The following is a 144,179-nucleotide window of genomic DNA, read 5'->3' as shown; positions in this document are numbered from 1 at the left end:
TTAAATTATGACAATATAATAGAAGTGTTTGCAAATGAAAAAGCTAGAAAAATTTCTTTATAAAATATGCTGAACTTATGTTTTTATTATGTGACCAATTGTTGATAGCATTCACTCACCTACATATAAGTTATCAAAATATCTAGCATCTTAAAAGGTTTAGCAGGAAAATCTCCTTCTTACATTAAAAATATAAAGCTTAAGAATTCAGATATTATGGCAAGCTTTGATGTAGTGGCACTCTTTACAAATGTTCCAACCCAAGAGGTTCTCAATATTTTAAGTAACAAAATCTCAAAAAAGATGTTTGCTCTGCTGTCACATTGTATTATTTCAGGCTACTTTAAGTTTGAAGAAAAAATTAACAAACAAAATAAGGGATTAGTAATGAGCTGCCCCCTATCTCCAATACTAGCCGACTTTTTTTTCGAGAATTTTGAAGAAAAGGCCATCTCTACTGCTACACTTAAACCTAAAATCTGGTTCTGTTATGTGGATGACATATTCCTTATTTGGGAATACGGTATAGATAATCTTCACATCTTTTTAAATCACCTAAACAACTTCCACCCAGACATCAAGTTTACCATCAAAATTGAAGAAAATGGATCTCTGCCGTTTCTAGTCATCAAACTTACTAAGATTCAAATCTCGATCTTCAGAAAATTAACGCACACGGATATGTACCCGCATGCGTCCTGATATCACTATCCAGCACAGAAATTAGGTATCATCTCCACTCTGGCTCATTGTGACAGGTCTGTATTGGCAGATGAGGAGGAGCTGAAAAATGAACTACATCTCAAAAGAACCTTCACAAATAATGGCTACTCTTCAAAAACCATCAATAAACAACTACACCGCCATCCTCAAAACAACACAGAAACACAGGACAACCCCAACGGTTATATCTCTTTACCTTACATCAGCTCGCTCTCCCGGAAACTAAGAATTTTGAAAAAATTTAATATAAAAACGTGCTTTTCCACTCTTCCTAAACTCAGGTCAATTCTAAGCCAACCAAAACTGCTCACAACCATCTTCAGTTTCCAGGTGATATAAAATCATATGTGACTGTGGGAAGCCATATTATGACCAAACTGAGAAGTCCATCCTCCTGCATCTCGAAGAACATGAGAGAGACATCGCTTATAGTAGAACCAGAGCAAGTGCCCTGTCAAGCCATGTTCTGTTCTCAGTGAACATAAATAATGAAGCCTGCCAACACAAACTAGACTGGAATACAACATCAAACATTCATATATGCCACGATGAAGTAGAACGGCGCATAGTCGAGTCCAAAGAAATTATCCTAGACTCTTTTCACAAACAGTAATCTTAGTTTGCCAGACTTGCATAGCTCTGCCATCAGATACTTGCGCACTCGTGAAGTCACATGCTCGCATATGCCTAACGATAGAACTTCAGCCCGGACTGTAGCTTCAGTTCAAACTTAATTTTAGTTCATAGTCTGTTATTGTAGTATATACAATTGCTTCTTTACGGTGTTTTTTATGTTTGCTTTTAATGTTCTCATCCCTGAAGAAGTCGGCATTCCGACGAAACATGTTGTGTGTTAGATTAAATTAATTTGTTTTTCTAATTCTCGGAATTCAGTCAGTAATATGAACATATCTACATACCGAGTCAATAAAAGCTGATAATCACACACACACACATGGGGGGTGGGCATATTATGACCAAACTCCCCCCCCGGATTTTTGAATACCTACCCGTACTAAAATGGCATATTGCAACATGCCCTCTAAACTTTAGTTTTAATGTATAATTTTCACCTATGTGTCAAAGGCTTCTTCAGTACAATTACAAAAATGGAGCAGCATAACATACAATTAGCAGAAGGATTCTATGAAGCACCACAATAGCATCAGTAAGTAAGAAAAGGCCAACCAATTTCTAATTAAAAAATAATAAAAAAATTAGGAAAGGTTAGTAGATTAAAAAATGTACAACCTCAGTTCTGAAAATGAAGGATTAGGAGGATTTCTGGTGGAAGTGGTTTAGCTTATAAAACAATTTTGGCACTTAAATCTTTGGCAATATGATCATCACCAAAGCAGACAAAAAAGTAAGGCAACTTAAATATTAACGCAAACCACTCTCCAGCCAAAAGGCTGTGGGTTCGAATCCCGCCATGGGCATGGATGTTTGCGAGTGTCTGTGGAAATATACTAGTGGTGGTGGTCGGCGGTAGATGGCATTGGTGTAGTTGCGGTCAGTTGGTGGAGACAGAGTTGTAGAGCAGGTGCACTCCCTCGATGAGGCTATGAACTCCCTGGAGGCGTCAAATAATAATAATAAAAAAGAATATTACAGGAGGATTTCCATAATGTTCCGTGACTATTCCTGCTTATAGGCTTCTCTCATTTCTTGTCCTGCTGCTAGACAGATTAATAAACTTAATAATCCCAATGACAATGTCTGCTTGAGATGATTTAAAGAGAAAAACTTTATAAGACCTTTCATGCACATTCCCCTCAAAGGTTATAATGATGTTTCCAAGAGCTACAAACCTGTATTCCTTTAAGGATTTCTGTTGATTATATTGGTCCTACTTATAAGTAACTGTCAAATTTACTTTCTACTTGCACAGGAAAATCTTCAACTCATTAAGAGCACTGTGGACTATAAAAACACAATTTGTGATCTTTGTTCGATCCCTTTTCATATTATGATAGCTTAGATATAGTGCTCTTCAACTTTGTCAGATACTAAAGAATTACTCAAGAAAAACTTTTCTGATATTCTTAGATTTCGTTATTCACTCTGAATACTTTATTGTTCAAAATAAATTGTACCAACAACTTGAAGGTACAGCAATGGAAAGTCTTTTTCCTACACTTGCTAACCACTAGGTGATTATAAAATAACGTAAGTGTTCAGAGCCCTCTAGCGAGTAATGTATTGGACGAAACACACCAATATTCGTACATAGTGGAACATGGAGATTCGATTTAACGAAAAAAAAGTACCAAAAGTCGCCAATAGAGGAAATTTTGGCGCTGTTTACCGAGTAAAATGAATTAATTTGCATTATCGTGTTTCTTGTGAGCGATCATGCAATAAAAGGAAAGCCTGTGAGATTTCTTATCATTCGTAGACGAACTGCTTTTCGATGCCTCTTACCTTACGTGAGCGTGCTTTGTTATTTAAACTCTATTATCAGAGGAACAATAATGCCAGTGCTTGTCATTGTGATTTATGAAAAGGACCGATTAGTGTAAGAAACTTACGAAAACTGATTCGGCAATTTGAAACTACTGGAACTCTAGCAGTGGAGGTAGGCAGGGAATGCAAACCAATCAATCACCAACAAGTTAAACAAGTTGCAACTGCTATTGTGGAACAGGAGATGATGAATGTGCAGGGTACCAGCAGGCATGAGCAATATCCCGGCAAACGATATTACATACATAACGGTGTGGAAAATCCTACATCAGATGTTGAAGTTTTACCCTTATAAAATGAGTCATGTTCAAGAATTGCGCCCTGGTGATGCGACCACACAAATCGACTTATCTTTGAGATTCTTAGCACGCATGGAAGTGGATGATGCATGGCCGTGGTAGATTTTATGGAGTGACGAAGCGCACTTTTATTTGGACGGCGATATTAACACACGCAACTGTCACATTTGGGCTGCACCTAAGCCACATGTGTGTGCAGATGCCCATCCACTCGCCCAAAGTCACAGTATGGTGCGGATTTACGGCATCTTTTATCATCGGTCCATACTTTTATGAGGAAAATCAACAAAATGGACCAGTGACTGTTCAGTCAATGCTAACAAGTATTGACGGAACAGGACTTTGTGGTTCTACAACTGCAGCAAAGAATATGTCTCGATTCAACCATCTTCATGCAGGATGGTGCACCACCCTACATCAGACTTCAGGTACAGCTTGTTTTGCGACAACATTTCTCTGACAGAAGAATCATTAGTTGTGCATTTCCCACACCATGGCCACCGAGATCGCCTGATCTCAATCCTTGTGACTTTTGGCTGTGGGGATTTCTTAAAAGCATTGTATATCAAGGACACATACCCGATATTCCAACTTTGAAAGATCGAATAACATTACACAAATCATTCTGATATTTTGCAAGCCACTGTGGAAAATGTCGTGCACCGTATGCAGTTCCTGGAACATCAGAATGGTGGCCATATTGAACCTCATTTGAAATTAACAATAAACGTCATGAAATTGATGTGTGCTGTCTCTCATTTGCCATCATACCTACTAAAATTAAATTGGCAGCGCCAAAATTTCCCCTGTTGGCAACTTTTGGTACTATTTTTTTTCTCATTAAATCGAATCCCCATGTTCTACTGTGTACGTCTACCGAATATTGGTGTGTTTTGTTCAATACATTACTCGCTAGAGGGCTCTGAACACTTGACATTATATTTTATAATCACCCAGTACTTTATAGAACACTTTGATCAGTGTCGCTCAACAATATTTCTCTCAGATGTATGCTTTTAATCAAGCATCTCCTTGATACAGATATGTTGATGACACCCTTGCAATTTGGAATGGTTCTTTGCCTGATTTAGAAAATTTCACATAAAAAAAATATAGTTCAACATGAAATAAGTTATATTTTTTTATAATGTTCCCCAATAATCCCCCTCCTGCCCACTATCTACCACAGAAGACTACAACAAAACAATCATCATCCCATACATTACAGGCACATCTGAAAAGATATCTATCTAGAGTGCTTAACAAACCAACTATGCACCATATTTAAACCTTATGTGAAATTGGCAACTCTCATCTGTTCACCTAAGGACAGATTCTCTCCTTTATCACATCCAGGAGTCTATGAAGTGCCCTGTTCATGTCATCGAGCCTACTATGGACAGACAGGAGGAGCTGTGGACATCTGCCTCAGTGAACACAAAAAATATATCCGGCGCTTTCGCTATGGCAAGTCGACCTGGCTTGCATACCTCTGCACACAGGATCAATTGGGGAAAAAAAAAAAAGTGCTTTAAACCTCTTTGTATGCTGTATAAATCTACCAAACATTTGGGAGACAGTCATCCTAAGACCACATTAATATCTGCTTTTTCTCTCTAGTTTTTTTTTTCCCAACTTAGATGGCGCATAATTATGACTTTAGTCTTTGTGTTGCATGCTACAGTTACTCATACTAGTCCCAATGTTACACCGGATTGCAGTTGTCTCGCTACTGTAACAAACTTTGTGTGCTCTGAAGATGCTGGATAGAATACCAGCAAAACATTAGCAATTAAGTCAATAAATAGTTATTTTCTTATCAATCTGTGTTTGCATCTATACCATTAAAATCCAATCAGCATAGTTCAACATGGAATACAGTTCACTTTAGAAAAAGTGAATAAACAACCAATTAGCTACAATTCTTAATGTTGCAGAAGAAAACTCACAGACCGTTATATTCATGTAGAGTCACACCATCAAACTAGTCAAAAGAAATTAGATATCGGAGATTTAAGTATTATTAAGAGTAAGGGAAGTGAGCTCTTTCTTTTGAAAGATAACTGTTCTGGGAGCACAAGTTCACAAGGTTATTCTTACCTACTTGAAGGAAAGCAAGGAGATCAGAGTTTAAGGTAATAGTTATGGAAGATATTGATGCTTTTAATAATTATGCACCACAGGGTTTGTCAAATAATGAAGAATGAAATATAATGTTACCATTATCAGCATAGCTATGGATAGGATTTGAGGTCACTGAGTGAGAGAGGTCATTTATGTACAGATCTTCTATGCTTCTACTTTTCTTACATTCAGATGTACCACTGCAACACAACCCAAAAATAAAGGTGATATCCTGGTATCCTTCTTTTCAAACTAGTACAAATGACCAAGACAAATTGGCATCTATTACATTAAACACATCTGTATGCCTCCTTTTATTGTTTATCAGAAAGGCATCAGAAGAATCCTTAATAAATTGGATACCATATAAGCCTTAAACACAATCTCCTTACTATTCTTCAATGGGGCAAGGATAATCTAGTGAACTTCAGTGCTATCAAAACACAGTCGTGTCATATTAAACCAAGTATATAATTTCTTGGTATCTTTAATTTATAATATAATATAACCAAGTAAAAAACTTTCAATCTTCAAAATTAAAAAGATACTTGGGAACACACAATACTGAATTTATAGATAAGTAAATACCCCTCAAATACCCTCAAAGAAAGAAAACAGACAAAGTTATCAGCAAATTTCTTAGTCATTCTGACTGTTAATGAGAAATGCCATGAGACAAAGAAGAAAATGGCTTGCACAGCTGCTGAAAATAATTATTCTTCCAGCATATGTGGATAATGGTGCATACAACTGATGATAAATCAGCTAATGAATTAAAGACTATACCCTCTTAGAGATAACACAATGTCTTGTCAAATCTTTGATACTGCAGAAAATTTACAAGCAATACATATTTCCTAATTTTTGTTTATGTATTGTTTGAAGTTTTTTTTTTTCCAGTGTTGTATTTAAATATTAATAAAATCATATTTGATATTAACTTGGCTATATTTTTGTTTTATTATATGTGGTCAAAGCATATACTGTTTTGTGAAACTTTTGTTTCAGTTTAGTGTGTGTATACTGCAGTAGTGTGCTGGAGCTTGCAAATGGAAGTCAATTGTTAAATATTCAATAATTTTACAAGCGAGTTGTTAAATCAACAATGGCTATAAATTGTAGAGCAGTACATACGTCTCAATCCACAATGGCTAATGGCATTAATCTGGCAAAGAAGTTAACATTTCTTTCGTAAGACCAGACTTTTCTTTAATGATAGATATTTGTGAAGAATTCTCCTTACTTTCACAACTGAATTTTAGTCAAGATCTACAATTCAGAAAGCACAAAAATTAATCAAAAGCAAAACAAGAGCTTTAGAAAATTTAAGTACTGGAAAACACAAATCTTGAGTTGAAGACTTGAATCTAGAGTGGAATATTTTCTTGGGGATGATCAATTTGGATTTAGAAAAGACAGAGGAACCAGAGATGCAATTGGAGTAATGAGGACCATATGCGAAAGGAATATAGAAGTAAATAAAGAAGTTTATATTTGTTTCATCGACCTTGAAAAAGCATTTGGCATGGTGAAATGGGAAAATCTGATGGAAATATTACGCAAAATAGGTTTAGATTGGAGAGACCGAAGGTTAATAGCTGAATTATATATGAACCAGATGGCCATAATAAAGACAAAAGTAGGAAAAACTAAAAAATGTGTGATTGGTAGAGGTGTAAGACAGGGATGCTGCCTGTCACTGACGCTCTTCAATATATTTGCAGAAGAAATGATAAAAGAAGCATTTTATGAAGAGGAAAGAGGAATCACTATTGGAGGAACAATACAAAATATTAGATTTGCAGATGATCAAGCAATATTAGCTAATACCGAAGATGAACTACAGCACCTAATGCAAAAATTTGAAAATATATGCAAGAAATATGGTATGAAAATTAACGCAAAGAAAACAAAAGTGATGAGAGTCTCCAGGAAACCAGGAAGTATCAAGGTGATGATGAATGGAGAAAGTGTAGAGCAAGTGAGACAATACAAATACCTTGGTAGTATAATACAAGAAAATGTAACATAGAAATAAAAGAAAGAATTAAAGGAAAATATGACTTTTATAGCAAGAAAAATTTGTTTATTAATAAAATGAATAAAAATCTAAAGAAAAGGCTTATTAAGCGCTATATTTGGAGTACGACCTTATATGGGTCAGAAACATGGACAATTAGGAAGAAAGAAGCTAAAATTGGAGGCATTTGAAATGTGGTTATGGAGAAGAATGGAGAAAATTAAGTGGACTGAAAAAATCACCAATGAAGAAGTATTACAAAGAGTTGAAGAAAGGAATTTACTAAAGACCATAAAAAGAAGAAAGCATAAGAGAAGAGGTAAGAGGAGACAGCCTACTGAAAAGAATGATAGAAGGGAAAATTGAAGGAAAGTGACCAAGAGGAAGAAGACGACTAATGATGCTTGATGATATAATGGGAACAAGAAGATATCAGGAAATGAAGGAGGAAGCAAGAGACAGAGGAAATTGGGGGAAGAGAATCTGCTGAGTTATACCATTGGACCTGTCAAGAGACAGAACGCTAATGATGATGATGAAAGTAACACGTAAAGAGGATACCTTGATATTAGTTGTATAAGAGTCGTTACAAAAGCATCACAAAATAAAGTACGGTTAAAATATAAGAAAGTAAAGACAAAATACGAATATACAAAAGATACAACACCCTCTCTCTCTCTCTCGATGATGATGAAATAATTGATATGTACTGGGAAAGGAGAAAGATGATGACGAATGCACGCAGACCAAGAAAGTTACATGGAAGGAAGCTGACAAAGGATTACAGACTTCATAAGATTTGCCGAGCAATGTTCATCTATGTCAGCACATGTTATGAAACTTCATTGTATACACAGTGAATTTTTAAAGCTCTGGCTACAATCTTGTAAGCAGGCAGACATTAAAAGTTATGTTATGTTGACACGCTAAGAAATTCACAACAACTTTAATGTGATAATATGTACTGTAATTTTTAAATGCTGTTTAAATTTGATTTTGTGAAATATAAAATTATGTGTATGTGTTTTAAATTTTAAAAAATTTGCACGATTTTTGATGTTATTTATTTAATTATGGCCAGCAGATCGAAAAACATGACCAATGAACTTTGCATGCTGCAATTTCTACAGATGGAATCACAAAACATGAACAGGTAAGTTCTCGAAATATATATCCAATTATTCGGCAAAACCTCGTATCTGGAATTGCCGAAGTCCTGTTGCTGCTGGTTAAGAGAGATTCTATGTACAACTAAATGAATTGTATGACAGGAGGAAGATGGATATAAGGCTGAAGATGTGGTTGCAGCAGCACAAGATGACGACATTCATAAAGGTAAGCAAAAGAGAGAGAGAGAGAGGTAGGAATGGAAATCAGAGTCGAAATCAGGGAAATAACGTGATATAACAGCTAGAATAGAGAATGTTGATGCTGGCAGAATGGCTTCAAAGACGCAGAGATTGTCATGTTTGTACAAAAACGTAAGGAGTATTTGAAACAAGAGAGCTGAGTTTGTTGAATTGATTGGACCAGTATGCCCAAAGATAATTGGAACTTAGTTGTCTGAGGAGAATGTGATGTCGGGAACAGAAATGGAAGGATATACAGTAGCTCCCCTTCTATTCGGGATTCACTTTCTGCAGTTACAGAAATAAAGCACTGGTTCAAAACCACACGCAGACTATTGTGCTCATGTAAAAATTCAATCCTGCAGAAATTGTAATTTTTCTAATACATCGACTTTTACAGAAGGAACACATCCTAAAAACCTTGTACAAATATTTCTATTTCGTTATGTTAGATTATTGTATAAAGAGTAGGATAAGCTCAAAGGGAATTAACTCGCTCATTGTTTACGAAAAAGATGTAGAATTGTCGAAGCCAAAGGCAATGCCATGAGATCAGTAGATTCTTTGATAGTTGTTTACAAGTTTAATCTCAGGTGACCTTCAAGGTCAGTACAGAAAGGGGTGGTGTGAATCAAAAGGAAGTTCCGAAGGCCACAAAATCGGATTAAAGACGTGAAGAGGGAAAATAAGGAAGTCGGTGAAAGTTTGAGAATCATGATTCACGAAATATTGTCTGGGGTTCTCGTAACCATATGCAAGATTTGCATGGGAACATAAGGGGTTTCAAAAACTTAACCCAAGGTTCAGGGGTACAGGTGGATATAAGGTATGGATCTTAAGAGATGGGGACTTTTTCCCCAATCTTGACCACGTGAGTTCGAGATCAAGAGGGGTCATTAGTCAGGGGGAGAAAGACGGAGGTTCGTCTACCAAGAGCCGCTCCAGTTCACAGTCGAGGATATTCGGAGGTGATCATATAAGGAGAAATCTAGTCGAGTCGGTCCTAAAGCTCTGCTGTTCTATCGAGTCGCACATGCCCCAACTGCCGTAGTTGTTCACTGGGCCATTCAAGATGCTGGAAAATCTCTCCTCGTATCCCGCTAGCTAACGCGACTACTTATCGGTGCTCTGTGACTCCAAAGGAAGAATTCCAAAACAAGGAGCGGAGAAGGAACCTTGAAATGCCGAAAATCGAGCAGAGAAGGAAGATATACACAAGGCAGGAAGAAACCCATGCGAGTCTGTCTATTCATTTAATTTTTGTGATGTAAGCGAATCCCCTAATGAACTGATAAGATATTTAGAATAAGGCGTTAATAACTTACGTGTGAATAATGCTAGTGGAGGTGTGTAACTATAAACGGATGTGAAACTGAGCGCAGTTAATTTCCCGAAAGGCAATTTGGGCTAAGTGATTAGATTGATAACTATATGTATTCATGATAATTCTATGTTAGTGTGTTTACCTGTTGTTTATGTCGTAAGATTGATTAAGCTCGGAGTTAGGAATTCTGCTGATGTGATTATTAATATTTAATTAAGTAGTTATGAGAGATTACCTTGAGAGTTATATAAGGTGCAACTTATATAACTGAAATATGGTAATTGTATGCACTCGTAATATCTGTATGTAAATATAATTATTTAATTTGGTTATTAGTAAATTGGTTGTTGAGAATTAAGTGAATATGAGAGGATACCTTAAGTGTTATACTTAATTGCATGATTGAAACTGAGATTTTTGAGGACGATCTCCCCTGATTTTATGTATTGTGAACAATTATTCAATTAGTCATTAAATATGCTTGTTTATTATTATACAATGGTGTCGTCTGATTTATCTTTTGCAATGCTCTGATCCAAAAAACTTAATTCGATCCTATAAGCGGGAACCATAAGATAAGAAGTGAGTTAAGACAGAGAATGCATTTGAAGCCATGATTGCAATCCTTGGCAAGAAACAATATATAACTGATTAATTAGAATCTACTGGGGATATGAATGTCTTCTTTTGCCATTAAGAGAACTTTAGTGGCGCAGTCATAAATAAATAATATATTTCTAGAGATCTCCGGCATAAGGAAGAAATACCGAGGTTAGAACTTAAGGATTAGGGTAAATAGATAACTAAATACTTAAGGAATTGACAGCTTACACTAGAAATATAAATTAAATCAACTTTAATATATACTTTCTGATATTTCGGCAATGTCACATTGCCATCTTCATGGGAACTTAAGATAAAGACACGTGCACGCAAGTACTAGATAACAGCAAATGAGAAACTAAGTGAGGAAGCTACCGTTTTCCTAAAGTCCTGATGGTCATGTTTAATCACTGCATAAGCCATTCTACAAGAATTAGGGTAAATAGAGTAGCAAGATAAAGATAAGACTCAAGGAATTTACGAAATTAAGTAATAAGTGAGTAGAGTAAAAACATTTATGATAGGGCAATTGAAATAACGAAAATCCAAAAGAACAACAAAAGACAAAGAAAAGAAAACGATATTTTTTACACTCAAATTTGGTCACCTGATTTTCAATGTGATGTGGAAACATCGGAAAGGGTCCAGAGATGAGTGACTAAGACAATATCAAGAATTTGGAATGCTGGCTCTAGAGAGAGAGGTTGAAGAAATGTGAATTGCAGAGTTTGGTGAATAGGAGGAAAACAGGTCATATGATAGAGCTGTATAAGTCAGTGAGAGGATTTTATCAGATTAATCCAGATGAGATTATAAAAAGAGTAGAAGGCGAGAGGAGAAAAACTAAGAATTGGTGAAGAGGGGATGCGAGTAGTTTTTTTTAAATGGAGAATTGTTAGTGAATGGAACACATTACCAGAATGTGTTGTTAATGCAAGGAGTGTTAAGGATTTTAAGATTAAGTATAATAAATATGTTATCAGTTGAATCAATCTCCCACGATGAGTCTGCCGACTCCATGGAGGGTGCGATAATAATTATATTACAGTATTGCTAGGCTGCTTACTGCTCACTACCTTGCCTATGAACTTTCATATTTTTAATTTCTTTTAAAAAAATTATGGAAATCCCACCTACCTATAAACCTGTGATATATTAGTAATAGAGGCTGGGCTATATAATTACTATTATAATTGTAATAAGAAACCCTGTTACAGAGACCATGAGAAACTTTTCAAGTCACTTTTTGTGGTCTCTCAGTTCACATTAAATTTCATTGCTTAGTTTGGTTGGACAATAAAGTTGCATTTTGATATATTCTAGCTACTGCTCCAAGTGGCTATTCTTTTGGTCCCTTAAAGAATCACCTATGTGGACATCTTGAAAAGTGATGTAGAATTCATAAAATATCAAAATCATAGTCCACTTCAAAAGTAAATTCAATGACTATGTTTTTTTTTTTTTTTTTTTTAAAGACAAGCTGTATAAACTCAGAGCTATACAAGCTCTTCCAGAGCAAGCTTTTACAAACATCTGTACCCACAGCAGCAGGATTTGTTTCCATGACCTACTCGTTTAAGAGCACGTATGCTAACCATTCAGCAAGCCAGGAATGGCAAAACTGAATTACAACATTGGGAAGATGTGTTGAATTTTTTCTTGACAATTATTCATAAGACTATTACACTTTTTTATAAAATCTTTATCAAGTAGCTTTATTTTTATCCTCCTACATGTTTCGCCAATCTGTTTCTATTGGCATCCTCAGGGAATACAAATCAGTAAGCACAAAATGAAGGTTACAGACTAGGTTATAACCGATGGTTCTAAAGCATACAAAAAATTGGTATTGTGCGTGACAATGTGTGTGTCTCGTTAACGTGATTTATTCGTGATGACTCATGACGTAATTGTTATGAAAGTTCATTTCTTTGATATTTAATGATCTGATAAAAGTTTTCCAAATTTCTGGTAAAATTAGACCTTGATTCTTGTTTAGGTTTTCAGTTTTACGGACGACTGTAGCTGCTTCTTTAAAGGTTCTTGAATGGTAGTTATCTTCTATGTATGGCATAAGGCTCTTATCCCACTCAATGTGATGGTTAGTAGAGGCAAAGTGGCATGAAAGGCCTGAAATGTCTTGTCTGTTATTTCTGACATATCCTATGTGTTCTTTCTTTCTCGTTTCGAAGCTTCTAGATGTCTGACCTACGTAACTAATACCACATGAGCAAGGAATATTATATACTCCAGAGTATTTGTAGAATGGGTGAGGATCTTTCGGTGATCTTAAAAATTTCCGAATAGTATTGATTGGTTTGAATGCCACTCTGATCTTGTAAAGAATCCGAGACGTGAATGTGTTGTTGTAAAATCTTCGCAAGATACTTGGATAGATATTCTCCCACTTACCAACTATCCAAGTATCTTGCGAAGATTTTACAACAACACATTCATGTCTCGGATTCTTATATTAAAAACTCAAAACATTTTATAGATAAAATAAAAAACATCCCTATTTTTGAAGAGGATATACTAGCAAGCCTGGACATCACATCTCTGTTTACTAACATTCCAGTGGTTGAAGTCATCAACATCTTAGACAAATTGTTCCCAAGAAACATCACTACTTTGTTCAATCACTGTTTAACTTCTATTTCATTTGGCAAGAAACGATCTACAAACAACTCACTGGATTAGCTATGGGTAGCCCCCTCTCACCTCCTTGTGCTGACTTATTCATGGAAGATCTAGAGAAAAAAATCTTAACCCAGATCTTTCCAAAACCGAAAATTTGGTACAGATATGTAGATGACATCTTTATCATTTGGGATCATACAAAAGAAGAACTAATGAATTACCTCAACCAAATCAATAGTTTCCACAATACCATCAAATTCACATTAGAAATGGAAAAAGATAAAAAACTGCAATTCCTTGACATTTTAATAAAGAAACAATCCAATAATAGTATCAACCTATCTGTATACAGAAAACCTACAAATACTGGACGTTACCTCCATTTCAACTCAGCTCATCACATAGCTCAGAAACTTAGCATTATCCATAGTCTCAAGAAAAGAGCTATACAGTATACGATAGACAAGGATGACCTACTAATGGAATTAACCACAATATCCAGAGAACTTTCTTTAAATGGTTACCCTAAAAGATTCTATAACAAGATTCTATTTACTGATATACCACATCGACAACGTGATGACGTCCAATACATCAGTACAATTACAATTCCTTTTGTCAACAACTTTTCCAAAAAATTAGCTAACCTTTTAAAACCATACAAGATCAGAGTGGCATTCAAACCAATCAATACTATTCGGAAATTTTTAAGATCACCGAAAGATCCTCACCCATTCTACAAATACTCTGGAGTATATAATATTCCTTGCTCATGTGGTATTAGTTACGTAGGTCAGACATCTAGAAGCTTCGAAACGAGAAAGAAAGAACACATAGGATATGTCAGAAATAACAGACAAGACATTTCAGGCCTTTCATGCCACTTTGCCTCTACTAACCATCATATTGAGTGGGATAAGAACCTTATGCCATACATAGAAGATAACTACCATTCAAGAACCTTTAAAGAAGCAGCTACAGTCGTCCGTAAAACTGAAAACCTAAACAAGAATCAAGGTCTAATTTTACCAGAAATTTGGAAAACTTTTATCAGATCATTAAATATCAAAGAAATGAACTTTCATAACAATTACGTCATGAGTCATCACGAATAAATCACGTTAACGAGACACGCACAATACCAATTTTTTGTATGATTTAGAACCATCGGTTATAACCTAGTCTGTAACCTTCATTATGTGCTTACTGATTTGTATTCCTTGAGGATGCCAATAGAAACAGATTGGCGAAACATGTAGGAGGATAAAAATAAAGCTACTTGATAAAGATTTTATAAAAAAGTGTAATAGTCTTATTGGGAAGATGTATTCAAAATGAAGATGAATATACAGATGGCTGATTGGAGGTAACTAGTATCCCCTGATCCATATGTAAAATTTAGGTATCTCTGGCTTTATCCAAAACACAGTGAAGGGATTTTTTTAAGCCCAGCTTTGTATGTGCACGCATTGGTTATTATATCAACTATCCCAGATTTCATGATCTATACCAGGGGTTACCAACCCTATATCCAGAGGTGCCCACTCAGCAATATAGAATCCTCTATTATTCTACTGATTTTATTGCAGGAAATAAACTGGTAGGAGATCCATTGGCAGGATATCAGTGGGAAGATCCTGCATAAAAAGTCACCCACTTTCAGTGTGTTAACAGCGGTTAGTCTTTCTCTTCAAATTTTATTCTTCAGCTAAGTCAGTATCAGTGAGTTTGAGTGCATCTTTGTGAGCAGTTCTTGGGTTTTAAACAGTTATCATCCTCCCCTAAAATGAATTTGGATAGTAAAAGAAAATATGTAATTAATAATCTGAATGGGAAGAAGCCGACTACTTTGTTAAAATAAAAGACAAATGTGTGTGTTTGGTATGTGGCAATTCTGTTGCAGTTATAAAGAAACAATGTGGAGTGGCATTTCAAGATTAATCACTCCTCGTTTGACCATAACTATCCTGTTAATTCTGAACTGAGAAAGAAAAAAATATGTGAACTAAAGTCAAAACTTACATTTCAACAGGTAGTTTTTATTAGACCAATAGTAAGCATAAAAATGTAAAATTCGATGCAGTAGGAATTTTTTTTTTTTTTTTGCATCGACTTTTACAGATGTCACGAATATTGTATAAAGAAGGACATTGTAGTTTTTTTTTTCTCTCTCTTCAAGAGTTAACTATAAACAGGACTGTAGATAATCCAGAATCCTAAATCAAAAATAACAATTGTAATGATAAAATAAGACATCATTACTGAAAGAAGACTATCTATAAAAAAAAAAAAAAAGTTTTTCTCATGTTATGTTAAATAGAATTTAGCTTTGATGTAGTTTCTAAATAATTAAGTTGTAATTTTTTTTTTCTCAGTAGAGGTCATGCCAGTAGAATAACCCGTGATTAAATCGTCGTTTCTTTAGTTTATTGTGTGTAATGTAACTCAGCTTGTTCTTGTATATACTCCAGATGATGATCTTAATATGAAGATCGAACCGTTGGGAAATTAAAATAGTTATTTATAACACGGTTGTAAAGGTCCATAATTTCTAAAACGGATATTGTAGTTTAACACTGATTGTAAATTTTTGTTATGAATTTTGATTATAAGGTATATATTAACTCTGTAGTTGTAATAATTTTGTGATTGATGAAAAACCATGCAAGTATATGAAAGTGGCCTGGCATTTGATGTGGTTTCGATTTAAAAGAAATAGCTTAGAAGCTTTGTTTATACAATGTAAAGTGCTTTCAATCGTGTTCGATCTTAACAGAATGCAAGTCTCAAGGACAGTGCAACAAAAGGCAGCGAACATCTAAGGATGTCCCGCATTAAATTATATTTAATACCCATAAAGGGGAATCTTCGTGATAAATAAGATTGTTTTTGTGTGTTCTATGGGAAACAGAAGTAATCGACAACTCTGAAGGTCACATCCCCTTTTGCGCAGGAATATTATGGGTTCTCAACCCTTAATCCAGGGACCTGAGGAGAAGTATAAGAAAGAATCAGGAAAAACTCCAGGAAAATGTATGCAGTTAAGTAGAAATGCAGTCTCCTCTCATAGTGTCTCGATCCAGCATCGCGGAAGCGGGTCCGTTAGAAGTCCGGAAAGAAGCTATGGTCACGGAGATACCACGGAGAAGAGAAGTCAGACCAGCATGCCTGGCCAGTAAGATGATCTGCCACGTGCATCGGATAGTGAAAGCCGTTGGCTGACCTAGAAAGCATTGGTTTAACATGCCTAAAACGCCGGGAGCCCTCCACGATGCAATGGCACTAAAGGAAAGAAGCCCGCACAAATGTTGAGGCCCAGGACAGGAAAAGCAGTCAGTGGAACCAGTAAAGAGATAAGAAAGCTAGTTAAGATATAAGTGTCAGAGAAGAACTGTGAGTAAAATTTTTTGTGTTTGTTTAACATTACGGAATATAGACTGATAGTCCACGGGACACTTACAAAGATTAATTGTAATAGTTTGTTCCGGACTAAGAAGCTAAAGATTAATTTTTATGACTTAGATATTAGAAGCTTGTTAAATGAAGTATATATTACATGAACAAATTAGTATTGAAATGAGAACATAGATTCTGGTATAATAGTATTGCTGCATGTTTTAATGTATATACAATTATTGAGATATTATAATTCTTAGCTTTAGATTTTTAGAAAGAGCCAATTCATTTAAGAAACTGTATAATTGCATTGTAGTTTAATAAATGTTTGTTATGTTAAGGAATGTGTATTCACTGATCCTTAATCCAATGCACTGTTTCTAAATAAATACGAACTTGTGAGCAAAGGTAAATAAGAGTAGCTACGACTGTTCATAAAGCTTAAGATAGATCTAGAGAGGTTCTGCAGGTAATCTTAATTATATATAATACCCATAAAGGGGAATCTTGGTGGCACGGTCGTAACATTAAATAAATCTTCCAAGGTTTCCAAGGTATTAGAAATTAGATAACCTGTAGTAACTTAAGTAAAAGTGTAAAGCATAAAAATAGAGTATAGAGCACAAAGTAAAGTAAAATAAATAATAGTATAATATTACAAAGGAACAAGAGACCATATGTTTAGAGCACCACCGTTTATTATAAAGTTACTCACTTAATGGCAAAAATTTTTTCGATATTCATAATCAGACAATTGATAGAGAAAACAATAGAATAAAATAAAAAATTATTCACATGCTTTATAGATCTGGAAAATGCATTTGACAGAATATTAATTGAAGATGTAATAAAAATATTACAGAAGAAAAGTATCAGAAAACATAATACAAACAATTAAAGAAATACAAATTAGTAATGGCATTATACAAGTAGACCAAGTCCAACAATATTCAATATAACAATGGATGAAATAATACAAAAAAGTTAATAAAATACAAAATACAGGAGTGAAAATAATAGAATAACGATAATCATATGTTATGCAGATGATGTACTATTAATTGCAGAAAATGAAACTCAGTGACAAATATTACTACACACATTTAAGCAGCAAAATTATATATGAAGATATCAAAAATTAAAACAAAATGTATGACAATATCACAAGAACCACAAAGATGCAAATTAGAATCCAAAGATTCTAATATTGAATCTATAATACTATAATTGAACAAATAAAAATTACAACTATTTAGGTATAAAAATGAACTGGGAAGGAAGGTCACATCTGGAAGTCAGAGAACAAGTTGCAAAAGCTGCAAGATGCTTGAATGAAACAATATGAAAAATAAACATCTTAGAGTAGAAACAAAAACCAGAATTTAGAAAGCAATATTCAGGCCTATTATAACATTTAATGCAGAAACAAGACCAGACAGTAGGAAAACAAGATAAATGTTAAACACAGGTGAAATGAATATATTAAGAAACATAGTAAATAAAACTAGACTAGATAAAATAAAAAATACAGATATAAGAAAACAATGCAAAATATAAGCAATAAACAATTGGGTATCAACCTGAAGAATAATATGGATTGAACATGTGGAGAGAAGTGAAGACAGAATAATAAAACAAGTTTATAGTTAGAAACCAAAGAATAAAAGAGGAACAGGAACACCTAGGAAAGGATGCCATTAAAGAAGACGAAGTCTTGGTCACAACAGATATTACATTTAATGCATGAAGAAGAAAAATAATAGCAAAAAGGAAAAAAATCATATCGGGATGGCGAATTGATAAAAGAAACATTTCTTGCAGGAACAGATTCTTTATTTGGGGGCTTTAAAAACAAAGAAGAAATCATGAGAGTGATATCAGACCTGCAGCTTTCAAATAAAACAATCACGAAGCTATTGAACTCAATTTCTCTTGACATGCAAGCCCAACTGAAAAATGATTTACGAAAATGCAAATACTTATCATAATCAATATGAGAATAAAAAGTAAAATAAAATAATTTAAAATTATTTCCAACAGAATTATCACACTTATGCTTATGAGCAAAAGATATAAACTTAAATTAATTCAAGTCTATGCTCCTACATCCACCCACACAGAAGAAGAGATTGAAATGTTCTTTGACCAATTATAATCAGCAGTAGATCAAAACAAAAAGCAATATTTGATCATAATAGGGAACTACAATGCCAAAATTGGAAAAGCAAGAGATACTTTGGACACAATAGGCAAATTTGGATTAGGAAATAGACTTTACATTATGAATACTTTCTTTAATAAACCAGACAAATGAAAATGGACTTGGAGAAGCCATAATGGCACAATAAAAAATGAAAGACTATATACTTACCAATAAAATACATCATCCAAAATTAAAGATGCCAAGAAATAAGGGGCAACTTGTGGCAAAGGTGGTATAAGTTCTCATCACTTGCCTTAGTATCCCATAATTCAAAGCACATATCCTTACTGACATGTATAATGCTATGCATTATGAGAAGGGTCACTACCCAGACCAGTTTCAACCTTTATTGAGGTCTCATCAGCGGGAGCCAGACTCAGAAGTGATACCAAGGTTCAAGTAATGCATAAGTCATATTTTCATATAAGAGTACAGTAATAAATTAGAGATACAAAGAAATTATATTCTTTGTTAAAGCCTTTATCCAAGTGTAAGCAACAACCATCTTTAAACCAGAGTAATTTAATAATAAGGTGTGACACCTTTCGTATATAAAAATATGACTTCTACATTACTTTAACCTTGGTATCACCTATGTGTCTTGTTTCCACTGATGAGACCTCAATAAAGGTTGAAACTGGGCTGGGCAGTGACCCTTCCCATAATGCCTAGCATTATACATGTCCATAAGGATATGTGCTTTGCATTATGGGATATTAAGACAAGTGATATGAAGTCATTAAATTCTATATATGAGTTGCCAGTCCTGAAAATACTTCAGGTGAAAACTTTGCTTGCTTACACTTGGATAAAGGATTAACGTAACGTAATTATCAACGTAATGAAATCCTTCAGAAGAAAGAACCCTTTTATTGTTCATGGGATGGAAAAAGAGAATTTTTTAAGTACAGCTAGTTTGGAACAATCTATTGTCAACAGAAAAACAGGTATATTTAACAACAAAATAAATTGGAATTTTCTTTTTGAATTTCAATTTCTTTAAATTGAAAATAAATTGGTTTCAATTTAAAGAAATTGAAATTCAAAAAGAAAGTCCTTATAGAATTTTTGTCAAAAGTAGTTTTGGAGATGAAGCTCAAGAAATAAATCTGGAGAAGAAATGTGGAAGACCATCAGAAACAAAAAAAGAATTTTAGTGAGTTACTTCATAATCCATTGCCAGATGGTAAGCCTATACCAGAAAAGAAATTGGAAGACTTGAAATTTTTTTCCTGGGGCAGAGCTGATTACTACTGGGTGCATCCCCAAGTGATGGATCGAGATACGGCCTTCAGATATGGAGGCTAGTTGCAACATAAGCAGAGCAATCTAGCGAATAAGCAACCGTGGGAATCAGGGCAAGGGGGAAGCAGAAGTGACAACTCTGTCTCACTTAAAACCTCACAAAGCCCAACGACAACTCTGTGACATGGCGAGCAGTGCTACCATTAAATAAGTACCTGCTGTGGCCACTGCCCCTGACAGTGGGAAGCAGCATTGTCATTATTGACACAAGGTTGAAGCAAATGATGACGGAAAGGCTTGTGATCAGAGATTTGCAGATGGCAATATGAGTATATTGTGCATGTCTGTAATACTATGGACAGGAAAGCAAATGGAGAAACTACTGCTCTAACTTATCTCCAGAACAACCACCATGGCAAGCGAACTCTGACTATTGGCCCAGAGTTCCCGGCGTCCCTCAAATGGGACAGGGATACAAAGAATCTCCAGGCTCAAGATAGTATCCACTTTTAAAAGAACAACTTAGAATGTCAAAACTCTATATGAAGCTGTCAAATTAAGAAATGCCACAAGAGAAATGAAGTGACTGGGCTTCAGTATTTTGCGAGACAAGATGGCCAGCGTATAGGAATAGCTTAAAGATAGCCAGCATTTGGAAAGTGTCAACAAGATAATATGACAATGTATTACTCTAGGAATGATGAGAACAAACATTGACATGATGTAGCTATTAATAGTAGATGAAGAAATCAATAAATCAGTAATAAATTGGATCCCATTTTCTGAGAGGATAATGGTATTACAACTGAAGGGAAACCCTGTTAATATAAACATCATCCAAGCTCATCCACCGACAGCTTACAAAAGTGAAGAAGTTGTTGAAGAGTTTTATGAACACTTAAAAGAGATTAAAAATCTAACAAAGAAACATGAAATAAACATACCAATTATATATTTGGTTTAATCCTTTATCTAAGTGTAAGCAAACAAAGTTTGCACCTGATGTATTTTCAGGACTCGAACAACTCACGGTAAAGGTTATACATATCTTTATGGGTATGTATAATGGTAGCATTATACACACCCATAAGGATATATGCTTTGCATTATGGGATACTAAGCCAAGTGATCAGAACTTATATCACCTTCATGAGTTGCCTCAGTCCTGAAAATACTTCAGGTGCAAACTTTGTTTGCTTACACTTGGATAAAGGATTAAACCAAATATATGATTGGTAGCATAGCCAAGTGAAAAAAACTTCCATGAAATAAACATAGGGATGGGTGACTTCAATGCAAAAGTGGGCAGATGGGGTGATGGAGAAATTGCTGGAAAACAAGGCTTAGGCACCAGAAATCTAACGAGGAGATTGCCTTGTCCAGTTCTGTCAGGAATATCTAGCAACAGAAAACATCTGGTTTAAACTTCCACCCAGAAGACTGTACACTTGGAAAGTGCCTCAAGGTAATCTATATAATATTGCCAGAACTGATAAATAAAAGATTCAACAGTAGTATAAAGAGTGCAAAGACTTATGCGGGAGCAGAAATATATCTTAGATTAAAATCAGCCAAAAAATCACAAAAGAATAAAAAGAAAATTGATGTAGAAAAACTAAAAGACCTAAAAATCAATAAAAGAACCAAGACACAGCTTAACCTGTGATTACAAGAGATTAATGTAGAAGAAAATGAAAAAAGTGGAATCTCTTTGGAATAGCTTAAAGCAGGGTTTCCCAAAATGTGTTCTGCGAAAAGTGAATAAGTGTTATGTGAAAAATTATCAAAACTAATATGAGCCAGGAATAGTTTTAAATGCTGTGACAAGTTCAAACATGTTTAAAAATCAGGTGCTTCTCATTTTGTGTGTGGATTGTACTATTAAGACCAGCATGCACTGGCCTCGACTCAGCCGCCCGCGGTTGTTGACATCTCTGAGCACAAGTGAAGTATGGAGATATCTATTCTAGGAAGCGTGTGGTCACAAGCAAGGTCAATGCGATGCACTGTGGTCCGGCATGCCTGTGGTGTGCAGTGTCACATTTTTGTGATGCGATACAGCCTGCTTCGGCAATAGTGTGCTCTTAGCTTTACACTGAATACAAGACTGATGATACTCGACTCTAACCAAGTTGTTCTGTTAAAATTTCAGGATTTGTGAAGTTGAAATCTGTAAAATAAGAAGAATAGCAAAAAGGAAAAAATCATATCGGGATGGCGAATTGATAAAAGAAGCATTTCTTGCTTCTTTTATCATATCTTCAGATTTCATCGTATGAAATCTGAAGGAATAATTCAGATTTCATCGTATGAAAAGTTTGGGAAACGCCAGCTTAAAGAATGCCATCGTAACAACAAGTATTGAAGAAGTAGGTTATATGAATAATGTAAAACAGCAGGAATGGATGACAAATGAGATTTTTTCTCTTATTGATACATAAAGAACAAATGTACAAAAACAAAGACCTAGCCAAATATACAGAAACACAAAGCATCATTAAGATAAAAATAAAAGCAGCAAAGGAAAATTGGATGAAAAATTTATGTACTGAGATTGAACTGCTTCAGAAGAAACATGACCATTTCAATCTGTTTAAGAAAATCAACGATCAATTTCCAGAAAAAAGCAAGCAGTATCTCTAAGAGACAAAAGTGGAAAATTAGTTTTAGAAGAGAACAAAGAACAGATTTGGATAAAGTATGTAAAAGAACTCTTCAATGATAATAGACAAAATCCTATAAAAATAAAATATAACATACAGTTCTGAAATATGAAAGAGAGAATGCTATAAGATCAAGTAAAACAGGAAAAGCCAATGGACCAGATGGTGTACAAACAGAATTTTTAAAATTGATAGAACCAGACAACAAACTTCTTGAAAAAACTGTTCAATGAAATATATATGTGAAAGTGGCAAATTTCCACCAGATTGGCTAAAATCTGTTTATCACTATCCTAAAGAAACCCAAAGCAAATTCCTGTGGTGACTTCCGACTTATTAGTCTAATGAGACGAACATTAAAAATATTTTTGAAAATAATTCAGAATTGCACCTATGGAATAAGTGAAGAAATTCTGAGTGAAACAGAGTTTGGCTTTCAGAATGGTTTTGGTACTAGAGAGGCCCTTTTCTGTGCCCAAATATTGATACAAAAAAACATGTCCATGTGTTTCATAGATTTCAAAAAAGCGTTTGACAAAGTCAGACACACTAACTTAATAGAAGTCCTTCAACAAATAGGGCTAGACGAAAAAGACATAAGACTAATAAGAAATCTGTATTGGAATCGATTAGCTACCTTACAACATTACCACCAGTGATATTAACATCAAAAGACGAGTGAGACAAGGATGCATGCTCTCACCATTCTTGTTCAACATATACTCAGAGGTAATCTTTAAAAAGGCATCAGAAGAATGTCCAGACGGAATCACAATAAATGGAAAGATTGTTAACAACCTACGATATGCAGATGACACTGTACTAATTACAGATAACATCATCTCCTTAACATCATCAATTCGTTGACAGAGTATACATAGAAAGCCAAAGAATGGAAATAAATATAAACATCAACAAGACGAAATGCATGGTCATCAGCAAACATCCAACCTCATCAATGAAACTGACACTTAATCGGAAAAATATTGATCAAGTGTCAAGGTATAAATATCTTGGTTGCTGGCTTAATGAAAGGGATCCTGAAATAGATATAAAGACTAGCACTGAAGTTGCACGACAGTTCTTCATGAAAATGAGAACATTATTCTGCAATAAAGATCTCGATATAGAAGTCAGATGCCGAATATTGAAATGCTACGCCTGGTCCGTTCTGCTTTATGGAGTTGAAACACATGGACATTGAAGGTGACAACCAAAAAGAAAATTGAAGCCTTTGAGATGTGGCTATATAGAAAAATGCTAACGATATCATGGACAGAAAAAAAAAAATACTAATGAAGATGTCTTAAAATCCATTGGCAAAGCCAAAGATCTCATACAAACAATCAAGAAACGAAAAATATTTTGGACACATCATATTTTGGACACATGCGAAAAGGCAAATACCACCACCTACAAACTATTTTGGTAGGAAGAAATGATGGCAAAGGAGCTAGAGCAGGGGTCGCCACACTTCTTTGACCGTTGACCCCTTCAAGAGTTTGGCTTTTTATTGATCCCCTCTATTTTACTATTACGTAATTATAATAGGACAAGCATAAAAGAAGCTTATGTGAGTTTTTAGATGGTTTATTTTATAGTTACAGTATTTATTGTATGTATAATATAGTATATATTATTATATTGGCTTAACGTCAAAATGATACGTTTTTGTTTTTGACGTCCTTCTTAACATTACATATTTGATAGGAGGGATAAATAATATATAAAATATAAAAGTTAATTTAGATAACAAAATAACAATAATACAATCTTCCTTACATATATGAAAATAAGACTTTCATTACAATTTACTAACGTTGTCAATGTGAAGGGTGTGCTTCGTTGCTGGGCGGGAACCACCGACATCCGTTTATTGGAAAATACATTATTTTGGCCTACTCGATTGGCTTCCGTAACTATTTTCATGACCTTTCTCCATCTTACAGGTCCTATTCATGTCACTGTTCCCACGATTCACTCTTAATTGCGTTATCATTCAGGATGGAGGTAATCCAAGTTAACCGAATTAAATATTACCCATAGATTGATGTCTTATATTTTTCTAACGACCCCTGAGCCCAAATCGACCCCTAACAATGTTATATCGACCACTTTGGCAACCACTGAGCTAGAAGAAGAAAAAGAATATCTTGGTTTGATAACATCAAGACGTGGACAGGAAAGAGCAGCATACAACTGCTCAGATTAACACAAGAACGAAGTTTGCTCACCAAAATGGTAGCTGACCTTCGATAGAAGGTAGTATCATAAATTTTTATTGAATTTAATTCCAAAGAATGCTAAACAATTTTATAAGAATTTACTGGGTGATCCTAATATTGAAGAAGATATAGATGAATTCAAGGCGAATAAATTTAAAATACTTTTTATTTAAGTCACGTATACCTGCTTCTGTTTATGAGTTTTGTATTATTTTTTAAAATTTTTCCATAAACATTTTTCACCCAAATAAATGTTTTTTTTTACCAAGCAACTTTTTTTGAAGTAACAGCTAAAGTATTTATTTTATTGCCTTTGTTCTTATACACAAGCATTTCTGATAATATTTTTAACTAACAAGCCAAAAATTAGTTCCAACTAACAGTAACTCAATTTTTAATGAGAGAGTAAAGTTTAAAGCTTTTTTCTGAAAACATCAAATGGTGCTTGGTCAAGTGATGCATAACATGGTCCAATTATTAGATAAATGAATTCAACATACCCCTTTGTCTAGCTTTCATACATTATGAAAAAGCTTTTGACACAGTTAAGACAAATGAACTAATAACAGCCCTAGGGGTGTATTCTTAGCTCGCCTCCATGTGGTGCACCCTTGGTAATGCTAAATGAGCTAAAGCGACTGCTGCAGCCAGACCTATCTTAACGATCTCCTGGCTATAGACACATGAAATTACAAGCTATGTAATCGCCAAACGGTCCTTTTCAGGACCACAAGAAAAGAAAACTACGTGCAAATTTCCAGATTTGCCAACTCAACATTGAAGGAATCAGCTTTTCTAAAAGTCAATATCTCTCAAAAATCCTTCGAGAAAATGATATAGACATAGCTGTCATTCAAGAGACGCACACATCTAATGAACAACAACTGAAATCTAGAGGAAAAATTGCAGGATACGATATACTAGGAGCTACACATCATCAAGTTCATGCCTGTGCAACTTATGTACGCAATAATATAGAGAATGCCCACTTAATATCAGCAAATATTAATCAGAATATACACACTATCATAGCCAAAATTGAAGATCTCACAGTGATTAATATCTATAAGCCTCCCCTGGTAGAATGGCCACCTGAAGTAATTCCCATATTTCCACATCCTACTATTTACATAGATTTTAACAGTCATCATATCATGTGGAATTACAATGATAATGATGAAAATGGTGAAGCATTAACAAACTGGGCTGAGCAAAACAATCATAGTTTAATATTTGATGCAAAGGACAAAGGAACCTTTAAGGCTGCAGCATGGAAGAGGGAGTACAGACCTCTGCTTTGTTACCCAAAATTTGCAAAATCAACCGATAAACATTATCCGTAAAGAATCACTACTTACTAAGATAGAAAAAGCTACCTCCTTTCTCCCTTCCCAAGAAGCAAAACTACTCAGTATTGAATCCATTTTTATCATCGACAATGCAAAACCCCCTACAGACAACACCTCTTCTTGGGAACGACAGGCTCTTAAGAGGTTACAAAATAAAAATATAATTATTCTTCCTGCAGATAAAGGCAACGCCACAGTTGTTCTTAACTTTGAAGATTATAAAAATAAGATGTTTGAATTGTTACAGAGTGACACTTACTCAATCCTCGAGAGAACCCACTTGTGAACTCCAAAACCGGACCAACAACTTACTGAAAACTACTTCTAAACTGTCTAGAAACATTCGCCTTTCTCTTTGCTCTCTCCATCCACTGATTCCACATTTATATGGAGTCCCCAAAATCCACAAGGAAAATACCCCACTTTGTCCTATTGTTGAAGATATTGACTCTCCAACATACAACCTTTACAAATATCTGGCAAAATCTCTCATGTTTTTCTGGCAAGTCACCGTCTTTTATTAATAACTCTGCGGATTTTGTGTCATATATTAAAGACATTATTGTCAAGGAAGATGAAATCATGGCTAGCTTTGACATAGTCTTCTTGTTCACAAATGTTCCTACAGACGAAGTTCTGGTACTACTCAAGGATAAATTATCTAAAAAGATCTTAGCCTTATTTACTCATTGCATTAAGTCAGGATACTTTAAATTTCAGAATGCCATCTATAAACAAAATCATGGTCTTGCTATGGGTAATCCTTTATCTCCTGTACTTGCCAACATTTATCTTGAAGATTTGGAAGTTAAAGCTATCTCTTCCTATTCCTTAAAACCAAGAATTTGAAAATGATATGTTGACGACATTTTCCTAATTTGGAGCCATGGCCGTGAATCTCTCCCGAAATTCCTTGACCATCTAAATGGTCAACACCCAAATATTAAATTTATGGCCGAGTTTGAAGCTAATGGTTCCCTTCCTTTTTTAGACATCTAACTGAACCGTTCTTCAGAAAAACTAAAAATATCGATCTACAGGAAACCTATCTCCATAGTCAATCCGATCATTATCCTCCTCAGAAATTTGGAATAATTTCTACTTTGGGACATAGAGCTAGCTCTCTTCTTGATGACCCAATTGAACTTCATAAAGAAATCAATTTTCTTAGATCTACTTTTCGACTAAATGGATATTCTCAAAAGATTACTAAAAAATTCCTCTTTAATCCTCCTGGTCGTCATAATGAAGAGACGAATAATGTAAAAGGCAATATCTCTATACCATACATAAGCTCTGTTTCTCCCAAATTAGCCAAGGTTCTTAAAAAATAGAACATAAGAACTTTATTTACTCCTCTTCCAAAAATCCGTTCTCTAGTAAACCATCCAAAACCTCATCATAATCTTAAATATCCTGGCGTTTATCAGATCTGGTGTGACTGTGACATTCCTTACTTTGACCAAACAGATAAGTCAATCGAGTTACGCATTGAGGAGCACAAGAGAGACATCGCTTACAAGAGAACACGTGCCAGTGCTTTATCTAGCCATGTCCTGCTTTCGGCCAATTCTGATGAAGAAAACCATAGCCATACAATCCTTTTGGAAACAAATTTAACAACATTTTCCATTCCCATGATGAATTGGAAAGGAAGATTATAGAATCTAAAGAAATCATCCTCAATCCTGTACATCTAAACAACAACATAAGCTACAACCTTTCAGATCATTCTGCTGTGATCAAATACTGGCGCTCACGAGATGCTATACGCACCCACATGTCTAACAATGTAGCCAATGAGGGAACAGCTTTGAATACGTTGACTTCAACGTTTTAACTTTAAATATATATATTTAATTTCCATGATGTTTACAGTTTTTCCCTCCATATTTAATGGTTATTTCTTTTACAATGTGCACCTGACGAAGGCTGTTAAAAAGCTGAAACTAGTTGGGCAGTACTAATAAACTGTTTTTTTCCATTTCTCTCGGTTTAAGTCATTCAATTCTTTTAAAAATATGTATAACAACCAAGTAAATTAATCTTCATATATATATATATATATATATATATATATATATATATATATCAAAAAGTCTATGGAAAATCTTAGAAAGAAATTTGGAATACCAGAAAAATTAATCAGACCAGTTAAAATGCATGTATAGTAAAATCAATGTAGAGGCCTTGCTAACAACAGAGCCATTCAACATCTCCACAGGTTTAAAACAAGGAGATGCACCACCACCTATATTATTCAACATAGCTTTGGAAAAAGTAATACGAGAAACAACTAAAAGTGCTTGTATCATGCTCCATCATTCTTGGGGGTATGCAGACCATATTGATATCACAGGAGAAAGTATAGATGACATAACAAAAACTTTTTATAAACCTTAAAGCCTCTTCCAAAAAATAGGTCTTATTAGTAACCAAAATAAAACAGAATATTTAAAAGTATTTAGAGATAATGATCTCAATAAGCAATCAACTATTCAATTTGCTGATATGATATTGAAAAACTCAATACAATTTAAATATCTAGGCTCTATAATAACTAAAGATAATAAGATCCAAACAGAAAGTTGAGAATCCAAGCAGATAATAAATCATATTTTTCACTTCAGCACCTCCTCTCATATAGAAATCTGTAATATGAATCAAAAATAAATACCTACAGAATGCTAGTAAGACCAGTTGTATTATATAGTGCAGAGACATGGAATATAACAAAAGCTGATGAAGATCAATTATAACTCTTCGAAAACAAAATCTTAAGAAAAATATTTGGCTCGATTAAATATCCTGCGATCAGATGAATGGAGAAGACAAACAAATAAAGAATGCTATGAACTTTATAAGAAGCCACTAATAATAAATGAAATCACGGATAGTCACCTGGAAAGAATGGAGGATAACAGGTTAGTGAGAAGAATCTTTTTACATTACCCAAATGGAAGACATCCTAGAGGAAGATCCCACAGAAGATGGATGGATAACACTGAAATGGACATGAAAGAGCTGAACCTGCAAAACTGCAAGGAATTGGCTAAGGATAGAAAAAAACAGAGAACTGTGGTGCTTGCAGCTAAGAACCTTAAGGGTTCATGAAGCTTGAGAAGAATAAGATTTTTTTATTTTATCAATTTCTTTTTTTATTTGCAGATACTGAATGATCCCAAATGGCAACGATTAAAGAAAAAGTTAACTATGTGCTTTCATTTTCATTAGTGATTGTGAGAAGCACATTTCATATGTGCTTCTCACAATCAATAAAAGATGTGAGAAGAAAGTTCACTACCCATTATAAAAAAGATATATCCAATAAATAGTCAATAAGTAGGTGGATGAAAAATTCTGAAAGAAACAATGAGTTAGTGACAAACAATGATCTGGGAGATCTCAAATCAGTGAGGAGACTGTAGCTGAAGTTGCAGAAGCTTTTGAAAGAAGTAGAAAAAATGTGGAACACATCTAGCGAACTAAATATTATTAAAACAACACTGCTTAAAATCTGAAATTCGGCAAGTTCGAAAGTTACAAGAGGAAGATTACCATACAAGATTAGATTTCTGCAATACGATGAAATCAGAAATAGAGAATTCTCATGAGTTTCTTAATATGTTGACCTCTGCCAAAGTCAACTGTCACAATTGATGTATACAGGGAACCAAAAAACTAAAAGTCTGGACATATGAAACGCCCCAAAAGATAATGTGTTACGTGCTATCAGAAAGTCTCACATTATAGGCCACAATGCTGCAGAATATCTTCATTCCTAAATTGCAGATTAAATCTTTCAAACACCATTTTCCAGCAAGATGGAGCACCCTGTCAATATTCATTGAATGTCTGACAGTTTTTAAATAAAATTGGTAGAGGCAGATCAACTGGTTGGCCACTGCCTGATCTAATCCCATTAGATTTTTTTTTTTGTGGGGCCCATGTCAAAACACTCATCTACTCATCAAAACCTCATTCTTTGGATGAACTCAAGGTCAAATCTTCTTCTTCTTCTTCTGCAGCTTCTCCCACTTAAGTGGGGTCACTGTTTGTAATGAGTCTTCTCCACACCTTCCTGTCTTGGGCTGTCACCACATCCAAGTTCTTCATCTTCAAGTCCTCTTCTACCAGCTCCCTCCATCTCTTCTTTGGCCGCCCACGCTTCCGCCTTCCTTGCACATCCATCTGCATGACCCTTCTTCCCACATATTCGTCCTCCCTCCTCATCACATGACCAAACCATCTCAACCTTGCCTCTTGTATTTTCGCTCCTAAGTTCGTAACTTTCACTGTTCCCTGACATAGTCATTTCTCAGACGATCCTTTCTGGTCACACCGCACATCCACCTAAGCATTCTCATCTCTGCTACTTCCATCCTGCTGATGTTATTTTTCCTCAAGGCCACAGTTTCTATAGCATATGTCATAGCTGGCCTCACTACTGTCCTATAAATTTTGCCTTTCAGATAGATTGACACCCTCTTATCGCATAACACTCCAGCCATCTCCCTCCAGTTCCTCCAACCCGCTTGTATCCTGCATCCCACTTCCTTCTCAGCTCCTCCATCTTCTTCCACTGTTGAACCTAAGTATCTAAAGTCTCTCACCTTCCTGATGACATTTCCTTCCAGCTCCAGATCTGTCTCCTGGCTGCCGCCACCCACTGCGCAACACATATACTCTGTCTTACATCTGCTCAGTCTCATACCTCTCTTCCAGTACTTTTCTCCATCTTTCCAGTTTAGTTCCCGCTTCTTCTCTTGAATCTACACACAGCAAGATGTCATCTGCATACAACATTGTACAAGGCGCATCTTCTCTCACCTCCTCTGTTACCACCTTCATCACAATATTAAACAGAAACGGACTTAATGCTGAACCTTGATGCAAGCCAACTGTTACTTGAAAACTTTCTGTCTGTCCCAAACAGGTCCGAACACTTGTCTTCACATTTCTGTACATTTCCCGCACCAACCTGACATATTTCTCCGGCACCTTCTTCTCCCTCAGACACCTCCAGACTTCTTGCCTTGGCACTCTATCGTATGCTTTCTCCAGATCAATAAATACCAGAGGTAGCTCCCTTTGTTTCTCTCGATATTTTTCCATCATCTGTCGTAACCCAAAGATAGCATCTGTTGTTGATCTACCAGGCATGAAGCCAAATTGTTCCTTTGCAATCTCCACCTCCTTCCTCAATCTACCATCAAGAACCCTTTCTAGGATCTTCATTGTGTGGGACATCAACTTTATTCCTCTGTAATTTTTACAGTCTTGTGCATCCCCTTTACCCTTGTAGATGGGAACAAGAGTACTCTCCATCCATTCCTCGGGTATATTTTCCTGATGGCAAACTTTCATGAACAGGTCCCACAGCAGGTCAATTCCCTCTTCCCCCAGTGCCTTCCATGCCTCCACTGGAATTCTGTCGGGGCCCACCGATTTTCCATTCCTCATCCTCTTCATGGCCTCCATCACTTCCATTCTACTGATGTTCTGCACCATCCCCTCAGAAGGCTGCCCATCTCCTCTGTGAGTCCTTGCATTTTCCTCATTCAAAAGTCCCTCAAAGTATATTTTTAACTCAAGGTCAAATAACAACAGCAATTCAAGCAATACCAGTGCAATTATGTAATGTATTCATGAAGTTTGAGAATCTTCTTAAAAGATGTATCAACAATGGTGGTGTCCATTGAAGTGTGGTAATTAAAAACTGCATTAGGAATAAAACTTTAAGATGAACTTGCATATAATTTTTATTAAATAGTTCCATTATTTGTACATCTTTAGATTTAAAATCAGTGCAGGACTCTGACCATCCTGCAGATACAGAATCAGATGAGCCGTGGATTCAGCTTTGGTTTTGTGATTGCTAAATTATACCAGGGCTACTAAGGATATAAGGCAAGAATGTTTTATGCAGAAAGCATGTTATGCAAAATGAAGTACCTGATATTCCACGGTCACCAGGTCAGACAAGCCAATTATTTTATATAACAAAGGTCCTCGTAAATATTCCTCTCATGATACAATGGGAATCAAAACCCAGACCTTTCCAAAGAACATTACTGACTATGCTGGAAGATCAGCTAAGTGAATGTAATAACGTTGAAAGGTGACAAATGACTCGACCTCTAGTACTTATTTCATTAATACCATTCTTATTCAAAGTATGTACCACATTTCATAAAATAGTGAATAAATAATCAAATTACCTGAAAAGAAAAGTAAATCTAAAAAAAAAAAAAAAAAATTTGCAACATTTTCAGGAAAAAGCAGACTTCCGGCAAGCAGACTGTTGAAACATCTCATGAAAAGCAAAAAAACATGACTTCAAAGTAAACTCTAGATCATAGGTTCACAAACTTTTTCGGGCCACCGCCCACTTTGCAAGACATAAATTTTATAACGCCCCCACCCCATTATATAAAATTGGGTTTATTTTTGTAAAAATCAATTAGAAAAGTGGTTTTATATATATTTTGAAATGAAATATAACGAATATATTTCCTACTGTAATTATAACATTATACACACATATACACATGCTCTATTTTCTTATTGACATAGAAAATTGACATCTATATTTATCTGACATGGTAAATTTTCAAATGATTAAATAATTGAAACAGAAAATTGATAAAAAAAATTGATCGTGTAAGACGGGCATAAGATGAATAAATGCAATATTTAAATTTTAAATGATTATCTAATCGCAAAATCACGAAAATAATTAATTTTTAAATATATATTATTAATTTCTTCTATAAAGAGCCACCGACCCCTAGACCCCCCTAAATGCTTCTGATCCCACTATAGCTCCCCCCCCCCCCCCTAGAAGGCTTCAGCGCCCACTGGGGAGCAGTACCGCGTACTTTGGGAACCTATGCTCTAGATGAACACTTAAGTTTGTGATGCAGAATAGCATTTTATAAACAGTGAACACTACGCAAACATAAAGCTGGTAGTTCTTTAAAAGAAAGAACTACCAGCAAAGTTTCCTGTATAGATGCTATAAATTAAAGATACCAAGAAAATTATATACTTGGTTTAATCCTTTATCTAAGTGTAAGCAAACAAAGTTTGTGCCCGAAATATAATCAGGACAGGGCAATGTATACATGTTAGTATTATGTGAACCACAACTATAATGAAGCATTATCTGAATTGTACGGAAATACAAGCAGTATTTATTCTAATATGCAGATTTTTTTATGCAAACACGTTAAACATGTTGGGATCACTTAAGCGTTAAAGTTAGATAAGTGGTAGGAGACTACCATATAGCCTTTTCAGGATGTCAAGAAAAGCCTGTGGCTTCTTGACATTCCTGACCTAATGACCTGCCCTGTGTTGGATTCTGATTAAGGAGAAATTTAAATTATTAATATTCCTTACAGAATACAACTGAAACCATCATACCAAAGGCTATACTTGTAAAAATTATTTGATATTAATCTTATGATTGTAATTTATTATTCATGTAATTGCCTTGAGTTTATTTATTAAATTTTATTAATTAATCTAAAATGTGTGTCAGCAATGATAGAGCCTTATATTGAAGTATTATTCTGTTTATTTTGATTATTCCTAATTTAATATTATGAGGAGTTGTATATATAAGTTTAATATGCCTTATGTGAATTATTACATTTTCATTTATCACTACCAGTATGTAAAGGTATAATGTTATGCAATATTTCTGTTTTTATTTTATTTTGTTTGTTACTATGGAGACGGGTTAGAAATAGCTAGCGCGTGCATGGATCGCGAGATATGGTATTCAACTGAGAGAGAGATGGAATTGATAAGCTAGACTGTGAGAACAAGTTTTGGCGGGAAAGAAAGTGAAGGTATATAAACGAAAAGTGAGAGTATACAGGGGGATCAGTAGACCAGAAGCATTCACGATAGTGCGGTGAAGAAAGAGAGGGAGTACTCACGACAGTGTGGAGAGGCAGGAAGCAGGGAGCACTCATGGCAGCATGGAGTAAAGTAAGATGCTGTAGTAATGGGAATTAGGTGCTGTAATTAGATTAAGAAGAGATGAGGAGATAGCTATTTAGCAGCACGGAGTAAAGTAAGAGGTTGTAGTAATAGGAATTAAGTGCTGTAATTAGATTACGAAGGATCGGAATGTAAATTGGCAACTCAGAATATTGATAAGGAATTCTAAAGTTATGATGAATTCCAGACCTTTTAAGGAAGATTAGTGAAAAGCTGATTTTATTGCAAAGTAAATGAGGAACAAGTGAATTTTCTAGTGAAAGCGTGTCTACATTTGTGATGCACAGAGATTAATGATTAAGTTATTTTAAAGAAGATTACTTTTGAAATGTGTAGCTCCAGTGTGATAGTTAACTAAAGTTTTAAGTGTGCCTCAGTGAATACCATGAGCAAAGGATTTATCTGGTAAGAACTGTCCAATTTTATGTTACTTCAGTGCAGAGATATATGTGTAATTCCTCCTGTTATTCCCCACATTAACTATAACGTTTTTTGCTGAAATCAGCTGTAGTATGAAGTATGAAAGTGTATACTCATGAAGCAGTTGTGTTGCCACCATTAATGTGTTGAGATTTTACTGACTGTGTAATAATAGCAAAATTTGTTACTAAGAGATTTTGTCATATTGAACTCTATTAAAAGATATTTTGATATTGTGAAAGCTATAAGTCTGTTAGCAGTATGCCCATAGACTGATTCTGTAAGATGTTGTGACCAGTTAAGCTAAGACATTTATATTATCTTGTTCAGAGAATTGAGTTTATATGTATAATATATAACCCAGAATTAAATGTTTTGTTTTGATGATTTTTAAAATTGTGTTTGCCTGAATCTCTTTTACTGCACCGTTCTGAAATTATCCGACCTAGCGGGAGCTTTAAAGATAAGAGATAAACTCGGTCTACGTAAGAAATAATGTTGATATAAAATTAGTCGATGCTTGGTTTCACTACATTTCATTACACTAATCTAGATATAGAGTGGTGCAGTCTAAAAATATAAATTTCTCTATATTTAAATTAGTAATCAACCAGCAACTTATTACTTGTTTAAGAACAGGGTTAAAACAAGATGGCGGATCAAAAACAAGGAAGTATGATCCGACACCTGTGAAGGAATGAGGATGGAATCCCAAATTGCCAAATTTGGGATTTAGCCAAAACAAGATGTATTCTTATTGGCTTAAATCAAAATGATGGCATAACATAATGGAATTTCATGCAGGTTGGGGTATCAGGAGCTAAACAAGTACTGCTACTGTTTCTGTCAGAGAAGCATGATGAACAGTGAAAAGCCAACTACTGGAACAAACTTCAACTCAACATGTGCAGAATTTAAGATAGGCACCATTAACATATTGAAGCTCAATGGAAAAGAAGTAGAACTGGCAGGAGTAGTAGTAGAGAAGTACTAGGTCATGTAACTGGTGGTACAAAGACAGAAACAAGTGAGATTCTTCTACATAACAAAACAAGATGTTATAATTGGAAAATAATGAACAGGGAAAGGAAACAATAGCTACAGTAGTCAACTTAAATAAAAAAAAACAAAGATGATAATCTACTAAGAAAAAGGAGAGGAATTTTTCAGGTCACTGGAGAAGGCAGCTTATATAAGGAAAGAGGAAAAGTTGGTTTCTTATTAGAGATCTAAACAGCAGGTAGGAAATAAATCCCAGACATACAGAAAAATTTTGGGAAAATTTGAAGAAAAGAGAAAAGCCATTAATAATATTATTACGTGACACCTCCAAGAAATTCAGACTCATTGATGGAGGGTACCCACTCTACAACTCTCTGCCTCCACCACTCAATCCACCAACTACAGCAAACTACATCTACTGCCCACCACCACTACTAGTATTTCCACAGACAATCACAAACATCCATGCCCAACAGCAAGATTTGAACTCGCAGCTTTCTGGCTGGATAGCAGATATGTTAACCACTCAGCCAACCAGGTCGGCAATGGTAAGTGCCTGATGGATTTTTGTTCGGGAAACAAATGGTCATTACTAATGCCTCGTTTCAACATAAAGCAATGCATAAGTTCACACTAGATAGAAGAGAAATAAGTTTGATTACATTATTGCAGATAGCAGTATCTTTGTGACTGTTCAGGATACAGGAGTATCTTACCTTGACTGTTTGATTTAGTATGTGGTGAAGTCATCTGCAAGGACAGAAAAAATTAAAACTCCATGGCAGACTCAGAAAGGTAAAGTGGCAGTCATGAGAAGGAAGCATGTTAAAAGTTCCTAACAATGTGAGAGAGAACTACAAATTTTAGTGCACTGATAATTTGGCATGGAAATACACTGATTATTATTGAGAACTGTTGCCTTTAATTAATTAAATTTAATAAAGAAAGCAAAAGAAAGGTAAAAGCAGCTAAACAAAAAGTCATGGGAAGACTTTGGTAATAATATAGAAAATAAATATCAAGAAGGTGGCAAACTGTCCTGGAAATTATTGATAAAAAGCTTGGAAGTGAAGGAAAGAATATGGTAAAAGGAATCAAAGATGATAAAAGTAACATGAAAATAACGATATTCCAGATATTAGCAACAAGAAGTGACAGAACAGTAGTAGAAAATATTCTACAGGAATTTATTGTGCTTGTATTATAAAAAAATGTTAACTTATGAATATAAGCATAGGCAAACTGCTGACAAATTGATCAAATGTTCATTATAGTACTTCCTACCTTAATATAGGCAACAAACACCTCACTGAATAAATCCCCCATATACTTCCTGTACATAAGTACAGTATATAGTGTCAAGTATCAACTAAATAACACTAATATGGAGTAAAATTTTGTTTTCTAAGGATAATTTTATGCAGTTTCAAATCATATGAAGAAAACAAATTAAAAATTAAGAAATTAATACAATAATAAGAAGCAGGCAAAATAGCTGTAAATCTAACAATAATAAAAATTTTAAATTATTTCAAATTTAAAGTTTATTTTTAATTTTGAAACATATGAAGAAAGCTTTGAGCATAGTAGCACCTCCAAGTTTTGCTTATTATATCAGTGGCATAGTTAGAGCTTTTGCCACTCCTCTCAATACACACCAAAAATAATAAAAAAGTCAAACCGACGTATAGGGAATTAAATTAAAACATTATGTTTAATTTTTAAAGTAAAACTTTGATTCCGACATTCTAAAATGTTATTTTTCTCGCTTTTCTGTTAGCAAAATTGATGACATTGGCGAAGTCTATTTCATAGTAATGTAGGTAATTCTTAATCAGTTTTAATTTAGAAAAACTCCTCTCACAACTAGCAACACTTAGAGCAATTGTGAGGAAAATTCGCAGTAGTATTACAATATTTGTAAATGAGTTCTCGAGACTGTATTTTAGAATTAACTGCATAAGTTCAAAAAGGTTCAAAGTGCTGCCTGGGACAGACTGCCCCCTTCACCCTCCCATACCTACACTACTGTATTATATAATTGCAGCCTATCTCATGACTCTGCCTGGGTACATGTGTGGGGTGAAGATTGGGCTCTTTGCTCTACGGAGTCTGGCTTATTCAGTGTATTTAACACTTTATATTTATTTTGTCCCATATATTTAAGTTATTTCAAACAATATGCCTTCTTATAACCTTACAATTAAATTACATTAGCAGTAATTATTCACATACATATATGCATGAATAGGCAATATAATAAACTATTAGTAAAGTCGCCATTATCTGCATATGTATTATATGAAATACGCCATTATTAAAAGTTAAAAATTAGGTTAAAAACGATTCATTCATTTGTGTCAATGATAGTTCCAATTTGATGGTTAAACAACAGAATGTTTTAAAAAATTTTGTTTAGGTTACTGTGCATCTCATATTTTTATGGTTTCCTTGAAACCATAATCTATAACTTATTTATACATAACTTTAACCAGTTTGGCAAACATTTTAAAAAGCTTTTGAATTAAAGGCAACAATTATCAATAATAATCAGTGTATTATTATTGGACAATAATCAGTCCAGGCCAAATTATCAGTGCACTAAAATTTGTCAATCCTTTATGTTTTCAGTTTGTTTGTACTTTGTACTCATTAGATAATGTGTTTTAAATCCTCTTAGCTTTCAGATTATATTATTAATATTTTTTAAGTACTGGTCATGGGCAGGACCGGCCCTACCATACAAGCGAACCAAGCATCGCTTGGGGCAACAAAATATATGGGGGGGGGTCACAGATTGATACAAAAATATTTGGAAAATTCCATTGTGTTGGCAGCTAAGGAAAATCAGCAAAGATATTCAGCTGGTAAGGGGGGGTGAAGATATTTGGATATGTCGTTTGGAGACATTGGTCTAAAAAGCAAAAAGAAAACCGAGAGTTTCCTTTTCCATGTCTTAACATTCTCTCTCATTCTTTTCTTGAAATAATTTCTCTCATATCCTCTGATTTTTTTACTGACCGAACAGTGATCGTAGACGAGGGTTCGGGTCACCGACAACCTTTCCTTGTCTCCAGTTAAAGGATAAAATGAAACACGGCTTTTAATAGCTTCCAGATGTAGAGAACAATATAGGGAAGGGATACAAAGTGTGAGGTTCGAGGAAATGTTTTTCTAAGAACGTTTCGAAACCGTTCCTGCAAAATGTAAACATTTTTAGGAGATTAGTCTCGTTTGGCCTGTCGTTCTCACAGCATCAGTAGTGAGAGTTCGTCTCTAGTTATTTGTGGTTGCATAATTCATGTATTAATTTCAAGAGGAATCAAATCACCTGGTAATTAAATTTTGTGCTTTTATGTAGACTAGTTGTTAAAAAGTTAATTTTCCAAAGCGGTCTTGTTGTATTTCCGATCCTATTAGTAATGTTTTTCTGAAATATACAAGACTCAGCAACCTCAAGTAATTTTAACTGATTGCATATAATTTATAATATTTTATGTTTGCTTTTTTAATGAATTAATCGCACAACTCGTTAAAAAATAAACTTAGAGGAATGAAATTAACGGAGATTAAAGTATTTGATCATTACGATGATGATACTGATATTTAAAGTTTATTGTAAATATTACTGCTGTAAAAATATCTAATAATATTACAATAATATTCAGATTTATATTATATTTTGATTTAATTATCATAAAAAATTAAAATACTATTTCTACTTTACAGTCAAACAAAAGATGCTTGGTCGTAAAAAATTATCGGGTGCCCAATATCGCAAGAGAAAAGCTCAGATTCAATTAGAAATGAAAAAGAAAGATCCAGCTTTGAGAGAATCCGTAATAAGTGAAAATGTGGTCCTTGAAGACAAGAAAAATGAGTCTTTTTTGCATATGTCTACGGGAGAGGCAGATAGTGTGATCAATTCTGTTCTTGGAGATGATGGAATTGTTGATAATATGTCGGATCCTGCAACCTGGCTATCTGTTATCACAGATGCATTTAGATTAGAGGCAGTTTTAAAAGGACCAACAAAGCCAAGAGCAGATATTAATTACCCTAAAGGTAAAAATAACCGACAATTTATAGTTGCAAACGTCAAAAAGGAAGCTGAGAAATGGAGAGATGATTAATAGAATATGGCTCGTTTATTCACCCATTAAAAATGCAGTTTTTTTTTTTTTTTTTGTCAATTCTCTAGTTCGACAAAAATTCCTATTATTGAGGATGGTTATAATGACTTTCATGTCACAAGTTTCTCTCAAAAGTAAAAAATACAAATATGATGAATCATCTTACAAAGTACCTTCCAAAAGAAATGGCAAAGAATAAGAAGCATCTGATAAGTTGAAAAGGACACAGTCCCACCACCATCCAAGTACAACAGTATGACATACTAGATATTAACAAAAAGAGCCAGAGCTATCTGTTCCAATGATACTGCCTTTTAACACTGTACTCACCTATCTTTGGCACACCTTTTTCTTATCCAATGGCTATAATTCCCCAAAAATAGAGAAAACACTAAATATCCCCTCAAATTCCCTCCCTCCCCTAATATACAAGACCATAACACTATTCGATACATTTGGGGCACATCTGAAAAGATATCCAGATGTACTTAATAAATACCAACACACATTTAAATCACAACCCGTATATTGGTTCACCTAAGGACAAGCTCTCATTTTTCACATCCAGGAGTATATGAAATGCCCTGTACTTGTAACCTGACTTACTACAAACAGATAGGAAGATTTGTTGACATCTGCCTCAGAGAATATAAAAAATACATTTACCACCATCATTGTGGTAAGCCAGAACTAGCAGATGATTTCATAAACACCATTTCATACAGAATTAGATGGAAGAAAACAAAAGTGCTACACAGAAGTCATTACAAGTCACAGTTTTTTGGAATCAGCAGCTGCTTTAAAACATTCTCTAAACCTCAACAAGTATAGTTGGATCAATTTACCAAAAATCTGGGAGATGGTCATTTTAAAATCACATTAATGCTTGTCAACCTCTTTCTGTATGCATATATGGTATCACAACTTTAATTCTTTATGTTGTCCATTACAATTTTAAGCTGTTTCCAACTATTAACTATTATTAAACAGCAACTATTACTGCTGTTTGAATACTGTGACAAACTGTTTTGTGCTTTGAAAATTCTGGGTAGAAAACTAGCAAAATACAAATATCTACTATTATCCAATTCTTCATTTATCAGAATGGCAAGTTCTGGTAGTTGAAGGATCTGACAACTGAAATACAATTACATTGTGCTCTACCAGAAGTCAGTTGACATGCAAGGATCAGTTAATTAAAGGGTCGATGTTTTGAAGGTCAGATGAACAGTAGATTACTGTATCAGCAAGCAAATAAATATGTTATTCATTTTTTTTTTTATTAGTATTTTGTAATATAAATTAAACTATGATGGAAAAGCTCAACAGGACAAATATGAAATCATGATACCAACATAAATAGTACAAGCAATGTGCTGAATGCTGTTTCATGTAAAACAGACTAACAAAACAAAACACATGGGCAGTTGCCACAAATTGTGACAAGTTCAGTCCTCTTCAGCTGGATTGTGTGAAAAGGACTGTGAACTGCATAGATAAATCTTATGAATATAAAGAGAACTCTCATTATGAGTGATTTCAATTATGGGGATATATATTGGAGAGATAAGAAAGCATCCAAGCTGAAGAAAAAGGAATTTATAAAATTACTCAGGGACAACTACTTCAAACAGCTTGTGATGGAACTCGTGGGTATGAGGACAACAGATCAAGTAATAGCATCTTTGAATCTCTGTACAAATAATTTTACTGCTATGTCCCCAGCTTGTTAGAGTGATCATGCAGTCATTTGGGAGGTTACAATCCACATGAGCATGACGGAAAAATTCATCGCAAACATTTACGGGGCAAGACATTTTGCATTAAATTTTGTAAATAATCAATGGATGATAAAGGGTATTATAAAATCACTAAAAAGGCAAATCTTTATTAAGGTGAATGTCAGCAATACATAACATAAATCATTTAAAAATTGTACAAATTAAAAGAGATGCTGCGTAAATAATTAACTTTTTGCTGCGGATCATCAATAACATCGCTCATTGGAAAAAATGCTAATGCTATGAAGCATTTAATTTTCGTGTTGAATTCAGCATCTGTTTGATAGTGTAACTTCAAACCAATGGAAACAATTCTGTGATAAAGATTTTGTGCCATATGAAATAAACAACCTGTTATAGTTGTTGATGTAAATATGTTAGAAAAAGTGTTGATAATTGCTTTCTGGAAGTCAACCATTAATGTTTTGGAATCTAATGATGAACGTAAGCCTTTTAAGGCACCGAATAATCTGCAGTAAGTTAATTCTAATTTGCCAGGAAGAAAAGCAAAATGCCGCCATGGAATCCTTAGGGGTCTCATGCCAGTCCCAAGCCTTGATAAAGGAGGAGGGTTGGTCAGATGAGTGTCGATACTCTGACCGTAAAGAAAAAACATGATTGTTATCTGATGCCTATACGATCAACAGCAACAACATGCCAGCTTGGATGTCGCCTGGATCAACAAGGTCCACTATACCAATTGAGTGATTGGGGTTGGATTGAAAAGTGGAATATCAAAAGGAAACAGAAACTAACAGAACTATTATCAGTAGGAAATGGAATGTACGGACAGGTTGGATGGCAGGGAAACTAGAATTACTTTGCGAGGAAATGAAGAGATATTGGTGTGATATACTAGGACTGGCAGAGTTGTGATGGACATCAGCAGGAAAGATACACGTAAATAGATGCGAAGGCATATGGTCATGGCATGACACCAAGCATGAAGTAGGAGTTGGTTTCCTTCTTAACAAAAAAGCTAGAAAAGCACTCTTAGGCTACAAAGCAGTCAATGAACGAATCATAACAGCAAAATTTCAAGCAAAACCATTTAATATATCAATAGTCCAGATATATGAACCCACATCTGATACCACAGATGAGGATACTGACTTATTTTACAAAGATCTGACAGAGACAATAGAAACAATACCAAAGCAAGATGTACTAATTATTGAAGGAGATTGGAATGCCAAAGTCGGAATATATAATGATGGTTAGGAAAGAGTCATGGGAAAATATGGTTTCAGAGAAAGAAACGAACTTGGTGAAAAAAAGTTAGAATTTGATGTGGACCACAAGATGATCTTGTAACACAAGATTCCAGCAAAAGAAGTGCAGAAAATGGATGTGGTGATCAAATGATGGGAAAACCAAGAACATGATTGATATGATTAAAAAAAGATAGATGACATTAGTACAGCAATGTTGAACTTTTCAAGGAGCAGATATAGACTCAGATCATAGTTTAGTGATTGCAATCAAGTTGAAATTAAAAAGAAAATATAACCCCATCATCAGAAATGAAGAGGGCAAGAATAAGTGAAGCACAAATAGGAAGAAGGTGCAGAACAGTATTAGAGGAGAAACTTAAAAGTGTGGACAAAGAAAAAAATTCAAATCTAAGAGTGAAAGGAATAATAAAGGCAATAGAAGATGCAGTTGAAGAAACAGTACTACCAGAAGAAGAGAAGATCAAGAAGAAATGGATTAGACAAGAAACACTGAAGTTAGTACAGGAGAAAAGAATGAGGAAGATAAGAAGGGGTACATCAGAACAAATAGAGGAGCAATATAGAAGAAATTGCACTGGGGTGAAAAAAGCAGTCAGCCAGATAAGATGAAATGGTTAGAAGCTCAATTCAATAATATAGAACAGTACCACAGAGAGCATAAAACTAGGGTTGTACATGATTAGAACCATTAATAGAAGGCGGCAGCCAAAAGAGACCACAGTTAAAGATGAAAAAGGCAAAATATTGATGAATAAAGATAAAATTGTACAGCAATGGACAGGATATTGCAGTGAGTTATATGAAAAAAAAAAACTAGATTTAGATAGCGTTGGGAAACTGACTGAAGAATTGAAGCAGATATCACCAGGTAATGAGTATGATACAGAATCACTTGATTGGTATTGCGAACTTTGTTGATCCAGGCGATGTCCAAGCTGGCATGTTGTAGCTGTTGATCATATAGGTATCAGATAACAACTTTACGGTCAGAGCATCGACATTTATCTCACCGACCCTCCTCCTACATCCGGGCTTGGGACTGACACGAGACCCCTAAGGATTGCATGCCGGTTTGTCTTTGTTTCCTGGCAAATTAGAATTAACTTACTACAGATTATTCAGTGCCTTAAAGGGCTTACGTTCATCATTAGATTCCAAAACATTAATGGTTGCCTTCCAGAAAGCAACTATCAATGCTTTTTCTAACATATTTACATCAACAACTATAACAGGTTGTTTATTTCATATGGCACAAAATCTTTATTGCAAAATTGTTGTCATTGGTTTGAAGTTACACAATCAAACAGATGTTGAATTCAACATGAAAATTAAATGCTTCATAGCATTAGCATTTTTTCCAATGAGCGAAGTTACTGATGGATTTGTTGAATCGACGATCTGCAGCAAAAAGTTAATTATTTATGCAGCATCTCTTTTAATTTGCACAATTTTTAAATGATTTCATTATGTTATGTATCACTGACATTCACCTGAATAAAGATTTGCCTTTTTAATGATTTTATAATACCCTTTATCATCCATTGATTATTTACAAAAAATAAAGTAAAATGTCTTACACCGTAAATGTTTGCGCCAAATTTTCCTAGAACCCCACATGAGAACTCCAACTAAGAAGGGACATACATTGGGATAAAAAGGTAGATGATTACAATATACTAAGAAAACTGAATGAGAGATGAATCAGCAGAGCATGGGAAATGGATATGTGAAAGAAGCAATAGCTAACTGCATTCCCAGGGCTAAGAGAATAAATCACACATGATCAAAAAGTATGGTGATTGCAGCTTCAGTGATTGATTTATCAGAGGGAGAGTAAAGATGTGAAAAATCATGTTATCTTATATCCATATGTCAGTTGCATGATGAGTTTCAGGTTGATCGGTTTGCTCACCTACTTGTAATATACAGTTTTTGTATATCTGTGTTTTGCACCATTATTGTGAAAATAGAAACTAGTGACCAGAATTGCACGATCATGTGACTTCAGATCCAAACCTTTATTTCAAAAGATCATAACAGGAGACAAATCTTGGTTTTACAGTTATGATACTGAGACCAAGATATAGAGTTCACAATGGAAAACACTCAACCCGCCACAGCCAAAGAAGGCATGCTAACTGAAATCCAATATCTCTGTTCATCACCTTTTTTGATTTGTCACCATAGGCATATTCACACGCTCACTAAATAACTTAAGGAAATTACAACGTACAATAGAGCATAGATTAAATTAAACTTTAATATATTTTCAATATGTCGGCAACGTCACGTTGCCATCTTCAAAGGAACTTACAAAAGACACATGCACATAGGCACTAAACACAGTAAATGAGAAACGAAGCGAGGAAGCTATGGTTTCCCTAAAAATCGTGAAAAATATTGAAACCAGTAACCCCCCCACCTCTCTCTTACAACAAGGATTACTCTAAATTCATCACCATCCCCTACATCCAGTTTCACCAGTACAGTCACTCTGGTCTTGCAGACCATGCTCTGGACACACGCCACAGAATACGGTGGAAGAAAGCCACAATAATACACCGTAGCAAGTTCAAATTTGAAAGACTATTCATGGAATCAGCCTCAGCCTAAGAAACATGCCAAACCTCAACAAATTTGGTTGCATGAGACTGCCCCAAATTTGGGAGGCTTACATCAGGAGATCTTCAGCCCAACAACCAAGAATATCTACATAGCCCGCTAGGGAACCGTCAGGACTTTTAGGAAAACCACAGTCTCCTTGCTTCGTTTCTCATTTACTATGTTTAGTGCCTGCGTACACGTGTCTTTATTGCAAGTTCCTTTGAAGATGGCAACATGACATTGCCAAAATATTGGAAACACATTAAAGTTTAATTCAATGTATATTTTATTGTAAGTTGTAATTTCCTTAAGTTATTTAGTAAGCATATATAATAAACGCTTAAGCCTTTCTATGAGAATTACTATCATCCATGGAGATTCCATCGCATGCAAGGCCTGCCAATACAGTAAAATGAAGCTATGAAGACAACCAAATCATCTGACTTTCCTAAAACGCTGTTGGGATAATCAGGTAATCCCAAATTGTGTTAAACTCAAGCACCGTTTCTTTTCACAAAAGACTCTCCGAATTTAAAACCGCATGAGCCAAGCTCAGCTATGAGAACAAATTGTCGCCACGCACATTCTCCTGGCTGACTCTAACACAGATATTCAGGCACTTGAAGGAGAGCTTTCCAGCACGTTAAATTATGAGCTTTGGTAAATTTTATATAACGTCCGTGCACTGCGGCGGATAAAGAATTCGAGAAAATACGGGGTTGATATATCAAGAAATTTGAGAAATTAAAAAAGAACTCGACATCTGAACGAGCTAAAAATAGCTAGCGCGTGCTTAGATCACGAAATATGGAATTCAATGAGAGAGGAAGAATTGACATAAGCTAGAGCATGTGAAACGGTTTTGGCGGGAAAAAGAAGGGAGGTATATAAGCTGAGAGCGGAGAAAACCGGGGCGCTTCTCTTTTTCAGGACTGACCATTGTGGGACACGAGAGCATTGAGTATAGCACTGACAGACTAGGAGAATACTAGAGGCAGCAAAGTGAATGCAAAGGATTGCTGTGTCTAGAACTTTAGTGCTGTAATTGGACTATTTAAGGACTGGGAAAGTAATAGGCAACTGAGAATAATTCTAGAAGTTAAAGAATTACTGTGTGTTCCATTAGCTTTATGGAACTTTAACAGAGAGCTGAAATGGTCGAATAGTGTTAAAGAAGGAATGAGCATTTTCCTTTATCTAAGTATGTCTATACACGTGAAGTGTGATCATTAATAGTTAAGTTACCATTGAGAAGATTTATTCTAAATAGTGTTTCCATAGTGTGCTAAGTAAATATAGTTATAAAGAGTGCCCATAGTGAAATTGATGAGTAAAGATTTATCCGGTAAGAACTGTCCAATTTTATGTTACTTCAGTGCAGAGATGTGTGTGTGTAATTCCTCCTGTTATTCCCCACATTAACTATAACGTTTTTTGCTGAAATCAGCCGGAGTATGAAGTGTGAAAGTGTATACTCATGAAGCAGTTGTTGCCACCATTAATGGATTGAGATTTTACTGACTGTGTGATAATAGTAAAATTTGTTACTAAGAGATTTTGTGATATTGATCTCTATTAAAAGTTATTTTAATATTGTGAAAGCTATACGTCTGATAGCAGAATGCCCATAGACTGAATCTATAAGATGTTGACCAGTTAAGCTAAGACATTTATATTATCTTGTTTTCAGAATTGAGTTTATATGTATAATATATAACCCTGAATTAAATGTTTTGTTTTGATGATTTTTAAAATTGTGTTTGCCTGAATCTCTTTAACTCCACCGTTCATGAAATTATCCGACCTAGCAGGAGCTTTAAAGATAAGAGATAAACTCGGTCTACGTAAGAAATAATGTTGATATAAAATTAGTTGATGCTTGGTTTCACTACATTTCATTACACTAATCTAGATATAGAGTGGTGCAGTCTAAAAATATAAATTTCTCTATATTTAAATTAGTAATCAACCAGCAACTTATTACTTGTTTAAGAGCAGAGTTAAAACAAGATGGTGGATCAAAAACAAGGAAGTACGATCCAACACTATGTTTGTCTTTAGGTTATTCGACTTTCTCGAATTCTAACATTCATTGTACTTTTTTTTTTTATTATTACACCTCATAAATAAATGGATGAATAACACTTTAAAGCAACAGCTGCAAAAATGTTGTGGATCTGATGTAAAAATAGCATTGACATGGTATTATAGGTCAAGACTGGCTAGATAGAACCACCTGCTAAAATAATTTAAATTTGAAAGGGCAGGACCTAAAATGCTGATATACTAAAATTAATAGTAATAAAATTCTAGATGAAATTTGTAGTTTGCATTTTATAATTAAAAATATGTTAGTCTATTATATAGGTACTATTTTTTTTGTGCTAGTTGTAAAATCTGTTTTAACAATATCATTTGACAATTCTAAAAATAAGAATCAAAGCCCACAATGCACAGACTGAGTTTCCCACCTCAGTCATGAAAAAAAAAAAAAATAAATAAATAAATAAACTGCAAAATGATACAAATGTAAACCAGCAAATCTTATATCAGAACCTTGTCTAAAAAAAAAGCTACCAATTTTCTTACAAATATTTTCATGGAAATTTTTTTTTTTTTAAATATTTATAGAATGTGTATCTTTATAAATATGTAGTGTATGATGAATTCTTATAAAAACTGGCACTTTATTATGTTGATTTTCACAAATATTGGTATCAAATTAAAAAAAAAAATGATATATTCAACTGTTCAAATTATTTATAATAATCCGAATCATTAACTGCATTGTACATTTTTGCATTTTTGTCATGAAACACAACAGGAACTTTTTTTTCTTTTTTTGAAATTAAGAATTCATTAGTGCTTCCAGATATTAAATTTAAATCAAATTCCTTAAGAATTTTAAAATATTGATGGCTTTCCTAGTATGGCAGATTGGTTGGCTGAGTGGATAACATCTCTGCTTTTCAACCTAAAGGCTGTGGGTTCAAATCCTATTGCAGTTATGTTATGAATGTTTTCGAGTAGTACAGGTATCCCTTGATCAACGAAATTAATTAATCCCCCAATGTACGCTGTTAAATTGTGAATGAAGATATTTGAGAATTATAATACTTCATTCACATTTAACATAATATACCATAACTTAAGCAACACTTGTAAATATTATTTGATGATAATCTCTTGCTCGTAAATTATCATTCATATAATTACTTTGAGTTTGTTTATTATTGTTTAATTATTTAATCTAGAATATGTATTAGTACTGAAAGGACTCTGAATTATAATGTCTCTCAATTTATTTTATTTATTCCTATGTTAATGTTATAAGAAGCTGCGCATATATATTATAAGAAGTATTTATCATATTTAAATGTATTTTATGTGAACTACGGATTATTTCTTTATTTGTTATTTCTGAAAGAGAATGTAAATATGTGGAATTCTGCTGATATGATTTTATGTAATTCTTCTGAATGAATTTGATTGGTAGTAAAGGAGAAACGGAGTTGTTTTTAGTTAGCGCGTGCTTAGATCGTGGACGGCTATGATATGGAGAGAAGCCTGTAGATGTAAGCTGAACTGGCCAGAACCGGATTTTCATGGGAAGAATAAACGGAGAGAATTCGAAAACGAAAGTAAATAGGAGGAGAAAGCTTAGGAACAGCAAAGAGACTGGTCATGTGTAACAAAAAGCGAGTTGAGATATGCGGAAAAATCGACAAGGAAAGGACCGGGAATAAATAGGCATTAAAAACTACCTCCATGGAATTCTGATATTATGATAGATTCCTAATGATTAGAGGGAAGAAAGCTGCAGAGATGAAGTCAATACACAGTGGAAGATAAGGAATTAGTACGTGACGTATATCTAATGTGTCAAGACTTACGTAGCTCTGTGTTTAATATTTCAGTTAACATAGTGAAGATTTCTTTGAATTGTGTTTCCTCAAGGTAATTAGTTAACAGGAATTTTGAAAATGTGCCTAAGTGAATTCAATGTGCAGAAGTTGTAACCCTGTAAGACTTATCCTTTTTACATTAAGTGTGGAGCAAATGAAAGTTAATTCCGCCTAATATATCTATACCCTAGCTAAGGTGTTTAACTATAAATAGCCAAAAGAATAAAGCACTAAAGTATTTCTCCTCTGAATTGATAACTGCCTTGTGATTCAATTAAGTGTTTATAGACTAGAAGTGAGTTAGAGAACCGCAACTATAAAAATATGTATTGTGAATTCTGGAACTTTGAATTGTGAGAACTATTTTCTATTAATCGGCAGAATATAGAGAACTGAGATTTGAATGTTTGTTACCTAATGCATTGTATCTATTCTAAGCACTAGAACTAAATTAATGTGTAGATGATATGATTTTTCTCATAGAATAGAGACAGGTTGTGATAGAAATACTTATGTCATGATGGTACAACATGACAAAATTTCATGCTGGTTGGGGCATCGCCTGGTTAAACAAGGCCCCCCCGTTGTTTTTGCCAGGGAACCAGGGCAAATCGCGAAAAGTCAGCTACTGGAACAAATCTGAAAACAAACCCAAACTGAACATCATCAGAGTTAAAGATCGGTACTCTCAACGTAAGAAGCCTGAATGGCAAAGAAATAGAGCTAGCTGAGGAATTAGATAAATACCAGATCGACATAATAGGGGTGACTGAAACAAAAAAGACCAAAACAGGCGAGATCTTTCTGAGCAATAAATACAAAATGTTATATTCAGACAATGACAAATAAAGGAAAAGAAGGAGTAGCCATAGTATTCAACACAAAATACGAGGCTCATCTTCTTGAATGGCAGGCAGTCTCAAGTAGAGTGATGTGGGCAAATATGAGAATGAAGAACAGGACAGTGAGACTTATTTCTGTCTATGGTCCCACAGAAGGTTCTACTAAGGTAGAAGTGGAAGAATTTTTTGAGGCTTTAGAAAAAGCAACTGACACAATGAAAAAGGAAAAGTTGGTCCTTGTTGGGGATCTAAATAGCAGAGTAGGAAATGATTGCGAGATATACAAAAATATTTTGGGAAAATTTGAAGAAAAGAGCAAAGTTAATAATAATGGCAAATATCTGTTGGATTTCTGCTCAGGACAGGGACAGGTTATTACTAACACCATGTTCCAACATAAAAATGTGCACAAATTCACATGGAGAGAAGAGGCTAGGAATAAGAAAAGTCTCATTGACTATGTTATTGTTGATAGTGTTGTTTTCTCCCTGGTGCAGGACACCAGAGTGTACAGAGGATTTGAAATTGGAAGTGATCACTATTTAGTCTTGAGCAGGATAAAATTGAATTTCATATTGAAAAGAATAACATGTAAGAAAGTTTTAAAGCGAATAAAAGTTGAGCAGCTCTCAGATGTGAACTGTAGACTAAAATACACAAACATGATTGAAGAAAAAATGAACGAGTTTGAGAACAGGAATCAAACCTTGGAGATTCAGTGGCAAACTCTGAAGAAAACATTGATTGATTCTGCCAGAGAGGCATGTGGTGAGGTTGTCTGCAAGGATAAAAAAATTAGAACTCCCTGGTGGACACAGGAAATTAAAGAGGCAGTGAAGGAAAAGAAGAAAGCATATCAAAAGTTCCTGTCAAATAAGTCACTTGTGCTCTTAGAGAATATAGAGACAAATGCAAGAATGCTAAACACTGTAAAACTAGCTAAACAAAAGTCATCGGAGAACTTTGGCAAGAATATAGAAAATAAATATCAAGAAGGTGGCAAGATATTCTGGAGGTTGTTGAAGAAGCTTAAAAATGGAGGAAAGATTGCTGTAAAAGGAGTAAGAGATGATAAAGGTGACATGAAAACAGGAGAAAAAGATATCCTTGAAGTATGGGGTAATTACTTTGAAAAACTGCTAAATGAAACAACAGCACAAACAAACAAAAGAAATGAAGATATTATGAAAGAATTAAACCAAGAACCAGTAATTGAAAAAATTAAAAAATATAAACATAGATGGATGGAACACATTCAAAGAATGAAAACAGAAAGATTACCAAAACAAGCCTTAAAGTACAAGCCATTAGGAAAATGAAAACCAGGACGTCCTCTTAAACGATGACTTCTAAGGCTGGAACAGGCCATACTAGGCCTAAATCCTTGATACGTATGATGATGATGAAACAAGCAGTGATGAGGGCACAGTGGTAAAAAACACTGATCAGGCATGCATATCCATACATGAAGTAGAAAAAGCCATCAAAGGCTTGAAATGTGGAAAGGCAGGCTGGAGTAGATGATATTCGACCAGAAATGCTGAAGTATGGTGGTATAAGAGTCTTACAGTGGCTGCACTGCATAGTCCAGAAAGCCTGGACAGAGGGACAAATTCCCGATGATTGGAGTAGAGCTCTCATAGTACCCATATATAAAAAGGGAAATAAAACCGAATGTGAGAATTACAGAGGTATTTCTCTACTGAGTGTTCCTGGCAAGATCTATGCAAGTATACTTGAGAAACGGTTCAGAAGAATTGTGGAAGAAAAGCTTGGTGAAGAACAAGCTGGATTCAGGCCAAACAGAGGCTGGCAGGATCAGATCTTCACTTTACGACAAATAGTCGAGAAAGCATGGGAATATAATAAAGATCTGTATTTAAGTTTTGTTGAGCAATACTTAGTCTTTATTTGTGTTGTAAATCAGCAGTTAGAATTGAAGGAAGTACAGGAAGATGGTTTAATGTTAAATCTAGTGTGAGACAAGGATGCACATTATCCCCTCTGTTATTCATTATCTATATGGATCACATTATGAAGGAAAGTGGTATTAAACATGATATCAAAATTGGAGAAGTTAATGTCACCTCTTTGCTTTATGCGGATGATGTTATACTTCTAAATAAATCCGCTACAAGTCTGCAACATTCTCTGACTAAATTGAATAGCTGTTGTAATAGATATGGTACGAAGGTCAGCAATAAAAAGACAAAGACAATGAAAATAGGCAGAATCATTGAAAATGTCAACTGCATTGTGAATGGAGAACCTGTGGAACAAGCAAAGCATTTCAGCTACTTAGGCACGATTTTTACTGAAGATGGTAAATTAAATAGAGAAATAGACAACAGAATCAGCAAAGCTGGTATGGTGGGAAGTCAATTGAATAAATTCATATGGAATAAGAGAGAAATTAGTCGGCACACTAAATTAGCTATATATACAAGATAGTGTTCAAACCAGTTTTAACTTAATGATCTGAGAGCTGGGTCAGAAGTAAAACACTTGACCAAAGACTAGAGACCGCAGATATGAGAGTCCTGCGAAAGATTATAGGTGTGAACAGATGGCATCAGTGGCAATATCATATTAAAAACGAGGATATTAAGAAAGAACTTGACATTGTCAGCATCCAGGAATTCGTTAGCAGAGCTAATCTCAGTTGGTATGGTCACTTAAACAGAATGGGCGAGGAAAGATTAACAAAACAAGTGTTCTCTGCCAGGTTGGCAGGAAAACGACCCAGAGGAAGACCAAGATATAGGTGGATTGATAAGGTACAAAGTGCCTTAGACGATAGAGATATAAGATCTGATAATGTTGGAGTCTTGACAAGTAACAGACTGATTTGGAGGAAAATTGTAGATAGGAAGTTAGTAATGATATAATTTTTTCATGTAGTACTATCATATCCTATACACCCCTTGAGGGTACATGGCAGGAATTTGATGATGAAGATTTTTGGCTTTAATCTTTAAACCTGGGGTGCTTAAGGGTCAAAGCTGTATAACTGAGAGGAGACCTCCACATAGCCTTTAAAGGAATGCGGAGAACCGACCAGGGCTTCTGACCTAATGTCCAATCCTCACCTTCTCGTGGTGCACCCTGTTGGGTATCTACTTTGATACTGAACGAACGAGGATGGGCTGGCAATTTGGGATTTAGCCGACCAAATTGTATTCTTATTGGTTAAACCAAAATAAAAAATGATGGTACAACATGACAAAATTTCATGCCGGCTGGGGCGTCGCCCGGTTAAACAAGGCCCCCGTTGTTTTCGCCAGGGAACCAGGGCGAACAGCGAAAAGTCAGCTACTGGAACAAATCTGAAAACAAACCCCAACTCAACATCACCAGAGTTAAAGATCGGTACTATCAACGTAAGAAGCCTGAATGGCAAAGAAATGGAGCTAGCTGAGGAATTAGATAAGTACCAGATCGACATAATAGGGGTGACTGAAACAAAAAAGACCAAAACTGGTGAGATCTTTCTGAGCAATAAATACAAAATGTTATATTCAGGCAATAACAATCAAGGAAAAGAAGGAGTAGCCATAGTATTCAACACAAAATACGAGGCTAATCTTCTTGAATGGCAGTCAGTCTCAAGTAGAGTAATGTGGGCAAATATCCGAATGGGGAACTGGACAATGAGACTTATTTGTGCCTATGGTCCCACAGAAGGCTCTACTAAGGTAGAAGTGGAGGAATTTTTTGAGGCTTTAGAAAAAGCAATTGACACAATGAAAAAGGAAAAGTTGGTCCTTGTTGGGGTTCTAAATAGTAGAGTAGGAAATGATTGTGAGACATACAAAAATATTTTGGGAAAATTTGGAGAAAAGAGCAAAGCTAATAATAATGGCAAATATCTGTTGGATTTCTGCTCAGGACATGGACTGGTTATTACTAACACCATGTTCCAACATAAAAATGTGCACAAATTCACATGGAGAGAAGAGGCTAGGAATAAGAAAAGTCTCATTGACTATGTTATTGTTGATAGTGATGTTTTCTCCCTGGTGCAGGACACCAGAGTGTACAGAGGATTTGAAATTGGAAGTGATCACTATTTAGTCTTGAGCAGGATAAAATTGAATTTCATATTGAAAAGAATAACATGTAAGAAAGTTTTAAAGCGAATAAAAGTTGAGCAGCTCTCAGATGTAAACTGTAGACTAAAATACAGAAATATTATTGAAAAGAAAATGAAAGAGTTTGAGAACAGGAATCAAACCTTGGAGATTCAGTGGCAAACTCTGAAGGAAACATTGATTGATTCTGCCAGAGAGGCATGTGGTGAGGTTGTGTGCAAAGATAAAAAAATCAGAACTCCCTGGTGGACACAGGAAGTTAAAGAGGCAGTGAAGGAAAAGAAGAAAGCATATCAAAAGTTCCTGGCAAATAAGTCAGCTTTTACTCTTACAGAATACAGAGACAAATGTAAGAAAGCTAAACAGTGTGTAAAACTAGCTAAACAAAAGTCATGGGAGGACTTTGGCAAGAATATAGAAAATAAATATCAAGAAGGTGGCAAAATATTCTGGAGGTTGTTGAAGAAGCTTTGGAATGGAGGAAAGAGTGCTGTAAAAGGAATTAGAGATGATAAAGGTGAAATGAAAACAGGAGAAAAAGATATCCTTGAAGTATGGAGTAATTACTTTGAAAAACTGCTAAATGAAACAAGCAGTGATGACAGCACAGTGATAAAAAACACTGACCAGGCATGCAGTCAGGAATACATATCCATACTTGAAGTAGAAAAAGCCATCAAAGGCTTGAAATGTGGAAAGGCAGCAGGAGTAGATGATATTCGACCAGAAATGCTGAAGTATGGTGGTATAAGAGTCTTACAGTGGCTGCACTGCATAGTTCAGAAAGCCTGGACAGAGGGACGAATTCCCGATGATTGGAGTAGAGCTCTCATAGTACCCATATATAAAAAGGGAAATAAAACTGAATGTGAGAATTACAGAGGTATTTCCCTACTGAGTGTTCCTGGCAAGATCTATGCAAGTATACTTGAGAAACGGTTGAGAAGAATTGTGGAAGAAAAGCTTGGTGAAGAACAAGCTGGATTCAGGCCAAATAGAGGTTGTCAGGATCAGATCTTCACTTTACGACAAATAGTCGAGAAAGCATGGGAATATAACAAAGATCTGTATTTAAGTTTTGTTGATTTGGAAAAGGCATATGACAAGGTGCCAAGAGAGAAGCTATTCAATACGCTGCAGTTATATGGTGTCAATGGGGCATTATATCAAGCAATACTTAGTCTTTATTTGAGTTGTGAGTGAGCAGTTAGAATTGAAGGAAGTACAGGAAGATGGTTTAATGTTAAATCTGGTGTGAGACAAGGATGTACATTATCCCCTCTGTTATTCATTATCTATGTGGATCACATTATGAAGGAATGTGGTATTAAACCTGATATCAAAATTGGAGATGTTAATGTCAGCTCTTTGCTTTATGCGGATGATGTTATACTTCTAAATAAATCTGCTACAAGTCTGCAAGATTCTCTGACTAAATTGAATAGCTGTTGTAATAGATATGGTATGAAGGTCAGCAATAAAAAGACAAAGACAATGAAAATAGGCAGAATCATTGAAAATGTCAACTGTGTTGTGAATGGAGAACCTGTGGAACAAGTAAAACATTTCAGCTACTTAGGCACAATTTTTACTGAAGATGGTAAACTAAATATAGAAATAGACAACAGAATCAGCAAAGCTGGTATCGTGGGAAGTCAATTGAATAAATTCATATGGAATAAGAAAGAAATTAGTCGGAACACTAAATTAGCTGTATACAAGACTGTGTTCAAACCAATTTTAACTTATGGATCTGAGAGCTGGGTCAGAAGTAAAACACTTGACCAAAGACTAGAGACCGCAGATATGAGAGTCCTGAGAAAGATTAGAGGCGTGAACAGATGGCATCAATGGCAATATCATATTAAAAATGAGGATATTAGGAAAGAACTTGACATTGTCAGCATCCAGGAATGCGTTAGCAGAGCTAATCTCAGATGGTATGGTCACTTAAATAGAATGGGAGAGGAAAGATTAGCAAAACAAGTGTTCTCTGCCAGTTTGGCAGGAAAACGACCCAGAGGAAGACCAAGATATAGGTGGATAGATACGGTACAAAGTGCCTTAGAAGATAGAAATATAAGATCTGATAATGTTGGAGTCTTGACAAGTAACAGACTGATTTGGAGGAAAATTGTAGATAGGAAGTTAGTAATGATGTAATTTTTTCATGTAGTACTGTCATATCCTGTACACCCCTTGAGGGTACATGGCAGGAATTTGATGATGATGATGATCTTTAAACCTTTACAGTTACCTGTATAGCCTAACTGAAAAGCTACCTGTATCTCAGAGATATTTTGGATTTGTTCAATTGCATTATCTTGTTTAGAAAATTATACTTAGATGTACATGTTATATAACCCTGCATTAAATGTTTTGTTTTAATGAATTCAATTTGATGCTTGCCTGATTTCCTTTCATCGCACTGCTCATAAAAATTTATCGGACCTTGCGGAAGCCTTAAATGATAATATTATCCTCAGCCTGTAGAAAAGTGAGATTGCAAACGTTAGTTGATGATTGATTCCTCTACATTATATAGACTAATCTGAATATAAGGTAGCACAGGATAATATAAATTTCTTTATATTCGGATCAGTATCAATCAATATCTGACAAATAAAAAACGGAATTTAAAGAAGTAAGGATAAATTCAACTAACCATCATAATTAAATCAGTAAGCATATATCAAAATCGCGCCAATCAAATATCATAATCAATGGTAAAAATTGGAATTCATCCATGATCGATTACAGCATTAGTAATTCGTTTTATATGGTACTCTTTTAGGAAAGATAAAAAATGATTGCAAAATAAATGTTTAATGCTTGTACCAACATCAGTTACAGCAATTTTTATCAAAAAAATAGTTATCAAGAGTCGTTTGAACAGTTTTAATTTTTTTTCCTTATCAGCATGAATTCTGGGATAACAAGCAAAATGACTCTCTAGAACCTCGGCAAACAAGCATTCTTCAATTAACATCTGGATCCATATCCATTACTTGTTGCTTAAGCAATTCTAAACTGTGAAATATTCCATGCAGTTGTTCGATTGTTATCTCCTTTGGAACCTCATCTTCACATTCCATTTGTTTGTTGTCTTCATATGCGTGTTGTTGTTCGATTTCAAGATCGTTGTCACTGAAATCTTTTGAATTTGAATCCAATAATTCTTTAACATCTTCTGCATCAACATATCAAAACAAGGTCTTCACCAATTGCAACAATTTCTTCAACCACGTTGTTCACAGATTTTGTAAACCACCTAAGTCATTAGCGCATTCATTCTGGCAAAAGATTTTCCAAACAGCTTTCATGCAGCTAGAAGACACTTGCTCCTACGAATCATGGATGTTTTCAATTGCGTGTTTAATGTTAAAATTTTTACAAACTGCTTGGAGCCTAATTGCATTTTCTCCAGTGTTTCTACTGCCTTTGAGAATGTCTTTTAAATTAGGCTTTAAAAGTTGCAATGACACCCATGTCATATTTGATGGAATTTTGGTAAATTTAAAGGCACATTAATCAAAACTTGACACGTATATCAAGGGATTGTTACAATTAATTTCGCCGTGTTAATCAAATCCTGCGTTAAGCAAGGGATATCTGTATATGATTTTTATCACTTGGTGTGAGATCATCATTCAGCTTATTGGAGACAGAAAGTGGCTTGGAAAAAAGTACTGTGTTTGGTCTTTAGAGCAAGGTTTCCAGATTATCTGATCATTAGCTCATCACAGTTAGGCTAGGCTTACAATCTTTTGTGGGCAAGACTGTCTTAAAAAAAAAAATAAATAAAAAAAAATGATATTTGTTCAATTACTTAAGTGTTATTAGCAGATTTTGACCATTACATATCTGAAGTAGTACTTTCCTCTTTAATGAAGGATTACAGTGTCATTAGTATATGTTTAAGAGCATTTGACCAATGCAACTTATTTACGAGTAACCCAACTAGGTGCAGTCACAATCCAGATTCATATTTGTTTACCAAATGCTTAACAAACCAGTAAGTGAAGTAAGATTCTAGTGATGTGAGATCAGGCAACTGGAAACTGGTGTTCAATGCATCTTAAAAGATAGTATGATCATAAATTCAAGAGACAAAAACAGAATGAAAGAAGTGCATTGCTATCTGACATGAACTAGTAGTGTTTTGTGAAGCTATTATTGTTTGGTATTATTTTGTTATGTTATGGTGGCATATTCACTACGTTTCAAAACCACTAATTTTCAAATGACCAAGTGGAAACACTGCACACCCCCCACCCAGCATTATGCATGTCCCTCCCTGTCTCCTTGTTTAAGTGCGAAGTGCAGTAGCTGTTCATATCAGCTAAGAACTTTGTGTAGTATCTGTTCTCATCAGCAAGTGAATCGACGTGATCAAAGATGTCGAGTGGTAAAATTGCCAGAGATCTAACAGTAAGGTATACATTTAAGAAACCTTTCAAACCAAAGGATATCGCTGATGCCCTGTAGATGTTGTAGGAGTTAATAATCTTAGAAACATTAATTGCTGGGATTACTAGAAGGGCCTCTATGAAGTCACTACCCGTAATTATAGTGCAAAAGATACGTTGATTGAGAATGGAATTGTTTTGGAAGGTGAAAGGTTTTCCTCCACCACCGGTTGGTGGCAGTGGTGTTAAATTTGTGTACTTAAGAAAACGTCCAGGAAATTAATGACGAAATCTTAAAAAGAACGTTCCAAGAGTTTTGCTTAGTTATAGCAATAATCTGAAGCCATTTTGATAAGTATCCCGGAATAGAACAAGGTGATAAGATTTATATTAAATTAAAAATGACTAAAACCATACCGAATTTTGTTAACATCAAAGGTTACACGGTTATGGTAAACTATCATGATATGACCAGACTAGTTGAAGGGTGTAGGGATGTAGAGAGTTGTTGTAGGTCGTGTTATACGATATGTGTCTCTGTTGTTTCGATAGGTGATGTTGAAGTAATTCCTTATTAATGTTATGTAGTGTTTCAGATTTTTAATGCTCAGGATTCTGTGTTAGTCGAGTTTTTTTTATTGAAGAAGTGCTTATGAAGAACAAATATGAGCTCTTGTCTTGATTATTCCATATTTTTTGGATGAAATAATTTGCCAAGGATTGGAATAGCATTCAGAATATGCATTTGAAAATGGTATTAGATAAAAAAAGAACTATCATCTGCAAGACAAGGCGAAAAATTCATTTTAGGATGCTCCAAAGAACTTTGCCCTTTTATTTTGTCCTCACCTGGAAGTGGCAGAGGGGGGAAATTAAGCAGCTAGTAAATAGTATATACAAGGGATTCTATTAGTGTTTAAGTCACAGGCAATACATTTTTTTTTGTTTGTTTTAACCATATGAAAAGCAAATTCTTTATATGAGCTTCTTGCTTGATATAAATCAGCTGTTGGGACTATTTATTTCAGACATCCAGATGATTCAGTTTCATCATAATGTCAAAGGATACATGAACACACTATATAACATAGCATTCAAGCTTCAAACTTTACACCAGGACAATATCAATATACCTGAATGGTTAATTGTAGGCAAAGCTGTAATAATGTAAATGTAATGATGAAAACTGAACCAAATTCTATCAACATCAGTAAATTGTACAACATTTCGCAAGTTGGGAGCTTCCAAAAATCAAGAACAAACCAAAATTCAAAATGAAATAAAAACTACATTCAAATATATCCCTGATTACTAGTCCTCTTATTCAGTGGATGTCTCATTATTTTCATATTATATGAGCAATTAAGACAATTTAAGCATCATTTTCCTTCATAGTCTATTTTTGATTCTGATACTCCTGGACAGTTTCAGAATTTATATCTTCATATCATAACTTTTTGATACTAAATGCCTTTTCAAGTTTAAAAAATTGAACTTCAGTATTTTATATTAAGTAAAAAATTAATTTAAGAGTTATGTATCATTGAAAAGCATCAAAAAGATGTCAAAAATTTTAATTCAGAACAACTTGGCTTTTTAAATATTCTTTTCTTTCTATAAGCTGAAGATTAACTAGAATATATTGTTCGTTATTCAGAATAGCTTTTCTTATGCAAAAATAAGTTCTACACTTTTATTTTAAAAGATAGTAAAAAATCTCATCATCTTATACAAACCCTTCTGTAAGACAAAAGTCCATCAAAAGTCTCAGTTTTCTTTACACCTTTTTCTGTTGCACAGGGAATATAACCAAACATTTGGTCATGTGCAAATGTGCTTTCACTTTCAAGTAGTTTTGTGGCCCAATCCTGATTACTAAATGGTCCAACATAACCTTCATACTCCAATGGAAGAATTTCAGGTGGAATATGCTTTTGTAATGATTTCATATCATCACCATGAACATAAACCTGTAAATGACAAAAGAAGCATATCATAAATAGTTAAGCAGTAAAAGATCAGAAGATGAAATAGAATATAAAAGAATAAAGGCTACAGCTAAAAGAGAAGTGAGAAAAAGACAGAGAATCATGGAACTAATCTGTTTCTAATTTAGAACATGATTTATATAAAAAAAGACCCAATGCATATACATATAAGATTTTGAGACATTTAAGTACAGATACTAAAGAAAATGTAAAATTAAACACAATTGAAATTAGAAGAATTTCTAATTTTCTATAGAGAATTGTTGACAGAAAAATATTTTAAAAAAGATAACTGGCAAACATTTAATAAAAGGTGAAAAGGGGAAATAACTAAATAAGAATTAGAAATCGGCCTGAAAGAAACAAGAAATGGAAAATCACATGGAGAAGATAAGTTATGTTTAGAATTATATAAATATGCATGTATAAGGTTCAAAGAAAGACTCCTATTATTTTTAAATAAAATCTATTCAATAATTAACCCACCAATAGAATGGAAAAAAGCAATTGTAATCCCTATCTTTTTTTTAAAAAAAAGGTAGTAGAGATGACCTTAAAAATTATAGAGGTATAAGTATTCTAAATTCCTGTTACAAAATATATAGCAAAATTTTAAATAACAAACTAATAAAATATTCTGAAAACTTTGTTTTAGAAGTACAGAATGGATTTAGAAAAAAGATGATCATGAAGACAGCTATAGACCTGGCCTTCTGCCTAATAATAGAGAAAAGAAGAGAATACAATTTAGAAATGCATATTACATTTATTGAATTTGAAAAAGCATTTGACAGAGTTAAAAGAAGCATTTTATTTAACATATTAAAAGAAAGAAAAATACCAAATAATATTCTAAAAGCTATCATAAGTATATATGAAAATAATAAAATTCAAATAAGATTAAATTAGGAACTATCATGTAGAAGAGAGATAAATCAATGAGTCCAATAGGGATGTCACATTTCAGCGACTCTTTTTAACATACAACTCCAAGGCCCACCTTTCCTAATTGGGTTGTGGGGGCAACAGCTGCAAGAGGAACTTCCAATGGTCACGATCCTCTGCCACCAAGCTCAGGTGTTCTGGTGGGATTCCCAAACATGTCCACCCAATGTTTTGGATATAATCTATCCGGCGAGTCCTTGGCCTTCCACGTAGCCTCCCACCCTCTGGCTTGGCAAAGAGGGCCTGCTGAGGGAGCCTCTCTTGTGGCATTCTGACCAGGTGCCCATACCAACGTAACTGTGATCTCTCAACTCGGAGAAGCAGCGGTTGAGTATTGAGAGAATACAATTTAGAAATGCATATTACATTTATTGAATTTGAAAAAGCATTTGACAGAGTTAAAAGAAGCATTTGCAGAGCTTCTGACTGTCGAGTCTTGTCAGCCCCGCAACCCCTCGAAGGAACCTCATTTCAGCCGCTTGGATTCGTGTCCGTATTCTTTTGGTAATTACCCAACTCTCATGACCATAGGTGAGGATGGGGACATAGACTGTATTGAAGACAGCTAGCATTGCCTTCTGGCTTAACTCCCGCTTCAATACTACCGAAGCCAAGCTCCCGCAATATTGAGCTTGCTAAGCCAATTTGAGTATCTAGCTCTACGTCCCATTTTCCATCATTCGTGAATGTGGACCCAAGGTATTTAAACTTCTCCACCTGCCTCATTGGAACTCCACTTACATGTAGAGTGCACTGGGATGGTTGTCTTGAGACCACAAATGTTTCAGTTTTGGCCACACTGATCTTCATTCCGGCATCTGCACAAACAGCTACAAACCTATTTAGGGTCCGCTGGAGGTCATCTGTGGAAAAGCTAAGCAGAATTAGGTCATCTGCAAAATGCAGACATCCAATGCTACATCTTACAATTCTGACACACTCACTGCCTCGGCTATGCCTATCAATCCAGTCCATAAATATTATGAAAAGGAGGGGTGAAAGAACACACCCTTGGCAGAGGCCAACGGAGACTGTGAAAGGTTCAGACTTTGTGCTGTTTACCCTGACACAAAACTCTGGGATTCATACAGGGACTTGATGGCAGCTAATAGTTGGCCATCCACTCCATACTCCTGAACTACTTGTGAAAGCTTATCCCAAGGAACCCGGTCATATGCCTTCTCCAAGTCCACAAAACATGTGTAGACATTCTTGGCATATTCCCAATATTTATCAAAGACTTGCCTTAAAGTGAAGATTTGGTTAGTTGTGCTTCTACCAGGATGAAAGCCACATTGTTCTTCCTGGAACTTTGACTCAACTATGCTCCTGCACTGGCTTTCCAAGCACTTTCCCAGGCAGGCTGAGCAGAGAGATGCCATCATAGTTACTGCAATCCTTCTGGTCTCCCTTTTTAAAAACTATTATGCCTGTCTGCCATTGCTTTGGTGCTCGCCTAGATATCCAAGCAGCCTGACACACTCGAGTCAGTCAGAGAACACCATCTCGATTTAAGGCTTGAAGCATTTCGGGCTGAATTTCATCATCGCCAGCAGCCTTGCCCGATTTTAGCGATTTTATTGCTAAATGGACCTCTTCCGCTGTGAGACTAATCATTGCCACGATCTGCACCTCTTGGATGTTAACAACTGCTGGGCCACTTGGGTTAAGAAGGCTCTCAAATTATTCCCTCCATCTGTGGAGGATATCCTTCTCGGTTGTTAAAAGTGCACCATCAGAGGCCTTAATTGCCCTTGCTGAGCACGATTTCCTCCCACGAAGGCGGCGAATAGTCTGCCAGAATACTTTGTTTGCATTTGCATAGGATGAGTCTAATCTTTCTCCAAAGGATTCCCAAGCCTTCTGCTTTGCTGAAAGCTTGGGAATCCTTTGGAGAAAGGATCCTTTCGAGCCTCAGCATACTGCAAACGCATCTCAGGTGACCTAACTCTAAGCCATGTTAGGTAGGACTCCTTTTTTGCCTGGACAGTTTTTTGGACTTCTTGGTTCCACCAAGGTGTCCTTTTCTCACTGCCCATTGCCATGCCGAGCCACTTTCTGCCACAGCATGAGAGTGCAGAGGCAGTGACAGTTGTTCTGAACAGCTTCCACTCTTCCTCAACATCTGCAGTATGCTTGGGAATCTCTTTGAACATGGAGGAAATGTCATCTGCAATATTCTTCTTCACAGCCTCATTTTCCAATGTCTCCCATTTCACGTGGTATAGCTGCTTAGGCTTACCAGCGTTGATGGTAACATCTGGTTTCTGAATCCGTAGAGTGCACACAACAAGGTGGTGGTCAGTTGACAGTTCTGACGTTCTTCTCACACGAATGTCCAACACCGAGGAAAATAGGTCTTATTTAAAAATACTGATATCTATTTGAATTAGAAAAAGCCATCAAAGGTTTGAAATGTGGAAAGACAGCAGGAGTAGATGATATTCAACCAGAAATGCTGAAGTATGGTGGAATAAAAGTCTTACAATGGTGGCACTGCATAGTTCAGAAGGCCTGGACTGAGGGACGAATTCCCAATGATTGGAGTAGAGCTCCCATAGTACCCATATATAAAAAGAGAAATAAAACTGAATGTGAGAATTACAGAGGTTATTTCTCTACTGAGTGTTCCTGGTAAGATTTAAGCAAGTATACTTGAGAAACGGTTGAAAAGAATTGTGGAAGAAAAGCTTGGTGAAGAACAAGCTGGTTTCAGACCAAATAGAGGCTGTCAGGATGAGATCTTCACTTTACGACAAATAGTTCAGAAATCATGGGAATATAACAAAGATCTGTATTTAAGTTTTATTGATATGGAAAAGGCATGTGACAAGGTGCCAAGAGAGAAGCTATTCAATATGCTACAGTTATATGGTGTCAATGGGGCATTATATCAAGCAATACTTAGTCTTTATTTGAGTTGTAAGTCAGTAGTTAGAATTGAAGGAAGCACAGGAAGATGGTTTAATGTTAAATCTGGTGTGAGACAAGGATGTACATTATCCCCTCTATTATTCATTATCTATATGGATCACATTATGAAGGAAAGTGGTATTAAACATGATATCAAAATTGGAGATGTTAATGTCAGCTCTTTGCTTTATGTGGACGATGTTATACTTCTAAATAAATCCGCTACAAGTCTGCAAGATTCCCTGACTAAATTGAATAACTGTTGTAATAGATATGGTATGAAGGTCAGCAATTAAAAGACAAAGAAAACGAAAATAGGTAGAATTGTTGAAAATGTCAACTGCATTGTGAATGGAGAACCAGTGGAACAAGTAAAACATTTCAGTTACTTGGGCATGATTTTTAGTGAAAATGATAAATTAAATATGGAAATAGACAATAGAACAACAAAGCTAGTGCAGTAGGAAGTCAATTGAATAAATTCATATGGAATAAGAGATAAATTAGTTGGAACACTAAATTAGCTGTATACAAGACAGTGTATACAGCTACCAGTTTTAACTTATGGATCTGAGAGCTGGGTCAGAAGTAAAACACTTGACCAAAGACTAGAGACTGCAGATATCAGAGTCCTGAGAAAGATTAGAGGCGTCAACAGATGGCATCAATGGCAATATATTACAACGAGGATATTAGAAAAGAACTTGACATTGTCAGCATCCAGGAATGCATTAGCAGAGCTAATCTAATGTGATATCTTTCCTATACAGAATAGGCGAGGAAAGATTAGCCAAACAAGTGTTGTCTGCCAGGATTGCAGAAAAAGACCTATAGGAAGACCAAGATATAGATAGATTGATACAGTAAAAAGTGCCTTAGAAGATAGAAATATAAGATGTGATAATGTTGGAGTCTTGACAAGTAACAGATTGATTTGAAGGAAAATTGTAATGATGTAAATTTTTCATGTAGTACTATCATATCCTGTACACCCCTTGAGGTTACATGGCAGGAATTTGATGATGACAAAATGCCCTTAGCATCCCAAAACACCGATGCCATGACCTTTCCTGCTGATGGAAGAACCGACTTTGCCTTCTTTGGTACTGAACAACCAGTTTTTGTCCACTGCTTTGACTGCTGTTTGAATTCTGGTGTGTAACAATGAATCCAAGTCTCATTCATAGTAATAAATCGACACACAAAATCAGTTTTATTCTTGTTAAAATGCTCCAAGCACTGTTCAGAGATTTTCATGCAAGTGCATTTTGATCAGCATGTCACCAATCTTGTGCAATGCTTTTTCATTTGCAATTCTTCATGCAAAATATATCCTGCACGTTCTTTTGAAATGCCTATAGTCTCAGTAATTTCATGTACTCTGATTCAGAGTTCATTGAATACGATATCATGCACTGATAAATGATTTCTGGTGTAGTTACACTTTCTGGACATCCTTCACATGGATCATCTTCATACTCGGCAGTCCATTTCTTAATTGTTGAAAACGAAAGAGAAGAGTGTCCATAAACTTTTATGACTTCGAATGAATTTCTTATGGCGTTAAACCTTCTTTTACAAAGAATTTTATAACTGCACGATACTTAATTTTATCCATTTCAAGGAATACAGGCAACACTGGCTTCCGACAACTGTATAAAAAACTACTTCATAGAAATACTTGCAATTTCACATGAATGCATATGACAGAGGTACAAACTTAGAAAAAAAATCTTGCTGACAGTGTTGACATCTATGATCGAGAACTTTTCAGACCACCATTGTGTATGGATCACATTACGAAGTAAAGTGGTATTAAATCTGATATCAAAATTATATCATAATCTCTAATCATTACTTTATGTGGATGATGCTATACTTCTAAATAAATCCACTATAAGTTCACTGACAAAATTGAATAACTGTTGTAATAGATTTGGTATGAAGGTCAGCAATAACAAGACAGAAACAATGAAAATTGGCAGAAGCATTGAAAATATCAACTGCATTGTGAATGGAGAACCTATAGAACAAATAAAACATTTCAGCTACTTAAGCATGATTTTTAGTGAAGATGGTAAATTAAACATGGAAACAGGGAACAGAATTAACTAAGTTGGTATGGTAAGAAGTTACCTGAATAAATTTATATGGAATAAGAGAGAAATTAGTCAAAACACTAAATTAGCCATATAGAAGACAGTGTAAAAACCAATTCTAACTTATGGATCTTAGAGCTAGGTCAGAAGTAAAACACTTGACCAAAGATTAGGGACCAAAGATATGAGTCCTCAGAAAGATTAGGGGCATGAAGAGATGGCATCAATGGCAATATCATATGAAAAACAAGGATATTGGGAAAGAACTTGACATTGTTAGCATCCAGAAATGCGTTAGCAGAACTGATCTCAGGTGGTATGATCACTTAAACAGAATTCGAGAGGAAAGATTAGCAAAACAAGTGTTTACTGCCAGGGTACTTAAGGGTCAAAGCTGAATAACTGACAGGAGACCTCCACATAGCCTTTAAAGGAATGCGGAGAACCGACCAGGGCTTCTGACCTAATGTCCAATCCTCACCTTCTCGTGGTGCACACTGTTGGGTATCTACTTAAATACTGAACGAACAAGGATGGGCTGGCAATTTGGTATTTAGCCAACCAAACTGTATTCTTATTGGTTAAACCAAAATAAAAAATGATGGTACAACATGACAAAATTTCATGCCGGCTGGGGCATCGCCCGATTAAATAAGGCCCCCGTTGTTCTCACCAGGGAACCAGGGCGAACAGCGAAAAGTCAGCTACTGGAACAAATCTGAAAACACACCCTAACTCAACATTATCAGAGTTAAAGATCGATACTATCAACATAAGAAGCCTGAATGGCAAAGAAATGGAACTAGCAGAGGAATTAGATAAGTACCAGAACGACATAATAGGGATGACTGAAACAAAAAAGACAAAAACTGGTGAGATCTTTCTGAGCAATAAATACAAAATGCTATATTCAGGCAATAACAATCAAGGAAAAGAGGGAGTAGTTATAGTATTCAACACAAAATACGAGACTAATCTTCTTGAATGGCAGTCAGTCTCAAGTAGAGTAATGTGGGCAAATATGAGAATGGGGAACTCGACGATGAGACTTATTTGTGCCTATGGTCCCACAGAAGGTTCTACTAAGGTAGAAGTGGAGGAATTTTTTGAGGCTTTAGAAAAAGCAACAGACACAATGAAAATGAAAAAGTTGGTCCTTGTTGGGGATTTAAATAGCAGAGTAGGATATGATTGTGAGACATAAAAAAATATTTTGGGAAAATTTGGAGAAAAGAGCAAAGCTAATAATAATGGCAAATACTTGTTGGATTTCTCCTCAGGACATGGACTGGTTATTACTAACACCATGTTCCAACATAAAAATATGCACAAATTCACATGGAGAGAAGATGCAAGGAATAAGAAAAGTCTCATTGACTATGTTATTGTTGATAGTGATGTTTTCTCTCTGGTGCAGGACACCAGACTCTACAGAGGATTTGAAATTGGAAGTGATCACTATTTAGTCTTGAGCAGGATAAAATTGAATTTCATATTGAAAAGAATGACATATAAGAAAGTTTTAAAGTGAATAAAAGTTGTGCAGCTCTCAGATGTGAACTGTAGACTAAAATACACAAAGATTATTGAAGAAAAAATGAAAGAGTTTGAGAACAGGAATCGAACCTTGGAGATTCAGTGGCAAACCTTGAAGAAAGTCCTGACTGATTCAGCTAGAGAGGCATGTGGTGAAGTTGTCTGCAAAGATAGAAAAATTAGAACTCCATGGTGGACACAGGAAGTTAAAGAGGCAGTGAAGGAAAAGAAGAAAGTCTATCAAAAGTTCCTGGCAAATAAGTCAGCTTTTACTCTTACAGAATACAGAGACAAATGTAAGAAAGCTAAACAGTGTGTAAAACTAGCTAAACAAAAGTCATGGGAGGACTTTGGCAAGAATATAGAAAATAAATATCAAGAAGGTGGCAAAATATTCTGGAGGCTGTTGAAAATGCTTAGGAATGGAGGAAAGAGTGCTGTAAAAGGAGTTAGAGATGATAAAGATGACATGAAAACGGGAGAAAAAGATATCCTTGAAGTATGGAGTAATTATTTTGAAAAACTGCTAAATGAAACAAGCAGTGATGACAGCACAGTGGTAAAAAACACTGACCAGGCATGCAGTCAGGAATACATATCCATACTTGAAGTAGAAAAAGCTATCAGAAGCTTGAAATGTGGAAAGGCAACAGGAGTAGATGATATTCGACCAGAAATGCTGAAGTATGGTGGTATAAAAGTCTTGCAGTGGCTGCACTGCATAGTCAAGAAAGCCTGGACAGAGGGATGAATTCCCGATGATTGGAGTAGAGCTCTCATAGTACCCATATATAAAAAGGGAAGTAAAACTGAATGCGAGAATTACAGAAGTATTTCCCTACTGAGTGTTCCCGGTAAGATCTATGCAAGTATACTTGAGAAATGTTTCAGAAGAATTGTGGAAGAAAAGCTTGGTGAAGAATAAGCTGGATTCAGGCCAAATAGAGGCTGTCAGAATCAGATCTTCACTTTACAACAAATAGTGGAGAAATCATGGGAATATAACAAAGATCTGTATTTAAGTTTTGTTGATCTGGAAAAGGCATATGACAAAGTGCCAAGAGAGAAGGTTTTCAAAACGCTACAGTTATATGGTGTCAATGGGGCATTATATCAAGCAATACTTAGTCTTTATTTGAGTTGTAAGTTAGTAGTTAGAATTGAAGGAAGTACAGGAAGATGGTTTATTGTTAAATCTGATGTGAGACAAGGATGTTCATTATCCCCTCTGTTATTCATTATATATATGGATCACATCATGAAGGAAAGTGGTATTAAGCATGATATCAAAATTGGAGATGTTAATGTCAGCTCTTTGCTTTATGCGGACGATGTCATACTTATCAATAAATCCACTACAAGTCTGCAAGATTCTCTGACTAAATTGAATAACTGTTGTAATAAATATGGTACGAAGGTCAGCAACAAAAAGACAAAGACAATGAAAATAGGCAGGAATCATTGAAAATGTCAACTGCATTGTGAATGGAGAACCTGTGGAACATGCATAGCATTTCAGCTACTTAGGCACGATTTTTACTGAAGATGGTAAATTAAATAGAGAAATAGACAACAGAATCAGCAAAGCTAGTATGGTGGGATGTCAATTGAATAAATTCATATGGAATAAGAGAGAAATTAGTCGGAACACTAAATTAGCTGTATATACAAGACAGTGTTCAAACCAATTTTAACTTATGGATCTGTGAGCTGGGTTAGAAGCACTTGACCAAAGACTAAAGACCGCAGATATGAGAGTCCTGAGAAAGATTATAGGCATGAACAGATGGCATCAATGGCAATATCATATTAAAAACGAGGATATTAGGAAAGAACATGACATTGTCAACATCCAGGAATGCGTTAGCAGAGCTAATCTCAGGTGGTATGGTCACTTAAACAGAATGGGTAAAGAAAGATTAGCAAAACAAGTGTTCTCAGCCAGGTTGGCAGCAAAACGACCCAGAGGAAGACCAAGATATAGGCTGGATTGATAAGGTACAAAGTGCCTTAGACGATAGAAATATAAGATCTGATAATGTTGGAGTCTTGACAAGTAACAGACTGATTTGGAGGAAAATTGTAGATAGGAAGTTAGTAATGATGTAATTTTTTTCATGTAGTACTATCATATCCTGTACACCCCTTGAGGGTACATGGCAGGAATTTGATGATGTGTTTACTGCCAGGTTAGCAGCAAAAGACCCAATTGAAGACCAAGATATAGGTGGACTGATACAGTAAAATGTACCTTAGAAGATAGAAATATAAGATCTGATAATGTTGGAGTCTTGACAAGTAACAGATTGATTTGGAGGAAAATTGTAGATAGGAAGATAGCAATGATGTAGGTTTTTCATATAGTACTATATCCTATGCACCTCTTGAGGGAACATGTCAGGAATTTGATGATGAAATTTAAACAATGAATCAAAGTAGTTCTCAGATGATATAATGAAATAAAAAAAAATTTGAAAACCCACACAAAAAAATAGGTTCTTATTTTAAATAATAAGAAATGCATGAGACATTTGATGCTGAAAATGAAATGTTTTAAGTACATGCACTTATTTTTTATAAACTTATTCATCACCAAAGAACTTTTTTAAAAATGTTTTTATAAGAACTGTCATGAGAAAAATGTTGCAAAATCTACAGCTGATTAGTGCCATATATGGGCAAGAGGAAAATGGCTATTTCAATTATTCTGTTCTTGAATCAAGATGACTTGCTGGTAGGATGTGAATGCAATTACAGCAATACCTCACATAGTCCGGATTTAAATCCTAAAAAATTAGTACACAAAATTATTATTTTTATACATAAATGTTCGTTTTTTTCCCTTTATATGGTCAAGTCTCTTTTTGTGCGGTTTTAAAGTTATGTGATACGATATTTCAATTTTTTTGGGGGTTCCCCGTTGTATATATATGTACTTAGACTTGCCGAGAATGTAAATGCAGCATTATGTTCAACGTTTTAATGTGTAAGCTATGTATAGTACGAGTAAGTAGTGGACATTTGTAAACTTTGATGTTGAATTAACTTCTATGTCTATCAGTTTTCTATGCACAAATCTACAGTAAAGTTGATTTGTGATAATTAACTTTTAATCCCATTTAAAAAAAACTACATAATGAGTGCAAAAAGAAAACGTGAAAGTGATTCTGTCACCAAGAAACGTAAATGGCTCACTTTAGAACAAAAAGCTTGATATAATCAAGCTTCATGAAGACGGTCCATCCTTTGCTAAAATAGGCTATGAAAAGGAATGGAGGAGTCATCAGTTCAAAAACTTATAAAAAAAAAACATCAATACAAATCGCAAGGTATGCTATGGCTTCTTATTTATCGAAAATAGTGACTGAAACCAGAAGCACTTGAATGGTAAATATGGAGCAGCTATTATCCATATGGATCAAAGACAACTCAAAAGCGAGTTCCGCTTAGTCAATTGGAAATTCAAGCCAAAGCATTAAGTCATTACAATGACTTGAAGACTATTGATGATATAGAAAACGAAGGTGAGGGAACTAGTGAAATTTTACGGCAAGTCAAGGGCGGTTTTTCGTTTTAAGCAACAAACTGGTATTCACAAGTTCGTATTGTTGGCAAATCTGCTGGTGGAGATAAAGAGGCTGCTTTAAGATATCCAAAGGAATTGAGTGAAATCATACAAAAAGGTGGCTACAAAGATGAACAAATATTTAATGTTGATGAAACGGGATTATTCTGGAAAAAGTTGCCATCACGCGCACTTTTATAGCAGCCAATGAAAAGTCATGCCCTGGATATAAAATTTCAAAAGACCGTCACACACTGTTATTAGATGAAAATGCAGCAGGGGATTTCAAATTAAAATCAATGCTTGTATACCGTGCAGAAAATCCTAGAGCTCTTAAAAATGTATCAAAAAATAATCTCTCAGTGTTGTGGCGTTCATTCACGTAAGAAAGCATGCGTCACAAGAGTTTTATTTGAAGATTGGTTCACCAACTATTTTTGCCCTATAACAGAACATTATTAACATTATTACAGAGAAAAAGGATTAGATTTTAAGATTTATTGATCTTAGATAATGCCCCCAGTCATCCGACTGGTCTTTGTGATTTAAATGAAAATGTACAAATAACTTTTATTCCACCAAATATGACGTCGGTGATCCAACCAATGGATAATGGTGTCATTGCGACATTTAAGGTCTATTAATTGTGCTGCACTTTTTCGCAAGCCATAAGAGCTACAACAGGATTAAATGTGCCTACTTTAACAGAAGTTTGGAATAGCTACAACATCAGAAACGTTAGCGAAAATATAGGCAAAACATGGCATGAATTAACGGCAAGCAATATGAGAGCAGTATGGAAACATATCATACCACATTGTGCAAATGATTTCATTGGTTTTGAACCTCATTTTGTTGAAGTCACTAATAACAGTGGAAATTGGACAGCAACTTGGTTTCAAAGAGTTAGATTCAATCAACGTAATTGAGTGCATTGAATCGAACACTAATGAACTGGATAATGAAATGCTTATTAACATGGATGAACAACAAGCTCATGAAGCACAGGAGGACAACTTAGACAACAATGACTGTGTTGAAGTGCCTGCACGAGAATAATAGCTGAACAACTATCAAAAATTATTGGAATGGTTGAAACCTTGTCAAAGCATATTATGGAAGTTGATCCCAATATTGAACATAGCCTTACAATTCGCCGAACGATAAACAATGCAATTCGTTGCTACAAAGAAATGTATGAAGAGAAAAAACCAAAGATGAAAAATGTGCAGACATTGGTATTGCAAATTTTAGAGAATAAAAAAATGAATTACGAAAAACGTGTATTTTTTGTTTAATTATTTTTGACAAAGACATTTGAATTTATTAATCTTGTTTTTTTTAATTAAAAAACAGGGAGAAGAAAGAAATTAGTCGGAACACTAAATTAGCTGTATACAAAACTGTGTTCAAACCAATTTTAACTTATGGATCTGAGAGCTGGGTCAGAAGTAAAACACTTGACCAAAGACTAGAGACCGCAGATATGAGAGTCCTGAGAAAGATTAGAGGCGTGAACAGATGGCATCAATGGCAATATCATATTAAAAATGAGGATATTAGGAAAGAACTTGACATTGTCAGCATCCAGGAATGCGTTAGCAGAGCTAATCTCAGATGGTATGGTCACTTAAATAGAATGGGAGAGGAAAGATTAGCAAAACAAGTGTTCTCTGCCAGGTTGGCAGGAAAACGACCCAGAGGAAGACCAAGATATAGGTGGATTGATACGGTACAAAGTGCCTTAGACGATAGAAATATAAGATCTGATAATGTTGGAGTCTTGACAAGTAACAGACTGATTTGGAGGAAAATTGTAGATAGGAAGTTAGTAATGATGTAATTTTTTCATGTAGTACTGTCATATCCTGTACACCCCTTGAGGGTACATGGCAGGAATTTGATGATGATGATGATGATGATGATGGAGAATATTTTTTTTTGGAACCAATTATCATTTTTTGTATGTATTTAATTCCTCGATTAGTCCAATTTCAAACAGTCCGGGATATTGATGGAACCGATTACCCGGACTATGTAAGGTATTGTTGTACTATGATTGCATTGATGAATATTTTTAAAAAAAAAAGAAAAAAAAATTTATTTGTTTGATGATGGGCAGTAATTTTAAAGAACATATTGTAAAAGTGGGGAAACAGCACAAATGATATAAAAAGTTTATACCATATAATTCAGAAGGCCTCAGAAGGTTGAATTGCAGAAGATTACAGTAGAAGCTCCCATAGCACCCATCTATAAAAAAGAGAAATAAAACTGAATGCGAGAATCACAGAGGAATTTCCCTGCTGAGTGTTCCTGAGAAGCTTTATGCAAGTATAATTGAGAAAAAGGTAAAGAACGGAAGATTGGAAAACAAGCTGTTTCAGGCCAAACAGAAGTTATCATGATCACATATTCACTTAAGACAAATAGTCGAAAAATCATGGGAATATAAGGAGGATATGTATTTAAGTTTTGTTTTGTAGATCTGAAAAAGGCATATGACAAATTGCCAAGAGAAAAACTGTATGTAACACTACAGTTATGTGGTATAAATGGAATGCAATATCAAGCAATACGTAGTCTATATTTAAAGTCGTTGTAAGTCAAAAGTTAGAACTGAAGGAGGTACAGGAACACTGTTTAATGTGAAATCAAGGTGTGAGACAAGGATGTACATTATCCCCCCTGTTATTCATGAACTATATTTAATGTAACTTTCCATTATGAAGGAAAGTTACATTAAAGTATGAATGTAGCATTAGGGGTTGCTTAAGGGTTAAAGCCAAGTAACTGGGAGACCTCCACATTGCCTTTCAGGAATGTGGAAAACCAACTGGAGCTTCTGACCTATTGTCCAATCCTCACCTTTATGTGGTGTGTATCATTAGTAGATATCTACTAGGTATGAATGAACGAGGATGGGCTGAAAATATGAGGCTTAGCAGACCAAATTGTATTCTCTACTGGCTTATACTACGGATGCATATGATGGCTTAACATGAGATTTCATGATGATTGAGACGTTGCCCAGTAAAACAATTATCTAGCAGTTTTCTTCACAGAACTAGGGTGAACAGTGAAAAGTCAGTTATTAGAACAAGCTCCAACTCAATATTCAGAAGAATAAATCCGAAGTCAGAAAATTGAAGATAGAAAGAGTATTAATGGAAAGGAAAATTAATAGAAAGTGGAATTTTTCTTCTTAACTAGAAATTTAGGAATGATGTTGAAGTTCTTGCATCTTTTTAAGAACTTGAGATGGTTAAAGAGTCTAGCTTTTTTACATTTGAGTTACATTTAATTTCGCTGCAAACTACAGAGCATGCACATACGATCCATGTGTATGATGTTGTGCTTTTTTTTTTAATTTTGCTATATTTTACACGTCTGTTCTATGTACTAGCGACTTTGAGTTATCTTTACCATTTGTATGCCCTGAAGAAGCCAAGCAGCCCAGTTGGTGAAACTTGTTGGCATAACTTATCATTAAATTTACTGGTCCAAAAAAACCCAGTGTAATCTTATTCTAAAATTAAGTTAGCGGCCAAAAAAATATACTCACAATGAACAGACTCAATGGGACAATAAAACACAAGGTATAAGTTGTTTTGAGAAACTCAAATGTAAAAAAGCTAGACTCTTAAACCATCTGAAGTTCTTAAAAAATGCAGGAACTTCAATATCATTCCTAAATTTCTAGTTATAAAAGAAAAAAAAAACACTCAAGAAAGGCTAAATGAATATATTTCAAAAAGTTCCTGGCACTATTATGTGATAGGATACAAAATATCAGATACGAACTTAGCAAAATAGATCTAACATGCTTCCGACTTTATGGACACTTCTTGATAACATGATACATGTTAGCATACTAAAAAAAGGATTCAATTTTTCTATCGCAACTATCCATATTCCAAAGGTCAACATTATTTCCAACAAAGAGAAAGCACCCTTGTCTTTGTCTGAAACAATAGCCAATGATCTTAGATTAAAGAGCCAACTTGAAGGACAAACAAATTATCATTTTAAAGGCAGATAAAGGAAACTCTACGGTTATCCTCAACATCAAAGACTACACAGCTAAGATCACAGAGTTACTCTCGGATACATCAACTTATTGGATATTAAACTAAGACCCTACATGGAAAAACCACGAGGCCACTAATAATTTATTATGTAATATGAATAGCTGGTCTATAGATCTACAATGGAGATTGAGTCGTTGCACCCAGTGACACCGAGATTATACAGTTCTCCTAGCGTTCACTAAAGTGGAGTCCCTCTACGCCCCACAGTAGATGGAAGAAATTCTCCAACCTACCTACTGTTTAAACACCTTGCCCATCTCATAAAGGATCATATTTGAAATTCTGATACCTACATAAAGATTCAAAGCACTTCATTACCAAACTGAAAAACATCTCCATTTTTGAAACAGATATTCTTGCCAGCCTGAACATGGTATTGTTATTCATCAACATCCTGGTAGAAGTTATCAACATTTTATACAATCTGTATCCTCAAGATACTGCTAACTTCTTCAGTCATTACCTCAAATCAAACTTCTTTAAATGGAACAGCACTATCTATGAACAACTAATTGGCTTGGCTATGGGCAGTCCCCTATCTCCTCCGTGTGCAGATCTATTCCTGGAGAAACTAGAAAATAACATCCTTTCCGAATTAGACCCTAAGCCATTAGTATGGTGGAAGTATGTTGATGACATTTTTATAATTTGGAGAAACACTAAAACAGCACTTTTTTTGACTTTCTAACAAAGATAAATTCCATCTATCAGAAAATCAAATTCATCTCGGACCTTCAGAAAGATAGACAACTACCATTTTTAGATACCCTAATCAAAAAACAAGCAGATGGACATATCAGCCTTAAAGTAACGAAAACTAACCCATACTGGACGTTATCTTCACTTCTCGTCTACTCACCGCATTTCTCAAAAACTTAGCATCATACACATGCTCAAAAATAGAGCCACCAGCATCATATCAGAAGAAAGAGACCTGCAGGATGAATTAACTTATATATCACAGACCCTGGTAAACAATGGCTATCAAGAAATTTAATTAAAAAAAGATTCTTCATAGCAACCCCACACAACAACAATCTGCCAAGACTCAATATAAATCCTCAATTGCCATCCCTTATGCAGGAACAGTGTCAAAAAAGATTGCAACACTCTTCAAACCTTTTGAAATTAGAGTAACTTTCAAACTGATCAAAACGATCTGAAACATTAAGGTCACCAAAAGACAGCAATGCCTTCTTCAAATATGCTGGAGTATACAACATCCCTTGCTCTTGTGGTCTAAACTACATAGATCAGACATCAAGCAGTCTTGGGAAAAAAAAAAAAAAAAGGAACACTTAGGGGATGTTAAAAACAACAGAATAGATAGTTCCAGACTAGTCCTCCACTTCAACACAAGCCACACCATTGAATGGGACTAAAGTTCCATGCCTTATCTAGAAGAAAATTTCCGGTGTCACAATTTCAAAGAAGCCACAATGGTTCTCCATTCTAAAAGCAGCCTAAACAGAAATCAAGGAATGATCCTGCCTGACATATGGAAAACCCTAATAAGATCGCTAAGCATGCCAGAATTTAATTTCGCTGCAAACTACAGAGGGTGCACACACAACAATAACTAATGAAACACGCGTTCCATGTGCATGATGTTACGTGTCTTTTTAATTTTGTTATATTTTATATGTCTGTTCTATTCACTAGTCATTTTGAGTTTTTTTGTCTTTACCATTTGTATGCCCTGAAGAAGCCAAGCAGCCCAGTTGGTGAAACTTGTTGGCATAATTTATCTTTAAATTTATTGGCCCAAAAAAAACCCAGTGTAATCTTATTCTAAAATTAATTATAGGATGTTATATTTGAGCAATAACAATCAAGGAAAGGAAGAGGTAGCAACAGCATTCACAATGATAAACTTCTTGATTGGAAGTCAGTTTCAAGAGTAGAGTGATCAAAACGGGGAAATGGACAATGAAACTTATTTGTGCCTATAGTTCTACAGAAAGTTCTAAGGAGGAAGTGGAAGAATCTTTCACATTAGAACAGGCAGCTGACAAAGAAAATGGAAAAACAGTCCTTGTTGGAGATCTAAACATCAGAGTAGAAATGAATCCCACCAGGCGGCATACAGGAATGTTTTGGGAAAATTTGGAGAAAAAGGCAAAGCTAACAATAATGTTAAGTATTTGTTGGATTTCTGCTCAAGACATGGACTAGTCATTACTAATCATATTCCAACAGAAAGATGTGCACAAGTTCATGTGGAGAGAAAACAAGAAATAAGAAAAGCTTCACTGCTTATGGCATTGTTGATAGCTTCATGCTGGTTCAGGATACAAGTGCACAGAGGATTTGAAATTGGAAGTGACCATTACTTAGTGCTGAGCAGGATAAAAATGGATATTACGTTGAAAAGAACACTATGTAAGAAAGTTTTAAAAATAACGTTGAGAAGCTTTAACAGGTAAACCGTAGACCTGATTATACAAGCATTATTGAAGAAAATTTGGAGCATTTTGAAAACATGAACCAAATCTTGAAGTCTCAGTGGAACTCTGAAGAAGACATTGATTCAGCTATGGATGTATGTGGTGAAGTTGTCTGTAAGGATAGAAATATACTAATCACGTGGTAGACACGAGAAGTTAAAGAAGCACGTCTGGGAAAAGAAGAGAGTATACCAAAAGTTCCTAAAAATAAGTCAGCAGATATAATACGACATTGGATATCTAATCATACCAAAGTGCAGGACTGCATTTACGGACATCCATTTTCCCATAGCGATGATTCCAGCCTGATCAAATTATTCTGCAAAGTACTGCATATCAGCAGCATTCCTGATTACCCTACCTATCTTTGCATCATCAGCAAATAGCTATATGTCACCTGTCAAATGCTTCCCATCATTAATGTACAGATTGAATAACAGTAAATCAAGGACTGATCCTTGTGGTACACCACTAGTTACCTTAAATCTTGCAGACTCACTTTCGTCATATACCACTTTTTGATATCTGTCAGTCAGCCATCCTCTTATCCACACTAATATTTTATAATCCAAACCCATATTCTCAAATTTATGCAACAATCTTCCATGCTGTATTCTGTTCAAAGCCTTAGCAAGTATCATGATGTATCCATTCCCCTTGTCTAGTTCAATGGTAACTTTATTATAGAATGTGAGCAAGATGCAAAAATATGACCTTCCCTTAATAAACCTGTGATGTTCATTGCAATATATAGAAAATAAATATCAGGAAAGTGGTAAATTGTTCTGGTGGTTATTAAAATAAAAAAAAAAAGCTTAGAAATAGAGGAAAGAGTATTGTAAAAAGAATCAAAGATGATAAAGGTGACATGTAAATTGAAGAAAAAGAAATCCTACATGTCTCAAGTAATTACTCTGAAAGACTTAAATGAAACAAGCAGTGACAGAACCATACTAAAGCATTATCAAGAGAAATGCAAACCTGAGTACATATCAATACTTGAGGTAGAAAAGGCCATCAACGACTTGAAATGTGGAAAGGCAGCTGTAGCAGATAATATTCAACCAGAAATGCTGGCGTATGGAGGTATAAAAGTTTTGCAGTGGCTACACTCCATAATTCAGAGGGTCTGGTCAGAAGGTCGAATTTCAGATGATTGGAATAGAGCACTAATAGTTCCCATGTATAAAAAAAGGAAATAAAGCTGAATGCGAGAATTATAGGGAAATTTCTCTACTAAATGTTCCAGGTAAGATTTATGCAAGCATACTTGAAAAGAGGTTGTGAAACTTGGAAAAGAACATGCTGGGTTCAGGCAAAAAAGAGGTTCAAAAGATATATTTAGGTGATTACACCACATTGTTTATTATTCAGTTATACAAAATACTGAAATAATAGTTCCCGACAAGTTTCGTAAATCGTAGGATTTACATCTTCAGGGGGTAAATAGTATAACTTAAAGTTTAAACAAGAGAATTAATAAATACAAATCATAACCGTCTGGCTATTCATAAACTCAAATAACAGAATGCAGATATAAAATGTTATTGACATTGAACAATACTGGACGATGTCACGTGTTCTTGTTCTCGTTCATACAGTCTGAGCTCAGATTGAGGTAGATTTTTTTATTAGAGCTGACCACACTTGATGGAGAATTAAACCTTGATTTTTATTGCATTGGGTTGGGTTTTTTAGCATATTAGCAGCTTCTTTAAATTTTCTTATATAATTGTTGTTTTCTATGTATGACATCGTCGTATTTTGCCAGAGTACATCATGTCCAGTGGAAGTGGTATGGAAAGCAAGACCCGTTTTTTGTTATCTTTTGTATTGTACGTCTTTTGGTGTTCAGCCATGCGTATTTCTCCAGATCTTGCTGTCTGTCCTACATAGCAAATCCTGCAAGAGCAATGGATTTTGTAAACTCCTGGTTTTTTAAGAGGATGATGAGGTGGTTTTGGTGGATGTAGGAATCTTGAGATTTTTTCCATAGGAAGGCTACTTTTATGTTGTGTTTGTTCATTAATTTGGCTAGCTTATCTGTAACATTTTTGACATAAGGAAGCGAGATTGCATTTTTGTAATCCTGTTTTATTGTGTTGTTAGTTGGAGGCATTTTAAGGATTCTCTTGATAGTTTTTGTTTCATATCCATTCTATTGGAGGATTTGTGTTAAGTATTTTAGTTCTTCATTACATCTTTCTTGTATGCTGGAGATATTGTATGCTCTGTCTCGAAGAGTTTTAATTAAGCTTATTTTTTGTATAGGATGGTGGTGCGAGGTAGGTTGCATTTAGAAATCTTCCAGTGTTTGTCGGCTTCCTATATACTGAGAAGGAGAGTTTACTTTCTTCATTAACTTCTAATAGAATATCAGGAAAAGGAAGTTTTTTATTTTCTTCTTGTTCTAAAGTGAATTTTATGGTGTTGTGCAAATTGTTGAGATAATCTTTGAAATTGATAAGTTCATCTGTTGTTCCATTGAATATGATGGAAATATCGTACACATAGCATAGCTATATTTTTGGTTTTTTATGGTAATTCTTAAGAGCATTGCTTTCAAAAACAAAAACCATCAAGAGAATTCTTAAAATGCCTCCAACTAACAACACAATAAAACAGGATTACAAAAACGCAATCTCGCTTCCTTATGTCAAAAATGTTACAGATAAGCTAGCAAAATTAATGAACAAACACAACATAAAAGTAGCCTTCCTATGGAAAAAATCTCAAGATTCCTACATCCACCAAAACCACCTCATCATCCTCTTAAAAAACCAGGAGTCTACAAAATCCATTGCTCTTGCAGGATTTCCTACATAGGACAGACAGGAAGATCTGGAGAAATACGCATGGCTGAACACCAAACAGACATACAATACAAAAGAGAACAAAAAACAGGTCTTGCTTTCCATACCACTTCCACTGGACATGATGTACTCTGGCAAAAAATGACGATGTCATACATAGAAAACAACAGTTATATAAGAAAATTTAAAGAAGCTGCTAATATGCTAAAAAACCCAACCCAATGCAATAAAAATCAAGGTTTAATTCTCCATCAAGTGTGGTCAGCTCTAATAAAAAATCTACCTCAATCTGAGCTCGGACTGTATGAACGAGAACAAGAACACGTGACATCGTTCAGTATTGTTCAACGTCAATAACGTTTTATATCTGCATTCTGTTATTTGAGTTTATGAATAGCCAGACGGTTATGATTTGTATTTATTAATTCTCTTGTTTAAATTTTAAGTTATACTATTTACCCCCTGTAAAGGGGGTAAATAGTATAACTTAAAGAGATGTAAATCCTATGATTTACGAAACTTGTCGGGAACTATTATTTCAGTATTTTGTATAACTGAATAATAAAAAATGTGGTGTAATCACTGAAATATATCTTTTGAACCAATTAGCCACAGAAGTCTACGCCTGCAAAAAAGAGGTTGTCAAAATCAGATTTTGACAACCTCTTTTTTCAGCTATTTGTCTTTAAGACAAATAGCTGAAATCATGAGAATATGACAAGAGTCTGTACTTTAGTTTGGTAGATATGGAAAAGGCATATGACAAGATCCCTACAGAAAAGCTTTTCAAAATACTACAATTATATGTGGTAAATGGAATATTACACAGAGCAAAACAGTCTATATTTAAGTTGTAAGTCAGCAGTTAGAATCGAAAGGGGTACAGAAACATGGTTTGGGGTAAAATCATGATATTAGAAGTGCAGATATTAAACTTAGCTCTTTGCTTTATGCAGATGATGATGTACTCCTAAACACGTCCATTTCTGAAGTTGCTAAAGGACTAAGACACACATTCTTTTCCTTATTCTGTTCTACATTTATGATGAAGAACTTATTGTGGATGCCTTACCACTTAAGTAGATTAACAAAAAATACACATTTGAAGTGCAGATGATACTGCTGTCAGTGCTGAAAGGCAATGGATGGTCATCAATCAGTATGCCAATAAAAATTTGTGATATAGCAAAGGAGTGAGAATATTAGTGTATATTGGGAAAACTGGCAAAAGAGGAAGTGGTAGACCATCAATGAGATGGATGGATGGATGGATGGTGTGTGTGTGTGGAGTGACTGATCTTCAGAGAGTTGAAGCAGCCAGAAAAGCATACAACAGGCCTGGTGTGGCACATCACTGAGCATCAGAGTGATCATACAGCATCTGTAGATGCCCAGTGAACTATAAAGATTAGGAAAATGCTGATAAAGGCTGCTCTTGAGAAGTAAAAAAAATAACATAACAATGGTGCTTTTTTGCTGCATAAGCAACTGTAAGAAGAATGTGAATATTATGACTGACCTAAAAATTAATTCTGAAATGTTATATTTTCTTCATTTGTGAGGGGTATGAAGTAAAAGTTGTATTAATGCTTCTTGAGAACTAAACCTACATGAAAATTATAAAAGTGAGTTGTGAGGAGGAACTTTACACTTCCTTTCAACTGCAAGAAAAAAGTTGGCTTTTGTTAGGCACATTGTAAGAGGATCAAGTGGGAAAACCTTAAACACAGTGGAGAAAAACCATTCAGAAAAAGAATAACATGAAAACAATGTAATTAGATGATGTACTAATGAAGTGATCTAACATGTTATAATTATGAAAACTGCAATTAGAAAGGCCAAGACCACAAACTCTTCATTACTAAAGATAGCACTGATTAGATTAGCAGTAATTCAAAAATGGCATGAACAGTTCATAATTTATTTTATGGGTGAAATACATATTGCTAAATAAATTTCTTCAAGATAGATAGCAAGTGAATATTAAAGTAAAAAAAAAACAAACTTACTCTTTTTTTTAATTTTTCATTGAGTAATGGCTTGACAATGGCAAAAACAATGTCAAATAAAGCAGGTTCATTTACAATATGGACAGCCTTAAATCTTGCAGGAAATGAATCCTTAAAATAAAAATACAATAGTGAGCAATCCCAAAAGTTTGTAATCATATTATATATATAAGGAGCAGTTTGAAAGCAATGCCTACATTATGATAGCTCCTTACCTAAATTCTTTTGGGTGGGGAGCTATCATAAAAGTAGTGTCTTCAAAACCAGTTTGAAGCCTCGACTTTATTTCCTGTTTCTTTGAAAGACATTTGATCTATTGTACAAGTTTTTCAAAGCTATTGTAGCAAAAACGCTTCAGGTTTTCAAAACCATTTTATCACCTTTGCTTTTATCTGTCTTGTCTGAAAATAGATACCCTTGAAATGTGTCTTCAATTTAGGAAATAACCAACGAAGGTAAGTCTGCTCTATCGCTCTGAATAGCTGAATTCTGAATGCAGTGAGGTGAACACTCAGGTGGAGCCTTACACTGTCAAATTGCAAAACCAATGCCTCTTCCTCAACATGATTAATTTGTTGTTTAAACTTTCTCAAGATGTTTTGCAAATTTACTGCTGTCCCCTTCACTACAAAGTCCTGATGAATGACACTTCGATGTTTCAAAAAGACAGTCAAGCATGCAATTTCTAGTGGGAAGGATGAGTTTTAAACTTCCTGCTCCTCAATGAGGTAAGTAGCAATATTCCATAGACTGAATTTTTATAATGATGGAACTAAATTTCATCCTCAGTCAAAATTTTGTGAAGGAAAGCACTGTCTTCCTTCCTATGGTAATGAAGCACTCAATATGTGCACACTTTACCATAACCAATTCTGTAATATGAACCACACTAATCCAATGTTCAATTTCAGTGATAGTGGGCTAGCTTATTTATTTTTTGTTCTATGATTATTATGATTTATTCTATGATTAAGTGCTCAGCTTTCTGCCTATGGAAATCAGTTGTGGTTTTTGGCTGGCCACTTTGTGATCAATCAAGTAATATCAACTCCATCAAATGATTCTTGTTCTTCAGGTTCAGTGATGTATAGTTTTTTATACTCACATTCAAAGCTGCTTTACATGAAACATAATTGGCAGCAAATTTCAACAGTGCACATTTTCAAGTGTCAAAAAATAATTGATTACTATACACTATTATAAAAATTGGTAAATATGTAAAAGACTCATTTGCTGAATACATAACATGAAAAATATAACAGAACACATGCCACTATGAACTAAACTGTAACTGAGAGACAAAGGAACAAAATAAGATTAGACACGTTTCAAGAAACACTCACCCACTAAGTGTTGTGGGATGTGTGCAGGCATTGTTTTTAAAACACTCCATGTATGTTAAGTCTTAAGAGAATGCTAAGTTAAATAGTCTCCACCCCCTAAAAAAAAAAGGAAAAAAAAAGCAGTTAATAAAAACAATTGTTAATAGATGAATACTTCCCAATATGAAAGAATACTGCTTTCTGCCAGTATTCTTTCCAATATGAAAAAAATTACTGCTCTCTGCCAGTAATTCAGTGGACAATAATTTACACTGATTTGAAATCTTATACCAACATGAAATATTACCATTCAGTACTACAAATATACTTGGCTAGTCTCTATTGCATGAGATGGTTGAGTAGTTGCACTCACTGCTTTATGCAAAGAAGCACTAGCAAGAAAACAAAAATTCTGGTGAAGCATTACAGCTGAGAAATGGCAAAAATTGGCTGGCTACAGGTTCACACAAATTCCTATGTTTGTATATAGGAATAAACAGGAAAGGTGAAGTGACACTAAGATGTTTCTCTTAAAAATTGTTGGTGTGATTGAACTGGATTGGATGATAATAGTAGACCAACAGAAATAGTAATGGATGGGTATGTAAAAGACATTTGCTGCATACAGAACATGAAAAATATAACTGAACACATACCACTATGAACTAAACTAAGGATATGAAGGATAAGAGGAGTACTGTTAATGAAAACAGAGGAATTATGTCCATTCAAATGGTAATGTAAGGGAAAGAGAAGGAAACAGCAGTAATGATTCTGAGGCGATATAATGTGAGACAGACACGATGAGATATTAAGTGGAATGCTACGTAGAAAAAGGAGAAGGTGATAACAATGAAATAATGAATGCAAACTCTTAAGTTTAGCACTTAAGAGTTATCATTATGGGCATCTTTTCAGTATATATTTCTGTATATATATAGAAATATATACTGAACAGCATGAAACCACATCTGGAATAATAAAAAAAACAAATTTCTTAGGTTTTTGAAAGAAAGTTAATATAGATATTGGATTGGCAAATAGGTTCATTCGATTTATGCATTAGTACAAGTTTATGCCACTTTGCCTGTTGCTATTGTTGTGCTACTGCACAATGCTATTGCGCAGTTGAAAGGCAACATTTCGCATAACCTTTCAGTGAATTTTCGTTTGGCCTACTTCAGTTGCGTGTGTGTAACATATTTTTAGAAATGGAAGGAAATAATGTACATTACTGGCATATTTTGCTTTATTTATTTCAAAAAAGGCAAATGAGCTGCAGAGGCCCATAAAAAAAACATGCAGCGTATATGGGGATGGTGCCTTAACAAAACGCGTATGCCAAATTACATTCTGGAGATATCGATGTCAGTGATGCACCTTGTGCCAGTCGCCAGACCGAGGTTGATTTGAGTATTGTGAAGGATATCGTCGACAAACTGTGCGGAAAATTACTGCAGTACTGAAATCCCATACAAGCATTGAAAACCACTTGCACAAGTTGGGATATGTTTCAAAACTCAATGTTTGGGTGCCGTATGAATTGACTGAGGCCAATATGACTGCTCGCATATCCATTTATGATTCGCTGCGACGTCACCAAGAAAACGACCCATTTTTGAAGTAGATGATTACGGGAGATGAAAAATGGGTCGTGTACGATAACGTGGTATAAAAGATCATTGGGGCGCAAGAGTTAACCGCTGCAAACAACCTCGAAAGCAGGATTGCACCCAAAGAAGATCATGCTCTCTGTGTGGTGGGATTATAAAGGTGTTGTCTATTACGAGGTGTTAACATCAGGCAGAACGATAGATTCAAATGTCTATTGCTCACAGTTAATGCGACTGCCCAGTGCAATTAGAACAAAACGTCCTGAATTGGCAAATCAGAAAGGTTGTCTTTCCCCACGACAACGCCAGACCCCATACTTCAAGGATATCTTTTTCTCCAGTTTTCATATCAGCTTTATCATCTCTAATTCCTTTTACAGCACTCTTCAACAACCTCCAGAATATCTCACCACCTTCTTGATATTTTTTTTCTATGTTCTTACCAAAGTCTTTCCATGACTTTTGTTTAGTTAGATTTACACAGTGTTTAGCTTTCTTACATTTGTCTCTGTATTCCCTGAGAGCACAAGCTGACTTATTTGCCAGAAACTTTTGATAGACTTTCTTCTTTTCCTTCACTGCCTCTTTAACTTCCTGTATCCACCATGGAGTTCTGATTTTTCTATCCTTGCAGACAACCTCACCACATGCCTCTCTGACAGAATCAATCAATGTTTTCTTCAGAGCTTGTCACTGAATCTCCAAAGTTTGATTCCTGTTCTCAAACTCTTTCATTTTTTCTTGAATAATGTTTGTATATTTTAGTGTACGGTTCACATCTAAGAGCTGCTCAACTTTTATTCATTTTAAAACTTTCTTACATGTTCTTCTTTTCAATATGAAATTCAATTTTATTCTGCTTAAGACTAAATGGTGATCACTTCCAATTTCAAATCCTCTGTACACTCTAGTGTCCTGCACCAGAGAGAAAACATCACTATCAACAATAATATAGTCAATGAGACTTTTCTTATTCCTTGCCACTTCTCTCCATGTGAATTTGTGCACATTTTTATGTTGGAACATGGTGTTAGTAATAACCAGTCCATGTCCTGAGGAGAAATCCAACAAGTATTTGCCATTATTATTAGCTTTGCTCTTTTCCTCATATTTTCACAAAATATTTTTATATGTCTGACAATCATTTCATACTCTGCTATTTAGATCCTCAACTTTTCCATTTTCATTGTGTCAGTGGCTTTTTCTAAAGCCTCAAAAAATTCTTCCACTTCTAGCTTAGGAGAACCTTCTGTTGGACCATAGGCACAAATAAGTCTCATTATCCAGTTTCCCATTCTGATATTTGCCCACATCACTCTACTTGAAATTGCCTGCCATTCAAGAAGATTAGCCTCATATTTAATGTTGAATACTACAGCTACTCCTTCTTTTCCTTGATTGTCATTGCCTGAATATAAGAACAATCTTTAATAGAATTTAAAATGGCCATACTGAAATCATGTGTAATACAATGTCTTGATATAAGATCTGACACGTCTCTAATTTTTCCCAATAATTTTTTTTTTTTTTTTTTTAATTCTAGCATGTTTCCTGTTCCATCTGTGTCTGTGCCAATTACCACCTTCTATTGCAAGAATAACTTATTCATTTTCCTCTCTAAAATGACAATTCAAGCTCAATTTCCTCTCTAATATATCCAAGTACTGGGGAAATTTTTATCTATATGTTTAGAACTTCACTTGTTCCTCCCTATTTGAAATATCTGTAGAAGCATCTAAAAGAAGACTCACTCTATTAGAGTCTTTGATTTCCATAACTAATTCTTGTTCAATGACAGCAGCAATAAGACAAATAAATTCTTTACATTTCATGTCATTATGGTACTGCTGTACTGGACCTATATCTATATCATGCTTACTTAGAAAAGGCTATCAAGCTTCTGAGTTCAGTAAACTGTTTATTGAATTTAACTATATAATAGGCTGTATTAAAAAAAGCACTTAAAGCATTCAATCATTTTAGGATCCATTTTCCTTTGGTAAACAGCTAGAGGCATGTTTTCTAGGTGATTTATGGCTAAGCCTATGTCATAGTATTTTTTGTGAGAATTGGATCCCTCATGAAACCAAAATGTTTCCACTTTGAAAGGTCCTCAAAAATCCTGGAGCAATCAAGAATTAATGTCAGCAGCCCTATGACATTTTTTACACGTCTGACAAAATGCAACTTTGCCTTTTGTAGCACAATAACATGAATTCCTTGAACTGTTTGTCCTGAAAAGTATATCTTATCTGATTGCTTTTACTTGATGGTACAACAAAACTTGTCCCTTCAGCATTTTTAAAACTTTCTAGTCATTGCACAATTCACCTTCAATTTTGCATCATTTCACAAAACTAAAAAGTGTAATTTGTTTTCTTTCATTTATTGTTCATAATGAAGGGTGAATTTATATAAATCCATAAACAATAATTTAATAGGAAAGAAATAATAAAATTCATGAAAACAACAAGATGGTAGCACTCACTATGGAGATAGAATTGCTTTTCAGATGTACTCAGTTGCATGATCTGATTTTTGACCTGTCTTTGCAAAATGAAAATAAGTGTTAAAAAGCCTTGTCATCATGTAAAATGTTCAAATATATAGTCAAATTTATTGATGTTGTGAACTGTGAAAATAAGCTTCAAATAATACTATATTAGAATTGTGCACCTAGATATACAAGAGCATTTAATTAAAATGTGTGCCAGTTTTAGCTTTTGTGTTATAAGGACAGGATTATTTTATTAATGAAATTATTTAGTGAGAAAAAAAATTTTTTTTTTTTTTTAAATAATGATTGTCTATTACATGTATCATGCATACTGGATATATGTGTAAGATCGATATTGAACTAAATTAATGCATTGATTTGATTATAAAATTTATTTTACTGGAAATTATAACTATTATTTAATTTAAATGAATTCACAGTATAAAAAACTTACTTGTTTTGCTTGAAGTGCACGAGATTTACTGTTTTCAAATAAGGCACTATAACAACATATAGTTGTTATACATATCACGCAATGAATGATCAGAGAGGAAAAACAACCCAATTAAAGAAGGAAAGGTAGGGTCCAAAGATAGCAATCTGCCAAGCAAACTTTGGAAGTGTCAAGAGCAATAGCACAGAGTTCTCTAAACCTTTCCATGATATATATCCAGGTAGTGAAGAAGTTGACTTAATGACTTTCTCTAGTTGGAGAGGCCTAAGATGAGGATAATAGGCTGATAACAGAATTTTATATCATTTTCTTAAAGAACAGACTGGATATTTGCTTCCATGCTGTAGGACAGTGGTTCCCAACTTTTTCAACTTGTGTACCAAGTTGAAAAAGATATATGTCCTTTTAAACCCATTTCTATAAATTGTATCCCTCATTTTTAAAATAGCTGTTTTTAAATACTGACACTTCTGTTCAGTGCCTATCTCAATGTAAAATAGTGGAAATGAGGTAACAAGTTGGAAAATTACTACACTAAAAGTACAAACCACAGATTTAATTTTACAATATTCATAACACTGAAATAAGTATAGCTTCATGTTAAATATTGATAATGATGATCAAGTATTTAACAAACTTTTGATTTATTATTATTAATAATATTTATTTGTGTTATCTGAAAGTCTGTGTTAATTGGTATACAGATCATTAGCCAATTGAAACATTGTTGGTGAGATTGTTGAGCTTGCTTTGATGCACTTAGTTTCTTGAAATCAGGCTCAAAAGATGCAAGATACAGTCTTAAATCCAGACTTGCGTTAAGCTTGTTGCAGTGCTTATTTTTTATGAAGGTGTAAGAAGAAAAAGCTCTCTCTCCACTAGTTTAATATTAGTAAATGGCAAGAGGTATTTGAGTGCCTTCTTGCTGAGCTGTTCGTATTCCTCACTGACATCTACCCAGAAGGTAATAAGATGCTTTCTTTTAAAATCAGAAGTTAAAGAAGAATCGGTTGAAAGTTTGATTAACTGCTCTTTTTCATTGATTGATTGATAGTTTACTTCTTTGAAGAATTCTTCATTGAAGGGATCTGCAATCCCTTCAATGAAGAATTGATTTCTTTTCCACGTTGAGGGAAGTACTTATAAAAGGACACTTTGAGACCTTCCATTCGACTTAAAATATTCTCTTTCATGTTTTGGGATAGGTGCAAGTCATTCTCAGATAAGAAGTTGTGCAGGGTTTCAAAAACAACCTCAGGCTGAATTCTTTCAATACAAGCTTTCCAAAAGTCCAGTTTTTTAATCATGCTGTAGCTGATTAAAAAACTGGACTCAATTTTGTCGATTATTTTGAATATAGTGATTGAACGGCTTTGAAGTCCCAAGTTTGAGATTGTTTATTTCTAGAAAAATATCTGATAAATATGTAAGACTTTGAAGTCAATCATTGTCATGAAACTTTTGAGCAAGATGGAAACGATGGTCTTCAAAAAAAAAAACCTGGACTTCATGTCTAAGTTCAAACAGCCATGTAAGTATTTTACCACGAGATAGTTACCTTACCTCCGTATGCAAAAAGTAATGTGTTCTGAAGGCTGCCCATTTCTTCCCACAGCGCTTAAAACAATCGAGTTTCATGGTTTGAATTAATAAAATTTACAACTTTTACAGCCTTATCAAGAACGTCTTTCAGTTCACTAGGAAGAGGCTTGGGATTCAAGTGTTTGTCTATGAATGCAGCAGTAACTCAATGGTACATGGGGAGCTACTTCCTTAACTCGGCCACATAGGCCTATAAAACAACCAGACAGACTTGGCTCCATCAGTGCATACATCACAACAATTCGACCAACTAATGTCCATTTCAATGAAATAACCATCGATCACATTAAAAAATATCTTTGCCTGTGGTACGCTCTGTCAATGGGTAACAAAGCAATAGGTTTTCCTCAATTTAATTTTCTGTCAAGTACCTCACGTTGACGAGCAAAATAGATGAATCAGCAACATCTACACTTTCATCGACCTGGATGGAAAAGAATTTACTTTTTTTAATTCTATCTACTACTGCAGCTTCAACATCATCAGATATATCCTGAATTCTTCAAGACATCGTATTGTTTGTAAAAGAGATAGTATCGATTTTGTGGACATTTCCCCAAACATACAAAAAACGGCATCCTTAATACAAGGAGAAATTAAATCTTCAGCTATGGTGTAGTTTTTGCCACATTTACCTATGTGATAAGCAATGCGGTAGGAAGCCTCAACTTCATTCTCATAGTCTTTCTTTCTGGACATCACATATGAAGTTACATTTGGACGCTTTTCTAAGCGCTGAAAATAACGTATTTCTTTGTTTTTATACATAGGATGTTTAGTTTCTAAATGTCGCATGAGCAGAGAGGGTTTCATGCAACCGTTGGATAATACTTCCCCACATACAACACACAAAAGGTTAGGATGGTTATCATCCCCTACAAATGAAAACCCATATTTAATATACTCTTCACAGTATATTTCATTTGGAAGTTTATTTTTCACTTGGTTAGACTATAATAAATTTAGTTTAATCCTTTATCCAAGTGTAAGCAAACAAACTGTGTGTCTGAAAATATCTTCAGGACTGGGGTAAGGCAGTGCAGCACCAGGCAACTCCGAGCAAAGGTGGACCAAGCTCTCATCACTCCTTGTCTCAGTATCTCCCATAATGCAAAGCTGCATCTCCTTGCAGACATGTATACTGCTATGCATTAAGGGAAGGGCCACTACCCAGACCGGTTTCAACCTTTATTGAGGTTGAAATTTATTGAGGTCTCATCAGTGGGAGGCAGACTTAACCGTGGAGACACTAAGGCAGAAGCAATAGGAGAGGTCATATTTACCTATGGAGATGTGCTTTGCATTATGGGAGATACTGAGACAAAGAGTGATGAGAGCTTGGTCCACCTTTGCTCGGAGTTGCACTACCTCGGAGATGCTGTAGGATGTATGACAGCTGAGCATAAAAAAGCAGAGAAAATACAGGCTGGGTCCTGATACCATCTTATATGGTCTATATCATTAGGACCTGAAGGCTTTTTGGTATCTAAGTTTCAAGAGGCTTCTGTTTGCTTTCTGGCAAAAGACTACAGAACAGCCCCATCGGCAAAACTTGTTGGTATTAGATGTTTATAAATCATGGTCAATTACATCTCAATATATATTTCATTTTAATTATATGCTTGAATGACCAAATATAATCTAAACAATGAACAAATTCTATGATGATATGAAGCAAAAGGTATGTTATTTTGAGAAACTCAAATGTAAAAAAGCCTGACTTCTAAACCATTTAACTTTCTTAAAAGGATGCAGAAACTTTAACATTATTCCCAAGTTTTTAACATTTAAAGAACAATTTCACTCAAGAAGAACAAAACGAATATATACTAAGGGATCCCTGGCCTTATTACATGAAAGAATACAACACGTCAGATTTGAACTTAACAGAATAGACCTTTCGTGCTTCTGACTTTTTGAAGTTATTTCTAATAACATAGAGAGCAACTTATGGACACTTCTAGATAAGATGATTTACAACAGTTTCAACAAAGACTACAGGAGTCATCATGTAATGGCAGGAGATGATTTGCATTCTTCATCTATGCAGGAACTAGAGAAGAATAATGCCAAGAGGCCAGCTTTGTTTACAGGTATTGTTATACAGTAGTGCCATCTGAATGAGAGAAGAACTTAATGGTCTGTGCAAGGGATCAGAAGCCATGACTGCCATTTGTGCAAACTGTCTATTACACAGACCCTTGATTCTCTTGATCTCATTTTTAATGTTGATGAGACTGGGCTCTACTGGAAAAAATTGCCATCATGCACCTTCATTTCCTGTGAAGAACGTTCTGCTCCAGCTGCAAAAGATAAACTTACGCTTTTGTTGGGTTCAAATGTCTATGGAACTTCGAAGCTTAAACCAATGTTGTGTACCATTCACAAATACCACGCACCTTCAAGGGTCTAAAAGCCATGCTGCCAGTCTATTGGAAATGGAACGAGAAAGCTTAGGTTACACAAGACATTTTTATAGATTGGTACACAAATTATTTTTGACCTACCGTGCTTCGCTTCTATAAAGAAAATGATTTGCCAGCCAAGGCATTGCTTCTCTTGGATAATGCCCCTGGACATCCTCAAAACCTTGCTTAAGTAAGAACACCATTGGATGTCAAGGTTGTTTACATGCTCCCAAACACAACATCGCTTTTGCAACCGATGGATCAGGAAAGAGGTGCTTAAGGGTCAAAGCTGTATAACTGAGAGGAGACCTCCACATAGCCTTTAAAGGAATGTGGAGAACCGACCAGGACTTCTGACCTAATGTCCAATTCTCACCTTCTCATGGTGCACCCTGTTGGGTATCTACCTGGATAGTGAACAAACGAGGATGGGCTGGCAATTTGGGATTTAGTCGACCAAATTGCATTCCTATTGGTTAAACCAAAATACAAAATGATGGTACAACATGACAAAATTTCATGCCGCTGGGGTTTCGCCCGGTTAAACAAGGCCCCATGTTGTTTTCGCCAGGGAAACAGCGAAAAGTCAGCTACTGGATCAAATCTGAAAACACACCCCAACTCAACATCACCAGAGTTAAAGATCGTTACTATCAACATAAGAAGCCTGAATGGCAAAGAAATGGAGCTAGCTGAGGAATTAGATAAGTACCAGATCGACATAATAGGGGTGACTGAAAACAAAAAAGACAAAAACTGGCAAGATCTTTCTGAGCAATAAATACAAAATGTTATATTCAGGCAATGACAATCAAGGAAAAGAACGAGTAGCCATAGTATTCAACACAAAATACGAGGCTCATCTTCTTGAATGGCAGGCAGTGTCAAGTAGAGTGATTTGGGCAAATATCAGAATGGGGAACTAGACAATGAGACTTATTTGTGCTTATGGTCCCACAGAAGGTTCTACTAAGGTAGAAGTGGAGGAATTTTTTAAGGCTCTAGAGAAAGCTACTGACATAATGAAAAAAGAAAAGTTGGTCCTTATTGGGGATCTAAATAGCAGAGTAGGAAGTGATTGTCAGACATACAAAATTGTTTTGGGAAAATTTGGAGAAAAGAGCAAAGCTAATAATAATGGCAAATACCTGTAGGATTTCTGCTCAGGACATGGACTGGTTATTAAGGGTCAAAGCTGTATAACTGAGAGGAGACCTCCACATAGCCTTTAAAGGAATGTGGAGAACCGACCAGGGCTTCTGACCTAATGTCCAATCCTCACCTTCTCGTGGTGCACCCTGTTGGGTATCTACTTTGATACTGAACGAACGAGGATGGGCTGGCAATTTGGGATTTAGCCGACCAAATTGTATTCTTATTGGTTAAACCAAAATAAAAAATGATGGTACAACATGACAAAATTTCATGCCGGCTGGGGCGTCGCCCGGTTAAACAAGGCCCCCGTTGTTTTCGCCAGGGAACCAGGGTGAACAGCGAAAAGTCAGCTACTGGAACAAATGATGATAAAGGTGAAATGAAAGCAGGAGAAAGAGATATCCTTGAAGTATGGAGTGGTTGCTTTGAGGAACTGCTGAATGAGGCAAGCAGTGATGACGGCACAGTGATAAAAAGCACTGACCGGGCATGCAGTCAGGAGTACATATCCATACTTGAGGTCGAAGGGGCCATCAAAGGCTTGAAATGTGGAAAGGCAGCAGGAGTAGATGATATTCGACCAGAAATACTGAAGTATGGTGGTATAAGAGTCTTACAGTGGCTGCACTGCATAGTTCGGAGAGCCTGGACAGAGGGACGAGTTCCCGATGATTGGAGTGGAGCTCTCATAGTGCCCATATATAGGGAGGGAAATAGGACTGAATGTGAGAATTACAGAGGTATTTCCCTACTGAGTGTTCCTGGCGGGATCTGTGCGGGTATGCTTGAGAGGCGGTTGAGAGGAGTTGTGGAGGAGGGGCTTGGTGAAGAGCAGGCTGGATTCGGGCCAAATGGAGGCTGTCGGGATCAGATCTTCACTTTACGACAAATGGTCGAGAGAGCATGGGAGTATAGCAAAGATCTGTATTTAAGTTTTGTCGATTTGGAAAAGGCATATGACAGGGTGCCAGGAGAGAAGCTATTCAGTGCGCTGCAGTTATATGGTGTCAATGGGGCATTATGTCAAGCAATACTTGGTCTTTGTTTGAGTTGTGGGTCAGCAGTTGGAATTGAAGGAAGTACAGGAAGATGGTTTAATGTTGGATCTGGTGTGAGACAGGGATGTACATTGTCCCCTCTGTTATTCATTGTCTATATGGATCACATTATGAAGGAATGTGGTATTAAACCTGATATCAAGATTGGAGATGTTAATGTCAGCTCTTTGCTTTATGCGGATGATGTTATACTTCTAAATAAATCCGCTACAAGTCTGCAGGATTCTCTGACTAAATTGAATAGCTGTTGTAATAGATATGGTATGAAGGTCAGCGATGGAAAGACAAAGACAATGAAAATAGGCAGAATCATTGAAAATGTCAACTGTGTTGTGAATGGAGAACCTGTGGAACAAGTGGAGCATTTCAGCTGCTTAGGCACGGTTTTTACTGAAGATGGTAAACTAAATATAGAAATAGACAACAGAATCAGCAAAGCTGGTATCGTGGGAGGTCAATTGAATAAATTCATATGGAATAAGAAAGAAATTAGTCGGAACACTAAATTAGCTGTATACAAGACTGTGTTCAAACCAATTTTAACTTATGGATCTGGGAGCTGGGTCGGAAGTAGAGCACTTGACCAAGGACTGGAGACCGCAGATATGAGAGTCCTGAGAAAGATTAGAGGAGTGAACAGATGGCATCAATGGCAATATCATATTAAAAATGAGGATGTTGGGAGGGAACTTGACATTGTCAGCATCCAGGAGTGCGTTAGCAGAGCTGATCTCAGATGGTATGGTCACTTAGGTGGAATGGGAGAGGAAGGATTGGCAAAACAGGTGTTCTCTGCCGGGTTGGCAGGAAAACGACCCAGAGGAAGACCAGGATATAGGTGGATTGATACGGTACAAAGTGCCTTAGACGATAGAAATATAACATCTGATAATGTTGGAGTCTTGACAAGTAACAGACTGATTTGGAGGAAAATTGTAGATAGGAAGTTAGTAATGATGTAATTTTTCATGTAGTACTGTCATATCCTGTACACCCCTTGAGGGTACATAGCAGGAATTTGATGATGATGATGATGATGTTCCTACATAAAAATGTGCACAAATTCACATGGAGAGAAGAGGCAAGAAAAAAAAAAAAGTCTCATTGACTATGTTATTGTTGATATTGATGTTTTCTCCCTGGTGCAGGACACCGGTGTACAGAGGATCTGAAATTGGAAGTGATCACTATTTAGTTTTGAGCAGGATAAAATTGAATTTCATATTGAAAAGAATGACATATAAGAAAGTTTTAAAGCGAATAAAAGTTGAGCAGCTCTCAGATGTGAACTGTAGACTAAAATATACAAAGATTATTGAAGGAAAAATGAAAGAGTTTGAGAACAACAACCAAACCTTGGAGATTCAGTGGCAAGCCTTGAAGAAAACCCTGATTGATTCAGCTAGAGAGGCATATGGTGAAGTTGTCTGCAAGGATAGAAAAATTAGAACTTCATGGTGGACACAGGAAGTTAAAGAAGTGGTGAAGGAAAAGAAGAAAGCATATCAAAAGTTCCTGGAAAATAAGTCAGCTTGTGCTCTTAGAGAATACAGACACAAATGTAAGAAAGCTAAACAGTGTGTAAAACTAGCTAAACAAAAGTCATGGGAGGACTTTGGCAAGAACATAGAAAATATCAAGAAGGTGGCAAAATATTCTGGAGGCTGTTGAAGTAGCTTAGGAATGGAGGAAAGAGTGCTCTAAAAGGAGTTAGAGATGACAAAGGTGAAATAAAAACGGGAGAAAAAGATATCCTTGAAGTATGGAATAATTACTTTGAAAATTTGCTAAATGAAACAAGCAGTGATGACAGCACAGTGATAAAAAACTCTGACCGGGCATGCAGTCAGGAGTACATATCCATACTTGAGGTCGAAGGGGCCATCAAAGGCTTGAAATGTGGAAAGGCAGCAGGAGTAGATGATATTCAACCAGAAATGCTGAAGTATGGTGGGATAAAAGTCTTACAGTGGCTGCACTGCATAGTTCAGAATGCCTGGACAGAGGAACGAATTCCAGACGATTGGAGTAGAGCTCTCATAGTACCCATATATAAAAAAGGAAATAAAACGAATGTGAGAATTACAGAGGTATATATCCCTACTGAGTGTTCCTGGTAAGATATATGCAAGTATACTTGAGAAACGGTTGCAAAGAATTGTGGAAGAAAAGCTTGGTGAAGAACAAGCTGGATTCAGGTCAAATAGAGGCTGTCAGAATCAGATCTTCACTTTAAGACAAATAGGGGAGAAATCATGGGAATATAACAAAGATCTGTATTTAAGTTTTGCCGATTTGGAAAAGGCATATGACAAGGTGCCAAGCGAGAAGCTATTCAACATGCTACAGTTATATGGTGTCAATGGAGCATTATATCAAACAATACTTAGTCTTTATTTGAGTTGTAAGTTAGTAGTTAGAATTGAAGGAAGTACAGGAAGATGGTTTAATGTTAAATCTGGTGTGAGACAAGGATGTACATTATTCCCTCTGTTATTCATTATCTATATGGATCACATTATGAAGGAAAGTGGTATTAAACATGATATCAAAATTGGAGATGTTTGCTTTATGCGGCTGATGTTATACTTCTAAATAAATCCGCTACAAGTCTGCAAGATTCTCTGACTAAATTGAATAACTGTTGTAACAGATATGGTATGAAGGTCAGCAATAAAAAGACAAAGGCAATGAAAATAGACAGAATCATTGAAAATGTCAACTGTGTTGTGAATGGAGAACCTGTGGAACAAGTAAAACATTTCAGCTACTTAGGCACGATTTTTAGTGAAGATGGTAAATTAAATATGGAAATAGACAACAGAATCAACAAAGCTGGTATGGTAGGAAGTCAAATGAATAAATTCATATGGAATAAGAGAGAAATTAGTCGGAACACTAAATTAGCTGTGTACAAGACAGTGTTCAAACCAGTTTTAAGTTATGGATCTGAGAGCTGGGTCAGAAGTAAAACACTTGACCAAAGACTAGAGACCAGAGATATAAGAGTCCTGAGAAAGATTAGCGGTGTGAACAGATAGCATTAATGGCAACATCATATTAAAAACGAGAATATTAGAAAATAACTTGACATTGTCAGCATCCAGGAATGCATTAGCAGAGCTAATCTCAGGTGGTATGGTCACTTAAACAGAATGGGCGAGGAAAGATTAGCAAAACAAGTGTTCTCTGCCAGGTTGGCAGGAAAACGACCCAGAGGAAGACCAAGATATAGGTGGATTGATATGGTACAAAGTGCCTTAGATGATAGATATATAAGATCTGATAATGTTGGAGTCTTGACTAGTAACAGACTGATTTGGAGGAAAATTGTAGATAGGAAGTTAGTAATGATGTAAATTTTTCATATAGTATTATCATATCCTGTACACCCTTTGAGGGTACATGGCATGAATTTGATGATGATGAATCAGGAAATTATATCAATCTTCAAAGCCTATTACCTCCATATAACATTTATGGAAATGGTAAGAGTCTTGAACATTTCAGGAAAAACTATTAGACTATCGGCGGTCATTCGATATTTTGAAGGGAATTAAGAAAATGAAGTGTCAGCAAAGTGTTTAAAAGGAGCATGGCAAAAACTTCTTCCAGCATTTATGCATGACTTCGAGGAATTAGAGCAAGAGGAGAATGTTATTGAAAATGTTATCAAGCTTGCGCAAAAGGTAGGATTGGATGATATTGCAGCTGAAGATGTGACAGAAGTCTTATAGAGCCATGATAAACTGCTTTCCAATGAAGTCTTAAAAGAATTAGCCAAAAAATTAAGTCAACATCCAAAGGAGGAGAAAGAAAACGAAGAAAGTCCTCTGAGAGATATAAAAACAGCTGATTTACAGCTTATCCTTGTAAGCATAGAGACTGACCAATGAACTCTGTGAAATGGACCACGATTGGGAATTGAGTGCGAACGAAAAAGGAACGTAATCGCATTTATTCGACCTTACACTGAACTCCTTAAAGATATAAAATCTTAGGCAGTTAACACTGGATACTTTATTCAAAAAAAAAAAAAAAAAAAACATGCAGGTGATCTGAAACCAGGAACTTCAATGTTGGTGTAGAAATAGAAATATGTAATATCTTTTCGAAGTTTCATTTTTTTTTTTTTTGTATATAATTTTGCTTTGTTTTCGTTATTAATAATTTTATTTTAACAAATATATATGTATGTATTACAGATATGTCATGTGCATATTTTTTGAATGTGTGGAATATAACTTTGTACCTCCCATTAAAATTGGGTTCATTTTACGCTGATTCGGTTTATGCCCGTTTTTTCAGGAACAGAAGTGAGGCATAAACTGAGGGCTGCCTGTACTTCTACTTCTACGAAACAGCTGTCCCAGTTATTTACATAATCAACGCAGGTTTGGTAAAATTTATGAATTGCATCTTTAAATATGTTGGCATTAATATTCAATTCACAAAATAAAGGGCAGAAAAGTGAAATAAAGGACTGTCCTCTTAAAGGACATATGGTCACTGTAATTATATGGCATGTTTCAATTCGGGGAAGAATTTTATTTGAAGTTAGTCTTTGTGATCTCTCATAATGACATCGAGAATTTCAAATGCAATAAAACAAACACTTATTTCATGTAATTGAAAAATTGGACAACAGTTTTTAGTTAGATATCGTGTTTCAGTGCAACCATATGGTTGCACTGAAACACGTGGTTTTATTACACAGACTGCAAGCAAAACAAGTGGTTTTATTGTATTCCTGAATAAGGCACAGAGGCTTTTGCAGTCTGTGTAATTTATTTCTCAACAAACAGTGATTCATTAGTTAGTGCAGTTTTTATTCCAGCTGTCCATCTGCAATATAATGGCTTTGGGGAGGGCATGTTTTTAACCAAGGGGGAGCGAGTTATTATCGCCTTGACGTGAACTGTGCAAGCATTTTTCGTGTGCGAGGTAATATGCAAAACTTTCTGATGTATTTTTTCGTAAAGTAAAATCAGGGGTGCGAGTTATACGTGAGGGCAAGTTACATTCGAGTAAATACGGTAAGGATTTTGCCGACAAGTTGAGCTTCCCCTGCTCAATTGATTTCTATGGTGAGTTACAATGCATAAATTTTTTTTTTCAAACGAAAATTAAATTTAATTTAATAATACAATAATGAATTTTACACTAAATAATATTATAAATTTATATATAAATAAATAATATAAATAAAATAAACTATTATTTATAAAATTATAAATAATTATTTATAAAATATTATATATCATCATCATCAAATTCCTGCCATGTACCCTCAAGGGGTGTACAGGATATGATAGTACTACATGAAAAATTTACATCATTACTAACTTCCTACCTACAATTTTCCTCCAAATCAGTCTGCTACTTGTCAAGACTCCAACATTACCAGATCTTATATTTATATATATTTATAATAATATTATATATTATTATAAATTAATTAATAGATTTTCTATTAATTTTTCCCCTACTAAAAACTGCCTGGCATGTCATCAACTTGATTTGTAAATTTTTGGCACGTGCCTGCATATCAGCAGCTTGATTTGTAAACTTTTGGCATGCGCACATAAAAAGGTTTGCCACCACTGGCCTATCACATGTCACATCTCCAATTTGGAAGAATGAAATGTAAAAACTGATCAAAGAATTCTTAACTGCATCACGCAACCTATACTTGTGTCTTCTGGTTCTTTTTTTCCTTCCATGTTGACTTTAAATACTCATTTCACTATTCTTTTCTCTCTCATTCTGTTTAATGGATTACATCATCTGCTTGGCTTACACACCATACATTAGAAGTTTTTTCCCACTTGGATAGACTATAATAAATTTAGTTTAATCCTTTATCCAAGTGTAAGCAAACAAAGTTTGCACGCCTGAAAGGAAAAAACTTCCAACATCTTTCTCTAAATCCAGAGTAACTGATGAGAATCAACAGTTCAAAACAGCTATTAGGCCAGTGAAGCCATAATCATAAGCACTAATAAAATGTAAACATATGAGCTTATGGACAGTGTTCATTATAATCTAATACTAAAGCAACTCCAATGGAAAAGGTTGCATTCTTGAAATATTTGACTATAAAAGAATAATGGATTTTTAATATCTTTTCATTTAACTGTTTTTCTTACTTTATTTTAAAATTAAAAAATTTTAGCAATTATATTTTATTCATATTGATTCAAAATATCACAATGAAATTTATGAACTAACACCATTATGGTAAAGTGTCTTTGTATTCTTTGCTATTTATTAGAACAAAATGCCTTATTTGTGTTAATCTTAAAGACATCTCTTCAAGATGGTAAACACATTATTCTTTCGATGCTACCTGAAAATGATATGCCGATCTGAAAGTCTCATACAGCACTGTGATGTTACTAAACTGTATGAGCAGAACATGATAAATGTGTTCAAGAAAAAAGTTTTATAAAAAGATTCTTCGAGTTAAACAAAATATTTAAAAAAATATTCTGTTTTAAAAAACAGAATTTTTTTAAAAATTGTATGGTATAAAAATTTCAGCAGTAATTTTCATGACCAACAATGCTCTGCTTGCACCATTAATGGTAGTAACACATTTAAATATTTCAGTAGTAAGTTATTTGAATATTACTTACTAGGTGTCACTTACTTGAGCTATAGATACTATGCGATAAGCATGACTTGGAGTGAAATGTCGTATGTGATGTAACCCAAGATTTTTCATATCTAGTATAGCTACAACCCCATTAATTTGGGTTACTGGATCATCTATTGCCTTTTCAAGGCACATTATGTTGGCACGGAAAAGTTCATCTGCTGAAAACCTTGAAGGATCCCACATACCTTGGAAGAAAAAAAAAGCCCATAAATGTGTATGCATTTTCACTGTACTTTACACACATGTATATTACTTAAAAAACATTGATAACATTAATACAATATGACAAAAACAATGTGATAACCAAGAAGCATCTGCAAATAAAGTCATTAGAGAAATTGACAGGTTTGAATAAAAAGAAAAAGTAAACAACAGATGTATATCATTGTCCTGTCGTTTTTAATATTTATAATTGATGTTATAAGAATGGCTGACTTACATATGATACAGCAGGAATTAAGATTAGAAGCAGAAATGCAAAATAATACAATCTTTATGGCAGAAAATAAGGAAGATGTAATAGCTGATTCCATTAACTGTTGTTGTTACATGCCATCCAGTCATTTTTGACTTTGGATGATCTTGTGAACAAAAGCTCGCTCAATCTCAATCAGTCTCTTGTCTTTTCTCAGCAGTTGTAAGTTCCTTTATGTTGTCTATCCAACTCATTTGTGGTCTTCCTCTCCTTCTCATGCCCTCAACTTCCCAAACATAACTGCCTGGCCCAATGATTCATCTGCTCGCATATTGCCTCTAAGGAGCATTCTGTCTTTATACTTTCTAAAACCTTCTTATTAGACATTGTTGCAGTCCTATTGGGATTCTTAATAGTCTCCTCCATGCCCATAATTCAAATGAATCAATTCACTTTCTTTCTTCTTAATGATCCAGCTTTCACAATTCTAACTTCTGTGGTCTTACTAACACCTGTATCTCTCATAATGTCAGGTTTAACCTAGCCACCCCCCCCCCCCCCACCAAGGCTATCCTCCTTTTAATTTCATCTTCACATTGAACATTACGTCTTATTCTGGACCAAAGTAAATCACAACTTTCAATGACCTCTATTCTATCTCCAATCATAAATTCATCTAAACTCACATTCATCCAACAAGCCCAGGCTTTGTTGCTTTTCCTCTTAACCAATAAATTAAACCATTCCAGCTTTTCCTTAGTTTATGCTATAAGGGCTGCATCATCTGCATATCTTAAATTATTCATTTTTCTGATACGAGTCTTAATTCTTGCTGGATCTTTGTCTAAGTTAGCTATTTTTATAATATATTCAATATAAATATTAAAAAGATAGGGTAACAGTATCTCCAAAGTTTCAACAGTTTCTCCAAAGACTGTTTTTAATGAAGCATCTAGGTTGTCATAAAGCTCTCTTAAGAGAAATTAGAATACCTGAGCATCTAATCATCTCATTACATTCCACAGTCTGTTATGATTCTACACAATCAAAAGCTTTCTTTTTTATAATCAATAAAACAGATGAACACATACTTTTGAAATTCTCTTGTTCTTTCCATAATTCATCTCATGTGTCTAGTTCCTTTACCTCTCCTAAAGCCTGCCTCTTCTTGTATTTCTCTATTCAAATATACCTCAAGCCTTTGTTGCATCACTTTCAGCATAACTTTACTTGAATGTGAAATTAAAATGATGGTTCTGTAATTTGTGCAATCTCTGTGGTTCGATTTTTTTTTAGAACTGGCACGAATACTGATGTTTTCCAATCTCTAGGCCAGTGTATTTTCTTCCAAATCTGTTGACAAATTTCAGTTAATACACTCAGCTACTTCATCCCCAGCTACTCGCAATAATTTCATTGACACTACATCAGTTCCAGGAGATTTTCCTTTTGGCAGCTGTTCCATTTCTGATATCATGTTGCTTTTGATTATCATGGATTCCTCAACAAATTTTCCTTCAATATTAATATCTTTCTTGTACAAATTCTCTACATACTCTTTCCATCTGTTTTCACGACTATTACTACTTCTTCCATCAAATGTTTTCCTGAATTACTTTTTACAACTCCTAACAGGGATAAATTTCTCTGTAATTTCATTTTTATCTTTTTGAACAGATCTTTTATCCTGTCTGTAATGTTACTTTCTTCAATTTTCTTGCAGCTTTTATTTAGATGTTTTTCCTCATTTTACCTAGCCAGCCTTGGAAATCTGCACTCAGTTGTCTAACCCTTTCTTTGTTTCTCTGAAGTTTCATTTTTCTTCTGCTGTTTGAACAGCTTCTGACAGCCACTTACAATTTTTATTTTTTTCTTGATGCTTTACTCAGTCTTCTTTGCTTCTTCTATTACTGTATATTGTTTTTTTTTTTCCCACACAGTTCTAATTTTCTTCCTGTCCTCTCCAAACTGATTAATCTCCTTCCGACTTTTACTTTAAATGCTTCATTTACATGATTTAAATCAAAGTTGATACTGTCCTTTTGTTTCTTCTTACTCCTTAATTTCAATTTGACTTCAGCTGTCAGTAATTCATGATCAATCTGCACCAGGTAGTGTTTTTGCTGCTTGGATAATACTTCTCCCTCTTCTGTTAGCAACACTATATTCACCATTAGGCAAAGTTTATGTGCACAATCTTCTTTTATGTTGTTGAAAGGAAGTGTTTGCAATAAATAAACTGTCCTCGACCCAAAACTCCAACATCCTTTCTCCTGCTTCATTCCTAAGTGCAAACCAAATTTTCCAGTGATGTCTGATTCTTTTCTCAAACTTTTGCATTCCAATCACCTAATATAAAAAGAACATCTGTTTTATCAAAACTATATACTACTTGTTATAATCTACTGTAAAATTCTTCAAACTAATCTTCACTTGCATCTGTAGTGGGTGCATTCATCTGGATATACTTTTATTCAAAAAATGGCTTCTGGCAATTTGGATGAATTTATAATTGAGGGAGATAAAACAGAAGTGGTGGAAAGTTATGATTTACTTGGTTCCAGAATAAAAAAAAAAGGTCAATGTGAAGATAGAAGTAAAATAATAGCTATGGAAGGGGAAAAAAGCTATGCTAAACTCAACAAATATTATGAACGACAGATGTTATTAAGGTCATGAAAGAATTATTAAAGCAATTGTCTTTCCAATGATGATGTATGGATGTGAAAGCAGGATCATTAAGAAAAATGATGGAAAGTGAAATATAGCTATTATTTCTGGGAAATTCCCATGTTATTCCTCTTAAAAAACTATTATTTTTATGGCTATTTTTGCCTGTTTTCGTTTAGGAGTGTCCCTTATTTTAAATACATTGCCTTGTTACTCAAGATGCTTTTTACTCTGGAGTAAAAAGCCAATGAGCGTGGTTAGTAGTTGAAAGGGGACCAATCGTTCGATGCTGTTGGCACACTCTCCCTCAATGAGCCATTGGACTCCCTGGAGGTGTCAAATAATAATAATATTTAAAATAAGGGACACTCCTAAACAAAAACAGGCAAAAATAGCCGTAAAAATAAAAATGGAAAGTGAATTTATTCATTTGGATTATGGAGATGGAAGAGACTTAAGAGTACAGGGATTGAAAGAAAAATGAACAAGAAGGTTTTAATGAATATAAAGACAGAATGGACTGACTGTTAAACCGAAGTCAATGCGCTTTTGGCTACATTATAAAGCAGATGAATACATGGAAAAAGTATGTTGGGGAAGGCTGAGGGCACAAGAAGGAGAAGAAGACTGTGACAAAGTATAATGATATATAAAAATATATAGATGGACAATATATAAGGAGCTTATGTTGTCGATCTAAAGGAACTAATGAAAACTGTTTGAAAGAGACAGGAGACCAAGTGTTACGGAGCCTATTGTGGAGTATCTGAATGAAATCAGATACAATTTTAGGCTTTAATAAATTAGTTATGTATGAAGCAATCTTATAAAAAACTGGAAAGATCTGATTGATATGATTAAACACCTTCCTTCCCCTACTCCGCTTACAGTGACATAATGCAGCAATCTTTTAATGCTCTGTCATGAATTTTTTCAAATTTATCGTTCAAAGTAAATTCACTTGTCTTCATTTCCATAAAGAATATTAAAAAAATAATGCTATAAATCATCATACAAAATTTTGTAGTCATTATTAAAACTTTATATAAGTTATAAAATATGGCTAAACTTCAGCAATGTTTCGTAATAGCAAAGGAGACAACGCAACAGAGTTGAGAGTATTTAAGTTCAGTAACTGCATTTCATTTCAATCAACATACATCAAGAAGTTATCATTCTTGTAGTTAAATAGGCTGAAACTGCAGAGTAAAACTATTTTTCTTACCTGAAAATTTACCTAACATGCTGTTTCATCCTACCCAAACAAGAAGAGCACTACTAACTATAACTAGCACTTTGAAACAAGTGAATGCATGCATGAACAGAAAAAGAAGAAGTAGTACAACAACCAAACTCAAAATAACAGCTGTTGTTTTGAGTTTGGTTGTTCTCGAGCTTTTAATGAGAAAGTCGATTCCTTAAGAGAGAAGAGAGGGAAAAGTTGGAAAAAAAAAAAAAATACAATTAGAGACCTATAGTGCTTTCCATAATGAAAGTGCTTTCTTTCAAAAATGGTGAACCACCACCAGAAAATAAAAATCTAGAAGGCATCTATTGTTTTAAGGCTGAACAGTAGTATAGTTTGGAAAAGGTTAATTTCTCTAATAATTTGGTCTACCATTTTCTTCATGCTGTGTGTGTACTCCAGTCATTAGATGAAATTGCAGACAGAACACTTTACTTGTTGCAAGACAGAAATTTCTGTTTTCTTCTAATACTGTAGATATGAAGAAAACTGTATTCAAACAGAAAAGAGAACAGATTTCATTAGAATGAAAGGACTGTTTTAAAAACTGTCAAGCCAACAGTTTTTCCTAAGTGTTTTTTCTTCATGGTGAACATGAAGAGAAAACACTTTATTAAAGTTTTTTACTCTTTCTTGTTCCTCATAAATTCACTTTGGACAGCCTTAATTTGATTTTTTTTTATTTTATTCTTCCCAATATAATTCATAATAGTAATTTTATTACATGGCTCAATTAGACTTATTATTGGTCTGTTGTATTCTTTATATTTGGTTACCTCAACCCTTTTTAAGATCTTTATAAAGACAGAATTTTTGAGTTCATTAATCACACATCCACTTTCATAAATAGGTTAAATAGTTTCCTCAGTTCTTCTTGTCCATTCATTTTCTTCTAGGGCCTTTAGTATTTCTGAATCTGAATGTCAGATTCAGAAATACTAAATGAAGACAGGAAAGGCACTAGTTCAACGTCAATGTTGAACTAGTGCCTTTCCTGTCTTCATTTGTTCTACAGCTCTTAATATTTCTTTTTTTTATGTATTGTAGGACCATTGTGAATGCATTTCAAGAATGACTGTGTGATATAAAAATAAATAATATATGAATATATTAAACACACACACACAGTGTAAATAACTAATGTAATGGTTATACATCAAGAAATTAAAAGAGCAATTAACATTATATACTACAGAAAATTCAAATGTCTTGCAAATGCTATGTACTGACTGCTCCAGCTTTCTCACAGTAATTGTGCAGAATCAAACCAAGATTCTTTAAAACAATATAAGAAATCTATCTTCTAAATATGGCTCAGTCAATGGGTTAAAATCCATGGTGGGTTTGAAGATGCAACAATGCATAACCTGTTCTCTTTTGTGAGTGACAGCACTATGATGTTGAACTTCCAAATCCCATAATTTCTCTCATAACAAATGTATGCATTTCTACAAGAGCAATACACTTTGTAGGCACTTGGATATTTTTGGAGTAGATTGCTATCTTTAAAAGACTGCATAGTTTTTGGACTAACTGAGCTACTATACTGCATCTCTACTCTGACTATTTCTATTCTCTTGTTCCTTACTTTGATTCCATTTATATCCATCTTATTTTCATCTTTATGCATTCCATCATGCTCTACTATCATTATGTTCTCATGCTTATATCCATTATTCTCATATCCTTCCACAAACTGTTTCGCTGATCTTTAACCACTAGCTTTATCCTGATTCTGTGTAATCTTAGCAAACAACAGTTGCTCCAAATGTCAAACCCATTCAAAAACAATCTACATTCCCTTCAAATTCACTCCATATATTCACAAACTGCATGCCTTTTACCTCACATAATTCAGCCAACTTGTCATTCATTATCTATGCTCTCCTTTCATCAGAATTATAGTTATGATGTATTATTACTCCTTCCTTCCTTCTATACAGAAGATCAGTTGTTCATTTCACTACCCCCCCCCATCATTCCTTTGACATTTGCTTCATACTACTTACTTCCTCCTCCACACACACTTCATTTCATTCTTTGTGTTTCATCAACTCCTGCCTAAGCTCATCATTATTAGCACTTTAATCCATTTCCTGACTACAGCTGGTGATGCCATTCTCATTTCTGGAATGCTCTAGCCCAGTGGTTGGCAACATTTTTCATATGAAGGGCGCAATACTGCGGGCACCATGATGCTCACAGTCGGTGCATTGCCGACTCCTCCTTATTTAAATAATTTAACTTAAAATTACAATTGGCATGAATGGTTTTGAAATGTCTTTCTATATTATTTTTTTTTTAGAAATAGCCACACTATTATTGCATAATAAACAAATACATTTGCCATTATGATTATAAAGCAAGGCCCTCACATCTGATCTGACAGATACATGCTAATTGTTAACATGAATATTCTTTTTGTATTCATTTTTTTTTATGGTATTTTATATTCATTCATATGTGACAAATATGTTGTAAAAGCGAGGTAAATAAACTAATGTTAAAATTTGAAATCTCATTTTTTTCTTAAAAACAACTAATCATAGAATTTCTAAGCCTGAAATGAGAGAAAAAATGCCTGTGTCATGAGCCCTACGTAATTTTCAAATTTTATATTGTGCTCTTCATATTAAAAAGGTTGCTGACCTCTGCAAGATGTGATTTACATTTATGGAAAATACTAAGGAAAGAGGTCTGGAGCTTGCTCCACCTTTACTACGAGTTGCCCATAAGGTACTACTTATGCTTGCATCCGCCGAAACTTTTAGTTTCTATATATTCGGCACGAAACTCTTGTAGTTTCTATATTCGGCTATGAAATAATATAGAATTCAATATTCACTTAATTTGAACCATCATGTATTATATTTGCAATGATTTTTCTTTATGTTTTCTTGCATTTTAGCACATACTAGTAATGAATGTATCTCTCAGATATACTGCGCTCTACGCTGCGAGCTCCAAAGCAGTTTACAATAATTTCTCTGAGGGCGCACTAAAAATTCACTGCATTGCCAACCCCTCTGCTCTAGTCCATTTTAATACTTTTCTTTTTTTTTCTTACTTAATAGCCCATAACCTTTCACGTTTTTCATGTACACATATCAATTTTTACAGCTTATCCACTGAGAGCAAATTTCAATCTTTTGCTCTCTCTTCATGATGAAACTTTTCATGTCACTGATGTGTATGAATTCAATTTCTGAATGCACCAAACAGCAGTCACACAAACTAACAAAAGAAATATAAACACCACTGAACAATGCCTATATCTAGTCTGAAAAATGACTACTATTATAAAAAATAAAGCAATAGAATTTAAAATATCATTTTCTCAGCACTGTTCAAAAACCTCATTACACTATTTTTAACAGAATAATAATAAATTTATAATAGAAGCAAATTGATACATTTAATTACATGTATTAAATAAAACAAAATATGCATATGCAAAATAAAACGCAAACTCAGTTAACAGAAAAAGCTGATTTCATTATTAGACTATAAGAAATTATTTTCTTCCATATTATTTGAGCCTAAAAGAGGAATGAAGATATACTTCTTAAGACAAGCCAAGACAGATAACAGGATTGCAGTATTGAAGACTAAATTTCAGAAGTTTAAAAAACTAATAGAACTAATGCGCTGACTGACATGTTGTGGAATACACTGAACTTTGAAGTCTGATCAAAAGTAACAAATTCTTGGTCTATACCTTCATATTGGTGGGTGTGTTAGTAGCCCTGTAGTTTTCTGAGCCATCTAATTTTCCAAAAAATCTCCATTCAGAATTGATGAGGTTTTAGTTTTAAGCATTCATTCATCTTTCAGTCTCCCATTTGCTACTGTCAAAATAGCACATCACTCATGATAAAACTGTCTTGATAGATGGATATGTAAGATGCAACAAAAAAATTGTAGCTTCCTGCATTTTCAAAAGGCTGTCTGGGATGAATGAATGAAAATAACAGAATAGGCCCAATTTTGCTTTATAGCCATCTATCAAGTATATCTCTCATAAAAAGTTATTTCTATTTGTCACCCCCCCCTTCCCACATATATGCATATCTATTTTTAGACTGTATAAATGAAACACTCAAAAAAGACTACTAGATTCAACCAAAGGCTTGTGATAAAGTACAAAATGGAGAAAAAAAAGAGAACTTGGAATACTTAAAGCAGGTGGCCACCAAATTGAAAAAAATGCAAATAAGAAATCAAGATGTACAAGCATTAAAATGGGAGTGAAAAAAAATAAGAAATTTGACAATAAGGAAATACGCTCTGATTAATTTTAAAACCTTCCAAAGATAGGTGGGCCAATGCATTATTAAATGGGTGTTACTAATGCAAAGCTAACTCAGAGTAGAATCCACTACAATTTTTAAAGGAACATTCTGTTTATGAATTTTTAAAAGTCTATGAGTGTTACAACATAATGCAAGTGGATTTTTTATTTTGTTTATTATTATATGAGTACCTCCATGGAAACAAAATACTCATTGCAGGAAACCCATTATTCACACTATACCTATCCAACGTCTCTTTAAACTCATCTACTGATGAAGCACACACAACCACTGCAGTCCATTCGTCCCATTCACAACCACTCCACACACAGCAATTTTACCCAGTCACAACCGCTGCAACTCATTCTATCCTCCAAGCAAAAAATTGAATTCATACACTGATGTGTATGAATTCAATTTCCATGGGTGACCCTTCATTCTTTCCATTCCTGCCCTGTATTAAAAAAGTCTTCGGTGTCAATCCTATAAAATCCCTTTAATAACTTCTATGCTTCTATCAATCTCTTCTTTTTTCACTCATCAGCTAGTTTCTGAAGCCAACAGAGCTTCAATCTATTTTCATAGGGAACATTCCATAGACCTGCCACAATTTTTGTCACTTGCTTCTGGATTCTCTCAACCATTTCTTCATCTCCATGGAATCCAGGTGACCAGATCTGCATGCAGTAGTGGCTTTCTCTCATAATTAGCTTTTGGTCTCCCTTACCATATATGTCACTCTTCTTGCCTGTGCCTTGTACTGCTCATGCTGACCTTTTTTTCTTAAACTTCTTGAACTTTTTCTCTGTCTGCAATTCCTGCTCCCATTCATTTATCTATTTCTTACTTGATTTATTCTTCTGACTCTTGTTATATGGCCTTTTATTTATTTGGTTATTTACTGTATCTTCATACCAAATTCAGACTTCATCTAAAAGCTTATTCAAATTTATTAATTAGTGATCGTGTAAATCTCAGAACATGTTATAAAAAGTTGAGTTTCTTGAGATAATCTTTTTATAATTATTATTATCTTGGATTATCATAGCACAACTTTCATCAGCTTCCAATGTAATAATACTGTTGTCCGAGAACTAAAACTTCATTTTTAGTTAAATTAGAGGTGTGGCTTTCAATGATATCAGTAACTTGAAAAGAATAAAAAAAAAAACTTAATTCCATAGCAGTAAAATTTAGTTTATTTTAAAAAATTATGTTCAATTCCTAAGTAAACCTAACTGTCAAAAAGCAGAAGCATAATTACCATAACACAAAACCCTGCAATGTGAAAGATCAACAAAAGCTTTGAGAGACCCAAAAAACTCTCAAAGTCTCAATGGCACCCATCAAAAGAATACTGTGAGGCAGTCAAATATTGTTTGGATATCCTGTGATAGCAATATGCTTCCCCTCTCCATTATTCTTCAGGTGGATATAAAATAAAAACACTTTCAATTAATACCCCCTCCATTTTTTTTTAAGCCAAACGCTTCACTTCACTTCACAAAATAAACAAATATATTAACTATTACAGCAATTTGTAAACTAAAAATAATGCAATTTAAGTTAATAACAGGCAAAATTACAGCAAGCAAGAGAAGCAATACATGTCCCCTCCCCCTTGATGTACTGTGACAATTTTAGATTTAAATAGTGATTTTGATTAAAATGATCAAACCTGAGTATGCCCATTACGTTCAGTGAATAATTTAAATTGCAAACATACCACCTCGAAATATAAAGATAGCTCTTCCATCCTTATCTCTGTGAGGAAGAAACGTTTGGTAATTTGCAGATAAAACATCTTTTACTGCAGATGGAACAAAGTCTTTGAACACATCAGCATACTTTAATCGTAATGCATAATAATTCTTAAGAAGCTTCAATGCACGGTCATAGTCAAATTTTCGAGCTCTAAGAAATCTCAGAAGAAATGCATCATCAGTTCTGGATACTAGATTCACATCTTCTGCAATGGAATATATAAAAGTTAAAAATAAAGCAATAAAATTATTAACAAAATTAACAACATTCTAGTTCTGTTAGTCTTTCATTACATGAAAAGGTCAGCCCAAAAAAATAAAATAAATAAATAAATTTCTTTTCTTTAAGAAAATAATGAAATTATATTTCCCAGTACAGTAAACTCTTAATTATCAAATAACCAAATTCTCAGTTAACTAATTCTCGAATGGATAATGCAAACTGACTTAGTTCAGCATCTTGTAGCCATACATTGTTAACTTGTACCCTCCATTAACTGAAGAGCAAACTGATTTTCAAATGCATAATTGAGAGATTGTTTAGTAATTTTTATACATGGCAGTATTAAATGCGCGTTCGCTTCAACATTTGAGATTAATTTCATACTAACATATGGAAGTATCTTAATGATTTGAGTATAACAGTTCATATAAGACCAATGGGAGAACTTGCATTTATTTTTAGTGCACTGACACCCGTCAATTTTTTTCTACATATTTTTGATAATGATTAAAACAGTATTTGAAAACTGAAAATCAACACTGGCAGTGTACGTGGAGTTCTATATATTGTCAACTCTCACTATAACAAACACCATTATAGAAAACTCACCAGCATGACGTGCTGCTCCACAGCATCAATTTCTACTGCTGTATGGTTTAGGTGCTATGTGCCTTTGGCATGCCAATTGATGATTCATATTCATTCTTAACGAAAGCTTATATTCCAAAAATTTGGGAATCTATATCCCAAAACGGTTACCTCAACAGTTTTGAGATATATAGATTCCTGCAACATTGTGAAAAAAAAGTTACAGGACTTCTGGAGCAATATGGCACACTCTCCCTCAATGAGTCTTTGGACTTCCTGGAGGTGTCAAATAATAATATGTCTGTGGCTGCATGCATTTCCAAAGAGTATGAAGGATATGATGACAGAATTGACATAGCACAGTTCCACATTGGTCCAACAAACTGTTACTTGGGTATCTCTAATAAACTCTGCTCAGTGGAATCATGGATATGGAATTATAAAAGTAACCTAATTGGGGTGCTTAAGGGTCAAAGCTGTATAACTGAGAGGAGACCTCCACATAGCCTTTAAAGGAATGCGGAGAACCGACCAGGGCTTCTGACCTAATGTCCAATCCTCACCTTCTCGTGGTGCACCCTGTTGGGTATCTACTTTGATACTGAACGAACGAGGATGGGCTGGCAATTTGGGATTTAGCCGACCAAATTGTATTCTTATTGGTTAAACCAAAATAAAAAATGATGGTACAACATGACAAAATTTCATGCCGGCTGGGGCGTCGCCCGGTTAAACAAGGCCCCCGTTGTTTTCGCCAGGGAACCAGGGCGAACAGCGAAAAGTCAGCTACTGGAACAAATCTGAAAACAAACCCCAACTCAACATCACCAGAGTTAAAGATCGGTACTATCAACGTAAGAAGCCTGAATGGCAAAGAAATGGAGCTAGCTGAGGAATTAGATAAGTACCAGATCGACATAATAGGGGTAACTGAAACAAAAAAGACCAAAACTGGTGAGATCTTTCTGAGCAATAAATACAAAATGTTATATTCAGGCAATAACAATCAAGGAAAAGAAGGAGTAGCCATAGTATTCAACACAAAATACGAGGCTAATCTTCTTGAATGGCAGTCAGTCTCAAGTAGAGTAATGTGGGCAAATATGAGAATGGGGAACTGGACAATGAGACTTATTTGTGCCTATGGTCCCACAGAAGGTTCTACTAAGGTAGAAGTGGAGGAATTTTTTGAGGCTTTAGAAAAAGCAACTGACACAATGAAAAAGGAAAAGTTGGTCCTTGTTGGGGATCTAAATAGTAGAGTAGGAAATGATTGTGAGACATACAAAAATATTTTGGGAAAATTTGGAGAAAAGAGCAAAGCTAATAATAATGGCAAATATCTGTTGGATTTCTGCTCAGGACATGGACTGGTTATTACTAACACCATGTTCCAACATAAAAATGTGCACAAATTCACATGGAGAGAAGAGGCTAGGAATAAGAAAAGTCTCATTGACTATGTTATTGTTGATAGTGATGTTTTCTCCCTGGTGCAGGACACCAGAGTGTACAGAGGATTTGAAATTGGAAGTGATCACTATTTAGTCTTGAGCAGGATAAAATTGAATTTTATATTGAAAAGAATAACATGTAAGAAAGTTTTAAAGCGAATAAAAGTTGAGCAGCTCTCAGATGTAAACTGTAGACTAAAATACAGAAATATTATTGAAAAGAAAATGAAAGAGTTTGTGAACAGGAATCAAACCTTGGAGATTCAGTGGCAAACTCTGAAGGAAACATTGATTGATTCTGCCAGAGAGGCATGTGGTGAGGTTGTGTGCAAAGATAAAAAAATCAGAACTCCCTGGTGGACACAGGAAGTTAAAGAGGCAGTGAAGGAAAAGAAGAAAGCATATCAAAAGTTCCTGGCAAATAAGTCAGCTTTTACTCTTACAGAATACAGAGACAAATGTAAGAAAGCTAAACAGTGTGTAAAACTAGCTAAACAAAAGTCATGGGAGGACTTTGGCAAGAATATAGAAAATAAATATCAAGAAGGTGGCAAAATATTCTGGAGGTTGTTGAAGAAGCTTAGGAATGGAGGAAAGAGTGCTGTAAAAGGAATTAGAGATGATAAAGGTGAAATGAAAACAGGAGAAAAAGATATCCTTGAAGTATGGAGTAATTACTTTGAAAAACTGCTAAATGAAACAAGCAGTGATGACAGCACAGTGATAAAAAACACTGACCAGGCATGCAGTCAGGAATACATATCCATACTTGAAGTAGAAAAAGCCATCAAAGGCTTGAAATGTGGAAAGGCAGCAGGAGTAGATGATATTCGACCAGAAATGCTGAAGTATGGTGGTATAAGAGTCTTACAGTGGCTGCACTGCATAGTTCAGAAAGCCTGGACAGAGGGACGAATTCCCGATGATTGGAGTAGAGCTCTCATAGTACCCATATATAAAAAGGGAAATAAAACTGAATGTGAGAATTACAGAGGTATTTCCCTACTGAGTGTTCCTGGCAAGATCTATGCAAGTATACTTGAGAAACGGTTGAGAAGAATTGTGGAAGAAAAGCTTGGTGAAGAACAAGCTGGATTCAGGCCAAATAGAGGCTGTCAGGATCAGATCTTCACTTTACGACAAATAGTCGAGAAAGCATGGGAATATAACAAAGATCTGTATTTAAGTTTTGTTGATTTGATAAAGGCATATGACAAGGTGCCAAGAGAGAAGCTATTCAATACGCTGCAGTTATATGGTGTCAATGGCGCATTATATCAAGCAATACTTAGTCTTTATTTGAGTTGTGAGTCAGCAGTTAGAATTGAAGGAAGTACAGGAAGATGGTTTAATGTTAAATCTGGTTTGAGACAAGGATGTACATTATCCCCTCTGTTATTCATTATCTATATGGATCACATTATGAAGGAAAGTGGTATTAAACATGATATCATAATTGGAGATGTTAATGTCAGCTCTTTGCTTTATGCGGATGATGTTATACTTCTAAATAAATCCGCTACAAGTCTGCAAGATTCTCTGACTAAATTGAATAGCTGTTGTAATAGATATGGTATGAAGGTCAGCAATAAAAAGACAAAGACAATGAAAATAGGCAGAATCATTGAAAATGTCAACTGTGTTGTGAATGGAGAACCTGTGGAACAAGTAAAACATTTCAGCTACTTAGGCACAATTTTTACTGAAGATGGTGAACTAAATATAGAAATAGACAACAGAATCAGCAAAGCTGGTATCGTGGGAAGTCAGTTGAATAAATTCATATGGAATAAGAAAGAAATTAGTCGGAACACTAAATTAGCTGTATACAAGACTGTGTTCAAACCAATTTTAACTTATGGATCTGAGAGCTGGGTCAGAAGTAAAACACTTGACCAAAGACTAGAGACCGCAGATATGAGAGTCCTGAGAAAGATTAGAGGCGTGAACAGATGGCATCAATGGCAATATCATATTAAAAATGAGGATATTAGGAAAGAACTTGACATTGTCAGCATCCAGGAATGCGTTAGCAGAGCTAATCTCAGATGGTATGGTCACTTAAATAGAATGGGAGAGGAAAGATTAGCAAAACAAGTGTTCTCTGCCAGGTTAGCAGGAAAACGACCCAGAGGAAGACCAAGATATAGGTGGATTGATACGGTACAAAGTGCCTTAGACGATAGAAATATAAGATCTGATAATGTTGGAGTCTTGACAAGTAACAGACTGATTTGGAGGAAAATTGTAGATAGGAAGTTAGTAATGATGTAATTTTTTCATGTAGTACTGTCATATCCTGTACACCCCTTGAGGGTACATGGCAGGAATTTGATGATTTGATGATGACCTAATTAATATGAGATGAGAACAGTGTCCTCTCATTAAATAGAAATGGTAAGAAACTGAAGCATTAGTCAGTGGATACATAGAAAAACACTCAGCAATGGTATGATTCTAGGTCATGGTGTCAAATCTAAGAGGTTTTCATATTTACTGACTATAATACCTATCACTTTACTTTAATCCTATCACACTTGCCAGCCTGCTCGTTCAAATCCCACCATGGGCATGAATGTTTGTTATCATCTTCAGATAAGAGATAAATTTCATCACCCAGTGCGCGACCACCACCCTGCAAACAGTAGCTTGGGAAAAAAAAAGTTCCACATTTGGTCTCTAGACTGAAAAAAAAAAAAAAATCAATTTAAAAATAGAAAAAAGATCATCTCACTCTTTGTACTAATACAGTATAGGCTTACAACTTTTTATGAGTGGGAATCACATAAATAGACTGCATTATAGCACACATCTGACAATATATCTGGCTTCATTCCGTGCTCTCCATGAGGAAGAGGGTATATACCCTACCCTTTACCCCTTTAAAGAGTTCTCATTTTTTACAAGAATGATCTTGTTTTCCTGCTATCCTGTGCACATTATATATATATATATATATATATATATAATATTTGATATTCAAAAAGCTGGGGATCGTACCGTATTTACTCGAATCTAATCTCACTTTACCCAAAATTAAAGTGAAAAAATCATGGTGTAAGATATATGCAGGGATTTTTGGACACTAAAGTCAGTTTAGTTTTTCAGGGAAAAACTAAACTGACATTTATAATTAAATCCTCAGTATTCAATATAATTTATAATTGTTCACATTATTTATAAAATGAATGCATTTAAATTTTAATTATCAACGTCATGTAACTGTTGCAGTTTTTTAAAAAACTCTTGGCAATTATTTCTGGGGAAATCATGTCTCAAGCTCTCAAAATCCAGTTGCACAACAGTTCTAATGATGGTCTCTTAATCTTCGCCTGGAGTCAGGTCATGGCCACTGGTTGCCATCCACTTCATGTAGAATTTTGTGCGTAGTCATTGCATGGTTTATTGACCAATACATCCAAGGTCTGATCACCAGGAATTATGGCCACATTGGTCTTCGCAATGAAATTTGTTTTACTAATTCAGGTGCTAAGCCTCACTGGTAACTATCCTATATGAGGACAGCCGGGCATTGAAATAAGTCCCTGGGCATTTGTCCCAAACTGTTTTAATCCAATCTTGAACTATCGTAGTGTCCATCCACCCTTTTTCTTGAACTCTTACATAAATTCCAGAGGGAAATTTCCACTTTACATTGTTTTCCTTTTGAATATTACGTTGATTATTACTTTCTTCTATCTGCAGTAATTGAGACCATGATTGTGCATTGTGATTTTTCACTTCCAGTTGTCCGCATTATTGCACTTTTTTCACCATTTTCTGTTGTCGTTGTTTGGTGCTGCATGTCAAAATTGAGGGGTGTATATAGACATTGGCTATTTGTGATAAGATATATTTTCATAGTTAAGAATTTATGGAGACACAACACATGTATTAGAATAATTACTTTACTTAACATTAGGAAAGTAACATTCGACATTTCAACCTCTGTATTGGGGTCATCATCAGGAAAAATACAAGTATAAGATACAAGATACTGCACCATACAGAAGTAAAACGACTAAATGCTTATTAATCTTTTAACCTAGCCTGACCTCTTGTGGGAGAAAAAATAAAAAAATAAAATAAAATTGCCATAAAATGGAATGAAAACAATCAACGTCCACCAACCCTACCTAATTTCCGAATGTTGGACAATCCACAACTTACAAATCAGGCCACGCCTCCGGCTATTTAGCGACAACAAATGCCCTTATTTGGCAGATTCAACTTGCAGTCATGACATAGCCCTACACTCATCCCAAAAATGTTCCGATGATGGTCAGTCGACTGAAATGGTTTGCACCCCATTAACGTTCTCCCCTGCCCCAGTTTTCCCATAAGTAACCCCCCCCCCCAAAAGTGCCCTTAAAACCCAATAATAAATATATATATATATATATATATATATATATATATATTATTAAAATAAACCCGGGTTTCCAATTTATTCTTCCCGGTTCAAAACACATCCCCCACGCACCCTTTCCCCTTGCTATAAACAACCTTCAGCAGGAACATGGAATTTGAAGACATCCTGGTATCAAAAATTTTTCCTCCCCTTTATTCTGCTATAATTGCCTTCAATATTCACCCATAATGTCCTAAAATATATATATAAAATTTTTTGAGTAAAAATAGCCAATGTATTTAAAATAAGAGACACTCCTAAACAAAAACAGGCTATAATAGCCGTAATAATAATAAAATAAAATAAATTAAAATCACTGCCTACAGTGAAACTTTGTCAATAGTTTCACCTGCTGATGTTATGTTTGAACATAACATCAGCAGGTGTTATGTTCAAAGTACTATTTGTGATTAAAGTACTATTTGTGATTAAAGTACTATTTGCTCAGGTCAACTATATTCGAGCTCGGGGTTTGAAACACAGAATGTTCAGGCGTTTCTAGAAGAAAATGATGCCGAGTACAGGAATCTACCATACCACACTAATGCACGTTGGTTGAACCACGATAAAGTTTTGTCACGCTTTGTCGCTCTAAAAAATGAACTAGTTGAATTTTTGGAATCACAAGAAGATATGGAAAAATTCCCAGAAATAGTGGATGAAGAATGGAATCAAGATTTATTTTTCTTGTGTGACATTTTAGGTGACTTGAATGACCTTAACTTACAGCTTCAAGGAAAAAATAAGTTTGTTTTTCAGTTAATAAAGGCATTCAAAATGAAATTAAGTTTGTTTGAAAATCAACTTGCTAAGGGGGATGGATGTCACATTTCTTAACTTGTCGACAGAATATCCCATCAAAATATCATTCAATGGTGGGTAGAAAATATAAGAAGCACATGACTTCTGAGTGAGGAGTTTCAGAAAAGTGATATTCTCAGTGAAATTAATAGTAAAGTTTATACTTATATTTAAGTGGTTTTCATTCAGAAATTTTGCAGCTATATCTGTTTGTAAATAATTTTGATTATAATTTTAATTGTAACTCTCTAAAAAATTTAAATATGCATATTAATTAGTATTTACTGTAGACCTACTAACAAATTTACTTCAGTTTAGCTGCAGTGGACTAATTTACGATTCAAGGTCTAAAGTGATCTGGCCCTTGGTCAGGTGGTCCAAGTCGGGTTTGGCCCTCAAAGATCAAGTTGTGCAGGCCTGTTCTATAGGTTCTCCATTCAGGATACAGTTAATATTTTAAATCTTTTTATTGTTGATTTTCATACCAAACTTACACAACAGTTATTCAATTTAGTCAGGGAATCTTGTGGACTTGTATTGGATTTATTTACAAGTACAGCATGGCAGGGAAAAAAAAAAAAAAAACTGAAGTCACTTCACAGTGACTTCAGTTGAAAGTTTTCATGTGAAGTCACTTGAAGTGACTTCACATGAAAACTGTTTACTTATACTTGGATAAAAGATGAAACCAAAAATATATAATTTGTTGGCATCTTTAATTTATAGGTTTAAAATTACTTTCCTTCATGTGTGCACACACACACAAACGTTTTTTGTTAACTTTTATTTTAAATTTTAAAAAATTTAATGATTTTTTATGATTGCCATTCATAAAAGGTTGTACACCATTACATAAAAATCATTTAAAATTTTTAGCCCATCCATAATCAATATATGGGGAGGCTAATGATAGCTTTTAATTTTTTTTTTTTTTTTTTTTTTTTTAACTTAATGTGGAAACCGTGCACTAGAGACCAAGCATGAAGCTTTCAAGCCAATTCAGGCCTCTAACAAGAAATGTGGTTAAATTAAGGGGATAAAAATCCCTTATTATCCTCTTAATTTAATTAACTTTTTATCCCCTTAATTTACCGTATTTTCTGGTGTATAAGACGCACTTTTTTACCTTAAAAATTCATCTTAAAAATGGGGTGCGTCTTATATAATGAAGGTAAAGATTGCTTCCTCTTTTCAAAGTCATATGCACTCCCTTTTATGTTCCGAGATTTTTGTAGGTGGTTAATGGTGCAATCAAATTGATGCGTGACCTTCACGTGACTTCTAGCGCGTCACTGGCTAAGAACTTGGCGTGGTCAGAAGGAGATTTTGTACAATTTGCATAAAGAAAAGCGCGCGGAACGTGGAAAAATTGCGAAGTGGCCAGAACTAGAGACTGAAGTTTTGAAATGGGTGCAAGAAAATCGGCAAAATGGCATTGCCATTTCAACAAAAATGATTCGTACACATGCAGTCAAAGTAGCATGCGAGCGTGACATTGAAGATTTTAAAGATGGCGTGTCATGGTGTTACCGTTTCATGAAACGCAGTGGACTTTGTATGTGTACAAAAACAAAAATCAGTCAAAAAATGCCAAAAGAATATGAAGACAAAATTATTTCTATATTATAAGAAATTAATGATGATAGAGAAGAGTCAGATGACAGTGACATGGGTTTTGCAGGTTTCTGAAAGGTGAATTTACTATTAAAAATTATCTATTCTTTTATCCATTTTTTTTTTTAAATCATACTTTAAAGTTTAGGTTTTTTCCAGAAAATTGTATTAAATTTCTTGGGTACATCTTATACACCGGAAAATACGGTAATTAACTTCGCCAGAAAAAATAGTCATTTGGCTTTTCATCTTAGTTATAAGAAATGTGGTTGTCTGACCCTAGGTGATGATAATCATCTCTCACCTAAGGCAGAGTGCCCATCTATCCTGTTTTCACAAAAATTGTCCTGGCACTTTCAGGACACCAGTGTGATTCATTTTTCAACATCTAATTTTAAAAATGAAATGTTCTCATTTCGTTTCTTTTATTCTTCTTTTTCTGAAATAGTTGTCTGATTTATGAATGTAACATTAATAATCAAACAAATGTTTGATTTATCCCAATCAATCAATCCCATAATAGACTCAATGATTAAATATAGGACAAACTGGCTAGACCATATAGCAAGAATGCAGAGAGAAAGATTATCAAAAAAAATCTTAACATATAATCATAGAGGAACAAAGAATATGGGGAAAACCAAGAAGAAGATGGACTGAGTCCAGAACCTGGATAGGAAGACGATGACGATCAAACAAATGTTGCAGAAATAAAGAGTATTATTTTCTGATGACTTTTAAGTTATGTATGGATTAATGATTATTATTAAGATGATTGGCTTTTTTCTTTTAAGTATAAGAGCCAACCAGTCAAGATGGAAAGCGCGATAGTTTTTTTTTAGAGAAACTAAATCATATTTTTCTTTCATTAATAAATGCAGACTGTATTAATTTGTATTTGTTAAAAATCGGCTTTTGCTTATATTAATCCATTTCTCACATAGCCGTTTACATCTAGTTCAGTGAATGGAAAGACAAGACTCATCAGCATTTAAAATCAAAGCTGAGAATGAAATTTGAAACAAAATTAAGAATATTTACCTGTCACTGTTGAAAACATATTGGATCATTTCATGATTTTCTGATTCATTCTATAAAACAGTAATGGAATATATGCAGGAATAGACTTATCCTGGACAGTAATAAATAAAACTTATCACCAGTTTGAACTATAAATGTAGTCTCCATAACAAAAACACAAGTTATAAACCAATATTATTTAATTAATGCTACTACCTGAAAAGTTATACTGAAGGAAAAATTGCATTTTGGTGTTGGATGGAAAGAAATTTTCCAACATGAAAACTACTGTGGAATTTATTTTGATATTGTATTGCTTTGGCAGAAAGATTTTTCTCTTCAGTAGAATGTATTATGGAGCAAGTAGAAAAGCATTGCATCTTGGCACAGTAAAATTAATGATAATTATAAAAACCTATGTCAAAGTAATGAAATATAATTTCCAAAAGTTTATAAATGAAGTTAAAACAAAATTAAAAAGAGATGCATTTTTTGGAAAAGTATGAGACAAGAATATGTCAGCTGCTACATCAAAATTTCAAGAAACAAGTTACTAGGGCTTAGGTGAAACAGCTGAATTTTGAGATACTTGTTTAGTAATTTAAATTTCATTTTATTTTTAAAAACATTAAAGCTAGTTTGATTTTTTCATTTTATTTACTATTTATCCCTTAATTTCAACTGGCTGTTATTTTGTAAATTTTTTGAGAAAATCTAAATTCCCCCACCTCAACCGTTGATGTCCTGTTTTTTTTTTTTTTTTTTTTTTTTTTTTTAATCATTGGTCAATAACCTAAGTGAGGTGAAGGTATGAATGAAATGAGATGATAGGTGGGTATGAAGGCCTGATTGGTAGTGGAAATTAGGTGGTGAAATCTGAGGTTAATGCTTAAAGTTGTACAGCAGAAGAGTGCAGGAAAGAAAATAGTGAGCATGTTACTCAGATATGATAATGCAGAGTTGAGGAGAAGGGCATGATAGTGAGAATGTGTTGAAAGGCTTAGATTAGGTGGATGCCTGGAGTACATCTGAGGATAGAAGAGAGCTGTGTGTGTGTGTGTGGGAGATGGAATGCATTTTAATGAGAAAGGATGTAGAAATATTGAATATGGAGACTTTTGAACAATGAATATATATTATGAAAGAAAATACACTGGGTTTATTTGGTTGTAAACAATGCATAATAAAAACAGACTATCTTTGCCATTAAAACTTGGGTTTCTTATGGGTTAGAACGACATACAAAAATAGAAGAAAAGGCTAACATGAACATTACTAAAATATATGAAACATGTGGGAACTATCACAATATAAGTTAAAAATGAAACCAAGAGAAATGTGGCAGCTGGCATAAGTTAGCTGTTGTCAGCATTGTGTGCAAATAGTTGGCTAAAAAGAAGTATGACATGCAGAAAGATCTGATGAGCGATTTCCAAATATTAAACAAGATCAATCCTTGATTCCAAAAGACACACTGAATAGTGTGCCTTGAACAGATGACCACAGTAAATTCTTTTATGCTGTAAGCAGTGAAGTTGGCCTCTATGTAAGACATTGAGCTCTTATTCCAATAATGCAGCATGTGTGTGGGAAAAATGAAAACCCAAGACCAAGTTGTCCTCTCTGTTGGAACATATTGGAGACAACACATTCTTTCATGTTCTCATTTACATGGCCTTTCTTACATAGGACAGAAATAAATAATCAAAAAAAAAAAAATACTAAAATTACATTTTAGTTTGTTTTTAATAATAAAAAAAACTTGAAAAATTTAATAAAAAATTTAAATGGAAAAAATGTTAAACTGTGTGCCAAAGAGCCACTGTTCACCTCTTTCAAGTTGTTAAATGATACAAAGTTTGTATTCAAATCCATAAGGTTTTTAGATGTACTAGTTCTGCTTTTGTTTGGACCATATTTCACAGTATCACTTTTCCATTTTTTTTTTTGTGGACACAACTAGGTAAATTCATCAATTCAAACAATTACATTCTGAAAAATGATTCCAAAATCTGAATACCAAGGAAAGATGCATATCCTGATGTAAACTAAGTGCAACTTCTTGTATAATCATGGAGGATCATATGTCTTAATGATAACAATAATGGTTTTGCTAAAGGAAGATAATGTTTTAGCAATGTTTACTTATTATAACAAGGTGATGAATACATTGGACAAAGAGGATGCATATACAGTAGTTTAGATTTTTCAAAGGCTTTTGATAGACTGCCACATGACAAACTAGTAGTTAAATTGCAACTAGATGGGAGTTGGATAGTAGATTAGTGGTTTGGATTGGAGATTGGCTGTCTGATAGGTATTAGCTTGTGAATGGGGAAGTGATATCTCAGAAGAGGAAAGCCATGAGTGGCATGTCCCAGGAATCTGTTTTAGGGTCACTGTTGTTGTTTAATTTGTATGTAAATGACAATGGAAAGGGCTTAAATAGTGATATACAGTTGTTTGCAGATGATGCAAAGTTGGGGAGAGTTATAAGTAGAGCAGATGTAGCTTTGCATGAGCACCTCAATATACTGTCTGAATGGGTGAGTGTGAGTGGGGATGCAAGGTTAATGTAGCAAAGTAAAAGGTTATGAAATTTGGGAAGCAAAGATGGGATGTAGAGTATAGGATGATTGGCAGAGATATTTTAGAGGAAGTGGAGGAGATAAAAGATCTGGGGATTATGGGAATGATGGAGAACACTGATGAGTAGAAGTGAGGATGTTATGATTTCATTGTACAAGGCTTTGATCAGGCTGCATAGGGGATTAATGTGCAGAGATTTGGTTGCCTGGTTTTCAAAAGGATGATGAGCTGTTGGGGAGGATTCAGAGATCATTGACTAAGTTGGTTGCTGGTCTCTGGAATATGAGGACAGATTGAGAGAATGCAAATTACAGAGCCTAGTGGATAGAAGGAAGAGTGGAGACATGATTGAGAAAGAAGGCCAAAACATCAGCAGACAATATTCCCTCAAAACATCATACGTGGACGATAATCTATGCATTGGAGAACCTACACACACATCACCACCTTACAAGTGTCCCATAACAAATTACAGCAACAGACTAAAATTCACCAATTTCCAAAACCTGACATTAATCAGAACAAACAATAGCCATGAAAAAATACCACAATATTTTAACTGAATATTGATCATACCATCAATATTCAGTTAAAAAATCTGTCATCCTATCACAATTCATAAATGCTTACAAGTTTTCAACTAACCATAATTATCTCAACACAGAAATAAAGAATCTAACACAGATTTTTAAAAATCGAAATTATCGTACACAACTAATAAATTACGTAAACAGGACAGCAAAAACCCATCAAAACAACCCAACAACCAAAACAAACTTCCCAAAACAAAAAGTTATCAAACTGCCATACATCCAGAACACATATAAAGCCTACAAATACATTTTTAAACATACTGACTATAAGCTGGTATTCACCACAAACCAAAAATTATCAACACTTCTAAAACTCACTAAATCTCACACACAAAGAAATATTAGAACACCACAATGTAGTCTACAAATTTCCTCACCAAAAAGACTGTGATGTCACATACACAGGTTCTACTATCAGGTGTCTTTATGGGCAAGACTACAAGAACACTTCCATGACTGTAACATCCCTATTCCAGAACACTTAAACACTAGAAAACACAACAACAAAAAAGAAAAATAGAATACAAAGTACGGGGAAAACAGAAATAGCAGTTCACACTCTTGAACAGAAACATATCCTGTAAATTGACAAAGCCATAATAATAGACAAGACAACGAAACAATGCTTAGAATATTGGAAACGATAGCCATAAAATGTGACAAAAACTCAATGTCCACCGACCCTAACATAATCTTCATAACATAAAAATCAGGTCATAACTCTGACCAATAGGCAATAACACAAGCACTTCAAAGGCAGAAACACCAAGCCGACATGACATGGCATCCACTTCCCCCATGAATTGTAATGACGACAGATGGTAGAAACGGCTCACACCTTGTTATTGCCTCCCCTTTCTCCCACAAACCCTTCCCCTTCCTCAAAAAAATAATTTCTATTTTCAGACCCCTTTTTTCCATCTCTTCCCCCTTCCAAAAAAGTGCTCAGCCAACCGTTAATAATAATATTATATAAAAAAAAAACCAGGTTTTTTGAAATTAATTCTCCCACATTGCCTCAAACCCCCCATTTTTTTCAAAAGAACCCCCCCCTTTAACAGCCTAACAGCAGAAGTATGCACATTGCAGAAAGAAGAAGCCAACAACATTAAAAAAAGGTATATGCGAATTTTCTTCCTCTATTACAGGGTTTCTCAAATTGTGTTAAGTGAATAAGTGTTCTGTGATGTCAGTGACCAAGCAGTGTATTTTTAAACATGGAAGTAATTCGGGAAAGGGAATACTGCTGTTTATGACTGGTCATAAAAATTGCCTGCAGGCCGATTACAACAATGGGCGGCGTATCCTCTGTTCTCAAAACTGAACGAAATAACATCTGTGTTGCAAATGTTAGTGACCAATCAGCAAGGAAGTATAAAGAAAATTTCTCTACTGAAATTGAAGATCAAGGTAGTCTGTATCCAGTTTTCAAATCTAGTAATACTGAATACTTTCTTCACAAGTTCATGTTGTAGGGTGAACGTGCTTGTTTCGAAACCGTAGTGCCATGATTTTTTTTAAAAGTAACAGGCCTACAGATTTAAATTTTAATATGAATAAGAGACAAAGGACTTTGATTAATTTCGGCATTAAGAAATCTCTTATTGAAGGTGTTTGTGATGCAAAAGATAGCGATTCATCCACCTCCAGTCTACAAAGCGATCTCCAGGATGTACAAAAAGAAGGGAAAACTACCAGCACACAGAAGAAAAAGTCTGCATTCACTCGTAAGTACTTATAATATTATAAATTTCTGGTGATCAGAATGGGATATGTCAATAAAAATCAGCACAAATTAATTTAATGATGTTGGCCTGAGGAAACTACAATATGCTACAAGATTTCATTAGCCCAGTGATTGATAACCGATTTAAATGTAATTTTATATTTGTTAACATCAACACCATATATGTAAGTGTACTAATACTCTTTATGACTATGCCATAATCAATTATTAATATTGTAATGTATTAATAATTAATTAATAGATTACAAAATAACCAATGTGTTCAGTGAAAATTTCAGGATTTTGTAAAGTGTTCCGTAATAGGAAAAACCTGGGAAACGCTGCTCTATTACTCTCTATATATTTGTCTCTATAATGCATCTGTAATGCCCTAAGAATTCTTGAGTAACAAGCCAATGACATTAAAAAGGGACACTCCTAAATGAAAGCATGCTATTTTGCCTGTTTTCATTTAGTAAAAATAATAATCATTTACATTTACATTTTTTTTTTTTTTTTTTTTTATAATTAGGGATCAATGGCAAAAAAAAAAAAAAAAAAAAAAAAAAAAAAAAAAAAAAAAAAAAATTCCAGGGTTTCCTGAATTCTAAATTCAGTACTGTTTACCCATGACTTAACCAGTGCAGGAATATTCTTAAAACATGGAAAAGCAAGCAATTAATGTGTTGTTTATGAGAGGATATTTATATTCTGAAATTATATTTCCTTGTATAACAAACTAACAAAACTTTTGCTTACCAATAACCATATCTCTTAGAGCTTGAATATCTCTATCTCTCCAGCATGGTTTCTCCATTAATTCTTCTTCTGCTTTCTTAATCAATTCAGGACTAAGTGATGCTTGCTGAAATGCTGTAATTATATTTCTTTCATTGTCTTGAATTGTAGGAGTTGTGGCCATAGCAGTAATAATCTTATCCTCAGTTACTTGATGCACAACATTAGCTTGAAGCTATATTATGAGAGAAAGAATTAAATCAACTAAGTGCATAGTGTTTTTTTTTCGTGATTTATATACAATTTTACAGTACAACAAGTAATAATAATAATCTGGAAAAGGCATATGATAAGGTGCCAAGAGGAAAGCTCTTCAAAATGCTAGTTATATGGTGTAAATGGGACATTATATCAAGCAATACATAGTCTCCATTTAAGCTGTAAATAAGTCAGCAGTTAACATTAAAGGAGGTACAGGAGAATAATTTGAGGTAAAATCAGGTGTATGACAAGGATGCACATTATCTCCACTATTATTCATTATTTATATGGATCACATTATAAAAGAAAGTGGTATTAAATCTGATATCAAAATTAGTGATGTTAATCTTAGCTCTTTACTTCATGCAGATGGTGTTATACTTCTGAATAAATGCAGTACAAGTTCTAAAAGATTCCCTGACTAAATGGAATAACTGTTGTAATAAATTTGGTATGAAAATCAGCAATAACAAAACAAAGATAATGAAAATAGGCAGAAACATTGAAAATATCAACTACATTGTGAATAGAGAACCTATAAAACAAGTAAAACACTACAGCTACTTAGGCATGATTTTCAGTGAAGATGGTCAATTAAATATGGAAATAGACAACAAAGCTGGTATGGTAGAAAGTCAACTGAATAAATTTATATGGAATAAGAGAAAAATTAGTCAAAACTTTAACAAAACAATTAGCGAAGTTTAACTTATGGATCTGAGACCTGGGTTTAGAAATAAAACACTTTATCCAAGATTAGAAACCTCTGATATGAGAATTTTGAGAAAGATTAATGGAGTGAACAGAGCATCAATGGCAATATGACACTAAAAATGGAGATGGAGATGAAGAACTCACCATTGTTAGCATTGAGGAATGTGTTAGTAGAGCTATTGACAGGTGGTATGGTGACTTAAACACAATGGGAGAGGAAAGATTAGCAAAACAAGTCTTCTTTGCCAGGTTGGTAGGAGAGAGAGAGACCTTAAACTGAAAAAAACCCATATAGATTCCCCTTGTCACAACAAGAATCGAATTCAGGTCTTTTCTAATCGAACAGCATAATGTTCTGCTGTTCTTCCAACTGCGCTATAATTTATGCTAAATCATAGCAAGAAATGAACTCAAGAGATCGATATGTTATTTAAATGTAATTATTAAAAAAAAAAAGGAATGCAAAACAAAAATCACGGCATTTAAAGAACCATCTCCAGTCAAAAATAAAATCCCAATTATCAGGATTTAAAATAAAATTTTAGAACAAATTAACTGCTTCAAATACCTCAGATGTGCTATATTGTACACAAAACCTCACAATGAGATCAAAATTTCAAACCTCCTAAACCAGTGATGGTAGCCTTTTAGGCTTGGTATGTCAAAAATTCATAAAATGCCTAAATTGAATCCCCCCCCCCAATGCAGAGAAAGAAATGCGAAAAAGGGTGAATGAAAAGAAGTATTAATGAATGTGAGAAGCATAATGATAGATTAGAGCAGAGGTTGGCAACGCAGTGCCCACAGTGAATTTTTATTGCACCCTCAGAGAAATTATTGTAAACTGCTTTGGAGCTCGTAGCAGTAATTTTGCGGCGTAGATCGCAGTATATCTGAGAGATACATTCATTACTAGTATGTGCTAAAATGCAAGAAAACATAAAGAAAAAACACTGCAAATATAATACATGATGGTACAAATAAAGTGAATATTGAATCCAACATTATTTCATAGCTGAATATAAAAACTACAAGAGTTTCGTGATGAATATATAGAAACTAAAAGTTTCGACAGATGCAAGCATAAGTAGTACCTTATGGACATCCAGTAGTAAAGGTGAAGCAAGCTCCAGACCTCTTTCCTTAGTATTTTCCATAAATGTAAATCACATCTTGCAGAGGTCAGCAATCTTCTTAATATGAAGAATGCAATATAAAATTTGAAAATTACAGAGGGCTCATGACAGGCATTTTTTCTCACATTTCAGGCTTAGAAATTCTATGATTAGTTGTTTTTAAGAAATATGAGATTTCAAATTTTAACATTATTTTATTTACCTCGCTTTTACAACATATTTGTCACATATGAATGAATATAAAATACCATAAAAAAATAAAAATAAAAAATGAATACAAAAAGAATATTCATGTTAACAATTAGCACGTATCTGCCAGATCAGATGCAAGTGCCTTGCTTTATTTCAAAGCAAGGCGCTTACATCTTAATTGCAAATGTATTTGTTTATTATGCAATAATAGTGTGGCTATTTCTTACAAAATTATTTAAATCAGGAGGAGTCAGCAATACAGCGGCCGCAAGCGTCATGGCGCCCGCAGTATTGTGCCCTTCATATTAAAAAGGTTGCCGACCACTGGGTTGGAGCATTTCGAAATACGCACTAGCACTACTGGTAATAATCAGAAATTGGATGGAATGTTAGTAATGATAAAGGGAATGGAGTGGAAGAGCTTAGGCAAGAGTTGATGAAAACATGAAAATGAAGAGTGAAATGATGCATCTGGAAGATGAGACTGAACATCTAAAGAGGCTGACTGGTGTGAATGAGGAGGAAAGAGTACTATGAAGAAAGAGACAAAAGATAATTGTATAGCACTGTATGGGGATTCCATCATTAGAGGTGTAGTGAATAACAAATACAGAAAACATGTTTTCCTGGTGAAATAGTGAAATAAATAACATACTTTACAGGGAAAGAAAGAGCAGAGATAATGAATGGCAAGATGGCTGAGTTGCATGAGGGAAAGGATTTTCAGTTTGGGAATCTATGGAGTGAATTTGAAGGGAAGCTGGAATGATTTAATGCTAATGGATTGCATTTGAATAGGCTTGGTGTTAAGCACTAGAGAAACTATTGTTTGCTGAGAAGGCATAGAATCAAGAAGTTAGTATAGCTAATGATCAAAAGGAGATTGTGAAGGAGGATCGCATGGTGAAGCATGCTGCAGAACAACAGATGAATACAAGGATGAAAATTTGATTATGGTGGGACAAAGTGGAATGAATAATGTCATGGATGAGATGGGTATGAATGGCATTCAGAGTCAAGACTGTCAGACTAAGTTAAAGGAGAGTAGAGCAGGGAATGATGATGTTGGTGGGATTGAAGAGATTGTTACATTTGTATAACAATATAAGTAGTGTTAGAAATAAGAAAGTTGAGTTTGTTGCATTGACACTTGGTTGTCTGAAGATGACATACTCTAGAAATGTAAGGATACACAATTTTCCAGAAGGATAAGAAGGTGCCTACAAAGAGTTGAAGTTGAAAATGGTAGTAAATGTAGAAGGTTTTGAATTGATGTGGCATAAAGATGAAATTAACAGAATAGCACATCTAATAAGATGTTGCTATAGGCCAGGGAATGTAGAGTACTGAATGTAAAATGTTGGGCATGTAAAAAGAAGGATCCTAATGGCAGATTTTAATTACAGGAATGGAAGGAACAGAGCATATGGAAACATGGAGAGTGACTCTGTTGAATTTCTGAGGGATAAATATCTTAAGCAGCATGTGATGGAAGTAACTTGAAGTTTTAGAGTGCTGGGTTTGATGATATCCTTACAAAATGGTTGTTAATGAGGTATTAACACTGTTGCTGCTGGTTAGGTGATCATGAGGTGCTTGTTTCAGAATGGTGAAACAATAAAAGATTACTGCCAAAAAAAAGATGTGGAATTATAAGGTGGGTGATTATAAGCATTTCTGCAGCCAACTAGCTTCCATAAGTTGAGTTTGATGAGCTGTGCAGAAATGAAAGAAAATGTGAGGTATGAGAGAAGACTAAACAGTCAGACCAAAGATAATTCAAGAGAATTCTTCCACTATATGGCAAGCAAGAGGAAGAATTATTATGGCAGTTGACACTGGTGGATTATGGTAGCAGAGTAACAAAAGATATAGTAGAATTATTTAATGATCACTTCAGTGTATATCATACTGGTGCCACATGTAGAACACAAGCAAGTATTAGGGAAAAATCAGAGCATCAAAAGTATATCAGATGTTCATTGGATTTGATACTAATAAGACAGCGCGGGAATGGATGACATATCACCACATATTTTTAAAGTGTGAAAAATAGCTAGCAATGCCCTTGACCTAGTTATTTAATGAGTCTTGAAGTGAGTAAGGTTACTAAGGAGTGTAAAAAGGCAAAATAGTACCACTCCACAAGCATAGTTCTAAGATAGAAGTTTCCAATTATAGACCAATCTATATATCTGCAGTTGCAGTCAAGGTATTAGTATTTGTTAGGAGTAAAATACATGATTGGATTGATGGATATATGATTTTTTTATAATAGTCAGCATGGGTTTGTAAAGGGTAGAGCTTGTTTTAGTGATTTACTTGCATTTTGTGATAAGATAACGAGTGCATTGAATAAAGGAGATTCATATGCAGCGATATTCTTGGACATTAGATAATCATTCCTTAGATTAGATCAACCTTTCATTAGATAATCTATCAAATGCAAAAGCATTTGATAGATTATCTAATGAAAGGTTGGTGTACAAGCTAGAGAGGATGGGAATGGAGAGTATACTGATTAGATGGATTGGTAACTGGCTTGCTGAATGATATAAGCAAGGTGTATGATTCGAGCAATGTCTCAAAAAAAGAAAAGGTAACTAGTGGCATGCTCCAGGGTTCTGTTCTTTGGTCTTTGCTGTATAACTTATTTGATGATATTTCATATGGACTGAGGATCTTCAGTCTTTTTGCTTATGACACAAAATTGAGGAGAATTATTAGGAGTACAACTGATGTTAATTCCATTCAAGAAGACTGTAATAGATAGACTTTTAGCTTGGACAAATGAGGGAGTTGTAATTTTAATATTAATACAGTAATATGCCTTCTAAATTTAGCTGCAGCACAGCAAAATTTAGAAGGCATATTGCAAAGGATTGCAAAAACTGCACATCGTACAGCTGCTATGATAGAGTACACTACTAGTCAGACCTGGACTACCCTGGACTACTGTGCTCATATTTGGTGACCTAGTTTTCATAGTCTATGGAGAAAGGTTAAAGGAATGTAAATGACAGTGTTTAGTAGATAAGAGGTGATATGATAGAGATATGCAAGTTAGTGAAGGAATTTTATTGGATTAATGCACAGGGGATTATAAAAAGAGAACACCACACTCTTATATAACTTCCATACCTGGAAGTTATATAAGAGTGTGGTGAAGAAGGGTGCGAGAGATTTTTTACTTGGAAAATTGAGAGTAAATGGAACACGTTACCAGAACATTACCTTAAATGGATTTCTGAACATACAAGGATTTTCTGCAAATACTCTGTACACTACTTTCAAATTAGCATGGAAGTTATCTTCTTTCCTACCATCTAATAAAGATAAACTGCCTCTACTATCCTTACCTGGTGTCTACCAAGTATCCTTCTGTTCATGTCAACTTTTCTAATTTGGGGGGGACAGTCTATTCTGCTAACATAAGATTTCTAGAATCAAAGTTCTGGCCTTGCTTTTCATGCCATTGATACTGGACAGAGTTCACTGTAATCAGATAAATATGTTACATGTTCTCCCTCTATATATATTCGTCAAAAATTGAAAACTTTCCTTTGTGCCAATCTTATAGAACCCCTTTAATATCTTATGAGTTTTTATTATGTCCCCCTCTTTTCTACCTATGAACTTTGCAACTCGCACACCTTTGACCTCTCCTCATATGCAGTATTCTGCAGACATGTCACCAGCTTGGTCACTCATTTCTGAATCCTCTCCACCACCCTTTGATTCCCAAGAAATCCAGGTGATGAAATCTATACACAGCACAGCAGTCAAGATGTGGCCAAACCATAGACTTATAAAGAGGGACAATAACCTCCCTAACTTTACTTGTCTTTTCAACATTCACATAATATATTGAGCTATTCTTCAAACTATTGAAATATGTTCTCTGAACTTACTCTCTCTCTCCCTACCATATACATAAGTTGTTAATAAATTCAAATTTCTTTTACATGTATTAAATCGTTTTTTGAAAGTATCATTTGTCAACCAGAAGTTTTTATAAAATGTCTAGTTACATTATCTGAACATGTTGTGAATGCAAGGAGTGTTAAGAATTTTATGACTCAATAGGATAAATATGTTGCCAGTTGAATGAACCTTCCACAACAAGTCTGCTGACTCCACATAGGTGTGCAGCAATAATAATAACAACAACATACGGAAAGAATGTACAGTTCAAGACAACCCAATAAAAGATACAATAAAAGCTAGTTAGATGAAACAGAAGTCAAGGACAACCAAAGAAAAGGTGGACCGATTGGTATAGACAACTGGGCCTAAATCCCTGAAAGGATGATGAGGTACAAAAGATATATGCCTTCTGTGATGAGTGTTCAGACTCCATGGAGATTTTTTTTTTTTTAAATATCTAATCCACACACGAAAAACTACAAGAACTATAGCACATTAGTGCCATGTGTGGAGATGCTAGTACAATAATTATATTATTATTATAAAGTCAATAAGATTATGGGAATGTAACACCAATCTACGTTTGCAGATTGGAAAAAAGATGCATGTGGCAAGCTGCCAAGTGAAAAGTCTTTCAAAACACTGCATTTATATGATGCATATGTGATGTTATACATAGCAACATATCGCATGTACTTAAGTTGTAAACAAGAACCTGTTAGTCAGAATTGAAGAATGCACAGGAACATGGCTGATATAAAATCAGGTATAAAATGAAGATTCACACTATGCTTACTAATATCATCTACATGGATCACATTATGAAGGCAAGTGGCATTGAACTTGATATCAAAATTGGATATCTTGAACTTCTTTACTTCTGGCAGATGTTGCAGACAAAAAAAAAGTTCTTATGGGACAGACTCCATGGATATCAAAACACAGCAAAAGTGTGTCTGCAAAGTGGAAAAGAAGGGATGTGGAAAGCTAATAATGGTAAGCATCTTCTAGATTTTTGTTACTGATAAAAGTATTACCAACACCGTTCCAAATATAAAGATGTATATTTTTCATCATCATCGAATTCCTGACGTGTATCCTCAAGGGGTGTACAGGATATGATAGTACTACATGAAAAACTTACATCATTGCTAACTTCTTATCTACAATTTTCCTCCAAACCAATCTGATACCTGTCAAGACTCCAACATCATCAGATCTTATATTTCTATCTTCTAAGGCACTTTTTACTGGAATGTATTAAAGCTAATACATTCCTGTGTGCTAACAGTGACAAGTTCTTTCCTGATATCCTTGTTTTTAATATGATATTGCCATTGATGCCATCTATTCATGCCTAATCTTTCTCAGGACTCTCATATCTGTAGTCTCTAGTCGCTGGTCAAGTGTTTTATTTCTAACCCATCTCTCATATCCATAACTTAAACTTGGTTTGAACAATGTGTTGTATGCAGGGTTTTGACTAATTTCTCTCTTATTCCATATAAATTTATTCAGTTGACTTCCTACCATATCAGCTTTGTTGATTTTGTTGTCTATTTCCATATTTAAAATTACCATCTTCACTAAAAATCGTGCCTAAGTAACTGAAGTGTTTTACTTGTTCTATAGGTTCTCCATTCACAATGCAGTTCATATTTTCAATGCTTCTGCCTATTTTCTTTATCTTTGTTTTGTTATTGCTGATTTTCATGCCCAATTTATTACAACAGTTATTCAATTTAGTCAGGGAATCTTGCTGACTTGCATTGGATTTATTCAGAAGTATAACATCTTCTGCATAAAGTAAAGAACTAAGATTAACATACACAAATTTGATATCAAATTTAATACTTCTTTCCTTGATAATGTGATTCATATAGATAATGAATAAAAGTGGAGATAATGTGCACCCTTGTCACATGCTTAATTTTACCTCAAACCATCTTCATGTATCCCCATGTCTGCTAACTTACAGCTTAAATAGACTATGCATTGCATGATATAATGTCCCATTGACATGGGGGGGGGTGGGGGGGGGGGGGGGTGGGGGGGGGGGGGGGTGGGGGGGGGGGGGGGTGGGGGGGGGGGGGGGTGGGGGGGGGGGGGGGTGGGGGGGGGGGGGGGTGGGGGGGGGGGGGGGTGGGGGGGGGGGGGGGTGGGGGGGGGGGGGGGTGGGGGGGGGGGGGGGTGGGGGGGGGGGGGGGTGGGGGGGGGGGGGGGTGGGGGGGGGGGGGGGTGGGGGGGGGGGGGGGTGGGGGGGGGGGGGGGTGGGGGGGGGGGGGGGTGGGGGGGGGGGGGGGTGGGGGGGGGGGGGGGTGGGGGGGGGGGGGGGTGGGGGGGGGGGGGGGTGGGGGGGGGGGGGGGTGGGGGGGGGGGGGGGTGGGGGGGGGGGGGGGTGGGGGGGGGGGGGGGTGGGGGGGGGGGGGGGTGGGGGGGGGGGGGGGTGGGGGGGGGGGGGGGTGGGGGGGGGGGGGGGTGGGGGGGGGGGGGGGTGGGGGGGGGGGGGGGTGGGGGGGGGGGGCGAACAGCGAAAAGTCAGCTACTGGAACAAATCTGAAAACAAACCCCAACTCAACATCACCAGAGTTAAAGATCGGTACTATCAACGTAAGAAGCCTGAATGGCAAAGAAATGGAGCTAGCTGAGGAATTAGATAAGTACCAGATCGACATAATAGGGGTGACTGAAACAAAAAAGATCAAAACTGGTGAGATCTTTCTGAGCAATAAATACAAAATGTTATATTCAGGCAATGACAACCAAGGAAAAGAAGGAGTAGCCATAGTATTCAACACAAAATACGAGGCTAATCTTCTTGAATGGCAGTCAGTCTCAAGTAGAGTAATGTGGGCAAATATGAGAATGGGGAACTGGACAATGAGACTTATTTGTGCCTATGGTCCCACAGAAGGTTCTACTAAGGTAGAAGTGGAGGAATTTTTTGAGGCTTTAGAAAAAGCAACTGACACAATGAAAAATGAAAAGTTGGTCCTTGTTGGGGATCTAAATAGTAGAGTAGGAAATGATTGTGAGACATACAAAAATGTTTTGGGAAAATTTGGAGAAAAGAGCAAAGCTAATAATAATGGCAAATATCTGTTGGATTTCTGCTCAGGACATGGACTGGTTATTACTAACACCATGTTCCAACATAAAAATGTGCACAAATTCACATGGAGAGAAGAGGCTAGGAATAAGAAAAGTCTCATTGACTATGTTATTGTTGATAGTGATGTTTTCTCCCTGGTGCAGGACACCAGAGTGTACAGAGGATTTGAAATTGGAAGTGATCACTATTTAGTCTTGAGCAGGATTAAATTGAATTTCATATTGAAAAGAATAACATGTAAGAAAGTTTTAAAGCGAATAAAAGTTGAGCAGCTCTCAGATGTGAACTGTAGACTAAAATACAGAAATATTATTGAAAAGAAAATGAAAGAGTTTGAGAACAGGAATCAAACCTTGGAGATTCAGTGGCAAACTCTGAAGGAAACATTGATTGATTCTGCCAGAGAGGCATGTGGTGAGGTTGTGTGCAAGGATAAAAAAATTAGAACTCCCTGGTGGACACAGGAAGTTAAAGAGGTAGTGAAGGAAAAGAAGAAAGCATATCAAAAGTTCCTGGCAAATAAGTCAGCTTTTACTCTTACAGAATACAGAGACAAATGTAAGAAAGCTAAACAGTGTGTAAAACTAGCTAAACAAAAGTCATGGGAGGACTTTGGCAAGAATATAGAAAATAAATATCAAGAAGGTGGTAAAATATTCTGGAGGTTGTTGAAGAAGCTTAGGAATGGAGGAAAGAGTGCTGTAAAAGGAATTAGAGATGATAAAGGTGAAATGAAAACAGGAGAAAAAGATATCCTTGAAGTATGGAGTAATTACTTTGAAAAACTGCTAAATGAAACAAGCAGTGATGACAGCACAGTGATAAAAAACACTGACCAGGCATGCAGTCAGGAATACATATCCATACTTGAAGTAGAAAAAGCCATCAAAGGCTTGAAATGTGGAAAGGCAGCAGGAGTAGATGATATTCGACCAGAAATGCTGAAGTATGGTGGTATAAGAGTCTTACAGTGGCTGCACTGCATAGTTCAGAAAGCCTGGACAGAGGGACGAATTCCCGATGATTGGAGTAGAGCTCTCATAGTACCTATATATAAAAAGGGAAATAAAACTGAATGTGAGAATTACAGAGGTATTTCCCTACTGAGTGTTCCTGGCAAGATCTATGCAAGTATACTTGAGAAACGGTTGAGAAGAATTGTGGAAGAAAAGCTTGGTGAAGAACAAGCTGGATTCAGGCCAAATAGAGGCTGTCAGGATCAGATCTTCACTTTACGACAAATAGTCGAGAAAGCATGGGAATATAACAAAGATCTGTATTTAAGTTTTGTTGATTTGGAAAAGGCATATGACAAGGTGCCAAGAGAGAAGCTATTCAATACGCTGCAGTTATATGGTGTCAATGGGGCATTATATCAAGCAATACTTAGTCTTTATTTGAGTTGTGAGTCAGCAGTTAGAATTGAAGGAAGTACAGGAAGATGGTTTAATGTTAAATCTGGTGTGAGACAAGGATGCACATTATCCCCTCTGTTATTCATTATCTATATGGATCACATTATGAAGGAGTGTGGTATTAAACCTGATATCAAAATTGGAGATGTTAATGTGAGCTCTTTGCTTTATGCGGATGATGTTATACTTCTAAATAAATCCGCTACAAGTCTGCAAGATTCTCTGACTAAATTGAATAGCTGTTGTAATAGATATGGTATGAAGGTCAGCAATAAAAAGACAAAGACAATGAAAATAGGCAGAATCATTGAAAATGTCAACTGTGTTGTGAATGGAGAACCTGTGGAACAAGTAAAACATTTCAGCTACTTAGGCACAATTTTTACTGAAGATGGTAAACTAAATATAGAAATAGACAACAGATTCAGCAAAGCTGGTATCGTGGGAAGTCAATTGAATAAATTCATATGGAATAAGAAAGAAATTAGTCGGAACACTAAATTAGCTGTATACAAGACTGTGTTCAAACCAATTTTAACTTATGGATCTGAGAGCTGGGTCAGAAGTAAAACACTTGACCAAAGACTAGAGACCGCAGATATGAGAGTCCTGAGAAAGATTAGAGGCGTGAACAGATGGCATCAATGGCAATATCATATTAAAAATGAGGATATTAGGAAAGAACTTGACATTGTCAGCATCCAGGAATGCGTTAGCAGAGCTAATCTCAGATGGTATGGTCACTTAAATAGAATGGGAGAGGAAAGATTAGCAAAACAAGTGTTCTCTGCCAGGTTGGCAGCAAAACGACCCAGAGGAAGACCAAGATATAGGTGGATTGATACGGTACAAAGTGCCTTAGACGATAGAAATATAAGATCTGATAATGTTGGAGTCTTGACAAGTAACAGACTGATTTGGAGGAAAATTGTAGATAGGAAGTTAGTAATGATGTAATTTTTTCATGTAGTACTGTCATATCCTGTACACCCCTTGAGGGTACATGGCAGGAATTTGATGATGATGATGATGATGACTTATGCTCTCTTCTTTTTTCGACGTCTTTTATGTGTCCGGACATGCGGATCTCTCCTGATCTTCCTGTTTTGACACATAAAAGACGAGGTGATGTGGAGGTTTTAGTGGATGCACGAATCTTGAGATTTTTTGTAAAGGTAAAAAAAGGCACTATTACGTTGTACTGGCGGAGCAACTTTGTCTGTGATATTCTTGATGTAAGGAAGCGTGATATTTTCGTTATTTAGTGAGGAACAGTGGGTGAGTTAATTTCTTTCAAAGATGATGAAAGATTTCAAAGATAGATCAAGACACGTTTAGTGAACATTGTGAATTAGCTTTCTAGCACGGAAAAAATCTCCTAATTGGCTGTTTTAATATTGCCTTATCTCCACAGAATATTCCAAAAGTAGACATCACAGGGCAAATTGAAAAAGGAATTTGCAATCTTCCTAGAGGTTATCGAGATATCATATACATACAAACTTCAGCCTTATGGCCAAAATCTAAACTACCATATAGAAACATTCCAAAATCAGAGTTAGTAGTCCTTAAAGAATTAAACTGAGATAAAAACAAAGTAATAGTGAAGGCAAACTAAGGAAATACAACAGTGGTTATGAATTCAGTTGCACATGGAAGAAAAATGAACACCCTATTAAAAGATTTCAATACCTACGAGTATTCATTCTTAGACTGGAATCCCACATGGCGCACACATAACAAAAGCAATGACTTTATCAAAATGTTGATGAATTGGCCAGAAGAATTAAAAAAATGTTTGTCATCAAAACATCCATTAGTCCCAAGAATTTATGGTGCACCAAAAATACACAAAACGAATATTCTGTTATGGCCAATTGTAGATGGAAGAGATTCTCTGACTTCAAACTCAGCAAGATATCTGTCAAACCTGATATCACCACACATAGCAAAAAACAGAGTCATTTGTAAAAAATAATTTATATTTTGTTGAAAAGGTAAAGGATATAAATATAGAACTTTCAGACATCTTAGCAAGCTTATATGTAGTCAGTCTCTTCCCTTAATATACCTAGAAATGGCACCATGGATCTGCTTATAAACCGTTTCCCACCGGACTCTGTGAGGTTATTCAAACACTGTATGGAAAACACTTTTTTTCATATTTCAGGACAAATATTGGCAACAAAAAAGACTTGCCTTGGTTTTTTTCCCCCTTTCAGCCTTAGGCAACCTCTTCGATGGAATGCAATACATTCCATCGATGATATTTTCGTTATTTGGTCAAGAACAGTGGATAAGTTAATTACTTTAGGAGAATATCTGAAACTTACGTCCCAAAATAAAATTCACTCTTGAACTAGAACTGCTCAAAAAATTACCGTTTCTTGATATTCTTGTCGAAGAAAATAAAACTAAAAAATGGTTAGCCTTTTCCATATACAGAAAACCAATCACCACGGAAAGATTTTTAAATGCCTCTTCACACCATCATCCATTACAAAAGATAAGCATTATGAAAACTTTACGAGACAGCAGATACAATATATCAAGCACGTTAGTTAAAAGGAATGAAGAACTGCACTACCTAAAACACAACCTCTCACTCAATGGTTATGAATCCAAGACGGTCAGAAAAATTCTTAATACATTCTCTTGCAACTCCCTTAATTAAAGAATATTTCAAGAATGCAATTATGCTGCCTTAGATCAAGAATGAAACAAACAAAGTGGCTGCGTTGTTGCGCGGGTATAACATAAAAGTGACTTTTTTATCTTTACATAAAATCTCAAGATTCCTACATCCACCAAAACTTCCACATCACCCCATGAAACATCTCCGACGTTTCAAGTTCCTTAATATTGAAAGAGGGTTTTGCCTCTCTGACGAAAACCAACCACTTTGAAACAGCTGTCAGACCAGTGAAACCTTATCAAAATGGACCATTTTAGCCATATCTAACTTTTGGAGACTGAGTGGGCAGTTCATTCTCCACTGGCAGCCAATCAGAGATAGCTGGTCTAAGGATATCACTAATTAAGCAGCCCACAGTGAAGATCGGCTCAACAAGTGTCGCCATCTCTTGGTCCCTAACCTTAACACAATATTTTTAATGTCTGAAAATACTGTGAGTTCGATGGCCGATTTTCTTGAGCTTACGGGACGAAAACCCAGAATTTCAGGGAGAAAAAAAAAACTGATCGTCCGTGCCAGAGATCGACTATCTCGGGAGCAGGTCGAGAACAGGTTTAAAAAATATTCCTCTAGTCGCCGACTAGATTCGAAAGCAAGCCTTCCTTCCTTAATAATAATAATAATAATAATAATAATAATAATAATAATAATAATAATAATAATAATAATAATAATAATAAATAAAAATTAATTATTCCTCACAAATTGATATGTACAATGCAGTATTAAGAGATAACATTAAGATCATATATAATATTAAGCGATATAGGGGAACAAAAAGGCGTTATGTGATATTTTTTTATTATTATTAAACCCATCATGGAGTCAAAGACTTATCACAGGAGGTCACACTGTTATACACGCCTTAAATATGTACAGCGCCTATCATACAGTACAGCGCCTATCAGCGCCTATCATACTATCATACAGCGCCTTAAATATGTTCACTGTCTCCATGCTCACCACACACTCGGACGATGCATTCTGATCACTCACTACTGTACATGCAAAAACCTACTCCTCACAACACTCTCCTTATACAGCTTCTTCCACGGGTGACCAATTGTCCCCACCTCCCCATCTTCACCCATTCTATGCAAAACCTTTCCGACATTAATCTGGTAATACCCTCTTAATAGCTTATATATTTCAATCATTCCTCTCCTCCTCATATCCACCGATTTCTGCAAATTGCAGTTTCTCAGTCTGTTTTCGTTCCCAACATTTCAGAGACCAGAAACTACCTTAGTCAATTGTCTCTGGACCTTTTCCAATGCATTTTCATCTTTTTGAAAACCAGGTGACCAAATTTGTGCACAGTAATCCATATGTGGCTTTATTAAAGCCTTATCCAAAGGAACCATAACATCCTTACTTCTGCAAGTCGGTGCCCTCTACAGCATTCCCATTATCCGCTGTGATCTTCTCACGATTTTAGCAACATGTCCCCGAAATTTGAGGTTCTTGTCCATAATCATTCCAAGATTTCTCATCTCCTCTACCTCTTCCAAGATATTTCCACTGATTGTGTACTGTACATTCCATCTCTGGTTCTAAAATTTCAAAATCTTACACTTTGCAACACTGAATTGATATCCCCATTCATTTACCCCATTTAGCCAGGGCGTTCAAGTCCTCTTGCAAAGCCACGGCATTCGCTCTACTCCTGATAGTTCTAATCAATTTTGCATCATGTGCAATCAACTTCATATTACCATTCGGACCTCTGCTCCTCCATACACAACTTGCTGATACTTCTCAGACAGCTAATTGCCAAACCAGTGAACTAACCTACTTTTAATTCATTGGATTGTTAATTCACTGGACTGGAACAAATCAGTCTCATCCGTTTTAATTGAATTACCGGTTTGTCATGTGACAATTTATCAAAGGCCTTTGCAAAATCTAAATATCTTCGTCTCTCTTCCATCATCTATGTGGATGATGATGATGAGGCCGAATGAACTCTTTCCGCTTCTGTCTGTCCTGGGAGAGTCCGAACAAATCTGTCCAGTTTGGTGTCGCTTGTTGTGATTTGGTTTTCAGGTCCTCTTTTATTTTGTCTATCCATCTAATTCTGGGCCGTTCTTTGGATCTTTTACCTTCCATCATTGTATTCAGGGCTTTAGATGGTAGTCTTTCTGTTCCCATTCTGGTCACATGGCCAAACCATCACAGTCTTCTTTCTTGGATTTTGTCTATTATTGTTATTTCTTGTTTTAGTCGTTTCCTTATGTCTTAGTTTCTTAGTCGATCCAGCAGAGATACTCCAAGTAATCTTCTTAGCGAACCCATTTCAGTAACTAATAATTTTTTCTCTTCAGCCTTTTTGAGATTCCAGCAT

General features: G+C 35.0%; 1 protein-coding gene across 2 annotated transcripts; it reads right to left on the bottom strand.

Moving 5' to 3' along the window:
• Positions 1–60,744: 60,744 nt before the first annotated feature.
• On the bottom strand, positions 60,745–128,548 carry LOC150106995 (alpha-tocopherol transfer protein-like). 2 transcript variants are annotated; one of them, XM_090392867.1, is made up of 5 exons: positions 128,405–128,548; positions 112,590–112,832; positions 102,232–102,425; positions 83,471–83,581; positions 60,745–61,034 (listed from the first exon to the last, which is right to left on the bottom strand). In XM_090392867.1, the coding sequence occupies exons 1-5, from the start codon at positions 128,460–128,462 to the stop codon at positions 60,786–60,788; spliced, it is 855 nt and encodes a 284-aa protein (XP_090248993.1). In that variant the 5' UTR covers positions 128,463–128,548; the 3' UTR covers positions 60,745–60,785. The 2 variants fall into 2 exon arrangements, with proteins under 2 accessions (XP_090248993.1, XP_090248995.1); XM_090392869.1 differs by lacking the exon at positions 83,471–83,581.
• Positions 128,549–144,179: the final 15,631 nt, after the last annotated feature.

This window comes from Typopeltis vanoorti, chromosome 5 (genome assembly GCF_054136105.1).
Source record: "Typopeltis vanoorti isolate ZY-2024b chromosome 5, IOZ_Tvanoo_1.0, whole genome shotgun sequence".
NCBI lineage: Eukaryota > Metazoa > Arthropoda > Arachnida > Uropygi > Thelyphonidae > Typopeltis > Typopeltis vanoorti.
The sequence above is the reverse complement of the archived record's forward strand: the minus strand, read 5'-3'. Positions and strand labels throughout refer to the sequence as shown.

What these genes read in the sequence shown, in the direction of transcription:
- LOC150106995 (XM_090392867.1), bottom strand. Translation starts at nt 128,462, where the DNA reads ATGGAGAAACCATGCTGGAGAGATAGAGATATTCAAGCTCTAAGAGAT. An exon ending in TCTAAGAGATATGGTTATTG is followed by an intron (nt 112,833 to 128,404) that starts GTAAGCAAAAGT and finishes ATTCCATTGCAG; the next exon opens with AAGATGTGAATCTAGTATCC. An exon ending in GCATAGTATCTATAGCTCAA is followed by an intron (nt 83,582 to 102,231) that starts GTAAGTGACACC and finishes TTTTATTTTAAG; the next exon opens with GATTCATTTCCTGCAAGATT.